Source organism: Schistocerca americana, chromosome 4 (genome assembly GCF_021461395.2).
Source record: "Schistocerca americana isolate TAMUIC-IGC-003095 chromosome 4, iqSchAmer2.1, whole genome shotgun sequence".
Classification (NCBI taxonomy): Eukaryota; Metazoa; Arthropoda; class Insecta; order Orthoptera; family Acrididae; genus Schistocerca; species Schistocerca americana.
In genome coordinates this window covers 484,492,822-484,637,000 of record NC_060122.1, presented here as the reverse complement: position 1 = coordinate 484,637,000, position 144,179 = coordinate 484,492,822, and positions in this window count along the sequence as shown.

The following is a 144,179-nucleotide window of genomic DNA, read 5'->3' as shown; positions in this document are numbered from 1 at the left end:
TCAAAATGGTTCAAATGGCTCCAAGCACTATGCGACGTAACTTCTGAGGTCTGAGAACGAATTAAACCTAACTAACCTAAGAACATCACACACATCCATGCCCGAGGCAGAATTCGAACCTGCGACCGTAGCGGTCACGCGGTTCCAGACTGAAGCGCCTAGAACCGCACGGCCACATCGGCCGGCTACATAACCTGTCCATAGAGATCTAATGCCACATACCTCCACAAACCTACTAACAAACTGATACGCAGAATCAGTTAAGTATTTCCCTCCAAAGAAGGAAAAACAAGTTATTAAGCAGGTATTCATAATATTTTGGGTCATCAGTGTATTTACACGTACTCGCCTATGATTTCCTTCTCCTGTGGCGGCAAGGTATCAAAATCATTCTTGTATATTCTACATATCTCATTCCACGCTTCACTTTTTTTACTTTGTTCGAGTAATCAGGTATGGAACAGTCCCACAGTACTGTCCAATGTTCCACTTTCGCAATGAAACTTTCTACGTTGAAGACACTCGCTGATTTCTCCCTAGTCTTAGACACTCACGGCAGATCTTTACTAGTGATCTACACCGGTAGACGAACAGAAATAGTCGAGACGTAGAGAAACTGGGCGCGGAGGGTGACAAGCAGCTCACTACATGTGTACCCGTAAGGCTCGGTGTAAAAAGCTAGTAGTAGGCGATTCACTTGACAAGATACAGGGTGACAATTATTGAACTGTATGAAAAGAAACGTAAACTAGTTACAAACTACGGTGAGCCATGCGTGACTCGTGTTCGTGCCATTTCTTATTTTACATCTTGTTTTTACCGTACTGCCAGCTTGTTATGTTAATTTTCAATTACTGGTGTCACTGAGCTGCTACCTTGCCTGCCCGTGAGCGGCAGCAGCAGCGCTTATCGATATAGGCCCTACCGTGTTATCTTTGCTGGATTGCTATTACTTCCGGGTTCTCGTGTGTTGTGAGTTAGCTCGGACCTGGCAATATTTTGAGTTGGCAGCAGTGAGGTCCGGACCGCGACGACTCGCCCGATGGTTGCCGACACACATGATTGGAGTGGCGACGACTTTGGTTAGTCGTAGTTCGGTCGTCTTGCCGGACGATGTGTATTTGGCCGGCGATCGCTTATGGGTTGGCTGTGTGTGCCCACTCGTGATTCGTCCCTGTTATTGTGCAGTCACTGCCGTTAGCATTGTCTGGTTCTTCGTGCAAGTGTTCGTGAAACTGTGTGTCGTTTGTGTGATTTTGATTGACAAGTTACTTGAAATGTTGTCGGCGTACTGGCTCTGAAGGAGTCAGTCGGTTGGTGTGGATCAGCCAGGAAATCTTCGCGCGGCGCAGTGGGCCGGGCCCGCTGGCGGTCTCTACGCAGTGTCGGAGTGTGTGGGGGCTGTTTCGATTGCTACGAGGTTCGTGGCTCACCGACCCAGGACATCGCAGTTGAGTGGTGATTTAATTACCAAAGCTAGTCTGTTCACACTGTGTCGTTGGTTTTCATTGTTGGCTGTTGGGGGTACTCGTGTGAGCAACAGCGGGTGTTCGAGTTGGCGAAAGTTTGGCCACCATCCGGTGGAGTTTAACTGTATTTTGGTTATCTGAAGTCCGAGTGCACCAGCGGAATTTTCTGCCTTGTGGCAGTTAGCGTTTCGGTTACCAGCCCTGTCCGCTGACGTAAAATTCAGGCAGTGTCCTTTCCTCACCGTGTTGTCGCTGTCCAACACGTGTGTGAAGTTTTGACAGCTTATGCATACTTGGTTGTGGACGGCTACGCCTTTTATGTTTAGGCATTGGAGTTCCTTGTTTACTGGTCGGGTGGAAAGCAAGTCGCCTTGTCGGTGGGTCCGTTGACTGTCTCTTGCTTGGCTTGCCGGCGGATCGGATATAGCTGGGCCGACTACCTGTCTCGCCTAAGCGAACGTTAATATTTCAAGTGCAGACCGACCCCCCGGAGACTTCTGAGCGTCACTGGCTGTACTGCCATTTCTTATTGGTGTTTGATTGTCTGTTTTAATGGCTCATAGCCGACGGTTTAAATTTGTATGCTTTTAGTTGGGTTTTAAATAATGAGCCTTCAGCCGTATTAAAATTGAAAGTTCCTTATTTGTCAAGTCTTGCATTGTTTGCGCCTTCATCCTCATTTGAAATATTGTTTAAGGATAAAACCTTGCGCTTTCTGCCTTTTGAAAATTTATTGTAGTTGTGTTTTAAATCATGGGCCTTCAGCCGTTTCAAAAATTAAAGAGGTTGTGACCTTACGCCATAAAATTGTGTGACATATTCAGTCGATAGTTAAGGTCAGAAACTTGCTCTGTAGTGTTTGGGCAACTAAATACAGTTATATGTGTTCGAGCGTAACCGAAAGCCGCTCATTTTTGGCCCCTTTCCACAATTCCAACTACCTGTTCTGTCCTGCGTATTTAACCAGGCGTTTCGTACGGCGTGTACACACTTTATTAAATCTGTAAACGTCACTACAGATATTTGGGTTAGGTCATGGCATGTTCGATATGCTTGCCGTCATTGGTGATGATGTGTCGCAGACGAATAGGGAAATTTTACATGACCCTCTGAAGTGTCGGAACATCTATGCTGTCGATGACCTCCTGAAGGGCTGTTTTCAGATGGGCGATGGTTTTGGGATTATTGTTGTACACCATGTCTTTAATATAGCCTCACAAATAGAGTAGCACATGTTCAGTTACGGAGAACATGGCGGCTAATGGAGACCCATGTCAGTAGCCTCTCGGTACCCCAGAGCTAGAATGCGGTCCCCAAAGAACTCCTCCAGGACATCAAACACTCTCCTGCTTCGATGGGGTCGAGCTCCGTCTTGCGTGAGTCACATCTTGTCAAAATCAGGGTCGTTTTGGATAATGGGGATGAAATCGTCTTCCAAAACCTTCACGTACCGTTCGGTAGTACCGTGCCATCATGGAATATCGCATGAAATTTTCCGTGACTGGACACTGTACACTACACAGTGACCCGTTGACAGTGAAGATACTTCTCGATATGATGGCATATCTAGCTCTGAGCACTATGGGACTTAACATCTGAGGTCATCAGTCCCCTAGAACTTAGAACTACTTAAACCTAACTAACCTAAGGACATCACACACATCCATGCCCCAGGCAGGATTCGAACCTGTGACCGTAGCAGCAGCGCGGTTCCGGACTGAAGCACCTAGTACGGCGCGGTCACAGCGGCCAGCCTCGATAGTGAAATGTGGATTCTCAGTCCCCCAAATGCGCCAATTTTGCCTATTGACGAACCCTTCCAAGTGATTTTGGGCCTCGTCGCTAATACAAACCATACAGTGGATACTAATTCCAGTCCTGCCCCACTGCCAACCGTGCGGTTTTGAACGTCCTAACGCAAACCGCTCAGAAGTTATGACGATTTTATTTCATATAGTTCATTAATCGTCACGATGTACAGGGTGGCTCAGTAGGCCGAAGTCGAAGCTCTGAGTCTTCCGTGTGAAAGGAAGCATAAGGGACAATGTAACGCGAATCGCTCCGGCTCTCTGCATCTGGGTGCACGGCTTCCTGTGTGAAAGGGCTCAGGGAGTACTAGGAACGATCTATGATCGTGGCACATGTATCACCAATCCTTCCAGCTGTTATTGACAGTAGATGAATCCTGATGGTGCCGTTGCTTGTTTATTCAAGCAGCTCCTCATTTGGCCTCGCAAGGGCTGAGTGGATGCCATTCCGGACCTCCCCACCCCAGACAATAATCTAAGGAGGTACCGGGAATCGAACCCGAGTTCTTCTTCACTGAAGATAGTGACGCTAATCATATTTCTTTTTCCTTCTTTTTTATTTATATTCATTACGTCTTCGTTTTTAAGGTTCCGTACATCAGCCGGTGAAAACGGAATCCTTAAAGGATCACTTTGTTGTCTGTCTGTCTGTGCGGCTATTCAGAATACTTTTTCTCAGGAACGGGTAGACGTATTAAGTTGAAATTTGTATCACATATGAAAGACTACGGTCCCTTGGCAATGTAAAAAAATGAAGTTTCTAAGTTAATGCAACGATACAATACGAGACGATCACTTACGCCACATGTTTTGGTACTCGCAAACTCACTCATCAAAGCCTAAAGGATACATCCAGTTGACGTAGGATCATGAAATTTGGCAAGAAGCAAGGTTTCACGCTGTCACCAAAGAAAAATTCGCTACTTGTGAACTTGTGATTATATCACAAGAAAAAATTTTTTTGTCGTTTCTTATCAGGCTGTCTGTCTGTCCATCCGTTTGTTAAGCCCCATTTTCCTCAGGACTGGGTCGACGTACTAAGTTGAAATTTACATAAAATATTAAGGTATATGGTCCTTTGGCGGTGTAATAAACGCTAGATTCTCAGTCAGTGCAATCAGAAGATACAGCAATTGATGTCAGCTATTTTGACACTCGCAAACTCACGCATTAAAACCTTTAGAGTTCTTCCCCTTGACGTAGAATTATTAAATTTAGCAAGAAGAAACATTTCACGGTAAAATTAAAGGAAAAAAATCATAAAATTGTTAATTTGTAATTATATCTCACGAAAAATATTTATTTTGTCATTTTTTATCCAGCTTGAAACCTGAAATTAAAATGTAGGTGAAAGAACGCCGGATATCGGACAACTGGAGTGTGGAGATCGAATAAACACATCTCTAGGACCACAAATACAGAAGAGAGACATTTAATGTCGTAGCACAAAACGGTGATTTAACCTCACGAAACTTGTGCTGCAAAAGTTTTTTCTGGTCTGAAAAATAAGAGAGAAACATGAGAAAAGGTAACATACTAACATATTTTTAGCTACTACAACATGTATTAAAGGCCACTGAAAATGCTCCATAAGCGAAAGAACTGGAACGTGTATGTCAGAAAACAAACTCTTCAAATGGTTCAAATGGCTCTAATCACTATGGGACTTAACATCTGAGGTCATCAGTCCCCTAGACTTAGAACTACTTAAACCTAACTAACCTAAGGACAGCACACACATCCATGCCCGAGGCATGATTCGAACCTGCGACCGTAGCAGCAGCGCGGTTCCGGACTGAAGCGCCTAGAACCACAGCCACAGTGGCCGGCAAAACAAACTGTCTTTCATTTAGTTGCAAAAAGAGAATATACTGCCATGAAATTAAAACATTTTCGAAAGTCTTGGAATCCCTAGGATCGATATCTTGCCAGTGTCAAGGTTGATAATAGGCAGAAATCGGCGATTTCCTCGATACCCAGAATGAATGAACTGTCTATTTATAGGGTGACTAATGAGCTAGGGCGTTGAAACTGCACGGCTGGCCGCCTGGCATGATGGGAATTAGTATGCGCTGTATGGTTTGGTTTAGTGACTAGGCTCACTTTCATCTGGATGGGTTCGTCAGTAAGCAAAATTGGGACATTTGGGGGACTGAGAATCCGCACTTCACTATCGAGAAGTCTCTTCACCCTCAACGGGTGACAGTGTGGTGTGCAATGTCCAGTCACGGAATAGTCAGTGCGATATTCCTTGATGGCACAGCGACTACCGAACAGCAAGTGAAGGTTTTGCAGGATGATTTCATCCCCATTATCCAAAGTGACCCTGATTTCGACAAGATGGGTTTCGTGCAAGACTGAGCTTGACCCAATCGAAGCAGGAGAGTGTTTGATGTCCTGAAGAAGCACTCTGGGGAACCCATTCTGGTTTTTGGGTACCCAGAGGTCACTGTCATGGGCATCGATTGGCCACCATATTTTTCCGGATCTGAACACATCCGATTCCATTTTGTGGGGTTGCATTAAAGACAATAACGCAAAAACTATTACAGAGCTGAAAACAGCCTTTCAGGAGGTCATCGCAGGATCGATGTTCCGACACTTTAGCGGATCATGCAGAATATTGCTATTCGTTTGCGCCACGTCGTTGCCAATGACGGCAGGCATATCGAACCATGTCAAAACCTAAATCTGAATATCTGTAGCACCGTTTACATGTTGAATAAAGTGTGTGCGCGTCGTAGTTTGTAACTAATTTACGTTTTTTTTGTGTTGTTCGGTAATTGTCACCCGGTAAACAAGTAAGTTTTTACAGAACTCTCAGAGCGCGAGTGCTACTCACACTTGGCCATTTTTTCCTCAGCAGTTCTGTGGGTATGTCGCATTGCATATCTCAAATTCAATCGACAAAAACTTCACCATGTTGTTATTATTACAGAAGATGGCCAGTCCACCGACCAGACGCGCTGAGCTATCGTGCCAGTAGCTATTCGGCTACGAAAGCAGTCATAATTATGTAAGCAGGTTTAATAAAAAGGAAGAAAAGAAAACCCAACTGTTCAGTGAAATTTGATACAAGAACTACATGGATTGAAGATCTAGCACAGTAGTAGCAAATAAACGTAAGACTTTCGATGCTTTAGCATGAGTCAGTTTTTCTGCTAACAGCAGATGCTTCAACAGAGCAGCCGACTGCCAATGGCGTAGCGTACATTTTTGTACAAGAGGCTTCTACTTAGAAGCATAGAGTATAACTTTTACAGGCACAACTACCAACAACTCCCGGAATCAAGTTTGTTGACATTGTCAACCAGAAGATACGTGATCTATTTTAAAATTTTTATTTGTGTTAGGGATTGAAAATCGATGAAGTCAAGATCGCACATGTTATCTTTTTTATCTGGGTTGATTACTATTTACTGCTAACGGTCTAGCCACCTTCAGATTCAAGATATAAAACATTTTTTTTTCATGTTAGCAGCATACACCTGCTTACAGGATTGCACATGATATTGTAGTAGGGTCCAAGAATATGTACACAAATTAATTAAGAAAACATACCACAAAAGTCCTTGATTAGTATTGGTGCCATTACTGATTCACACATAGTTAAAATGTGTGACTTAGGAAATATTTTAACAATGTGTAAAGCCGTAATGGTTTATGGCAGTGGTCGACAAACTACGGCCCGCGGGCAGCGTCCGGCTCACATAAAATATTCACGAGGCTGGCGGCTCTCAGGCGTGTAATATAACAAAATGCTTGTGGCAACTAACAGCCGATTCAAAAAACGTAATCTAATGTTAAGAACTTCTTAAGAGTGCAGTTTACCTGCTTAGTAAGAAAAAGAAAAATTTACGAAGTTAGTAATTTATTAAGATGTACTTAACTTTAATTGACAGTGGTGACATCCACCATGAGCCGAGTAAAACAGGCCTCTTAACTCAGGCGCAGAGGGTAACTAACGCTGTCGCTGCCTGTCAGAGGGTGTGAGAAGGGACGTTGTTTTATTTTGTTTCCCAGCGCTGACAACTCATGGGTCAGCATTACTCGTATCAATATGCTGATTTGGTAAAAATTTTGAGACGGATGTAACATAGAGTCACGAATGAGCATTATAGAGACAGTCATCTTCACGTGCGGTGCTTATTTTTAGCGACATGTATAATATTATTTAAGGCAGTTGTAATAGAACGTTGGGGTAGAAGAAGCTGGCACTTATATAGTTTATCAAACTTTTATAATCGTGTCTCACTTTCAATAGTAAGTATACACTGAAGCGCCAAAGCAACTGGTATAGGCATGCGTATACAAATACAGAGATATGTAAACAGGCAGAAGGCAAGTGTCTGGCGCAGTTGTTAGATCGGTTACTGCTGCTACAATGACAGGTTATCAAGATTTAAGTGAGTTTGAACGTGGTGTTATAGTCGGCGCACGAGCGATGGGACACAGAATCTCCGAGGTAGCGACGAAGTGGGGATTTTCCCGTAAGACCATTTTCGAGTGTACCGTGAATACCAGAAATCCGGTAAAACATCAAATCTCCGACATCGCTGCGGCCGGAAAAAGATCCTTCAAGAACGGGACCAACGACGACTGAAGACAATCGTTCAATGCAACGGAAGTGCAACGCTTCAGCAGATTGCTCCAGATTTCAATGCTGGACATTAACGATTGTCAGCGCACAAACCATTCAACGAAACTCCATCGATATGGGCTTTCGGAGCCGAAGGCCCCCTCGTGTACCCTTGATGACTGCACAACACAAAGCATTACGCCTCGCTTGGGCCAGTCAACAGCGACGTAGAACTGATGATGACTGGAAACATGTTGCTTGGTCGGACGATTCTCTTTTTGAATCTATCGAGCGGATGGGCGTGTACGGTATGGAGACAACCTCATGAATCCATGGACCCTGCATGTCAGCAGGAGACTGTTCAAGCTGGTGGATCCTCTGTAATGGTGTGGGGCGTGTGTAGTTGGAGTGATATGGGACCCCTGATACGCCTAGATACTACTCTGACAGGTGACACGTACGTAAGCATCGCGTCTGATCACCTGCATCCATCCATATCCACTGTGCATTCTGACGGACTAGGGCAATTCCAGCAGGACAATGCGATACCCCACACGTACAGAATTGGTACAGAGTAGCTCCAGGAAGACTCTTCTGCGTATAAACACTTCCGCTGGCCACCAAACACCCCAGACATGAACATTATTTAGCATATCTGCGATGCCTTGCAACGTGCTATTCGGAAGATATCTCCACCCCTTCGTACTTTTACGAATTAATCGACACCCCTGCGGGATTCATGGTGTCAATTCTCTCCAGCACTTCTTCAGACATTAGTCGAGTCCATGCGACGTCGTGTTGTGTCACTTCCACGTGCTCGCAGGGGCCCTACACGATATTAGGCCAGTGTACCAGTTTCGTTGTCTCCTCAGTGTAAATATAAGTACAAACACTATTATTATTCAAAGTTATTCGGATACACATACAATGCAACAACACTTCACTACGCAACTGTAGCAAGAGAACTGTTGGATTGCTGCGGTTGACAGAAATCTGAAAAAGACGCAGTCGACACGAAGTGTTCGAAATGGTGTGACTTAAGGCTCAGCACTTCTGGGCCGGTGGCCAGCTTACTGCGCACTTACTGTCTATTGGAGGTTCATAACATATTAAGTTACTAACGTTGCCAATTAATAATAAGATCGGCGTATATACGGTCCGAGGCTCTTGAGCAAAGACGTTTGACGGTCACTAGTTTATGTTACGTATCCTATAATTAATTCGTGTATGTAATCTGGAACACTGTTACAATATTATGTGCAGTTCTGTAAGCTGTTTTATGTTGCTAACATGAGAAAAATTAGATTTGATGACGGCTAGATTGTTAGCCGAAACTAGTAATGAATCCAAATGAATCAGATTTCACAGGAAATCTTGAATTCAGGGATTTTCAAGCCCTAACATAAATAAAAAAAACTGCTTTGAATTTATTAACCAGCCACAGAAGCTTATTCTTGAGTTCCTTTTTGTTTAAACGGCAGATTATACAAATCTGAACTTGGGAAGAGTACTGGCTGGTGGTAAAGTAGATTACACATCCCCTCCACATTTATGCTGCCTTGCTCACCGTCGCGTCTCGCTCCAGTCCTGAGTTAGTAGGAATCAACATAAAAAGAAGCCTTTCATCTAATAAATTTGCTTCAGTATCTGGACTGCGCTTTTTGAGGTCCTACAATACCGCAGCTAAACAGCAACAAGGACTCTGTTGTCGGACTTGAATGGCTGCGTAATAAGCCCGTTAATAAAATATTGACATTTCGATTTATCGATACTTTACAGATATTAGCTTCTCCGATATATCGATATCAAAGTGTCATTGTCGGACGCCCATATTTTTATTTTATGTTGTATTTTTTTCGCAATTTTCGGTAAATATTTGAAATTGTTATTTTGAAATTGTAGTAGAATATAATTCGACTTCCATTGTGTGAAGGAATCTTACTACTTTTCGAGCTCTCATCACTTCCAGTCTTTTTGAACGCTTGAAGCAAGTGTAGGTGAGAAAAGAAGTTCAGTTGCCTTCTGGGGCAGCGGTGTGAATGGGATAACGAGATTTGCGACGAGAAGAACTAACACACTAGCTATTGCTTCACATCGGCATTCTTGAAAAACAGTTGCTGAAAATAATGAACAAAAATATGAATGACAAGATTGTTCTTTGTAGTGAGCTGAGGCGTGTGAGGGAAAATGTTGACGTAATCGGTGCTCGGCCCTACAGACAAGAACTGCAACGTTCAAGTTTGCCACGCTATTTGACACTACAGTTGCTAGGTCGCCCTGGCGTTTGCAGAAATGAAATAACAGGGAGGTCGACAAAAAGTGTTCCTGACTGATCCGATATGTGACGAAACCGAACGGCGGCCCCTTTTTTGCGCCACATACACGGAGTTACCATTGCAAGTAAAGTGGTAATCGCCAAGTGCGAACGTGCATCGTTTTCCTTTCAATTCTTGTACTAAGAGGGATAAGTAAGCTGCTAGCTTGTTGATGTGCAGAATATCTAATAACAACTCTATACTTAAATACACAGCTCTAAAACCGGAGGTAAATTTACACTGCGCAGCCGATACTTTTATGGGCCGTTACGTCTATATTGTCTCCGTCGGTATATAGATACATTTTTCTATACATAGAGACCCGATAATGATATTTTTTTAAATATTTATGTACCGGATTCCCCGCATTTTTTTTTTTTTTTTTTTTTTTTTTTTTAATATCAAGTCCTACTGTGTTGGCAGAACCTGAGAGAGGCACGCGCACTATTACCACAGGAACCATATCAGCGTTACATGTCTGTTCGTTAGTTGTTTTCTTTGGACAAAATGCCAGTACAGTTCTAGTTTTTTTTTTTTTTTACGGTCAGATTTTGTGCGCGGCCCGTGTTGTGCCTTTGGCAGTGACATCTCTCTACACCCCTCGGTACAGCCATAGTGGTGGAACAACCGGTTTGAAAGTAATGAAAGAAGCGCCATTCTTCTAAACTGACAACAGCGCCATTCTTTTACACTGAGGACAACTTTATGTGGTGCAGAGGTAGTGTCTTTGACTAGTAATCAAAACGCCCTGGTTCTCACGTTCGATCCAGCTGCTGTTTAAATTCCGAATAAAAAGCATCAGCGATCGAAGAATCTCGGTTAAAGGAGTCACACTCGTTCTGCCTACAGCAAGAGGTCGGACGAGCGGACAAGATTTCAGGGCAGTCTCTTGTTCTTGGGGTGCGAGACATGCTCCTAAAAAGCGGAAGAATCAACAATGGCGAACGGTATGATGATGCAGAAGGCAAATGGAAACCATTCCATTAAAGGCACACAGTAAGTATTCACATGACGTATGACCTGTAACTGGAACAAAATGTCATGATGATCTCTCCATTGGCAAAAGACTTCGTATTAGTCTCCCATTTGGATCTCCGGAATGGGCCTGCCCTGGTGGAGGTAAGAATGAGAAAAAGGCTGAATAATCAACTAAAGGGTGAAATACTACGAGTGGGAGTACGGAATGTAAGAAGTTTAAATGTGGTAGGGAAACTAGAAAATCTGATAAGGGCATGCAAATTTTCAATCTAGATATAGGGAGGGCAGTGAAGTGAGATGGAAAGAAAATATTCTGGACACGCGAACAGAAGTAATATCAACATATCAACAGCAGCAGAAAATGGTGCAACTGGAGTAAGTTGTGTTATAACGGGAAACTAGGCAGGGAGGGAGAGAGAGAGAGAGAGAGAGAGAGAGAGAGAGAGAGAGAGAGTTGCTGTAAACTGTTCAGCGATAGGGTCGTTCTTGTCAAAATCTGTAGCAAACTAACCCCAACAACAAAAGTGCAGGTATACCTGCATGCTGACATCATAAGTAGAAGATGAAGAGGTAGAGAAAGTATACGAGAATATTGAAAGGACAAGTCAGTATGTAACAGAAGATTCTAATGTAACAATCGTGGATGATTGGTACGCAGTAGCAGGGAAAGGAATAGTAGAGAGAGTTACTGGAAAATATGAGCTTGGTAGTAGGAATGAGAGTGGAGAAAAGCTAACTGAGATCTGAATAAATTTCGGCTTGTAGTAGCGAATATGCTGTTCAGAGATCACAAGACGTGGAGGTATAATTGGAAAAGGCCTGGGACACGGAAGATTCCAGCTGGATTTGCAGCAGGATCAGATGGCAGTTACGCTAGTGAATCATGCAATGTGGGAAAACCGGAAAAAAGAGAATCGAGGCATTTGAGATGTGGCATTGCTGGAGGATGGTGAAAATGAGATGGATTGATAAGGTAAGAAGTCAGGAGGTTCTCCGCAGAGTCAGCGAAGAAAAGGAACATATGGATAATACTGCCAAGAAGAAGAGTCAGGATGAGAGGACACATGTTGAGGCATCAGAAAATAACCTCCTTGGAACCACAGGGAGCTCTAGAGGGTAAAAACTGCAGACTAGACTAAATCCAACAAACAAATAATTGAGGACGAGGGTTTCAAGTGCTCTGAGGCAGGCCGTATCAAACTGTTCAGAAGACATGACCAAAAAAAGAAAACCGGAGAGAAAAACTCTCACCATAACGGATGTCGAGATGTATAATGATGATAAGCAAGTATCCACATGGTCACCTTGTATCATAGAGTGTCCTGAGAATGGTGTAATTACAGGTGAAGGTGTTGTCTCACTACATACAGGTATATTAACTACTGTCGTCCCATGATGTATTGGAGGATGGATACACGGAGAAAGTACTTCTTGGCCTAGTGACCACCCATTTGACAGACTACGTATCCCACCCCTAGATTTCACTATTAATCATAGTTACGTTTGCCATACCAGTCTGTTTCAGGATCCATTTATTTTCTTTCTTCTAGTAATCCCCGAGATGATTCTCCAGATTCTCCTTGAGCAAACCTTGATTTATTAGTGGTTTCCCCATTAAAAGTTGATATCTTGAGACTTATATTCCAGCTACGCCTCGGATCTTGGATGCTGTATTGCCTAGTTCCACACGTGCTTACTGTCAGAATCCACTCACCCTCGGCAGTGTGAGGCGCGCGAACTAAATTATGTGACGTATTCGTCTGCAGACTTACTGGGGAACGTTTATTGTCAGACACTCGTTAATGCTATACACTGCTACACTATTAAATCGTTCTGAATAAGGATCGCCAGCCTCGTTTTGAGCCGCAAGGGAGGGTTAAAATTGTCACTGCTCCTACTCCAGTAAATATTACTCTGTAGCAATCCCACAATCTAAAATGAAGTCTCTCCGATCTGGCCCCTAGACTGAGAAACGAGCAACGCACACAGTCAATCCACCGTCTCCAATTGGTCTCTAGTGATCACCCACCGATAATACCATCCGAAATCAAAATAGGACACCAGTATGAATCCAAAAAGGAGAACTCAAAAGAAATAGCACAATTCAAGTTTACAGAGCTGGAAAAGTAATATATTTTCTTCTAATAGATCTCACTAGGTGTACCTCGCTCATTAAACACCTCCAGCTATCTAAAGACCGCACACAGTAGCGTGTGGTCTGTTCCTATCCGTTATGTGTACGCCCACGAAACTATACCAATTGCCTAGAAAACCGACAAATGACCAAGCACAATTCCATGCTGGCGCCTGGGAAAAAGGAAAGTACCTCCGGTCTGATCCAAACGAAGCAGTCTGACCAGACAGAGCGCTGTGTCGACATCAGCCAATAGTGTCACTGAAATGCGGTGTGGAGGGATGTTTGCTTGGCACACCGCTCTCGTGGCTTAACAGACTGGTGCCTCTACTTATTGTACAAATGGAGCCTCAACCGTTATCACGAAGCTGTGCATCCTGTTTCAGTGCTCTCACTAAGGAAAAACCACTGGCAGTACCGGGAATCGAACTCAGTCGTATAGCAGGAGCTGTAGGAAGTGGTAAAGTGCTGGGCTAGCATTAATTCAGATACGTTTTTAAAACTAATTTAGTAACAAGAAATTCCACCTCAACATTTACAAAAAACGCCTGTTCCCCAATCCCTTCTTCTTTTTTTTTTTAAATAAAAAAGGTAACCATTACAGTACCCTTGATTAAATATTAATTTTGTTCAAATATTGATGGTAAATGGCGGTATTCAATGATGTCAAATTTAAGCTCAAGACAATTATGACGACACCAATCAAAAGTTTCTGTTGAAACTAGGTACGTATATGCTTGACATTAAAATTCAAATCCCACACCTATCTTAATTGCATAAAGTAAACCCTTAAACAAAATTTATAATGATCAGTTGACATAAATTCATATTTCAAAACAATCTTCAGATAAAATCAGTTTAGCAACATAACTTAAAATACACAACAACAATTACAGTGAGACCAGCTCACAAGTCGTAAGCACACCAGTTTCACTCATGGAACAATTTAACATTTACTCAACTACTGTTCAGAAGTACCAGACAATTTCAAAACAAGCTTAGGCGCAGAGCACCTTCAGATGAAATCCAAACAACGAGACGCGAGCTGTTCATTTATAAAAGTGCTTACAAAACTCAAAGATGGATCTGCAGCATCATAATTCATCCACAGCTATCTCAGTAGGTTTACAATACCGTGAGCTTTCATTCAAATATTATTTCACACTTCAGTCCTGCATACACTTCTTGGCGATACATCACACTCATCACTTAACTGGCATGATAAAACCTGAAACATAAATCGCTTATCACAGGTCCCCCCCCCCCCCCCCCACACACACACACAACACAATCTCTATACCATGAACAGAGAAAACAAACAGATCGCCAGTTACTGAATAGTAGAACTACTCAACTTCACATGGAATGAGCAAGTAGTCGTCCATAAATACAATCAGGGTGCAACGACAGTGTAAAGAAGGCTCTACAGACGTTCAAGTTTCGCTTTGGCCGACAATCTCTTCCAGGCAACAGATGCAGGATCCAAAAGCATAGACACTGTTCGCAGTCAACACGTCTACGAACACTTGAATCCAGAAGAGGTGGTTCTTTTCGATCAACTGGCCCTCAAACCCAATGGGACTGCGCTATCAGTACAGGACCAGATAAGACGCTTTCCGACACAAACACGGGTCTGTTCCCAGCACCAGCCTGGCTCAACACCTTCCTCATGCCACTGCTTTTCGCTTCCACGCACACGCTGCTTAGCAGACCACATTCACACGACTCAGTCGTATAGCAGGAGCTGTAGGAAGTGGTAAAGTGCTGGGCTAGCATTAATTCAGATACGTTTTTAAAACTCTTTGGGAAATAGAATCTGTATCACCACTGACTCCAGCACAAAGTCAGGAAAATACAAAATAACTTTCGGGAGGGTTCCGTGCACAGCATACCTGGCTCCCCCTCACGTCAGCCAGCCATGCTGATCACTTAGCCACCGCGACTGGGAAAGCACTTTCAAACTCTTTAGAAGCTTTTTACACAGACAGAACAATTTTGTTGGACACCGAGTATCATTCAATCCTGACTTCATACACACAACACTTAAAATATCACCCCTACCACAAGGTTGAATGGCTTCCTTTCTGCATTCTCGAAGACAGCCCACTGTCACCTTGAAGAAACACGAGCTTCACTCTAGAGGACGCAACAGTTGCCTTCTCCACCCACGACGGCCGTCTGCCGACTGCCGGTTTCGTGAGCTGCAAAACTGCTCCACAAAACGGTTTTAACATCCATACCTACCAAGCAAAGAACCCTACACGCAGGACGGGGACATTATTATTCCCACTTCTTGCTCCCACTGATAGCATACCTGCCGAAGTTGCTGCTTCCAACCAGGACGTCTGGAACGTTTCTTTTTCCGAGATGAGTTGGAAAACACCTGCTATCAGAGGAAGTCACAGTCTTTGAAGCTCACCTAGACCCGGTAGGAGGATTACAGAACGCCTGGCCTCTCATCTCCAGGTTGCAAAAGGCCACTTTCCCCCAGACACTGGAAACCGGTTCTGGCGTATACAATAGCCGCTGGACACAGCCAGAAAACATGTCACTATCTCATTGTCATGAATGAGACCTCGCCCTGTATATTGAGTGAAAGCTTTGTGTTTAATACATAGAGGAAATTATACTTTGAAACTTGGAAGATACCTGTAGTGTTAAATAGACTCAGTAACGCTGTATTTATATGTTAAATCTTCGTATTCATTTCCATTTTATTGTTACATACTTTTTTATACTAGCTTTTTACCGGCAGCTTCGTCTCTGTCGGTTTGTACCACTTTCTCTCTGCCCCTCTCCTCTGCCCCTTTCTCTCTCCAACTCCTCTTCCCCCATTTCTCTGTCCATCTCCCTCAAACCACTCACTTTGTCCATCTTCTCTTCTTCCCATCCATCTCCTTTGCCCCCCATCTCACTGTCCATCTCCTCCTACCTCTCCTTCCAGCTTCTCTTACATCCTCTCTCTCTGTCCTTTCCTCTCCTTCCATCTCCTCCTCCAATTCTATGTCTGTCCATCTTCTCCTCCCCATCTGTCTATGTGTCTCTTCCTCTCCACATTTCTTTCTCCATATTCTCCTCCTCCGACTCTGTCAATTGATTCCTGCCCTTTTTTCTGTCCATACCCTCCTCCTATCTTTGTACATCACTTCTCCTCCTTCCCCTCCCCCCTCCTCCTCCTCCTTCCTCTCCATCTCCCCATCTTTGACAAGCCTGTCCTCTCCAGTCTCTCAGAATAACTATTCTCCCCCCCCCCCCACTTTCTCTGTCAATATCCTCCCCTAACCTGCCTATCTCTTCATTCTCCTTCATTTCTCTTCATCCATCTCCTTCTCCACCCCTGTCTCTCTGTCAGTCTCTTCCTTCCATTCTCTCTCTCTCTCTCTCTCTCTCTCTCTCTCTCTCTATCCCTCCTCTCCCTATTTTTGTTCACCTCTTCTTCCTACTCCTGCACCACCTCCTCATCCTCCTTGTCACTGTCGAGGTCCTCACACCAGGCTCTCAGGTCAGTTACCTCCTTTCTCTAACCATCTCCTTCTGTCACTTGTATCTTTCCAACTCTTTCTATCCCCTCTCATCTTCACCTGCTCCCAATCTGGCCACCTCTGTCACACAAACAGCAAACTTCTCGTATGAGCACTGTGGGGTTTATAATCTCCTAGCTCCCATAGGAGCAGTGATACAGGCAAAAACAATTTTTCATCTCCTGATATGTAAGCTGCTATTAATGACAGGTGTTTTATGTGGAGCTAGTATTGGCCTCCATTATTGCCCTTCTCTGCAGCTCAGCTTACATGTCAGGGCCAAGAAACCGTTTTCCAGCTGCCCAATGTGTAGGCTGCCCTGCACAAACGACATGTTGTAGTAGTATTGGCCTACTTACCGAATTAATCAGTACAGCAGACTACACTCGGGGGCAAAACATGGGTTTCAGTCCACTGACATGAAGGCAGCCCAACGCAACAGGTGTCTGGTGGGAGTAACATCAGCCTGGTGCAGCGATCTGTTTTGTAGAGTCTACATGAGCAGATAGGCTTGCTTAAGCAGACAGAAGGGGAGGAGATGGACAGCGAGGGAGGAATTAGGCTGAGGTGGACAGGGAAAAGTGATGGATAAACAGAGGGAGGCAGGAGGTGATAAACAGAGAGAGAGTAGAAGGGAGGGACAGAGGGAACAAGAAGGTTGGCAGTGAAGGGACAAGCGGAGATCGACAGAGAGAGAGAGACTGGAGGAGGAGATGGACAGAGAAAGGTATGAAGAGGAGGTGAACAGAAAAAGGGAGAGAGAAGCAAGGGGTAGACTGAGAGGGGAGAAGGAGCATATGCTCTGAGAGTGGGGGAGAAGTAGATGAACAGAGAGAGGGGGAGGAGGAGATATGAGAAATATGTATATCACATGTACATGCCTGACATGCCACAGGGAAAACGCTGGTAAGGACATGTAAAACGTGATGTATGTTTGTTTGTCAAGAATGTATGTGTGTTTGTCAAGAATCTGCTTTAAACCACTTGACTGATTTCAACCAAATTCTGTGTACATAATTCTTGCTTTCTGGGAATCAGCACAGAGGCTTTGAATCTCCTAGCTCCTATGTGAGCAGAGATATGGACAAAAAAGGTTATTCCACCCAAGGCCGTATGCTACGTTCAAATTCAGCTGCCCAAAACTTCAGAGTGGTAAATAGTGGTGCAGAGTGCCCCCTACACATTGTTCTTGTTTAATCTGCATAATTTGTTTTCAAAAACAAAAACCTAATGACAGCCCCATTCTCGATTTTGTTCATTTTCACAAAAACACTTGCGTCGACTCACTAAAATGACTCTCAAACAGCAACTGGGCGTCCAGAACGTCTGAAATTTTGGTGAACATCTTACGTAGCTCATGCGAAGCTCAGTTTGTCCTTTTCTCACATGATACTACTGAAAGACCTGCTGCGCTAAATGGACGTGCTGACACTGTGCTGCAGTGATCCGATAATACTCGTATTGCCACACTAAATAAGTGCAAGAGAGGAGAATTACATTTTATTGAGACCGAGAACCTTTTTTCCACGAATCATCATAGGTTTTAAAAAACGTAGCTCATGCGAAACTCAGTTTGTCCTTTTCTCACTATGCGAATTATGGATGAAGAGCAGAGGGCAGATACCATATTTCTAGATATCCGGAAAGGGTTAAGTACGGTACCCCACTGCAGACTATTGACGAAGATACGAGAATGTGGTATAAATTCCCAGATATGTGAGTGACTCAAAGACTTCTTAAGTAGTAGAACCCAGTATGTTATTCTCAACAGCAAGAGTTCATCAGAGAGAAATGTATTGTGAGATGGGATTCAGGGAATTGTGACAGCACCGCTATTATACAGGGTGGAGAAAAACAGTGTCACGAAATTTTAACACTGATACCGGTAGGAACCAAAATTATTAATGTTTTGTAAGCAAGAGAGTGGAGAATATTATGACGTACTGAAGTTCTGAATAAAACGAACCTGCTTTCAGGAAAAAAAAATGTGTTGCATTACTTACTGAACGGCCCTCTATGCATATTGTAAACAATGAAAACGAACCTGCTCATGTTTTAGCCATTTAATAAAGGTTGAAGTGTCTCTGAAACCTCGTCCACCTATGAATACTACAGAACCATCATATGTTCAGCTCTAAACGGCTCCTTATTCTGAAGAAACAGAGCTGTTTCTACAGCTTATCAGCGCCGGAATTCGTCGACAGAGTTTCTTGTAATAAACAGCGAACCTTAAAACGACTCTAAAGAGATTTCGGCCGCTCCCTAACAAGTAGCTGACCGTGGGCATATCCATCTCGGCTCTCTGACGGGAAGTGCTCGGTTGCGTCGCATTTAACATTTGTCGCTGCGTGGCTGGAACCGAGTGCGCGGCACTAGTCGCAATTGTCAAATGGCGTCTAAAAGTACCGACTGAAATTCAAACCGTATATATTCAGTAGTGCCGGGCCATGTAGCCGCTACAAATTATTCAGTTCTAATTGTAGGTGATCAAAATCGCACGGTTTCCTCTGTGTTGCTAGTTAAAGGCTTGTTCTATTTCATAGCTCTGTAAATAGTTGTATCTGGTGGTTTTCGTATTACAACTTGTGTGCAACGAAAAGTGCTGTTTTAAAACTTCCAGCACACTAAACATCAATCGAAAGAATATAGTACTGGTAGTATTTGTAAGTATATGATTATAGTGCGTAAAATGTTCCCGTGTCATACCTTACGGATTGTAGAATGTTAACGTGTGCACTGCTGCACGTTACAAAAAAGTGAGTAAATGTCAGATTACATAACCAAAGGTCCAAGCTTCGATTACTACCGGTACTCCTTTCTAGAATTTTTTGTCTCTTATCATTTCTTTCTCCTTCCCCAAAGTTGTGTCACTGTAAAAAAAAATGTTGCACAGTGATCTGAAATACACGTTCAATTATCAGCCCTCTCTGTAAGTGACTGAGTAAACCAATTCAAAGTTGGAAGGAAAGCAAGGGAATATAAAGTCCAGTAGGACTGTCATGTTAGAAAGAACCTTCGGTTTAATGTCAGTTACAAACTTTTTGCGTGGAGTCTTTCAGAGTTCAATATATCGGCATAATTAATACTGCAAAAAAATGGGATACATGGAGGTAATAAATGAATATAGCTGGGAAACCTGGTAGTCAAGGGAAGGCAGGATTCGGTTACGATTGTGGACGGGGCAGTAATCAATTACTGTTGGTTTCCTTTTACAATTATACGCGATTTATTTTAAGCCAGTAATTCCAGACTCAACAATAAATAAAAAAATACCACACGTTATTAATGAAGGAATAAACAATAGTGTAAATAATAATATTTTCAGTGAGTTACAATTTTTGAAAATCACCATTGAATACAGATACAACAGATAATGTTTCAAAAGCAAGCCACTGTGATCCGGGCAGAAGGCCTTACACGCCAGGAATGGCAAAAAATTAAGAATTGTTTAAAACTCGCTGAAACTTACAAATTACAGGTATTGAAATATTAAAGGCAAGTCGGCACAAACACAGGAGACGGCATCAGACGCCAGGAATGGTAGTAAGTAAGGTTTTAAAGGCTTACTGCCGGCCGGTGTGGCCGAGCAGTTCTAGGCGCTTCAGTCCGGAACCGCGCGACCGCTACGGTCGCAGGTTCGAATCCTGCCTCGGGCATGGATGTGTGTCATGTTCTTAGGTTAGTTAGGTTTAAGTAGTTCTAAGTTCTAGGGGACTGATGACCACAAACGGTAAGTCCCAAAGTGCTCAGAGCCATTTGAACCATTTGAAAGGCTTACTGCATAAATACAAATACCAAATTAGGATTTTACGGCAATCACGGCTGAAGGCCTTACACGCAAAGAATGGCGATAAATTAAGAATTGTTTTAGAACTCACTGTAATTTACAACATACAGGTATTGAAATATTAAGGTAAGTCGCCACAAACACAGCAGAAGGCATCAGACGCCAGGAATAGCAGTAAATATGGTTTTAAAGCTTACTGCTAAAACACGAATACCAAATTAGAATTTTAAGGCAAATAACCACCATTACGGCTGAAGGCCTTGCCCGCCAGGAACGGCAATAATATAAAAAAAATTTGAAACCTGCTGTAAAACAGCAAATACAATAACAAAAGTTATTTAAAAAAACAAGCAACTGATACAGATGGTGTTCCAGGAATCGACCTTTGAGAAGGTCCGGCAACAAACACTTTCGCGATCGATGAGATAGGAAACCATTAGTTGGATTCACTTCACAAGATGGTAACTCAAACTAGTGTCAGTCTAACGAATGACTAATCATAATCTTGCTGAAGCTACCTGACGTCCTATAAACCAAATGCAACGATGGAACAATACGCCAAAGCCGGAACAGGCAGTCTGCACTACATCCCCAGAATACTGTGTTTAGAGCGCCTGGAACGAGAAAGGAACCACGACCACCAGAATAGAAGAATCACCCCTGCTCTTCGCCTCGGCGACACTACGAGCTACAACACAAACCCAAGTCACTGGAGAATTGCGAGATATCAAAATGGTGGAGGTTTCTCTACTGGGATTGAAATGCACTCATCTCAAAGCTTGCTGGATCCATCCGGCAGCCTATGCGTGCCGCCAGCGGTCCCGGCGTGTTCTGCCACTGCGCAGACCTGGCTCCTCCTGAGTCCCCAACCGAACTGGCCCACTCACACGACCCGGAACAACAACGACGCCGCCCCAAAGATACGGCGACAGTTACTACATATCGATAACCGCCGCTGCTGCCGCTAGCGGACTGGCAACGCCTGCAAAACCGAGTGGCGCTAGTCAACACGAGAAGAAGTCAAACAACCGCAACCATGCCAACTAAACGATACCGTCTGACCTCCAACAGAGTGTGGAAACCTACAAACAGCATCAACGCGAGCCGCAGCACGGCTCAAGCTGACTTACTTTCCAGTATCTTCTAGCGCATTACACCATGAGAGTGTACGTAATATACACAGGACCGTTGTCGAACACGATCGTATGGTGTCAAGGTGTTGTGGTGTGGGAGGGCACAATGCTGCTTGGGGGGTACTGACTTCCAAATCTTCGAACACGGGGTACTCACCTGTCAACGTTGTGCTCCTTCTCGCATACGTATTCTCAGGGTTGCATTCAGCGCTGAATTCGTTTTTATGGACGACAATTCGTGACCGCAGGGTATTCGCCTGTCGGTTCCCCCAACTTGTTACCCACCGAGCAGGAGCAGGATTCTTTGGAGAGACGTATTGCAGCCCGTTCTTATGTACGAACGAGGAACTAACAGTTGTTAGTGACGCTGGTGGAGAAATGGAACGCCTTCCAAGAACTCCTTACCACTTTTATGTCAAGCGTAGGAGATGGTGCACAATATACATTGCCGCCCGCGGCAATCACACGCGCTCTTAAGAAGTGTGTCCCGCATTTTGTAACATCCAGGGTCCCATCAAGAAACCGCGGTGACGTCAGTGTAATTATTGTATTCGAATAGAAGATTCAACTGCGGTCATCTTCCTGCGTATCTTCACTATACCATGCAACTTCTCCGAATAAAAATAAATATAGTGAAAGTTGTGAACTAAAAAAGAACTGTTGTGGACTGGAATGATTTCCTGTCTTTAACTTCGAATGTGTCTGTGTTGTAATCCTGAACAATGCAAGCGGCGTAATCACGAAAATGGAATCTGATAAAAGGAGTCTCCAAAACTGCCCGAAACTGTATAACTTCTGTAAAGTATGTATGTAGAACTGTAAACGGATCCTAGCCAAGGCTCAACATACGTTACGTATCAAGAATAATGGAGATGTAACCATTGTGCGCAATTTCTGATTAATCCACCTCACAAGGACAATTGTTTTGTTGTTGAGTTTTTCAGTCCTGAGACTGGTTTGATGCAGCTCTCCATGCTAACCTATGCTGCGCAAGCTTCTTCATCTCCCAGTACCTACTGCAACCTACATCCTTCTGAATCTGCTTAATGTATTCATCTCTTGGTCTCCCTCTAGTACTAAATTGGTGATCCCTTGATGCCTCAGAACATGTCCTACCAACCGATCCCTTCTTCTAGTCAAGTTGTGCCCCAAACTCCTCTTCTCCCCAATCCTATTCAATTCCTCCTCATTAGTTATGTGATCTACCCATCTAATCTTCAGCAAGGACAATTATAAATTTAAAAATTACAGGGTCGCCATCAGCCCAAGCCCTTTTTAACAATTAAGAAAAGACCCGACTGGAAATTATCAGTTCAATTAAATTAAGAATCTATATATATAAAACAAAGTCGGGTTTGTTACAACACTTATAACTCGAGATCTGCTGGACCAATTTTCATGGTTTTTGATTTGTTGGATTTGTCTCCGCCCCGATTAGCAGAATACATCTTAAAAATAATGAAAAATTGACGAATACTTGAAAAATGCGTTATTTTCCCTAAAAGTTCTTTAGTTTCGGAGCTGTCAAATTTTTTTGTCAAAATCTGTAAGTAATGATTGACATTTATGCATGCGTTCATAAACTATTTAAAATGGATGAATAAACTATTATGTGTATTTTTTTAAGAAAAAGATTGAAAAATATTATGCGTGCGTTCAGAAATGTGTAATGAATACTTAATCATTTCAATAAATGCTCATTTGTTTATTACATGTCAAACATTTGTTGTCCAATCCTGTCAAATACTGTAACAACTATTTATGTGTGCGTTCAGAAATTTATTTTGTGTAAAATGTCTCGAAAGTTCAGGTAGGTACTGTTATATTTGTTTGTTTTAGACATTAATTTGTGTAAATTATTTATTAAATTAATTAAAGATTTATTCTACAGGTTAACAAAAGTGTAAATGTCTTTTCATAGGTTGTCTATGATTTTTCTTGATAAGCTGTTGTCTATGTCTCGATTGTTTTATGTGGTTTTGTGCGAGTGCATATTCAGTATTACTATTAATAAAAATGCCGCGTCCTAGAAGATCTAATCTTTCCCAGCGGAGCCGTAATGCAATCAGGCAACGGAATATCGCGAGTCAATTATCTGACGAAGAACGAGAAATTGCCCGAGAAGAGCGCCGCGTTAGGATGGAGCAAAGAAGGGCCTTAATTCGTGCTTCTCAAACACAAGAGCAAAGAGAGGCAGCCCGTGAAACGGCTAGATTAGAAACGAGAAATCGTCGAGCTTATCGTACACATGAACAGAGGAATAATCTTCGAAGTGCAAGAAGAAATGGTTCAAGTATTTATTTGAATAGAGCAGCGTTTCGATATGATTGCACCATCGACTACAGCTTGCATCGTTTAGTTTGCATTGGTCCAATGGACGTTGTTTGCCAGCATTGTGGCGCATTGAAGTTTGCTGGTGAAACGCCTGGTTTGTGCTGCCTTAGTGGTAAAGTGACATTGCCATTAGTGGTCCCGCCACCAGAGCCATTGCGTTCCCTGCTTTATGGCGAAACACTAGAATCACGACATTTTCTAGCGAACACTCAAAAATACAATGTCTGTTTCCAAATGACTTCATTTGGGGCGGAAATTATCGAAGAACACGGATATAATCCGACATTTAAGGTAATTTACGTTAAAAACTTTATTTTCTATGATTGTAAAAAAAATTTGGAATGTAGTTTGTTAGATTTCTGTATTTGTCTCTAAAATAAAAATGGTATGTTATTATTTGAAAAAAAAAGTGTTTGTAAATCTAACTATAACTATGGCTTTGAATTTACAGATTCAAGGCCAGATTTGCCATCGCATTGGATCATTGCAACCTATTGAAGGTGCACAGCACAAATTCTTGCAAATATACTTCATGGGCAATATGGAAGAACAACTTGACTGGCGTCAAGGGATCAACACAGCTACGAAAAGAGCAATTCTCCAAGATTTGCAGCAAATGCTTCATGAACATCATGCATTGGTCAGGCTGTTCAAGACTGCTTTAGAGCGCATGCCAAGTGATGACTATAAAGTTGTAATCAGAGCAGATAAAAGACCAGCTGGAACACATGAACGCACATTTAATGCTCCAACAATCGATGAAGTGGCAATCCTGATTGTTGGTGAAAACTTGGAAACACGTGATATTGTGCTTACACGATATGCGGCAACCACAAAGAATATATGAAACACACCGTTCATATGACGCGTTACAATACCCGCTGATGTTTTGGCAAGGAGCCGATGGATATCACTTTAATATCAAAATGATTAATCCATTGAATGGTAAGATCAATATCATTGTTTTCATTTTAACTTGATATACATTTTATTCTGTTTGCTTTTGGTACACAAAAAAGTTGTCACTTCTAATTTAGTACAGAGTAGCTGTAAGATTCGTTAACCTATTAGGGGTTCTAAAATACAATTTTTACTGTATTTGTTTCAGGTGAGGAAACTACCAAGAAGGTTAGTTCGATGAATTATTATGCATATCGTTTGATGATTCGTGAAAATTCTGACAATTATTTGTTGCGATTTCGTCGACTGCTTCAACAATACTGCGTTGACATGTACGTTAAAATCGAAACGGAGCGCCTGACTTTCATCCGTTTGAATCAAGCTAAATTGCGTTCGGAAGAGTATATTCATTTACGCGATGCAATAAGCACAGAAGGAGATTCAGAAAATGTTGGTCGATTGACTATTTTACCAGCGACATACACAGGTAGCCCGCGTCATATGCATGAATATGCGCAAGATGCAATGACATATGTTCGTCATTATGGTCGGCCAGATCTATTCATTACATTTACATGTAATCCGAAATGGATGGAAATTATTCAATTGCTGCTTCCCGGACAAACATCAAGTGATCGACACGACATCACCGCACGGGTTTTCAAGCAAAAAATTCGGTCACTAATAAATTACATTGTTAAGCAACACGTCTTTGGGATTACTCGATGCTGGATGTATTCAGTCGAATGGCAAAAACGAGGCCTACCGCATGCTCACATTCTAATTTGGTTAGTAGACAGAATTCGGCCAGATCAAATAGATGACATCATATGTGCGGAGATTCCTGCTCCTGAAATCGATCCAGACCTACATGATGTTGTAATCACGAATATGACTCATGGGCCATGTGGCACTATCAACCGCCAATCACCGTGCATGGTCGACGGCAAGTGTTCCAAACGGTATCAGCGAAAATTCACGGCAGAGACCATTACAGGCAACGATGGTTATCCATTGTATCGGCGTCGATCGCCCGATGATAATGGTAGAACTATCACAACTAAAGTGAAAGGAAACGATTTCATAGTTGACAACAGTTGGATTGTTCCATATTCGCCACTTCTTTCCAAAACATTCAAGGCACATTGTAATGTTGAGTATTGCAATTCGGTCAAATCTATTAAATACATTTGCAAATATGTCACGAAGGGGAGCGACATGGCGGTTTTTGGTATCCAAACATCCAATATCAACGATGAAATCACGCGCTATCAAGTTGGTAGATATGTGAACTGCAATGAAGCAATTTGGCGTATATTCTCATTCCCTATTCACGAACGTTATCCCACTGTTGTACATTTGGGGGTGCATCTAGAGAACGGTAAGAGAGTATATTTCACAGCGTCGAATGTTGCTCAACGTGCCGAAACATCTCCAGCGACAACACTGACCAGTTTCTTTGCGATTTGTCAAAACGATCCGTTCGCACGAACGTTGCTTTAATCGGAAATGCCACGTTATTACACTTGGAACGCTACATCGAAGAAATTTCAACGTCGGAAGCAAGGCGATGCAGTTCCTGGTCATCCAGATATGCGTTCTGCTGATGCTCTTGGTCGTATTTACACAGTTCATCCGAAGAATGATGAATGTTTCTATTTGCGGTTGTTGCTGGTACATGTTCGAGGGCCAACATCATTTGAATCACTACGAACTGTTAATGGTATAGTGTGCCCCACATTTCGTGCAGCATGTCAAGAGCTGAATTTGCTTGAAAACGATACTCATTGGGACACGACAATCGCTGAAGCAATTATTTCTGCATCTCCAAGTCAGATACGCACATTATTTGCTATCATCATTTCGACATGCTTCCCATCGAACTCACGTGACCTGTGGAACAAATACAAAGATAACATGTCAGAAGACATTTTATATCGAATTCGTGTCAGCTCAAGAAATCCCGATCTTGAGGCGAATGAGGAGATGCATAACCAGGCTTTGCTCTTGATCGAAGATATGTGTTACCTCATGTGCGGCAGTTTGTTAGTTAGGTTAGGAATGCCAGCGCCAGATCGCGGAATGAATGACGCATTTAATAGAGAATTGGAACGTGAACGTGAATATGATCCACATGAACTAATCCAATCAGTTCAAACGAATGTACCACTGTTGAATCCTAAGCAGAAGGAAGTCTATGATACACTTGGATGCCCCCGGTGGAACTGGGAAGACATTCCTCATGTCATTGATTTTGGCCACTGTACTTGCGAGATCCGAAATTGCGGTAGCAATTGCTTCTTCTGGAATAGCGGCCACATTGTTAGACGGATGCCGTACGGCTCACTCAGCGTTAAAATTGCCATTAAACCTTCAAACTACTGAACAGCCGACATGTAACATTTCGAAACACTCCGCAATGGCCAAAGTTTTAGTAGCATCAAAAATCATCATATGGGACGAATGCACAATGGCGCACAAACGCGCATTGGAAGCACTAGACCGAACATTAAAAGATCTGCGCAATGACTCGAGATGATTTGGTGGTTCAATGATTTTATTATCTGGCGATTTCCGACAAACACTACCAGTAATTCCAAGATCTACTGCTGCCGACGAAATAAACGCTTGCCTCAAAGCATCAAATCTGTGGCGATATGTAAACAAACTTCAACTGTCTGTAAATATGAGAGTTGCATTGTTGAACGATCTATCTGCTGATGATTTCTCGAAGCAATTGCTGACTATCGGTAATGGCCGTGTTCCTGTTGGCGAATCGAGCGGTTTGATTTCATTTCCTCCAAATTTTTGCAATTTCGTCTCATCAAAAGACGAGCTTATCAACAAAGTATTTCCGGATATCATTGCTAATCACAAAAATACTAAATGGTTAAGTGAGCGAGCAATTTTGGCGGCTAAAAATAAAGATGTAGATGACCTCAATTTAATAATTCAAAATCAAATCGTAGGTACTCTGTATTCATTCAAATCTATCGACTGTGTAACAAACGAAGAAGAAGCCACTAATTATCCAACAGAATTTTTGAAGTCCTTGGATGTGCCTGGTTTACCACCGCACAATTTACAACTGAAGGTTGGCTCGGTAGTCATCATGCTTAGAAATTTAAACCAACCAAAACTGTGCAATGGAAAGCGTTTGGTGATAAGAAAACTGATGAGCAATGTGATTCACGCGTCGATACTTAAAGGAAAATTTAAAGATGAGGAAGTTCTTATTCCAAGGATTCCGATGATCCCAACAGATATGCCCTTTGAGTTTAAACGAATTCAATTCCCGATTCGTCTTGCCTTCGCCATGACGATCAACAAATCACAGGGCCAATCCTTGACTATTTGTGGCCTCAATCTAGAAAATGCCTGTTTTTCTCATGGTCAATTGTACGTGGCATGCTCACGTGTCGGCAAACCATCCGCATTATTTGTTCTTGCGCCTGACCTAAAAACAAAGAATGTCGTTTACCACAAGGTGCTTGAATGAAAATCCGATTAATGAATTAATCAGAGTGTATCCCAACCTGCACAACATAGTTTTCAATGATTTTTTTCTGACATGTGTTTGAAATACTTAATTATTATTATTTTTTAATTTTTATTCTCATTCTGTATGTATTCATCATCATTCATCAAAATAAAATACTTTTATATTTCTATCTATATTAATATTATTTTGTATCATTGTATTACGTTCATCAAAGCCTAAATTAGTTCAGCTAAAAGGTAACACGACATTCATTGACTGTTAGGCGGTACGAAGTTCGCCGGGTCAGCTAGTATAATTATAAGAATACAATTTTTTAAAGACACTAACAAGATGAACAGCATTATATGTCGTATATCAATGAGCTTGTTCAATTAAATGCGATAATCTTTTTTTAATTTTGAGACAGTACACCGTTCACTTTGATTTTTCCTCCCATTTTTTTTCATCACAAGCAGGCAGATTAACTTACAAAAATCAGGGAATAGAAAATTAATTTGAAAACTGGCATCAATGAGAAAGATCAGGAACGCAGAGTTTATCTTTAACGTAGCACATTTATTTCATTGCTGAATCTGATGCACATCGTATGAATACACATAACTGCCTGCCTGAATGAAAAATTTTACTAAATAATTCGGCAAACAATGGTAAAATAGCGCAAGTAAAAAAGGAAAAACACACAAAAGGGAAGTGGAACACAATAACTCAGACATTCCATCTACATACAAACGACAGAAATAGTTCAGAGGGATACCTATCACCATTATACTCATGCACTAGCTTGAAAAGAGGTTCATCCGATTCGCAACGTTTGTATAGTAGGTATACGACATGGAATCCGCGCTTGCAGCTTGCGAACGGCCGAAATTCAGCACGTGGTAAACTTGATTACGAGTTAACTGTTCAGAAACTAGACATTAAACCAGGCACAAATGTAAGAAATTTTAATGTGCAATAGCAGAATGATTTTACCGTCACGAAATAAAATTAACTCAGCAAGGCAGAAACGCTCTCTAGGAGCTATGAACAGTACTTACCGCCGATAGTTGCAGAATGTCCTTTCTCTACCGAGCTTCGTTTAACTACCGGTGCAACGGATGCTACGAGAGGGGTAGGCTTCCACCACCAACCTGAGAGACAAACCAACCTCAGACAAAAAGGGGCAAACCTCTCTGTCCAGGTACTGGGATCCTAAGTTGGTTATCCTGTGCTACCCTCCAAACGAGAAGCAAACATCACCTCCACCTAGCAGACGACAACCAACTCAGCGTCCCCCACAAAAGAAACCCGAAACCATTCGTAAAAACACTCATTCATTCTCATTCACGCACACATAGGGTAGGGTGAAGGGAAAAACGTAATAAATACAGGTCCTGATTTCCTATGGAACACAGAAATATCAAACATATTACCATTTAATAAGCCTTAGTTTGATTGTCCAGTCTTTCTGGGAGAGTTAATAAATTAAACCGCAATCAGGCGGTGGACAGAATAGGATGCACAGAATCCAGTGAGACAAGCGTCTATGTAACGACTCCACATGGGCCTTTCACAGCGTTTGAATAAACTTTCACCAAAACAATCAGAAAACCTAAACCTCTAAGCTAAAGAAGCTGTACTGTTAAATTCTGTACTTCTTAGATAGTTCAGCAGACTCACCCACTTAGTTGTCGCAGAGTGCTACTAGGAATGACAATGCTACTGGCAACCAAAGATCACATAGCTTACTCAGAACCTCTGTGGTATAACAAATAGACAATTGAATACTACTGTTTGAAAAATGTCCAAAGTACAGATATGAAGTATAACAAATAGAATGAAACTACAGTGTGTTTCAGAAGTGATGGTCAGTATTCAGAGATATGACAGGAATGATCATTCGAGACAAATAAGTCTAGTGAACATGGACTCCAAAACGCATACCTTAAGAGCTATGACCAATTCTTCATCTTCGATAATGTGAAACAAATCTCTTCTGTTGCAAACTCTTTGCTTTGCATATTTTGGGTAGTGGTAGTATGGACAAAACAAGAAAAATAAATGGTTGAAATGGCTCTGGGCACTATGGGACGTAACATCTGAGGTCGTTAGTCCCCTAGAACGTAGAACTACTTAAACCTAACTAACCGAAGGACATCACACACATCCATGCCCGAGGCAGGATTCAAACCTGCGACCGTAGCGGTCGCGCGGTTCCAGAATGAAGCGCCTAGAACCGCTCGCCCACAACGGTCCGCAAAACAAGAAAAAAAAGTACAGTTAACATGTGCTGTAAAATGCATACCGTAAGAGCTATGAGCACTTGCTCGTGTTCGTTATTTTGAAACACAAGTCTTCTAATGAAGAAGTGCTCATAACTTTTGAGGTATACGCAGTTTAGAGCATATGTTTACTGGACATATGTTCAAAATGTGTGTGAAATCTTATGGGACTTAACTGTTAAGGTCATCAGTCCCTAAGCTTACACACTACTTAACCGAAATTATACTAAGGACAAACACACACACCCATGCCCGAGGGAGGACTCGAACCTCCGCCGGGATCAGGCGCACAGTCCACTGGACATATGTTTTCTGGTTTTGCTCCATACTAAGACATCCCCAAATATGGAAAGCAAAGAGCTCGAGTACAAGAGATTTCTTTCACAGTATCGAAGATCAATAATTGCTCATAGCTCTTAAGGTATGCGTTTTAGAACCCATGTTCATTGGACTTTTTTTGTTTCGAATGATCAATCCTGCCGTGTCTCTGATTATTAACCGTCACTTCTGAAGCACTCTGTGAAGAGCTCGCATCACATTCCTTGAATACTAAAAATGAACTAGAATCTTATAACTATAGCACTCCTTTTTACGTACGGCGCAAGTTTCATCAAATTATTTTATGACTACCGCAAATGTGTCGGCAGACTTTCTAGTGTTTTAAATTCATGAGCTTTGTTTGACTACCTCACGATGAGAGAGTTGTCTCACGAAACAGAAAACGATTGACTGGAGCAGTTGGGAGTTATTGATAAACGTACATTCGTTATTTTCGTTTCCCGGTCTAAGGCGCTGCAGTCATGGACTGTGCGGCTGGTCCCGGCGGAGGTTCGAGTCCTCCCTCGGGCATGGGTGTGTGTGTTTGTCCTTAGGATAATTTAGTTTAAGTAGTGTGTAAGCTTAGGGACTGATGACCTTAGCAGTTAAGTCCCATAAGATGTCACACACATTTGAACAATATTTTTTTCGTTTCCCCCTCCTTATGACTGGCCGGGTGGTTCGTCTCTAATGCCCTATAGCGGACATAAGGTTAAGTGCCAGCAAAAGCAAAAGTTGGCTGCGTGGCAACCGCAGGCAGCGAATCCATCGCGCTGACTTGCCGGCCGGGGGCGGCGTGGCGCGTTGCTGGTGCCGGCGAGGGGTGGCGGCGCTGGCGGTGCGGCACCGGTGGTCCAGCCAGCCAGTAGCCAGTGGCCGGCGGCCGGCGGCCAGACAGGCGCTGACGGCCGCGGGGGCGGACAGGCGTGTAGAAAGTTTGGTCGCGTGTCGCATGCATTTTGCAGGCGGCGGCCGTCCGTCAGCGCGCGCTGACCCTTGTCCGCTGTCGGGCGGCCCCTGCGAGCGCGTTTCCCTGTCCCTCGCCGCTTTTTGCCCGACCCGCCGCCCGCTGCCGCAGCGCAGACTCGGCTGCGGGGGCGGCGCCGGGGGTGCGGGGGCGGGGGCGGGCGGAGAAAGACTGCCGCCTCCCGCCCGCCGGGTCACCGCTATCTCTCCACTACTGCCGCCGCAGCTGCTGGAAAGACAGCAAATCCTTCATCGACCGACACCAACAAATGAAGGCTTAACTGATGAACAATACGGGGTCAAGGAGTGGGCACCTAGTTCGTTGGTGAGAGCCAGGGGGCTGTAGATAATGGAGCCCTAGCTGTGTTCAAACATTTCTGGAAAGCCTTCGATACCGTTCGTCACTGCTGGTTGATAAGTCACTCACAGGGGGTGGACAAATATATTGAAACACGAAAGACACGAAACATTACCACGCCTAATATGGTGTAGGAAAACCGTTGGCGTTCAAAACAGCCTTTAGTCTTCTCGGAATGGATAAATTCAAGCCCTCATGGCTCTCGAGGAAATCATATACTATTGTGCCTGCAAAATAATGGCGATCACGCAGCTTTCTCTTCAAAGAAGACCCCAAAGGTTCAATAATATCGAGATCAGGGGACTGTGGTGCCCAAGTGGAGTGTGACAATTCATCCTAGTGCTCACAAAACCAGCCCTGGACGATGCGAGCTGCGTAAACAGGGGCCCTGTCGTCTTGGAAGACAGCATCACCACTCGGGAACAAACGTTATACCATGGTATGGACCTGATCAGCCGAAATGGTCACATAATCCTTGGAACTAATGCGATTTTGCGGAGTACTCGGGCCAAGCATGAAATAAAACGATACAGCTGCTGAAATCATCACTGAACCCTCGCCATGTCTCACTGTTGGGAAGTAACTCGCTCAGAAGTTGCAAACAGCGTGAAACATGACTTTGCGACCAAACGAGATTGTTTCACGTTCCACAGTCCAAGTTTTATGGCTTCGACGCCACGCTTTCCTGTTAACGGCATTTCCATCACCGGTTTCTGAGTTGCAGCTTGTCGTGCAATCCCTTGCTTATGAAGCTCCCTTGGTGTTGCTTTGGTCCTGACAGGTTTCGCGAGCGTGTGATTCAGTTCTGCAGCGACTTTTGCAGCTGTCGCCATCTTATTTTTCCTCACAGTCACTCAAAACAGCCGGCCAGTGTGGCCGAGCGGATCTAGCCGCTACAGTCTGGAGCCGCGCGACCGCTACGGTCGCAGGTTCGAATCCTGCCTCGGGTATTAGGTTAGTTAGGTTTAAGTAGTTCTAAGTTCTAGGGGACTGATGACCTCAGCAGTTAAATCCCATAGTGCTCAGAGCCAACCACTGAAAACATATGGCTCTGAGCACTATGGGACTTAATATCTATGGTCATCAGTCCCCTAGAACTTAGAACTACTTAAACCTAACTAACCTAAGGACATCACACAACACCCAGTCATCACGAGGGAGACAAAATCCCTGATCCCGCCGGGAATCGAACGCGGGAACCCGGGCGCGGGAAGCGAGAACGCTACCGCACGACCACGAGCTGCGGACTCTCAAAATATACTTTCGCCCGCGTTGTAACTTAGCGTATGACCTTTTTCCGCTTTAGGAGAATGCGGCATAAATCTTCAGTAGCAAACACTTCGGTTTCCCTTGTTGCGGAAGCATCCACCATAGGAGAGCCAACAATTTGCCCAGGTTCGAATTCAGTTTGCTCCTACATGATGGACTCACAATTACACACAACACTGTTCCGACCACGGATGACACTTGCAACGTATTGAGAACATTTCATAGGTGGTCAAATACAACAGCACCATCTCCAATCTTGACTATCATCTACATCTATGTTCAATCATGCATTTCTCGCGATGTTTCCATATCTTTGTATAACCCCAGTATTTGCTCACAAAACAACACGGCATTCCAATTTATTTTATTGTATCTACGACGGTTTTATCGTTATTTCTACACCTACATCTACGTACATACTGTCCAGACCACTATGAGGTACATGACAAAAGGTATTTTCCACTGATCAAATTATTAGGGCTTCTTCTCATTTCATTCACGTTTGGGACGTGAGAAAAATGACTACTTAAATGCCTCGGTGCGCGCTGTAATTAATCTGCGAGTAATCTTGTCCTTACGCTGCTCACGGGAGCGACACTTAGGGAGTTGTATATTCCTAGATCCATCATTTACAGTTAGTTCTTGAAACTTTTTAAGTAGACTTTCTCGGCTTAGTTTGCATCTATTTTGAATCATTTCCTACTTCACCTTCGTCAGCATCTCTGTGCCACTCCCTCTCACGGGTCAGAGAAATCTTCGTCATTCGTGCTGCCTTTCTATGTATATGTTGAACGTCCCTTGTTAGTGCTGTTCGGTACGAGTGCTATAGGCTTGAGTAATATTCTAGGATGTGTCCCACGAGTAATTTATGTGCAATCTTCTTTGTACAGTCCGCAGCTCGTGGTCAAGTGACTAGTGTTACTTCCTCTGGATCACGGCATCCAGGGTTCGATTCCCGGTGGGGTCGGGGATTTTGTCCGCCCGGGGTTGGGTGTTAGTATTGCCATCACCGTTTAATCATCAATCGCGTAAGTGGCGAGTCTGGATAGTAAAAAGAGTGGGAATTTGTGCGGGCGATGATAACCAAGCAATCGAGCGTCCCACAAACCACGTATCGTCATCAAATGGTTCAAATGGCTCTGAGCACTATGGGACTTAACATCTGAGGTCATCAGTCCCCTAGAACTAAGAACTACCTAAACCTAACTAACCTAAGGACATCACACACACCCATGCCCGAGGCAGGATTCGAACCTGCGACCGTAGCAGTCACGCGGTTCCGGACTGAAGCGCCTAGAACCGCACGGCCACCGCGGCCGGCTGTATCGTCATCATCATCCATTGTAGACTGATCGCATTTATGTAGTATTCTATCTACCAATGAACTAAAATCTACCACCTGATTTACCTACGACTGAATTATGTGATCGGCCCATTTCATATCCCCACAAAGTGTTACACCTAGGTAACTATATGAGTTGACTGATTTCAGTTGTGGCTCGTTGATACTTTATAGTCATAGGACAGTATGTTTTTTAGTTTTGTGAAATGCAAAATTTTAGATTTCTGAACATTTAAAGCAAGTTGCCAATATTTACATCACTTCGAAATGTTAGAAACATCCGACTGTATATTTGCGCCGTCTTTTTCAGTGCTTCACTGTACTTTTATTGTGTATACGGTCATTAATGTACAATGTGAGCAACAATGGTCCCAACATACCTCCCTGGAGCACACCGATACTTCTACATCTGTACATTGGGTATAACCTTCTCCCTACAAATGGCCACGGTACTGACCTCATTTATACTGAAAATCGTAGCTGGATCCTGACAGGTGGGAAAAGATATTAAAGTCCTGAAAAATGTTCTGAATCGGCGTCTTCACTCAAAATAATTTGTCGCAGTGAAAGGCGAGCAGTCGGATACTGGTCAGGTACAGTTGACTGAAACGGATCGCTACCATACGTGATTCGGATATGCAGCCTCAGGACGCCTATAGATTGCCATAGTCGAAATATCGAAAGGTTTGCCAGTTTTTGGCATTGGATAAGCTAACAAAATCACCGTCATCACAAAGTCGTGCTCTTATATTCAAAAGATCTACTAATACACTAGCAAAATAATCCACACATAAATATGCTTTTTAATAGGCAAAAGAGCAATAGATAAAACCTACCTAATATGTATTTGGTCTGCACTGCTCGAGGCAAGAAATACGCCTCTACTGTCTGCCATCAAGACTCGAAATGCAACCTCTCAGTCCACCAGTACACATCTTGGCCAGCGGCAAGACTAGAACTCTACTCACAACCATACTGGTGGCGCACTGTGACAACACGACAACATACGAAGTGACGTGGTCTGTTCATAACTTTTCTTATGTTTTTACGACCCAACATTCGCCCATTTATCCCGGTCTGCATTTTCTTTGAATTTATTATGTGTATCTGAAGCTGCAGCTATAGGATGCGAAACCGGTCTTTTTTTACAAACGATCATTTAACAGCTGTTGCGGTTCTTCGTTTACCAAAATGTATACTCACAGAAAAAAATCGCAACACCCAAAAAATGATTGACGTGGAGTAATGAAATTTCGGAAATACATTTGTCTGGGTAACATATTTAAGCGATTAACATTTCAGCATCACAGGTTAATATAACTGTAAGGTACGCCACTGCAGATATGGAATTCTGGTACATTAATAACCGGTGTAAACGCCAGAATGTTGTATGCAAGCATGCAAACGTGCTTGCATTGCTTTGCACAGGTGCCGGATGCCGGTTTGTGGGATGGAGTTCCATGCCTGTTGCACTTGGTCGGTCAATATATGGAAGGTTAATGTTGGTTGTGGATGACGCTGGAGTTGTCACCTGATGATGTCTCATAAGATCCCGATTGGAGGCAGATCTGGTGATCGAGCAGGCCATGGTAACAAATCGAGACTCTGTAGAGGATGTTGGATTGCAACAGCGTTATGTGAGTGAGCGTTATCATGTTAGAAAACACTTCCTGGAATGCTGTTCATGACAATATGTCGAATTACCAGTCTGACGTATAAATTTTCAGTCAGGGTGTGTGGGATAACCATGACAGTGCTCCGGCTGTCATGTGAAATCTCAATCCAGACCACAACCCCAGGCGTACGTCCAGTGCGTCTAGCATGCAGACTGGTTGGTTTCAGGCCTACAATTGGTCTCCTTCTAACCTCACACGCCCATTACTGGCACCGAGGCAGAACTAGCTTTTATCAGAAAACATAACAGGTCTCCTCCCTTTCGTCCAATCAGCTCTCGCTATACATCGCTACAGGGCGTCTGGCTCGGAGTTCTTCGTGAAGTAACCCTTTGTAACAATTAAAATGTCACTGTGGTGCCAACTACTGATGAAATTGCGGCTTCAGATGCAGTACGAAGCGCCAGAACCAACGCCGAACACGACCGTCTTTCCTCTCGGTAATGCCACGTGGCTGTCAGGAGCCTGGTAATCTTGCGACAGTCCATTCCCATGAGTGCCGCTGCCAACAAGCATGTATGGTGCCTAGTTTCCAGCCAAGCCTTTATGCTGTATTTCAGAAGGAACACCTAGTTTCTTGTAGCCCTATTACACGTCATCGTTCAGAATCAATGAGGTTTGTCGTCCTAAAGGCGTTCTTGACTAACATCAACTCATCACGTCCACTCTCAAAGGTAAGTAACGCTCACGATCGTTACAGCGTGTATTTAAAACAAAGCTGATTTGTATCCTCATGTTGACGCTATTAGCTCCACTTTTATGCGAATGGGTGCGTGATTTTGAACAGACATCATTGAACATGTAGAAATACGCCTACCAAATTTCGTTAAGTCCCGCAGCTCCTTCATAGTGCTGCGATTTTTTTTCCGTCCGTTTATGTACACAGCTGTGGCTGCCCAGAGTATAAAGTGTTTTGTAGCACCTAAGTACACTACTGGCCATTAAAATTGTTACACCAATAAGAAATGCAGATGATAAACGGGTATTCATTAGACAAATATATTATACTAAAACTAACATGTGATTACATTTTCACGCAATTTGGGTGCATAGATCCTGAGAAATCAGTACCCAGAACAACCACCTCTGGCCGTAATAACGGCCTTGATACGCCTGGGCATTGAGTCAAACAGAGCTTGGATGGCGTGTACAGGTACAGCTGCCCATGCAGCTTCAACGCGATACCACAGTTCATCAAGAGTAGTGACTGGCGTATTGTGACGAGCCAGTTGCTCCGTCACCATTGACCAGACGTTTTCAGTTGGTGAGAGATCTGGAGAATGTGCTGGCCAGGGCAACAGTCGAACATTTTCTGTATCCAGAAAGGCCCTTACAGGACCAGCAACAGGCGGTCGTGCATTATCCTGCTGAAATGTAGGGTTTCGCAGGGATCGAATGAACGGTAGAGCCACGGGTCGTAACACATCTGAAATGTAACGTCCACTGTTCAAACTGCCGCCAGTGCGAACAAGAGGTGACCGAGACGTGTAACCAATGGCACCGCATACCGTGACGCCGGGTGATACGCCAGTATGGCGATGACGAATACACTGTTCCAATGTGCGTTCACCGCGATGTCGCCAAACACTGATGCGACCATCATCCGAAAAAATGACGTCTTGCCATGCGTGCACCCAGGTCCGTCGTTGAGTACACCATCTCAGGCGTTCCTGTCTGTGATGCCGACCTGTGTGGCCCAGCGGTTCTAGGCGCTACAGTCTGGAACCGCGCGACCGCTACGATCGCAGGTTCGAATCCTGCCTTTGGCATGGATGTATGTGATGTCCTTAGGTTAGTTAGGTTTAAGTAGTTCTAGGGGACTGATGAGCTCAGAAGTTAAGTCCCATAGTACTCAGAGCCATTTGAACCTGTCTGTGTTGCAGCGTCAAGGGTTACCGCAGCCACGGTCTCCGAGGTGATAGCCCATGCTGCTGCAAACGTCGTCGAACTGTTCGTGCAGATGGTTGTTGTCTTGCAAACGTCCCCATCTGTTGACTCAGGGATCGAGACGTGGTTGCACGATCCGTTACAGCCACGCGGATAAGATGCCTGTCATCTTGACTGCTAGTGATACGGGGCCTTTGGGATCCAGCACGGCGTTGCGTATTACCCTCCTGAACCCACCGATTCCATATTCTGCTAACAGTCATTGGATCTCGACCAACGCGAGCAGCAATGTTGCGATACGATAAACCGCAATCGCGATAGGATACAATCCGACCTTTATCAATGTCGGAAACGTGATGATACGCATTTCTCCTCCTTACACAAGGGATCACAACAACGTTTCACCAGGCAACGCCGGTCAACTGGTGTTTGTGTATGAGAAATCGGTTGGAAACTTTCCTTCATGTCAGCACGTTGTGGGTGTCGCCACCGGTGCCAAACTTCTGTGAATGCTCTGAAAAGCTAATCATTCGCATATCACAGCACCTTCTTCCTGTCGGTTAAATTTCGCGTCTGTAGCATCTTCGTGGTGTAGCAATTTTAATGGCCAGTAGTGTAGTAATGAAGTTATAAGTTTTGCAGTGCATGCATCACCCAGCAGCCACTCAAAGCATAGGATCTTTCTGCCGATGCCACGTCAGCTAAATGAAGAACCCCACCTCACGATTCTGCCGTAAGAAAAGTGACAAGTGTAGCGTTAATTGATCAGTCTTTCTTATCACATACGCTGACTGCTACAGTATGTAGTATATTTTAATAACAATAAAATCAACTTTTTACATTTTACTGCCTTGGTTCACTCAGATAGTTTCATTACCGGTTTAGTCTTCTTATCATGCAATAATCAAACGATCTGGATATGTGGTCATCTGACAATGACTTGTTGAGAAGTCTAAACGGGTAATGAAACTGTTTTTGCGTCGCGTAGTTTTACAGCACAATAAAAGAATTTCGTTACAAATCGGTCACTTTGTCCTCCTTGGGCAGTATGATTATTGTGTGTAGTAAGCCACTCATATCAGAAAAAATGAAGACAACATAGCAAACAGAAGTGGGATTTCGTGAGTCAGTTTCAATGGGGAGGTATTGTCAGAATGTAAAGCAACTACCAGTGGACCCAAAGGAAGTGTGATAGTTTTGCTATTGAAACTTCCTGCCAGATTAAAACTGTGTGCCGGGCCGAGACTCGAACTCGGGACCTTTGCGTTTCGCGGGCAAGTGGAAGGTAGGAGGCGAGGTGCTGGCAGAAGTAAAGCTGTGAGGACGGGGTGTGAGTCGTGCTTGGGTAGCTCAGTTGGTAGAGCACTTGCCTGCGAAAGGCTAAAGTCCCGAGTTCGAGTCTCGGCCCGGTACACAGTTTTAATCTGCCAGGAAGTTTCATATCAGCGCACACTCGGCTGCAGAGTGAAAATCTCATTCTGGAGTTTTGCTATTATTCGTAATGTAGAAGACGAATCACTGAACTCGTTAACTTCTAATGTAGATGAAACAGTTAGTGTCACCAACTCACAGAGGCAGAGCAGTCACCGTTTGATATAAGACATTTGAGGAAGGCAGCATTGCGTCGTGTACTTTTTTGCAGCGTACCGCTAGCGTAGGATACGATTCGCTATACTTCCTGTTTGAACAAATGGTCAGGCTGCCTGGTTTCAGGATAGTTTTGGTTGAAATGGCTCTGAGCACTATGGGACTTAACGTCTAAGGTCATAAGTCCCCTAGAACTTAGAACTACTTAAACCTAACTAACCTAAGGACATCACACACATCCATGCCAGAGGCAGGATTCGAACCTGTGACCGTAGCGGTCGCGCGGCTCCAGACTGTAGCGCCTAGAACCGCACGGCCACACAGGCCGCCTCGGGATAGTATTGCAGCATCGTAAAACGGAGAGATCAGATCCGAGTTTCACTCTGAAAATGAGTATTAAATGTGCCGCTACTGTGAGTTTTTGCTCATAAGTCTTCTGACTTGTTACGTGTGGCTCTCTACAAAATAATCTTGTGTGTTAACCTCTTCTTCTCAGAGTAGCACTCACAACCAACGACCGAGCGAGGTGGCGCAGTGGTTAGACACTGGACTCGCATTCGGGAGGACGACGGTTCAATCCCGCGTCCGGCCATCCTGATTTAGGTTTTCCGTGATTTCCCTAAATCACTCCAGGCAAATGCCGGGATGGTTCCTCTGAAAGGGCACGGCCGACTTCCTTCCCCATCCTTCCCTAATCCGATGAGACCGATGACCACGCTGTCTGGTCTCCTTCCCCAAAACCAACCAACCACAACCAACGACTTCAAATATTTATGAGATATATTGGATACGTTTTTTCTGTGCACTCGCGATACTCTTGGCATCTGCTCATCGATAGTAGTTGCACTGTTTATGACTCTTACCCTTTGCTGCGAAACAGGAGGACGGAGCCCGCAAGAGGGCGCGTGAGCAGCGGCGTGTGGGGATATAGGGGAAAGCAGAAGGAAAATCTTTGGAGGCAGCAAGGTGGAGAGTTGGAGGTCCAGTTTTACCTAGGACATGTGACTGCCTTATTGGGCAGAACAAGCTGGAAGGCAGTAGGCCAGACTGTTGTTTGTTATTGGCGCCATCATGCCTGTCAGCTACTCGACCGTGGACTTTATGATGAGCTCTTTTCTGTGATGGGCGGTGACTTTGTTCTTAACTGACGCGTGACCCATTGCGTCACGGTTCCTTTCGGATCTAGAAGGTATTCGTGGTCATTCTTCCGACAGTCTGATGTGAGGGAAAGGGCCCATTTGCAGTTTTTTGCCAGGATGTGTTTGGCTGATTTTCTTTATTTGTATTCGCGATTTGTGGCGAACGTAGATTGTAATCCAACTAGTGTGCAGGGGAACAGTAGCACAGCCATAGACAATATTGTTATTCATTCTTCATTACTAGATGGGCGTACTGTTAGTAACAGGGTGAATGGGCTTTCAGACCATGATGCACAAATTTTAACACTAAAAGACTTTTGTACTCAAACAAATGTCACTTGTAATTACAAACTACGTACGAAAGTTAATCCAACAGCAATAGGGAGTTTTTTAAACCTTGTCAAGGAACAAGTGCTGATAATATAGATGATAAATATAATGCTTTCCTTAACACATTTATTACGCTCTTTGAGAGTTTCTTTCTATGAGATCGTTCTAAACGGGGTACTAGCAGTAATAGGCAGCCCGGGTGACTGACTAGTGGGATGAGGATATCATGTAGAACAAAGCGGGAATTACATCAAAATGTTAGAAGTAATCACAATAAAGCTTCAGTAGCCCATTACAAACTGTATTGTAAGGAGCTTAAAATGTTATTAGGAAGGCAAAGAGTGAGTGATATGCAAATAGAATAGCTAATTCACAGGATAAAATTAAAACCATATGGTCAGTCGTGAAGGAAGTCTCTGGTCAGCAGCACAACGACGACGACATAAAGTCAGTTAGTAGTAAAGATATTTCTGTTACTAATAAATCAGATATATGTACAATATTTAACAATCATTTTCTGAGAATTGCTGGTGAATTAAATAAAAATTTAATTTCTACAGGGAATCATACAACACTATTGGCAAATGCCTTTCCAAGATTGATGTCTGAAATACTCCTCTGTGATACAGACAAGGGGGAGATTGAGTCAATAATTAAATCACTGAAGACTAAGGACTCTCATGGATATGATGGAGTGCCTAACAGAATATTAAAGTACTGTGCTGTACATGTTAGCCCTGCATTTAGCAATATTTGTAATTTTTCTTTCAGGAATGATATATTTCCTGAACGGAAATAAAGCCGCTTTATAAAAAGGGAGGAAGGGATAATGTAGACAACTTTAGACCTATTTCTATGCCGTCATTGTTTGATAAAGTTATTGAAAAGGCTGTGTATGTAAGGATAATTGCCGGCCGCGGTGGTCCCGCGGTTAAGGCGCTTCAGTCTGGAACCGCGCGTCTGCTACAGTCGCAGGTTCGAATCCTGTCTCGGGCATGGATGTGTGTGATGTCCTTAGGTTAGTTAGGTTTATGTAGTTCTAAGTTCTAGGGGACTGATGACAACAGAAGTTAAGTCCCATAGTGCTCAGAGCCATTTTTTGTAAGAGCCCGCATCTCGTGGTCGTGCGGTAGCGCTCTCGCTTCCCACGCCCGGGTTCCTGGGTTCGATTCCCGGCGGGGTCAGGGATTTTCTCTGCCTCGTGATGGCTGGGTGTTGTGTGCTGTCCTTAGGTTAGTTAGGTTTAATTAGTTCTAAGTTCTAGGGGACTGATGACCATAGATGTTAAGTCACATAGTGCTCAGAGCCATTTGAACCATTTTTTTGTAAGGATAATTGATCATTTTGTATCACACGATTTGCTATCAAATGTACAGTTCGGCTTTAGAAGTCGTTTAACAACTGAAAATGCTATATTCTCGTTTCTCTGTGAGGTACTGGATAGGTTAAACAAAAGGTTTCGAACGCTAGACATATTTTTTTAAATTTATCTATGGCGTTTGATTGCGTTGATCACATACGGAATACGGGAAGTAACTCACAATTGGTTCAGTTCTTACTTTAGCAACATACAGCAAAAGGTCATTATTCACGATGTTGAGAACGGCTGTGATGTGGGGTCTTAGTGGAGTACGGTCAAGGGGGGGGGGGGGGGGGGCGCCCCAATGATATTGATGTGCCCTACAGTATTATGGGTAACTCTAAAATATTTCTGTTTGCTGATGACACTAGTTTGGTAGTAAAGGATGTTGTGTGCAACATTGGCTCGGTTTCAAATAGTGCAATTCATGACCTAATTTCATGGCTTGTAGAAAATAAACTAACGCTAAATCACAGGAGGACTCTGTGTTTACAGTTTCTAACTCACAATTCAACAAAACCTGACGTTTTAATATCACAGAATGGGCATATGATTAGTGAAATTGAACAGTTCAAATTTCTAGGTGTTCAGATAGATAGTAAACTATCGTGGAAAGCCCATGTTCAGGATCTTTTTCAAAGACTTAATGCTTCCATTTTTACTATTCGAACGGTATCTGAAGTGAGTGAACGTTCGACATGAAAATTAGCCTACTTTGCTTATTTTCATTCGCTTATGTTGTATGGTATTATATTTTGGGGTAACTGTTCCCGTTCTAAAAGATATTTTTGGCTCAGAAAAGGGCGGTTCGGGCAATGAGTGGTGTAAGTTCACGAACCTCTTGTCGACCCCTGTTCACGGGTCTGGGCATCTTGACATTGGCCGCTCAGTAAATATATTCCTTACTGTCATTTCTTGTTAACAATATTATCTTATTCCCAAGAATAAGCAGCTTTCACTCGGTTAATACTCGGCAGAAATCAGACCTCCATTTGGATTGGATTTCCTTAACTCTTGTTCAGAAAGGTGTGCAGTATACTGCTGCATCCATTTTCAATAAGCTACCACTCGAATTCAAAAATCTTAGCAGTAATCCACGAACTTTCAAATTGAAACTGCAGAGTTTCGTCATGGGTCACTCTTTCTATTCTGTCGAGGAGTTCCTTGAGAAATTAAGCTGATGTTGTTGTATTGTTGACTGCGTTTACTTAAACTTATGGATTGACGTTTTTCGGGTTCATAAACATTTTATTTTTATCTGTTATTACCTTTATGTTGTAATTTCACGTACTGACACTTTCCATGAGCTTGGAGATTTTCTCCTCAATTTGGTCCTACGGAAGTTGACGTGTAAATAAATAAATAAATAATTTGGAGTTCGATTCCTACTTACCACGTTACTGGGTAGCATGGCTTGGTTGATTGTGCCCGAAAGCCTGCACTTAATGTTAAATACTTTCTGTGAGCTACTTGTCAGGCATATTGCATATCCGTGCTTCCCAAACTTGTTTTATTTATTGGTGTTCTGTATTGGATTACAATAGTTTTTAATTATGCTCAAATGTTTGTGTTACAGGACAGATTAACCTTTATTTGATACCTTGTTTACTGAATAAAAGAGTGAAGCCAGAAATCCCTCCCATTGTATGCTTTAGTAGGTCTTGTAGTTTTCATCAGATCATTTTTGCTAATATAAATTCCTCATACATCCATGAAAAAGATATCTGTTTTGCTACGACAGCCGGCCAGCTGATTCTAGCAAATATGCATTACTTGTTATTAGCTGTTTGCCAAATTAGACACGTGTGTAATAATTATATTGCGATTCGTTTATTGCACGGGTGTTTTGCCTGCCGAGCTTAGCTAATTCTGTCCGTATATTTGATTGGCTACTGCCGTTGTTCACTTGCCTGTAAATGTTTTGGCGTCCTATAGTTCAACTGTTTATGATAAGGGCCAGGGAGCCTTTGTATTTGTAATTAGTTTCTCATTATGATTTACAGCTCCTAGGCAATTTGTCTCGAATGTCTCAAGAATTTCACGCCTTGTAGTGGTGTTTTGATCGGTAATTGCGTCGTAAGGCTCACAGCCTGATATCCTGCATGCCTGTGGAGGCGTATTTAGACATAATCTCCACTAACGTAATTACCAATGGGCTTCTTGTATACTTAACCAAATGTCATGTAAATCATAAAGCATCTTCGTTTATAGTAAAACTGCCGGCCGTTGGTTCTGTTAGTCTGTATCTGTCTTAAATTTTATTAAAATTTTTTGAGCAGTGAAGGTTGGTCAACGTTGCCGTAAGCTGATCATTAACGGCGAAACATCTTGTTGATATGGAACATTTAATTACTCGAAAGGGCTTCGCCGTGGCAGGCATTTATCATCGGGCCTTAAGCTCTTTGTGCAGTTGCTAAGTGTAGTTATTTGTTTGATCAGTTTACGTCATTGATCTGTAATTATCTGTTGATAAGTAACGTTGTACGGAACTAATAATTCTTGCTGAAAGTCCTTAGAAGTTTAAATTATTTTGATAAGAAGAGGAAGTTGATTTTTTGGTCTCACTAACATGCGGCGACCTTTTTCTTTATTTATCTATTACCTTGCACCCGTGCATTTTAAGGGGTGTGGTTATTGATGTTGTGAACCTTGCGTTTAACCGTCTTGTTTGGTAGTCATCACTGTTCCCACTATTAAATTGTGTGGTTTACTAATTGTAAAGTGTTCAGTTATTTTTTGCAATGAACTTCTGTTTATGTACCGTACATATGATGCTGTTTAACAGCACCTTCCACTCCCCAACCACATCCCTATTCCCTCAATGGTAGCAGAGTGTAGCTACATTTGAGTGGAAGGGTTATGAACCTGTAGAGTGGAAGAATAGAATAATTTTTCTGTGCACTGTGTGTTCTGGGTTTCGTGTTTCTGCTGATGAATGGTCATGGATCAGAGAGATGTTTTGGGAATATCCTAGGAAAGCCGAATTGCAGTATGAGATGGCTATCCAGTGTGGGAAAGCAGAGAGCGGCGTTGCAGAGCTGGAACAATGCTTATGAGGTGTGATGGGTTGCGGTCATAGACACCTAACACCATGGATGAAGTAAGTGGCGCAGTTTGTTTGTGGGACCCTTCTTGCCGGTTCTCAAACCATCAGTGAATTATTGCAGGTTAGCGTCCCCACCCACTTTCTGGTGTTCAGATTCCAGGCTCAGTTCAACCATTTAGATAATCGAGTGCAAGACGTCGCTGTAATAAATACAAACCCTAAATAGATGGCTGCAGCTGAAGACTTACATGATATTGTCATCTGCTCGCATCTTGAGATTGAGGACTGAATTGGCAGGAGAATGCGAATCGAGATGTAGGCTCTACTTGCGCTCAGGCCGATCAGGACAAATTTCCGCGCCCCCTTGGTGAGGTCAGACAGAAGAGTGGAAATTATTTAACAAATAAGCCAACCCCCTCTGGTCTGTGGTGAACTTATCTATCGATTCTATTGAAAAAGTGATAATCGTGATATGGTTGCGCTTGCAAGACTAACTGGCCATCTTGCACATTACTGTTTCGGTAATTCTTCATGTTATCTACACATTGACTCCTGAGAAACTAAGTACAACTTTTTCTGAAGCTCTTGGTGTGGATGAAACATCGAGTGCGTTCCACTGGAGGTTGTTAGAGGAAAGCTTGTCTAGTCGGTGTTGCAGTGACCTAGGGAGTCAATATTTTCATCGGGTCCTGCGACGTTATGAATTGTTGGTTCGTTATATTGAAGAAGTCTGCAACGCCATGACGGCTTTGTACTTGATGTTTCTGAATCAGAAGCTGTTGATAACATATTCTAAGGGATGTGTCCAGAGGTCAGGCTCCGGATTTTACTTTCTAGTAAGCTCCAGATCTTCTCTGAGTTGGATACGTTGATGTCCAGCATCAAAAATGTCCATTTCGGTGATGAGAAGCGTGTTCCAACACCATCTGTTTGTAGACCGCGAGAGCGAAGATCAGCCACCCCGAACGATCAACATAAGTCTAATAATGCAAGAGCATGTCTTAGATGCAACCACGTTGAGTACTTGGCGCAGGACTGCCCAGTGCCGTGAGAATCGGATGGGCAGAATTGACGCTATGTGGGCACAGGCCGCTGTATGGGTCTGTGTGGGTTGATAAGATATTGCAGTAAGGTCAGTGCACACGCTTGGGCTGACTTACTGTTCGTGTGTGCCACCATGAATCATGAAATGGTTCCCGTGCTTTAGCTTGTGGTAGTAATGCGTCACTGGCGAACTGGCAATGTTACGGTAAAGTTACTCATATTTCTAACCTACCTGGAGTACAGAAATTGAGTATGGTGTGAGCACTATGAATGGGAGTCCGTTAGCGGTGATGGGCAAGGTGTGACTGCGTCTTGGCATTCAGACTCTTTTGACCTATTGAAGTCATCATTATTGAAGGATTGAGCATTGACGTGCTCCTAGGTGCGATTTTCTTGAACCACTGAGTGCATATTAAATTACGTAGAAAAGTCATTATGTTCAAATTTAAGGCCAATGGAGGGGTATTTTTTTGTGCAGACACCAGCTCAAGCTTGGGTTTTTTCCACAGAGACAGAGCATTTGACGTAACCCATTTTGGGAAACGACAGGAACATGTCTTGTTGGGGGTCTCGGGACAGTACACAGAAGTACTCACCAATAGGGTACGGGTCACTGACAAAATCCAGTACAAGATCTTACTGGCAGATCAGGTGCCGGTTTGGCAGTCAGGTGTAGTCCGACCATTGGCGTACCCCTACACGTTAGTGATCTTTCTGCCTCCCAAACCCAGTGGGAAAGGGTACTAGCCAGTTGCAGAATAAAGGGCACTGATCGAAAGGTTATTCAGGAATCCACATCACTACCCAGTCTTCATAACTGTTTTACTTCCTTTTCTGGCGCACAGTATTTTACCATCATTCACCAGATGTCTCTCGCAGAGGAGTCTAAGGTTCCTAAGTTTTTTTTCACGTAGACTGGAACCTCTTTGAATATAACTGAGTTCCATTCGGATTGGCTATCAGAGCAGCCATAATATCACGCCTACTAGAAACTACGCTGGGTTACTTGAAGTTAAGGGTGTCTGCAACTATCTGGGCGACTTGGTTATTTACAGTAAAACCTTCAGTGAATACCTGGATCATATAGGCCAACTCCTTCACCGTCTTCAGGAAGCCAGGCTAACTGTAACTTGCTAAGGTCAACCTGGCCCAGAAAGAGAATTTCCTTGATCATCTTTCGCCCAATGAAGGAGTGAAGGCGGATCATGATCGAACTAAGTCTCTTCATCCGTTCCCCAGGCCTAAAAAATGGATAAACCTAAATTCATAGGGATCGTGAGTTTTTTTACATATGTATTCCCAAATTTGCGCAGCTGGCTGCGCCCTTTAAACAACTATGAAGGAAGGGTGAGCATTTTCAGTGAGGTGATAAGCAACAGGCATCCCTCGATGCATTGAAGGCGGCATTGGCTGATACACCCGTCCTAGCTGTACCAGATTTCGATGGAGAGTTTGTCTTGCAGGCACACGTCTTCACTTGAGGTTTTGCGACAGTTCTCCTCCAACAAAAGCACGGAGAGAGGAAGCCTATTGGTTGTACCTCAGGTCATTACGATTAGCGGAGAGCAAGAACAGGGGATACGAACTAGAAGCACTAGCCGTGTTCTTTGGATTGGAACGATTCAAGTTTTGTCTTGAATATATGCCATTCCGCTTAGAGATAGACAACCAGGCCGTCACGTGGACGATAGCTCGGCCGCGTAGATGGTCAGAATAGACAGGTGAGCTGCAAAGATATCCTTCCGTTTTAACGTTCATCATATAAGGGGTACAGATAACAGCATGGTTGACCCCCTTAGGCGAATGCTAAAATGCGAATGTGAAGCGGCGGATGTCCCAAAAGGTGAGGAAGAAGCAAGCGGCTTGTGTGGGAACAGTCCTTGGAGAGATTCCGGGGCTGTTCGAGGGGTTATCTGAGTAACAGTACGTTGAAAAGTAAAACGATAGCTTATAGGACGGTAGGAGGGTATTCCCTTAACAAGGTTAACAAGGGATTGCTTTGATTCTGTACCTTCTATGACGCGAAGAGTAAGATCTGTCTTCCTCTGAACTGATCTATCCAGTGTTTATGTACTCACTTATTCCCAGTGTGGAGGGCACCAAGGGGTGAATAAGACTATTATGAGGATGAAAGAGAGCTTCGTTTGGCCTTAGTTAAATAGTGATGTCTGTAAATTAGTGGAACAGTGCGAGGAATGCTTGAGAGCAAAACCCAACCCCAGGACCTGGGTAGGAAGCTTAGCTCTGATAGGATGGAGCATCCTATGGACAAGGTGTTCATTGCTTACCTTGGTCCCGTTTCCCGTACTCAACAAGGTATGTGTTGGTGGTGGTAGTGAACACCTTCTCCCACTTTGTTTGGCTTCTGCCAAGTAGGGTGTCCACTTGACACCCACTAGAGAGTCCCTGACACTTTCTGCCTCCATATTAGCAAATCTTGGTTCGCTAATTTGGACTCCCAACTCAGTCGATGGTGACCTTCATTACAACCAGATTTACTCTCTCTCTTTCTACACATGAAACGGTTGGTCAGCCCTGAGCAGTTCATACAAAAGTGTTCTAGTAGCTTCTAGAACAATTTAAAGCTATGTCCATTCAAAAAGCTTAGCCAAACACAGAGTTTCCTGGAAACAGTGGCAGAGAAGTGCTACGCATACTGCGTGGGGAGAATTCTTAACTTTTGACTCCCGGGCGTCTGTGTGGCGACAAAAGACGCATTCCGATGTGGCGAAAAAAAACTGCAGGCGACTCTTGTTAGATGGCTCTTTACTGCCCCTGACAACGGGAGGTGGCGATCGCTGGGTCGCTCTACAGTACGAATTTGCGGTGGCTGTAAAAACTCTGCCCTTCTGCCCTTCGGCCGCCAAGCAGAAAAATTCCCAGCTCGCCACCGACCTGCTCCAAGTCTGTCGCTTTCTCAGCCTCCCCCGCCACCCTAGTCAGGGCAGAAATTACTTTTGTGAATAATTTAGTGATACAGCTGTTAGTGTGAAGCTGTCCAGTATTAGCCAGTACGATTAATAAACTAATAACCCCACCTAACGTTAGATAGCAAATGATATAAATAAGTTAATCTAATCAATCAAATTAATTACATTAATTGACCATGAAAGGAGGCAAAATACCGCCGCCTTGCAACTTGAAGTGATTATTTCAAAAATAAAAACTGTCTACACAGGAAAATGAATTCCTTCAAGATACCAAGCGGCCCTTGTTGGCAAACGAGATACATCGCCTCATGTGGCTTTCGAAGTACTCGCTTCTCAAATTACAAGGATAAATGCGTTTTAAATGCTGCTTATAAAGTCTACTCATCTATCATTAATGGGAAACTCCAGGCAACAGCAGAAACATTTTTACGAGATGATTAATGCGGCTTTCACAAAAGCAGGTTCTGTGCATATGCAATTTTTGTTGAATAACAACTGATAGAAAAGAGAGGATTCCACAAGCCTACGATAAGGCAGGTACGATGAAATTGTGGGGAATACTGACTTCAGTGTCCCCCTGAATTTGTTGAACGCTATTAAATTACAATATGATAACACTAAAATTGGTATAAATGAAGAGTTAGTGACTAAAACAACAGAGTGGCCTCTCACCAATATTTTTTTCATTATATCCATGAAGTTCTAGAAGAATGGAATTCCAAAAATCTCAAGACGATGGGCACAGGAAAGAACAAATTTGCAAACACTATTTTATTTACAGATGACCAAGTTCTAGCAGAAGTGAAAGTGATTTACCACAAAACGTGCTTAAATTGAATAAAATTTTAAAAACTTATCAAATGATTGTATCTGTGAATAAAACAAAAGTAACAGCAGTGAAAGGCAAATACATAAGAAGAGCAAAAATAGTGATATCCGATAAAATAATACATTTAAATCTCTCGGGACAGAGATATCACTATAAGAAACTAACTAGGATGTGGTTAGAATGTACAGAAATAACCATGATGCTCTTATGTCTTGTAGTGGAAATTGGATCCTAAGAAAAGGAGATGAAGGAAGAACTGATGCAGCTGAGATGAGGTTCCTGAGGTCACTTCTCGAAATAATGCTAAGAGACAGAGTGCGGAGTGTAGATATAAGATAAGAACTCAGCATAAAAACAACAATGATAGAAGAGATTAGATACTACAAAAAAAAATAGTTTGGTCACCTGAAAAGAATGCCACCTGCCATGGTAAGCATAATATTTCAACTAGACTGAAAAACGGGATATAGGATGGTCAATGAAGAGATAGCAGTTTTGTAAAATACCTTTGGCTCTAGAAGCTCCCAACCCCGACTGTTTGAAATGAGAGAAGAAGAAGGAGAAGAAGAAGACACCCTCGACGCGAGTGTATGTGAAAACCGGTATGTGTATGAGCTCAGGGGTGGAGCATCCCATGTGTCGGGCTTCCACACTTTGATCACAGTCCAGTGCATCGGTACCCCTCGTATCACCATATGATGTGTGGCGCATTATACGTGTATTTTGTCTTCCTACCTCTGCCACACATGGCTAATATAAAGGAGTAAGGCCTATCAGTTAGGTGGCACAAAACTTTTCAAAATCTGATTGACAGTTCTGGAGAATAACGGTGACAAGAAGGTTTTGAACACACAACTTACGAACACTTGTGCCGAGGGAGGACTGCCGAGGTGGGTCATGAAGCCAAGTCCGTTCGTCTAGATAGCAGTGCACTACGAATCCCCTTTTAACTCGACAGCGTAGTCATTGCGTGAAATGTCTGGGGGATATATCATGCCTCTTGACTCGTCTGACGCCTTCCCAGATATTAAGTACAAATCTTTCAACCCCCTGGTGGCTGCTGAGCAATGTTTCATAATGCTCTCGCATTAAACCAACTCTTGATAAGTAGTACAACTCTTCTTTAAACTGCATCTTCTACTAATTCATCCCATTTCAGGTCCCTGACAGATGAACCCAAAGGTAATTCGAAATAAGAGTTTTATACGATGCCTCCTTCGAAAATAAATTTTAGGATTCTTCTAACGAAAGCTGCTTCCTTGACAACGAGATATATGTGACCGCTTCCCCCTAAACCATTCCCATTAGATTCTCCATATTGCTTGATGTTTGTGGCTAATCCCAGTGACTGAAAGTGAATGGTGTAAGGTAAGTGTGAGAATTGACAGTCCTTAAACTAAACGTTCATGATCTTGAATTTCGCAACAACTTTCTGGCACTTTGTCCATAGGGAACAACCGACGTTTTCGACAAGGTCAGTAATATATACTCAGAGAGAAATCCGTAAACTGCAGATATTTTCAGGACTATTGAACATACCCTGATAACTTCTATTAAGTGACTTGTAATGTCCCTTCATTACCATGTTTATTATACCAAATCAAGAATAACTATTTTTGCTTCCAGCATCATCGAAAAAAGCGAGTGAAAGAGATGAATCAAGTGCCATATAATATCAAAATTTGATTGACAGTTCTGGAGAGTAACGATGTTAAGAAGGTTTCGGGCATATAACATGTGAAGTCCCTTGGTTTCGGGAGCAGTGCACTATCAATTACCTTCTGCAGGCAGGTTTCACGCATCGTCTCGGTGGTTCTGATTGCCGTCTTATGAGGAGGGTTGACGTTGGGATCCTCGACTATACAGTCACCGCATCAGTGTAAATCAAACAAAAGTTTGATTTACAATAATTCATATAGAATGAAATTTTAACTTTACAGCGGAGTGTGCGCTGATATGAAACTTCTTGGTAAAGTAAAACGGTGTGCAGGACCGAGAGTCGAACTCGGGACCTTAGCCTTTTGGAGGCAAACGCTCTGCCCGCTGAGCTACCCAGGCACAATCCAGGAGTCTTCCCCACACCACCAGTATCTCATCTCACTTGCCCATGAAAGACAAAGGCCCCAAATTCGAGTCTCAATCTGGCACACAGTTTAATTTGCCAGGAAGTTTCAATATTTCATACAGTTATTGATCGAATTTAAAAAAATTTAAATACAGTCATAATCTAACTATCTAGAGTTATAATCTTATGTCAAAGGTATAATACAATCATTATTTTCGTTTGCCTTTGTCCCACTTCAGCACAGGGCCGGCCTTGTTACTATGGCGTTGTTAGTGTCAGAGGGTGGCCAGATGCCCTTCCTGTCGCTACTCCCAACCACCTGGGACGGAATTAGTGTACCCCAGATTAGTGCATCTATTGTAAGCCATGAAATAGTGCGAACGTTTTTTCAATTGTCTGTGAGTCGTGTAACTGAGGCGGGACGTGGGGACCAGTCCAGTATTCACCTAGTGGGATGTGGAAAACCGCCTAAAAACCACATCCAGGCTTGTCAGCACAGTGGCCCTCGTCGTTAGTCCTCCGGACGGATTCGATACGGGGCTGGCGCGCCTACCTGAGTCCAGTAAGCAGCGCATTAGCGCCCTCGGCTAACCTGTCGGGTCAAAAGGTCTAATACAGTAAGTGAAGTATTACAATGAAGAACTGTGTATATATCTCAAGGTAGCGTAAATCTTAGGGCGCCACCGCCACCTAGCGCCCTGTATGAAAATCACTGGCTGTGCTGTGTGCAGTCTGTGGCTGGGTGGCATTGTTGGAATTTGCTATTGTAGTGCTGGGCAGTTGGCTGTTAACAGCGCGTAGCGTTGCGCAGTTGGAGGTGAGTCACCGGCAGTGGTGGATGTGGGGAGTGAGATGACGGAGTTTTGAGAGCGGATGATCTGGACAGAGACAGTAAATTTGTAATATTGGATATCAGGGACTGATATAGATATTATGACTTTTGAACACTATTAAGGTAAATACATTGTTTGTTCTCTACCAAAATCTTTCATTTGCTAACTGTGCCTATCAGTAATTAGTGCCTTCAGTAGTTTGAATCTTTTATTTAGCTGGCAGTATTGGCGCTCGCTGTATTGCAGTAGTTTGAGTAACGAAGATTTTTGTGAGGTAAGTGATTTGCTAAAGGTATAGGTTATTGTTAGTCAGGGCCATTCTTTTTTAGGCATTATTAAAAGTCAGATTGCGTTACGCTAAAAAGATTGTGTGTCAGTTTAACCACAGTCATTCATAAATTTTTCTAAGGGGTCGTTTCAAGACTACATTCATTCAGTATACGAAAATGAAAGCACTTAACCGATTCCAACAAACTGCACTCATAATTTCAGGCCTATATGAAACTTTTTCTTGTGACACCCCCGCACAAACTTGATGAAAGGAAAAAAAGTTTATCGCTTACTACATTTTCCCTATTCGTGCAGTACAACTTCAGCATCAGGCAGGATATTTTAATTTATTACTTCTTTATTACTAATTCTATTCTCAACACAGTTTGACTACAGTATCAACATATACCACTGAATGTATCTGCAAAAGTTTACATTATACGATATTTAGTCCTGGAGATATGACATTTCATACATGTGACTTCGATCCTTTAAAACTCTCTGGCAACAAATAAGAGAACGTAATCTATCAATCACTTAACGTCTGTGGACAATATGCTATTTTGTTTCCAAAACGGATTTTAGAAGAGCGGTACAGAGAACTATTTGTTTAAAGTTTGTAGATCCGCATGGCATGTTCTGGCAGCTAACTTGGAAGTGTACTGTTCACAAAAGATCCCGTTTCGCCGTTTCGATTCCTGGCCTGACACAGAACTATACCTCTTTCGGATTTCTAGAAAGAAGACATAACGCAATCAGATCTACTAATGAACAACGTTAGTTCAACGAAATATCTCACTCCGCATCGTATTCCAGCGATCAATTTGTAAGCCAAGCTACGTAATGTGATGTGTAATGACAGCCGACATCTCTTTTACGTGCACGGCTGACGGCTTCCGATAATGCGTTCGGCACACACACACACACACACACACACACACACACACACAAGCGCGCGCGCAAACTGGTGGTCCCGGCTTCGCTCCCCAGCGACCCCTCCCGCATCGGCAATCTGTATTTTAATGGCTATCTAGCAATCAGTGGCAGCAGAGGTCCCTCCCGTGTTTTACGTTTGCGGTATTAATGATGTCAATAACGAGGGACTTTCCCGTTGACTGCATTTGCAGCGCACAGTTACAGTTTGCAGCGCCGGCCCATTAACGTGCACGCAGCCGCCAGCCTTGCCGGACGCTGCAAAACGCGTTCCCTGTCCGCGTTGTACTCGTGTTATCCACCCCGCGGCTAACGCTGCAGCTGGACACGAAGGGTCTTATCCTGCACTGTGAGGTCAAATGTCACTGAAAAAGTCTCATAAGAGCGCTTACACGGCTGAACTTCACAAAGGGACGCCTAATCGCTGCGTTTGTTAGCGACATACAGTAAACGTTGGTAACGCGTTTCCATGTCAAATTGGAAGAAAGTACTTACGTTGTAGCTAGAAAGAGCTGTTAACTAGACTACTGGCCATTAAAATTGCTACACCAAGAAGAAATGCGGATGATAAACGGGTATACATTGGACAACTATATTATACTGGAACTGACATGTGATTACATTTTCACGCAATTTGGGTGCATAGATCCTGAGAAATCATTACCCAGAACAACCACCTCCGGCCGTAAAAACGGCCTTGATACGCCTGGGCATTGAGTCAAACAGAGCTTGGATGGCGTGTACAGGTACAGCTGCCCATGCAGTTTCAACACGATACCACAGTTCATCAAGAGTACTGACTGGTGTATTGAGACGAGCTAGTTGCTTGGCCACCAGTGACCAGACGTTTTAAATTGATGAGAGATCTGGAGAATGTGGTAGCCAGGGCAGCAGTCGAACATTTTCTCTATCCAGAAAGGCCCGAACAGGACCTGCAACATGCGGTCGTGCATTATCCTGCTGAAATGTGGGGTTTCGCAGGGATCGAATGAAGAGTAGAGCCACAGGTCGTAACACATCTGAAACGTAACGTCCACTGTTCAAAGTGCCGTCAATGCGAACAAGAGGTGACCGAGACGCGTAACCAATGGCACCCCATACCATCACGCAGGGTGATCACGTCAGTATGGCGATGACGAATACAAATGTGCGTTCACTGCGATGTCGCCAAACACGAATGCGGCCATCATGAAGCTGTAAACAGAACCTGGATTCATTCGAAAAAGTGACGTTCTGCCATTCGTGCACCCAGGTTCGTCGTTGAGTAGACCATCGCAGGTGCTCCTGTCTGTGATGCAGCGTCAAGGGTAACCGCAGCCATGGTCTCCGAGCTGATAGTCCATGCTGCTGCAAACGTCGTCGAACTGTCCGTGCAGATGGTTGTTGTCTTGCAAACGTCCCCATCTGTTGACTCAGGGATTGAGACGTGGCTGCACGATCCGGTACAGCCATGCGGATAAGATGCCTGTCATCTCGACTGCTAGTGATACGAGGCCGTTGGGATTCAGCACGGCGTTCCGTATTACCCTCCTGAACCCACCGATTCCATATTCTGCTAACAGTCATTGGATCTCGACCAACGCGAGCATCAATGTCGCTATACGATAAGCCGCAATCGTGATAGGCTACCTTTATCAAGGTCGGAAACGTGATGGTACGCATTTCTCCTCCTTACACGAGGCATCACAACAACGTTTCACTAGGCAACGCCGGTCAACTGCTGTTTGTGTATGAGACATCGGTTGGGAACTTTCCTCGTGTCAGCACGTTGTAGGTGTCGCCACCGGCGCCAACCTTGTGTGTATGCTCTGAAAAGCTAATAATTTGCAGATCACAGCATCTTCTTCCTGTCGGTTAAATTTCGCGTCTGTAGCACGTCATTTTCGTGGTGTAGCAATTTTAATGGCCAGTAGTGTAGATATGTCTTCATACCGCTAATACTGGGTTTCCCATTTACCTTGACCACCCAAAATAACCCTTTGGGGAAAAAATTGTTTCAACCAACTGTTGTTCAGTTACCAGGGGGACATTAAGGATCTATTCTCCTCACTAAGCCTGTAATGTAAGCAAGTTTTACAATTTTTTGGAAAAAGTAATGAAACAATCAACGTACATCTTTTTGCATCATCTAGATTAGACATTGATTTTTTAAACAAAATTCTGTCATCATTAAACCCCCCGTCCGACTTTGCTTTAACCAAAGTGAGGTGTCTCCATGACGGAAGTCCTGCAATCTGCATATCTCAACTGAAAGTTAAAAAAAAGAACAAATAATATTTTTAATCTATAGGATATCCCGCTCAGAATAATAGTATAGTTTCTTGAAATCTTACAAAGTGGTAAAATGAGAGACTTTTGATATATATATGTAGTTTTTTCATTCGGTTTTGGTCACATGTTTTTCAATAACTAGTGGACAAATTAAAATAAAAAATTGCCTATTACTCCTCGTGGTCATACCTGAGGAGTAATTTACCCAAATTTCAGGCAGACATCTTTAGTAGTGCGCCCGCAATTAATTTCGTCAGCTTGAGATACAGATATGGTTAGGGGCCATACTAATAAAGATATATTTCTAAAACTTGACGGGCTTACTTTTTAGACATGTTTGCAAGAAGTAATAGGTGATTTTTTTGTTATAATTTATTCATTAGTTATCTCAAAAAACATGACGAAAACCACACGACAAACCACATCTTTGTTTCAAATTTCCACCATTTTATTATTTTTGTAAAATTTCGAAATACTATGCTATTACTCGTAGATTAAGAAAATGTTTGCTTTTTGATTTCCGATAAGATTTGCAAACTGCGAGACTCCCGTCATGGTCATACCTCATTTCTTATGGGACCAAACTGCTGAGGCCATCGGTCACTAGGCTTACACACTACTTAATCTAACTTAAACTAACTTACGTTAAGGACAACACACACACCCATGCCCGAGGGAGGACTCGAACCTCCGACGGGGTGAACCACGCGAACCGTGGCAAAGCGTCTAAGACCGCTCGGCTACCCCGTGCGGCCAGCGTTTATTACTGGTATTGACTTAGAGGCAGGGAGATATGAACCTTTCGTATAAAATAAAAAAAAACCTGCGCTGGAAAGTACTTCAAAACAATCAAATTGATCAGTGAACAGACCAGAGCACTCAGGATGCGGCTCTTAAATCCGGACTAATGAAACATTTTAAAAGCATATTTATTAAAAGAAAATACAAATGAAAATGAAAACCATTTTTCATACAAGTAGTGGTACCTTTTAAGAGCAACATTACTCGATGTAATCCCCATCAACCGCAATGACCGCATCCAATCTTGTCCTGAAGCGATCGCACGCTAGTAAGACAGCGCTGTCCATATTCGCGAGTGCCGCTTCGATAGCTGTGCATAGAGATATGTCATTGGGGTGCCTCGTCTTATTGGTAACTCTTTCGACTACTCTTTCGACTACTCTCCAAACACAGTAGTCGAGGGGGTTCAAATCCGGGCTTTTCGGGTGCCAGAACTTCTTTGACAGAACATGTAAACGTTACCCGAGAGCCAGTTTTACATTAAATGGCACGTATGAGGTCCTCCTCTGTCATCCGACGCATTTTTCGCTCTATGACACTCAATACTGATGCCAATTTCCTCAGCGAATGCCCCGGGTCCTCGAAATCAGCGCCTGAGTCCTTTCGATGACTGCCACAGTTCGTGACACACTTGTCCTCGAATGAGCTTTATTCGCCGGTTTTACGGAACCATCCCCAAAACTTCTCCGAAGCATTATAATTGGCCACAATATCGTGAACAGTTGATCTCAGGTACCCGAAGAAACGAACTCGACTGAAATGCCAAAGAACTGATATAGTCATGCAAATTCAATTACAGAGATATGCAAACAGGGAGAATACGGCGCTGCGGCTGCTGCTACGACGGTAGGTTATCAAGATTTAAGTGAATTTTAACGTGTCGAGATTTAAGTGAGTCTGAACGTGGTGTTATAGTGGGCGCACGAGCGATGGGACACAGCACCTCCGAGGTAGCAATTAAGTGGGGACTTTCCCGGACGAACATTTCACGAGAGTACGGTGAATATCAGGAATCAAGTAGAACGTCAAATCTCCGACATCGCTGCGACCGGAAAAAGATCCTGCAAGAAAGGGACCAACGACGACTGAAGAGAATCATTCAACGTGACAGAAGTGCGACCCTTCCGCAAATTGTTGTAGATTTAAGTGCTGGGCCATAAACAAGTTTCAGCGTGTGAACCATTCAACGAATCATCATCGACATGGGCTTTCAGAGCCGGAGGCCCACTCGTGTATCATTGATGACAGCACGACACAATGTGTTACCCCTCGCCTGGGCCCGTCAACTCCGACACTGGACTGTTGATGACTGGAAAAATGTTGTCTGGTCTGACGAGTCTCGTTTCAAATTGTATCGAGCGGATGGACCTCATGAATCCATGGACCCTGTAAGTCAGCAGGGGACTGTTCAAGTTGGTGGAGGCTCTGTAATGGTGTGGAGCGTGTGCAGGTGGAGTGGTATGAGATGTTGGTATGTCTAGATACGACTCTGACGTAAACATCCTGCTGAGCATGTGCATCCACTCACTTGTATTGTGCATTCCGATGGGCTTTGGAAATTCCAGCAGGACAATGCGACACCCCACACTACAGGACTTCTACAGAGTGACTCCAGGAACACTCCTCTGAGTTTAAACACTTCCGCTAGCCACCAAACTCCCCAGGCATGAACATTATTGAGTATATCTGGAACGCCTTACAAAGTGCTGTTCAGAAGAGATATCCACTCCCTCCATACTCTTATGGACTTACGGACTGCCCTGCAGGATTCATGGTGTCAGTTCCCTCCAGCACTACTTGCGACATTAGTTGAGTCCATGCCACGTCGTGTTGCGACAGTTCTGCGTGCTCGCGTGGACCCTACACGATATTGAGCAATTTCTTTGGCTCTTCATTGTCTTTCAGTGACCGGACGCCCGTCGCGAAGACTTTCGACATTTGCTGCTTTTCATTTGTACTCCGTAATTTGAGGTTATGATTTTTTATTACATGCCTATGGCTTTCAAGAACGCCAATCGCGACTTTCGGCGGAGCTACGATATGGCGAGAAATTCAAACTGAAATTTGCTCGAATTTAAGAGCCTCTAACAACCCTACCACAACAAAGATAAAAAATTAATTATGATTGTAGTGTTGCTCACGCTGCTAAATATTGCATTTTCGGGCAACAACAAAGTTATATTATGTGGCAGGTATCATTAGAACACAGTTAATAAAGTCATTTCTTGAAATATTGGATAAACTAGGCACTCATCTTTTCGTGTTTCCCATGCTGGTCTCGTTGTGAACTCATGGCACAATCGTCGAAAATCTAGGTAGTGATGATTCCAAGCTCGGATGCAAAGAGGCCTAGGTATTATTCTGCGATATTCAAAAGTTTTATGGATGTGTTTCACAAACCATTCTTGAAGATTAAACTTTTGCAAGTTAGGACAATGGTGATGTAAAAAAGTAATCAGCACTCCGAATTTAAGTTAGACTTCTTTTTTATTACTTTTGTTGCAATATCACGTAACTCGTTCCAAAACATCACAATATAAAACATACTTGAAAATATCTTCCTCACTGTTAAAGTTCACATTTCATAAACTGACTAGAATTTGCGTCTTTTTAACATGACGACCAAAGCTTGACTGTCTCATGACCGCTTACGCGCCCAAAAATCAGAGTTACAAGTACGTCAAAGATCATAGTGACAAAAGAAAGAATTCACATAAGAATAATATCATTGCAATATGTACATATCGATGTATCGAAGTACCTCTACATTAATAAAATAAAATCCGAATGTTGTCACAGAAATACGTTAACTATTTTACAGAAACGCAGTAGAATATTGCTGGTATCGAGAGGTTGAGGTGGGGTGCCGTATTGGTTACGTAATTCAAGTACCACTACAAGCCGCACCCTGTAGATTTAGATGTGGAAATAGAAAACAGACTGAAGAGATGTAGATGCAGAGCTAGTAAACTGACGGAATATTAATGGCAACCTCTACACGTCCCCTCCCCCGGTTGACCGCAATTGCTCCTTTATGAAGACGCGTGCAGAGGACAGATAGACGGCTCTCGAGTGGCGACCACCTGCTCCGATGACCTACTGGTTAGCGCCGGGTGTCGGTTTGCAGTCGTCCAGCAACAGGAGGGCGAGGGAAGGGCGCGCGTGTGCGTGAGTGCGTGAGTGGGGTGCGTGCGCACGCACGCCGGCTGTGGGAGCGCCACGCGGCGGACACGTGCGCCTGCGCTCGCGGTCGCCACTAATAATAATTAGGGCCCCCTCGCCTGCTGTCAGGCCGAGCCTCAGGTGCCGCGCGCTGACTCACTGCGGCCCGCTCTGCTTGCGGTCGGCACAGCTCCGCAAACTCCGTGGCGCTGTCCCACACGTCACGCACACCGGCAAGCCACTGGAATTCTTTGTCACTAGAATTAATATACACTGACGGAGAAATATGGCGACACGAACGAAAATTGGTAGACATGTTTCTACGTCTTCGATTATGTCTATTCAAATTTCGCCCCAATCGCGTGAGAGAGGAGCTAGTAGCGCCTCTGTGACGATACAAATCAGGTTTGCTTTAAATAGACGCTGTTACGGTCCTGAGCGTTAGTTACCTTGGAGACTCGACGCGGTGAGTTAGTGTTAGTCAAAATGCCTTCAAGGCGACAGAGACGCCACCATCAGCACTCCACAGAGTTTGAACGAGGTCGTGTAATAGTGCTACAGGAAGCTGGATACTCCAAGAATGTAGCCATTGGACATGACTGCCGGCAGTGATCGTCACGAGAATGTACGGTCGCTATAAGACCAGGCTCCGGGACCGCCACGTAGCACTAGGAACAACCATCGAGTTCGATGTATGGCTCTGGTCCAACGTACTGCACCTGCAGCAGTAACCTGAGCAGCAACTGTTACCGCAGTGACACAACGAACACAGCCACTGCAAAGTCTTATTTATCTGCCGATACCAGGCAAGCGACTTTGCGAGGTGCCAGGGTGGAGAAGAGTTTGTACCTCTTTAATTCAGACGTATTTCGCGTGAGAACGAGACATGCACTCGACCACCTCCTTATCCAACAGCTAATTAATTATGCGCACAACGATAACGGAAGGCAATGATGGTGGACCCTGCTAGTTGGTAAAATAAGGAGTGCACACTCACAATAATTTAATAAAGATCGTAATCTACTCAAAAAAAGAAATAAGAACGCTACTATAATAGACAACAGCAAATGGGATTCTGCATATATCTACAAAATGACATGCGGATTAAATATTACAATGAGATTTATTATACATCAGAACATAAATGCACATGATTGTCGACACAAACAGTAGGTTAAAGGATAGGGTATACTCAACTATTATGAGAACGAGAGTTTGTATGAGAATGAGGGGCTCCTACTCTCTGTGATGTAACAGATCGACGATAGTGACTGGAGGTCCTAATGAATCAAATATTAATCTTCCGCCTATATAGCAGTGTCGCAATTAGTAGTGAGAGCTCAAATGGGATCACATGGAGAAACAAGCAAGGTGGACCTGTAGCAAAGTGAGCACGCATGCTGCTGAGGGATTCAGTATAAAACTGATAAGATCCTACAATGCCAAAGCCGCAAAATACTGAACCAGTACTGAAATCTGCAGCACGTCGTCGGTAGGCAGCGTCCTGATGATGTAGGCGCCGACTTCTGCCGTGCGGCAACTCCGTGTCAACCGCTGGCCTCGAAGGCTGTCCAAGAATTCTAAGTTCTTCCGAAAAAGAATGACCAAGTCGCAAGACCGTCTGACCCCGAGGAAGATCAGATCCCGAATCCACTGCCCGCGCAACGCAAGAGCAAAGCCAACATTGCTCACTCCCTACTCTCCCGGAAAACCGCGAATCAGCATTCAGTTCTGATTCCAAAATTCCCCCACACTGTCTCAGAATATCATTCGCACCAATAGCGACTGTTCCCTCCAATTTCGAGCAGGGATTTATGACGTCAACTAGCCTCAGTTTAAGTTGACCAATCATGCCTCTGCTATTCAGCTGAGGGCACTGAACTTGCCATTTGATCGGCTACGAAAACAAACTGCCTAGACCACTGGCCATCCGGCGCCAGACAGTCGCACCCAGCAGGGCACGGTCCACAAGTATTCTCAGAATCAAGAGGACAATGCTCTCAGTAGGTGCCAGGAATCTTCATTACGGACGTGCCGAAACGGTAAACACATGAACTGCGGTGACACCTAGACGTCTCGCAGGTCGTTTCACCCTGCATACAATTGGTGAAACTCGACCGACGTCAGTTGTTCCACCAGGCGCTTAAGCATATTGTACGAACCCATCAGAATTCAGGGAAGTGCAGTCCCCAACCGGAAATGCCGTGTGCCCCTCCTCCGATGCTTGCCTCGCACAGGTCACCCAGGGAAGTAACCCAACGTGTATAGGAATCAAGTGAAAGTATTTTTTGAGCTCTGAGTACAAATACTCTCATTACAATAACCTTATTCGGTCTGTTACTACCGTGCAATGACAAAGAACATTAATAAAATTGGTGAAAATGAGAGGAGACATGCAAAAGAGGGCATGGAACCTCTAAAGTACAACGTATGATCTGTACGGGATTATACATAATTAATGTACGAGTACAGGTCTTAAACGTATGGCTGACGACATATGGAAGTTTGGCCCTGAGTCGTGCACGGATAACCAAATGATAAGGCGACCGCTCGTGATAAGCGAGAAATCCGAGTTCGAGTCCCGGTCCGGTACACATTTTCATTGGCATTCTATTCTACAGCCGTTGGTAGTCCTTATTCGCAATTGCGAATTCATTTGATGTGTTACAAATCGGTTAATTCAAGGACATCGCCTAACCAGATGGCCGTAGCGTGCATTGCACTGACTCCAAACCACCGCCAATTGCGACTTCAGTGGTGTCAAGTGAGAGCTCATTGGAGGGCAGCGTGGAGGTTTATTGTGTTCTCTGATGAAAGTTGGTTCTGCCTCGGTGCCAGTCATGGCTGTGTGTTGATTAGAAGGTGACCAATTGACGGTCTGCAAACAACCTGTCTGCGTGCTAGACACACTGGACTCAAACCTCGTGTTATGGTCTAGGGTGCGATTTCGTATGACAGCAGGAGAACTCTCGTGGTTATCCCACGCACCCTGACTACAAACTTGTACGTCAATCTGGTTGTTCGACCTATTCTGCTGCCATTCATGAACAGAGTTTCAGTTGGTGTTTTCCAACCGACTACCTGTCGCCCACATACAGCTGGTGTGACCCAACATCCTCTACAGACTGTCGACACGTTGCCTTGGCCTTCTGAATCACCAGATCTGTCTTAAGTCGAGACCGAACGGTACATCATCGGACAACTCCAGCGTCATCCACAACCAGCATTAACCGATCCTGTATCCGCCACGTGCAACAGGCATGGAACGTCATCCCAAAAACTGACGTATGGCACCTTTACAACACAATGGACGCACGTTTGCGTGCTTGCATTCAACATTCTGACCGTTATACCGGTTCTTAATGTACCAGCACTTCACATTTGCAATGACTTATCTCGCACTTACGTTAACGTCTTGCAATGTTGATCACTTAAATACACTATGTGATCAAAAGTATCCAGACACCCCCAAAAACATATGTTTTTCATGTTAGGTGCATTGTGCTGCCATCCAATGCCAGATACTCCATATCAGCAACCTCAGTGGTATTTAGACATAGTGAGAGAGCAGAATAGAGCGCCCCGCGTAACTCATGGACCGAACGTGGTCGGGTGATTAGGTGTCACTTGTGTCATACGTCTGTACACTAGATTTCCACACTTCTGTATATCTCTAGGTCCACTGTTTCCGACGTGATAGTGAAGTGGAAACGTGAAGGGACACGTACAGCATAAAAGAGTACAGGTGGACCTAGTCTATTGACTGAGAGAGACCGGTACACTCGAAGAGGGTCCTAATGTGTAATAGGCAGACGTCTATCTAGACCATCACACAGGAACTCCAAACTGCATCACGATCCACTGCAATACTATGACAGGTAGGCGGGAGGCGAGAAAACTTGGATTTCATGGTCGAGCGGCTGCTCGTAAGCCACTCATCACGTCGGTAAATGCCAAACGACGCCTCGCTTTGTGTAAGGAGCGTAAACATTGGACGATTGAACAGCAGATAAACGTTGTGTGGAGCTACGAATCACGGTACACAACGTGGCGATCCGATGGCAGGCTGTGGGTATGGCGAATGTCCGGTGAACGTCATCGGCCAGCATGTGTAGTGGCAACAGTAAAATTCGGAGGCGGTGGTTTTATGGTGTGGTCGTGTTTCTCATGGAGTGGGCTTGAACCCTTGTTGTTTTGCGTGGCACTATCACAGCACAGGCCTACACTGATGTTTTAAGCACCTTCTTGCTTCCCATTGTTGAAGAGCAATTCGGGGATGACGATTGCAACTTTCAACGCGATAGAGCACCTGTTAATAATGCACGGCCTGTGGCGGAGTGGTTACACAGCAATAACAGCCCTGTATATACTGGCCCGCACAGAGTGCTGACCTGAATCCTACAGAACACCTTTGGGATGTTTCGGAAGCCAACTTCGTGCCAGGCCTCACCCACTGACATCGATACCTCTCCTCAGTGCAGCACTCGTTGAAGAATGGGCTACAATTCCCCAATAAACCTTCAAGCACCTGACTGAATGATGCCTGCGATAGTGAAAGCTGTCATCAAGTCTAATGGTGGGCCAACACCATATTGAATTCCAGCGTTATCGATGGAGGGTACCACGAACTTGTAAGTCATTTTCAACCAGGTGTCCGGATACTTTTGATCACATAGTGTACGTTAGGCGGGAAAAGAATGGTTGTGCAATTAGCTGGAAATGCCGGTTCTCTAAATTTTTCCAGTAGCATTTCGGGAAAGGAGCGTTGCTGATTGAACCAACTGATAACAAATCTTGCAGCGCGCCCCCGAATTGCTTCCGTGTCCTCCCGTAATCCGGCCTGATAGGTACCTGGAAAATTCGAGCAATACATACAAAGGTGTTGCACTATTGTTCTACAAGCAGTCTTCTTTACAAATGAGTTACATTTTCCAAAATTCTCTCAGTAAACCGAAGCTGACCATTTTCCTTCACTCCTATCGACCTAATGTGCTTGTTCGATTTCATATGGTTTTGCAACGCTATACATGTTTTGTCCCAAACACTAACCACTAATACTGTACTAAAATATTACTGCACAGTTTCTCTGCAGATCAACATTAACTTACATTTTTCTACATTTAGAACGAGCTGCCATTCGTCACACCAAATTCGATCTATGTCATCCTCTGTCGACCTATAGTCACTCAACGGCGATACTTTCCCGTTCATTACAGTGCCGTTAGCGTTCACAGATTACTTACCACCCTGAGACATACTCGTCATATCCATCTCATATATCGGTTGGTTATAATTAAACTGACGGTGTTCCGAGAGCTATATCACGGCTATATACGTCGCAGGACGCTGAAACTTCGTAGGTATGTTCATTAATCCGCGCGCACTTGGAATATGCTGGAAAATAATAGTTCCACTTTCTGCCAACAGGTGAAAATATGGCGCTGTATGCAGGCAGAATGTGGTGTGGGTACAGGAGATCAGGAGCGATAAAACACATGGTAACGGTCGTTTTAGACCTTTATTAGGATATGGTCACAAGTTACGGTATGTGTTCAATGTGATCTCCTGACTCAGCAACATGCTTCATTGATAACATGGCATGATCGACAGCTGCTCGCAGCACATCCGGTGTAATCAGGGCGATACGTCGTACACTATACCTCAGATCAGGAAGCATCCGGATACATCCCTGACAGAGACGATCTTTCAGGTATCCCCAAAACTAAAAGTTATGCGGATTCAATTCGGGGGATGTGAAAGGCCACGCATCTTGCACAAACTGAGAATGAAGGAGCTTGTGAAACCACTCGACACAGTCACATAAGCTGAGTGCAGTGGATGTTCTTGCAGAACATATGGCGGAGTAGAACTCCATATGCGGCATTTCTGTGTATTCACAGCACGGTACAGAGTGAAAGGTGCCTCATCTGTCCAAAGAATATTCCGCGGCCATGTAAAATCGATTTTCATGCATGGCAAAGAACGAAGGGCGAAGTCACGGCACTGTAACCTATCTTGGGGATTGGTTTGGTGCACATTCTGAATCTTGTAGGGATACAAGAATAAAATGTGCCGCAAAATCTTCTGAACTCTTGACCAAGGGAGAGACAATTCCCATGACACAGCTCGAACACTGGCAGCAGAATCTGAGGCATGTGCTGCACAGTCGGCTGCAGCTACATCAATTTCATCACCAACTGCCTCACTCTCTCTGTAACACCATCTAATTAATTTGTTTCTTAAAACCTCCTCATCATATTCTCTAGCCCATTTGTAGACATGGGGCCTCTTAGCAGCTGTTTCTGTCGGCGATATTCCCGCAATGCAGTGCTGCTGTTGCTGTCGTGCTAAGACAACTTTCCTACCAGTGCTCGGTCCTTCTTCTCAGCAGCCATTGTGCTTCGTACAGAAAACTTCAACTTTCTGAGCCCTTTATACGGGTCGCCAAGCAACAAACAGCATACTGACGTCAATAAAAAAATTCACATTCTCACTGCTTACAGCGTCATATTTTAAAAAGGTGTCAGATAGTGGAACTATTATTTTCTTCAGCGCAGTCCGCGAGCGGACCAATTACTGAAAATACCCACGATATTTCAGGCTCCTGCGATGTACTGTATACAGCCTGCACCGCAGCACTCGGGATACCAGCGGTTTAGTTATCACCACCTGATATATTTTGTTGCTAAATTAAATCGTTCCTGTTTTGTGTTGGCTCACGCTAGATGTATGCAAAGAAAAAGAAATGGCTCTGAGCACTATGGGGCTTAAAATCTGTGGTCATCAGTCCCCTAGAACTTAGAACTACTTAAACCTAACTAACCTAAGGACATCACACACATCCATACCCGAGGCAGGATTCGAACCTGCGACTGTAGCGGTCACGCGGTTCCAGACTGAAGCGCCTAGAACCGCACAGCCAGAACGGCCGGCATGTATGCAAAGACATTAAGGTTTTGGGAAGGAAGTGACTCGTTCATTCTCAATTTTTACGTTGATATTTGTGAACTAGTGTCCTTCCTAAACCATTTTCCAATGATTTAATTCAGAATGGATAATTGAGTGAACCTGAGCTCAAAAGTGTGTCCAGTAGCTGCAGTCTGCTAGAGATATTTTGTCAACCAGTAGAGGCATTGGCAGAAAGGCGGGTGGGTTTAAATTCACCATGGGGGCAGGAGGTTTGACAGGCAGGCACACATTGGTAGGGAGTGCTGTGGTCATCTCTGGTGGCTACTCCCTCTCCACTTCAAAAGAAAGAGCAGTTGCGGTACTCGTGATGTAGGACAGCATGCTACTGACACCTGCTAACAACTGCGTTGCTTTTCCGACACTGTGGATTGAGGTATTTGGATGCACCTGGTGTACTATATATTTCTGTATACTGCATATGAGGGGCAAATGCTAGTTACTGCAGAGCTAAGTTTTTGGGCATGTTTATTATTATTAAGTTTTTTGTGGAAAGCACTTTGCTACCACATGCACTACAATATCAAAAATGTTTATTCTCGTACGCTGCTAGTGAAATGGAACTAATTTCAAAGTGTGAAGATAATTTGTGATGTATAACTACGCAAAACACGGGGTATTTTTGTATTTTTCATTATTTATGGGGAGCTGAAAGTTATGGCTTTGTTCAGCCACGACACCAAATGACCAGAGGTACAAATAAAGTTAATTCTTTCACCAGTCTTCAAATACATTCGCCGTTAGTGCTTGTGTAATATATGTGTAGGTTTCGAAATTTAGACTGATTTTTCTCGTAGAATAAAAGTTTTTTTGTGTGCACAACAGGTGTGTTCAACCAGATGTCACTCAGAGTGCATTGCAATTCAGTTCTTTGCTTATCAAGGAATATATCTAAACTTGCACCATAGAATGAACACCTACACGTCTGGATTATTTCTCTTGGTTTTTATGAAGTGTAAGTCAATGTATTTTTTGCAGTTTCGTGTGTGCTCAGGGTCGAGCCATGTGTTCGCTGCTGAGTGTGCACTAGGCTTGTAGCAAATATCACTAATGGAGAATCACTTTTGTTTCTATTTTCCTGATGAGTGAACAAGTATTGGACTGTGTTATATTTTTTCTCAAACTTCTTGTTCTTACGTGTGCATATCCAGTCCTTCCCAAGAGTACTGCTCAAAAAGGTTAACTACTCAGTATTCAAAAATGGTTCAAATGGCTCTGAGCACTATGGGACTTAACATATGGGGTCACCAGTCCCCTAGAACTTAGAACTACTTAAACCTAACTAACCTAAGGACATCACACGTATCCATGCCCGAGGCAGGATTCGAACCTCCGACCGTAACGGTCGCGTGGTTCCAGACTGTAGCGCCTAGAACCGCTCGGCCACTCCGGCCGGCCTACTCAGTATTGATACAACGCCAGATTTATTTTTATTTATAATGGGAACCATGCATGTACATTAGGTTGTTAAGTGTATTTTTTGTGTACATTCAGTCAAATCAACCATGCTTGACAAGTAATTCATTTGAATGGCACGCTGAAAAGAAACCCAGGTCTTAAATGTTAGGATTTCATCAAATCCTTACCGCATTACTAAATAATGAGATAGATTTTTCTATGCAAAAATAGATGTTGTACTCTGATTTTTCCGTTGCATGATTCAAGTGAGATACGGTTTTCCGTTGCGCCTCATACGGAAACATAATATCAATTTCAAATCAAGATTTATGACTTAATAAATCCAATATGAACTTTAGGAAAGTAAAAGAACTAGAGCAGTTTTTTTTTTTAAATTGCGGCCCAACCGAGTTCACACAGTATGCATAGATGTAGTTAATACAGAGACTACCGTAGACACGTTCTACATTGCTGACACTGTCGGGATATATTAGTCCTTTAGTTAGATACGTTTCACATGTCCTCTCCAGTCAAGATATAGATTATTCCTTGTTTATGTAGATACGTTTCGATCCCATCCGAAAGATCATTTGAGTAAATGGAGAGCAAGAGCTGCCATCTCTCTTCCCTGGAGCACTGCCCTTATCTCTGACGAACACTAGCCGTCTAGAACTGTTTTTTCCTGAGTCATCAGTCTTCTGACTGGTTTGATGCTGTCCGCAACGAATTTCTCTCCTGTACCAAACTTTTCATATTAAAGTAGCAAATGCAACGTATGTCCTCAATTATTTGCTGGATGTACACTAATCTCTGTTCTATCAGCCTGTCCCTTCTTCTTGTCAATGTTCCGGACGTACTGGATTCGATTACTAAAGAAGTCTTAGAAGCACTTGCATACCTGGGAACCTATCCCAAATGCCCCTACCTTCGTTAACAGTCTGCAGTGCGGCATTGTATAATAGGTTTTCCGGAAATCTAGGAATATGAAATCTGCTTGTTGCCCTTCATCCATGTTTCGCAAGATATCGTCTAAAAAAAGGGCAATCTGAACTACTCACAAGCGATGATAATTTCTGGTCAGAAGCATTTCTGTGTTATGAAAATTCGTTATATTCCAACTCAGAATCTGTTCAAGGTTTTTGAAGCAAATCGATGTTAAGGATATCGGTCTGTATACGTTGCGGGTGTGTTCGTTTACTCTCATTGTATACAGGAGGCACCTACGCGTTCCCCCCCCCCCCAATAACAGAGATGGTAGGTGAAAGTATTACTGAACCATAACTTTAATGAGTCACGGTTGCAAAATTCTATCACCATTTATATACCGACGCGTGAAACGGTTGACAACAAACCGACACGGAAGATCAGTTTTGGTACCGGGGAAATACACCGCGCAGCGCAATTGAAGGATCTCTTATTCGAAACCCCTTTATTCTCTCCCGATGCGACGCGTAAGTTTGAAATATGGTTCAATGTACGTACATCCTTTCTCTGTAACAGTGCAAGACAGTGGCGCCCTTCGACGGCAACCTCGGGCTTAGCGGCGCTTCAGTCAGCAAGGTCTCGACACACACGAAAAAAAATGCAAAAGCTCAGAAGTTCATGTGAAGATGTAAGGTGAGTTAGTGACGTCACATTGGCACCAAATTTCACCACAATTCTGTCGAGCGCCACCGTGAACGTGCCACGCGGTGGGAAGCTCGTTACTCTCCCAGTTACCCACATTTAACTTCTTCTTTTGACTTCTCTGCGATGGAGGTCAGAACAGAGACACCCAGCGTTGACATCACGCTGTTTTCTTATGGGTGGCCGGAGAAAACATTTCAGGCACACTACCACTCAGAATCGACACGAAATGTCCTTAGGGGGTGGCATAAAGAGCGTCATGAAACAACCCCTTCTCTTGGGACGTTGATTCCCACACATTTCACTGTCGATAACGACAGTTCGCAGTACTCTGAGTGACAGGACGACAAGCTTTGAAACTGCTGACACATCTCAAACGATTTAACTGTTCTCTAACATTGTCGTAGGCTAGCAACCACGCTGAACGTGCTCGCATCACTCTGGAATACAGTGCGAGTGCAGTTTTTGCTCTGGTTTACAGGTGGAACTAATACGGACCGTTGAAAACCATTAGACAAAATTTGAACCCGGTTTTAAGCAGCAAATAAATGTTTGACCTTTTCTTACAAACGTTTTAATGGCAACGTGATCAAATTTTGTCACTTCAAGATGCTTATGCTTTCTGCGGTCTCCTGATTCGCGGTCTCTTGTGGTGTGATCTCAGAGGGGTGCGACACTGACATGCGCATAAAGAAAACGGAAAAAGTTCGCTATAAGTTCCCCCAGTTTGTCAACACCCTCGATGCCGCCCGCCTACCTTTGTTGAGCACCTTAAAAATGTGCCTTTATGGACAGAACACGTGACGACAGTCCTATTCACCTGCAGGTGGCACCACTGCGCCTGCTAATAGGCGATCCGAAATCGGAGGAATGTCGAAGAGGTTGCTTTATTGCAAGCATCGAGGACTTCGTCATATGTTGTCTGTTTTCAGGCATATTTTTAAACTGCTCAACGGAGACTGGTAAGTGGCACCCAGGGTATTGCCAAATGGGGCGTCTTAGGATCCTTTGCCGTTTGATTCACGCATTTGTCAATGTCGTTCTCTTTTGTGATCACGCCAGACGAACGCGCGAAACAGCAGGGCTGAAGAAGCATAGGCTTTCCGAACAGCTTAATTCCCGTCGCTCCGCAATCTTCCTCTCCCTGGACCTCGAACGTGCATATGACCGCGTATGGCATTCCGGTCTCCTCTTCAAGCTCCAAACCTTCGCCCTTCCCATTAACTACGTCCGTCTGATCGGCTCCTTTCTCTCCCGCCGTCCTTCCTATGTCACCATCCATAACACAGATTCCTACATCTTTTTCCCCTCTGCCGGTGTGCCCCAAGGCTCCGTCCTCTCCCCCCTTCTGTACCTTTGGTACACGGCGGACATGCCGCCGCCGTCACCCCCCGTCCACCTTCTCCAGTTTGCCGATGACACCGCCTTCCTTGCCCTTGCCCCCACCCTACAGCGCTCCCAACACCTTCTCCAATCCCATCTTGACCGGTTCACCGCTTGGTGCAACCAGTGGTTGCTCAAGGTCAATCCCTCCAAAACCCAGGCGATCATTGTAGGCACGACCACCCCTTCCTTCCGCCTCCTTGATTTCTATCTCACCATCTATGGCCGTCCTATCGCCCTCACTCCCACCCTTAAGTACCTTGGCGTCACCCTCGACCGTCGCCTCTCCTGGACTCCCCACCTCCGGACAATCCAAGCCAAGGCACGCTCCCGACTCAGTCTCCTCAAGCTCCTCTCCGGCCGTACGTGGGGTCTGGACCCCTCCACCATCCTCCACACCTATAAATCCCTCATCCGCCCTATCCTTTGTTATGCCCATCTGGCTTGGATCTCCGCCCCCCCTACCTTTTATCAATCCCTCCAAATCATTGAACGTCATGCTCTCCGCCTCGCCTATCGCATCCGTCTCCCCTCCCCCACGCGGATCCTCTACGATCTCATCCCATTCCCCCACCTCCTCCTTTTCCTTGAAAGGATACGGATCCTGTACACCTCCCGCAAACTCGATCCTCCTCACCCGCTCGCCTCCCCGATCCTCTCCCACCCCCGCCTGCTGCCGCGCCTGTATTCGCACCCGGTCTCCATCTCTCCACCCTCCTTACCCTCTCCCAAGGTGGCTTCCGCCAGCTCCCCCTCCCTGATGATGCCCTCCTCCCCTCCATCTACCCCTCCTACCAACTTTGATCCTCCCGCCCTCCTCCTGTACTTACTCCTCTGGGCACCCTCCCTCCCTTCTCTCCCTTTTCCCTCCCTCCTCCTTTTCTCCCCCCTCCTCCTCCGGGCCTCCCCTCCCTTGTCCCTCTCCTCCTGCCCCCGTCTCCTAAGCCATTGGCATCCTTTTTTCCTCCCCTCTCCCCCACCTCACCCCTGTTCCCCTCTTGGCAGGTCCCTGGACTCGCACACGCTCAGTGGACATTCGCACGCCGGAGATCACCGCCATCAGTGTATCGTGTGTGCCATCATGTTTAGTGTTCAGTTTCGCCGTCACACTCCATTGTTCACCAGTGCCATCGTCTTCTTCAGTGTTTGTGCGTCGTGTCAACAGTTCGTAGTGTGAATTGTCATCGAGTGTGAACGGCTTCTTGTGTTTTTATGTTCATGTGTCTACTGTTTTTTCCCGCCTTTTTTCTAAGTGATGTCTCTTCTCTGTTTATTTCCTTGTACTCTCTTCGGCTGAAGAGCGGCGTATTGTGCTGCTGCCAGCCTACCTGCTTGTTCAGGTGTCAAAATAACAATAAAGTAAAAAAAAAAAGAAGCATAGGCACCCTTTGCTGAATCGAACTGCGTTTAGAGAACTGTTGAATCAACCGAGAGGTGTCAGCAGTGTCAAAGGTTGTTAAGAACGTCGCCCTGTTGCATTTCACACTGAGAACTGTAGCTTCCCCACCGAGAAATGAGTAGGAATCAAAGCCCCAACGGAAAGCGTAGTTTCATTAACGCTCCTTATGCCATCCCACAAGTCCGTGTCGTTTCTGGGCGTCGATGTGTCTTAAATATTTTCCACGGCCACCAATAATAAAACCACGTGATTTCAATGCTGAGCAACGAAGTTACGACGCCCATTGAAGAGGAGTCAAAAGAGAGGGTGAAATGTGGGTAAGAGTGGGTGTGACGACCTTTCCACTGCGTGACGCGGCCACGCTGGCGTTGGGAATAATTGTGATGAAATCTGTGGGAATAATTGTGATGAAATCTGTTGGTAATGTGAGATAATTAACCCACCTCACGCGAACTTCTGAGCTCTAGCCATTTTATTCGCATGTGTCGAGACCTTGCTCTTTCAAGCTGAGTCCGAGGATGACATCGCAGCGCGCTATGCTGTTGCACCATCACAAAGCAATGTTGCAGGCACCTTTCAGTCAAATGTCAAACTTACGCTCGCAGTGGGAGACAATTAAGGGGTTTCGAAAAAGCGATACTATAACTATGTTGCGCAGTGTGGGCAAGAACACGGGCTGTAATAAAAACTCTGCTACTTATCATAGGAGATAGGTCGAAGAAACATAGAACTGCATTTATAGCGTATCTACGAGAGGATTTCGAAAAGTTAGTTACATGTTGTTATGGTAAGCCAAGTAACTTTTATTAAATGCTGCACTACACTTAAATGTATAACAAATACGTGGTACTACTTTGTACACACTATTTTGTACTTGAGGGCAGTTTTATGGAAATGAAAGAAGACGTATATGAAGATGAGATGGAAGATACGATAGTGCGTGAAGAATTTGGCACAGCACTGAAAGACCTAAGTCAAAACAAGGCCCCGAGGGCAGACAACATTCCGTTAGAACTACTGATAGCTTTGGAAGAGCCATCCATGGCAGAACTCTTCTACCTGGTGAGCAAGATGCATGAGACAGGCGAAATACCCTCAGACTTCAGGAAGAACATAATAATTCCAGTTCCAAAGAAAGTAGGTGCTGACGGGTGTGAAAATTACCGTACTATCAGTTGTTACACGAATTCTTAACAGAAGAATGGAAAAACTGGTAGAAGACGACCTCGTTGAAGGTCAATCTGGATTCCGGAGAAATGTAGGAACACGCGAGGCAGTATTGACTGTACAACTTCTCATAGAAGATAGGTTATGGAAAGGCAAACCCACGTTTACACCATTTGTGGACTTAGAGAAAGTTTTCTTACAGTGCTGACTGGAATGCCTCTTTCAAATTCTAAAAGGGGCAGGGATAAAATACAGGGAGCGAAAAGATATTTACAATTTGTACAGAATCCATGTGGCAGTTATAAGAGTCGAGGAGCATCAAAGGGAATTAGTGACTAATAAAAGAGTGAGATGCAGTTGTAGCCTATCCCCAATGTTGTTTAATCTGTATATTGGACAAGCAATAAATGAAACAAAAGAAAAATTTGGATTAGGAATTACAGTCCATGGAGAAGAAACAAAAATTTTGAGTTTACTGATAGCATTGTAAAGGACTGGAAAGAGTAGTTGAATGGAATCGTTAGTATCTTGAAAGGAGGATATAAGATGAACATCAGCAAAAGTGAAACGAGCATATTGGAATGAAGTCGAATTAAATCATGTCATGCTGAGAGTATTACATTGAAGAGCCAAAGAATTTGGTACGCCTGCCTAATATCGTGTACGGCACGATCCCCGCGAGCAGGCATAAGTACCGCAACACGACGTGGCATGGACTCGACTAATGTCTGAAGTACTGCTGGAGGGAATTGAAACCAGGAATCCTGCTATGTTGTCCATAAATCCATACGAGTACGAGGGGATGGAGATCTCTTCTGAACAGCACATTGCAAGGCATCCCAGATATGTTCAATAATGTTCATGTCTGAGGAGTTTGTTGGCCAGCGGAAGGGTTTAAACTCAGAAGATTGTTTCTGGAGCCACTCTGTAGTGTGGGCTGTCGCATTGTTCTGCTGGAATTGCCCAAGTCCGTCGGAATGCACAATGGACATGAATGGATGCAAGTGATGAAAATGATGCTTACGTACGTGTCACCTGTCAAGAGTCGTATCAGGGGTCCCATATCACCCCAACTGCACACGCCCCACACCATTACAGAGCCTTGACCAGCTTGAACAGTTCCCTGTCGATATGCAGGGACCATGGAGTCATGAGGTTGTCTCTATACCCGTACACGTCCATCCGCTCGATACAATTTGAAACAAGACTCGTCTGACCAGGCAACATGTTTCCAGTCATCAACAATCCAATGTCGATGTTGCAGGGCCCACGCAAGACGTAAAGCTTTGTGTCGTGCAGTCATCAAGGGTTCGCGAGTGGGCCTTCGGCTCCGAAAGCCCATATCGATGATGGTTCACACGCTGACAGTTGTTGATGGCCCTGCGCTGAAATCTGCAGCAATTTGCAGAAGGGTTGCACCTCTGTCACGTTGAACGACACCCTTCAGTCGTCGCTGGTCCCGTTCTTGCAGGATCTTCTTCCGACCGCAGCGAGATTTGATGTTTTACCGAATTCCTGATATTCACGGTACACTCGTGAAGTGGTCGTACGGGAAAATCCCCGCTTCATCGCTACCTCGGAGATGGTGTGTCTCATCGCTCGTGCGCCGACTATAACACCACTTTCAAACTCACTTAAATCTTGATAATCTGCCATTGTAGCAGCTATAACGGATCTAACAACTGTGACACACACTTGTTGTCTTATATAGGCGTTGCCGACCGCAGCGCCGTATTCTGCCTGTTTACATATCTCTACATTTAAATACGCACACCAATACCAATTTCTTTGGCGCTTCAATGTAGATTAGGAAATGAGACACTTAAAGCACTGGATGTGTTTTGCTAATTGCTGATGCAAATAATTAATGATGGTTGAAGTAGAGAAAGTATAAAATGTAGACTTCAGTGGCAAGAAAAGAATTTCTGAAGGAGAGATATTTGTTAACATCAAGTAGGAAGAGAATAGAAGCTTTTGAAATGTGGTGCTACAGAAGAATGCTGTAGATTAGATGGGTGGATCACATATGTAATGACGAGGTACTGAATAGAATTGGGGAGAAAAGAAATCTGTGGCACAAGTTGACTAGAAGAAGGGATCGGTTGATAGGACACATTCAGTGACATCAAGGGATCACCAATTTAGTATTGGAGGGAAAAGTGGGGGATAAAAATTGTAGAGGGAGACAAAAGATGATTGTAAAGCAGATTCAGAAGGATTTAGGTTTCAGTAATTACTCGGAAATGAAGAGGCTAGCACACGTTAGAGTAGCTGCATCAAACCAGTCTTTGGACTGAAGACTGCAACAAAAACATTTTGTGCATAGTCACCAAATATCTATAAATAACGAGTGGGACTTTCTACCAGTCGTTCAATTCCTCCTTGGTCACGTAGTGATTCAAGAACCGCTGTATGAAAGTCCCTATCGTTGGAAAATATTTTTGCCCCAGAAGATGTTCCTCAATTGTCTGTAAATTGTCCTCTGTGGTCGATGTCGATGGCCTTCCTTTCCAGTCAGCATCAGAAAGATCCGTGCAGCTTTGGTAATACTGCTGGCACTATTTCACCACGGCACTGCATTTAGTCCGTCTACCGCTACAATTTCGCAGCGAATCTGTGTGGATGTTTTGTCCACAAGAATCGTACCCTCCTGCGTACTGCAATTTAGAGTAAGTTTCCGTTTGCCGCGCCATTTCACTCCCACACTCTGATGCAACTGTTATACCTGTACAACAGCAGAATTATGGCTGTAGGAAACCCCTGAACGTGTACTCTTTGTGACTTTGTACAATTCTCGTTGCAGAGTGGTCTTCGCGAGGTCCCTACGAAATTTTAAAAACAGGTTTCGACAGTGTTCATTAGAATATATTATTTCACATTTTGATTTTATAAGGGGTAAGGTACAGGAAGCCGAAGGTTAGCTACCGTTCCAAAACCCAGACTTCAGTTATAAGAGTCGAACGTCACTAACGAGACGTAATAATTGCGAAGGGAGTGAGACAAGGTTGTAAATTATCCTCTATGTGAGTCACCCATTCCAGAGTGCATCGTAATTAACACCGAAAACAGATGAAAGTATACTGTCGCAGAAGCAGAAACGAAGCAGTAAATATGGGTCAGAAAAACGAAATGTTTGCAAAATGGTTCCGAATTATTACAAGTCGCTAACTTGAGATCTTATCCTAGTTGATACAAATCAGTTTGAAATATAATCTTTTTTATTAACTCTCCCTCTCATTGGGCTCCAATTTCACCCAACACATGGTTGGAGAATGTGGTACATGCACGGTGGAGTAACGACAGATTTTGCTGCTGATGTAAGACGCCATCTAACGCACCATTAAAGTTCAACATGATTAGGAGGAGTACCTTCACCTCTAAGATCGCTTGACGTCACATCTCTGGACTTATCAAAAGTGAAGGGTACAGTGCTCCCGTGGGTTCGGTTGAAGGACAGTAGAAGTGAAATGTACGGTCTCGGTTGATTTATGAGATGATACGGAATTACGTTGTGCAATATTGCATCAGAATGTGAGGACGACACGTGCAACTCAACCTTCAACAGGTACGAGTGTACTGTGAATTGTAACTAGTAACAGAATTGTATTCTTGTTAACATAGAATGTGGATGAAATTTGAGCTTGGTTGGATGAGGACTTAACTGAAAGCGAACGTTTCAAATATATTTGTACTATCGAGGACAATGGTTCGTACTAAAGTTTGTAACAGGAAACTGTCAGAGTGACAACCGACAGCCACAATCTATTGACATAACTGAAGTCATAGACACCATTGCTTGTAGAACTTGTTTGTGATAAACAGCTGCTCCATCAGTGGTCTGCACACTGTGTTCTCGAAGTGTTCATTTAACGTGCGAGTTGACAGATGAATATTAATGAATCTTGTCTCTGACGATCCAACATCATCTCTTTAAATTGTGCTTTGCGAACATTGCCCAGCTCTTTTGTTTCTCTGCACTGCGATAATTTTCAGACAGTAATTTATTATGTTAAGACGATTGTACAAGTGGCGACAAGATGTAATCATTTTTTCTTGATGTATTTTGTATAATTTTTCATGATGTTCATTGTGCATGTAACTGGCATTTGTAGATTATGACGAAAATATTTGGGGAGTATAGTCACATCGGAAGATGTCAGTAACATATAGAAAATGGTAATGTAAATGTTTATTGTAAATTGTGTCGATCTTGACATAATTTATTATTCCCTGTAAGGACTAATCCTTTGTTTTTAATTGTTGATGATTGTAAAGCAGCATTCTCGTTTGGTGTTATAATCTGAAAGTTGTCTGTCACAATCACAACTTTCAGAACCTATTTTTCTTCCGCGTATTCCAAACATATACCATGTACAGGGTGACAATTATTGAACTATATGAAGGGAAAAAAGCGTAAATTAGTTACAAACTATGGCGTGCACACACTTTACTCAACATGATACTCGGATTTAGGTTATGACATGTTCGATATACCTGCCATCATTGCCAATGCTATGGTGCAGACGAATAGCGAAATTCTGCATGGTCTGCTGAAGTGTCGGAACATCGATGCTGTCCATGACCGTCTGAATGGCTGTTTTCAGCACAGCAATGGTTTTGGGGGTTATTGCTGTACACCTTGAATATAATATAGCCCCACTAAAAGGAGTCGCATGTGTTCAGATCCGGAGAATATGGCGGCCAATCGAGGCCCATGCCAGTGGCCTCTAGGTGCCCCAGAGCCAGAATACGGTCCCCAAAGTGCTCCTCCAGGACATCAAACACTCTCCTGCGTCGATGGGGTCGAGCTCCGCCTTGCATTAACCGCATCGTGTTGAAATCAGGGTCAATGTGTATAATGGGGATGAAATCATCTTCTAAAACCTTCAAATACCGTTCGGTAGTCACCGTGTCATCAAGGAATATCGCACCGATTTTCCATGACTGGACATTGCACACCACGCAGTCACCCGTTGAGGGTGAAGAGACTTCTCGATCGCAAAATGCGGATTCTCAGTCCCCCAGTACATAGCTACAATCGTGCCTTCGATTCCTATCACACGTCCCATGGAACCTCTGGTGAATGTCCGTCATAGCACAAAACTGCCCCCACCAGCCTGCGTGGGTGGCGCTTTATATGTTTCGAGCACCCGTTCGTCTGGACGACGGCGTATCCGGATTCTACCATTGATCTGAAGTAACAAGAAATGTGATTAATTATACGAGGTGATAAGTTTCCATTGATCAACGGTCCAATGTAGATGATCCCCTGTCCACTGCAGTCAAACTAACTAAGTCGTAGTGGTCAAGGTGGTAACACGTAGGGCCGTCTCCTGCGGAGCACAGGTTCTACAATGTGCTCTGAAACACTTGTGCCCGCACCACCGCTGTACTGTGTCATCGGATCTGCCACAGATCCTTGTCTGTGTTGCTCTGCAGTGTGGGCAAGCTTCTTACCTCCATGTTCTGTGATGTGGCGTGGACGTTCTACGCCTTCGTCTGCTCCTTGTTTCACTGTCCTTTAATTACTCCCCATAGTTGCTCAAGACAGTAGCACGAGAACAGACTATTAGCTTGACTGTTTCCGGAATGTGTTTTCGGAGATGCTGGTCTACAACAATCTGCCCATTGGTTGGTTGGTTTGGAGAGGAGACCAAACAGCGAGGTGATCGGTCTCACCGGATGAGGGAAGGATGGGGATGGAAATCGGCAGTGCCCTTTCAAAAGAACCATCCTGACATTTGCCTGAAGCGGTTTAGGGGAATCACGGAAAAACTAAACCTGGCTGGCCGGACGCGGGTATGAACCGTCGTCCTGCCGAACGCGAGTCCAGTGTGCTAACCACTGCGCCACCTCTCTCGGTCATCTGCCCATTGTGTAAGTCGGTTATGTCAGTGGGTTTCCACATTTGCGAGCCGTATCGTCGCTAGAAGGATTCCCCACTCGTCTGTGCTTGAGTTGTATTCGTTCTCTAGCGTGTCACATGGCCGCAGCGTCACCAGGCGGCATTCAGTCTGGCTGTGGGCGGTGGTCATTAAGTTTTGGGTCATCAATGTATTGGTGCTATTTTCATACGCAGATAAAATTTATACATGATGGTCTGATTAATTCCCTCCATTTTATGTAGGCTTTCAAATCCTTAATGTGTATTCGACAGAAATATTGGAATGCGTCAGGCAATACTGACCCTACGACTTATCTTAGACGCTAAATTAAGAAAAGGCAAAACTACGTTTCTAGCATTTGTAGAATTAGAGAAAGCTCTTGACAGTGTTGACTGGAATACTCTGTTTCAAATTATGAAGGTGGTAAGAGTAAAATACAAGGAGCGAAATACTATTTACAATTTGTACGGCCGACCGGAGTGGCCGAGCGGTTCTAGGCGCTACAGTCTGGAACCGCGCGACTGCTACGGTCGCAGGTTCGAATCCTGCCTCGGGCGTGGATGTGTGTGATGTCCTTAGGTTAGTTCTGTTTAAGTAGTTCTAAGTTATAGGGGACTGATGACCTCAGAAGTTAAGTCCCATAGTGCTCAGTGCCATTTTTTGAACAATTTGTACGGAAACCAGATGGCATTTATAAGAGTCGAGGGACATGAAAGGGAAGCAGTGGTCAGGAAAGGAGTGAGACAGGGTTGTAGCCTATCCCCGATGTTATTCAATCTGTATATTGAACAAGCAGTAAAGGAAACAAAAGAGAAATTCGGAGTAGGTATTAAAATTCACGGAGAAGAAATAAAAACTTTGAGGTTCGCTGATGACATTGTAATTCTGTCAGAGACAGCAAAGGACTTGGAAGAGCAGTTGAACGGAATGGACAGTGTCTTGAAAGGAGGATATAAGATGAACATCAACAAAAGCAAAACAAGGATAATGGATTGTAGTCGAGTTAACTCGGCTGATGCTGAGGGAATTAGATTAGGAAGTGAGACACTTAAAGTGGTAAAGGAGTTTGTTGTTTGGGGAGCAAAATAACAGATGATGGTCGAAGTAGAGAGGATATATTAATGTAGACTGACAATGGCAAGGACAGCGTTTCTGAAGAAGAGAAATTTGTTAACATTGGTATGGATTTAAGTGTCAGGTAGTCGTTTCTGAAAGTATTTGTATGGAATGTTGCCATGTATGGAAGTGAAACATGGGCGATAAGTAGTTTGGACAAGAAGAGAATAGAAGCTTTCGAAATGTAGTGCTACAGAATATTGCTGAAAATTAGTTTGGAAGATCTCATAACTAATGAGGAGGTATTGAATAGAATTGGGGAGAAGAGAAATTGCACAACTTGACTAGACGGAGGGATCTGTTGGTAGGACATGTTCTGAGGCATCAAGGTATCACCAATTTAGTATTGGAGGGCAGCGTGGAGGGTAAAAATCGTAGAGGGAGACCAAGAGATGAATACACTAAGCAGATTCATAAGGATGTAGGCTGCAGTACGTACTGGGAGATGACGCAGTTTGCACAGGATAGAGTAGCATGGAGAGCTGCATCAAACCAGTCTCAGGACTGAAGACCACAACAAAAACAACAACAACATGCGTATCTAAGTATTTCTGCATGAGACAGTTTCCTGTTCATTGTTGTAATGTAATTAAATGGAACAGATTCGACAATATGAATCAGTGCAACAGAAAACATAAAAAAGTATTGTTAGCTGTCACTTCTTTTGTTACTCCAATATTCGAGCATTGATCTTGTACTTTTTCATTTTTTTTTGTGCGTAGTGTATGGTTTTATTTTTCTGACGAGATGGCAAAAAAATGTTATACATGTTTTATTTATCTATGAAAACCAGAAGGGTAAATAATGAAAAATTTAAAACAGTAATAGACAAGCAGGTCGTGCAAATCTCTTACCGTATTTACGGTAACAACCGCATAGTTCCAAATGTGTCGTCTTTTCGTAACACTTCGGCTCCGTCTACGGTGTCATTGTAACTTAATTAGTTAGACCAGAGATTCCACAACATGCATAAGTTCAACAGAAAAATTAAAAAGTATTGTTGGTCGTCATTTCTTATCCCGTTACCGAAAAAAACGTAAATGAAGTTCAACCTCTGCTACGACGCTACGGCGGAAAAGCATAATACCACTGCTCGTCACATCTTTAAGCCAGCTCCAGTTTCCCGTCTCAGTCTGTTAAGATGTCTGTAAAACACGTATACAAAGCTTCATGGTTCTTCTGAAGGCGATCTATTTGTAGCAACGAAGTAATAACACTCAAAATACGCTAAGCGCTGCACAGGCTAAAATGCGCCGTACCAAAAACACGTGACTTGAGCTCTAGGAGATGTTGCGTACAGAATCTAGTTCTGCGCATACGAATGCTCACTCCATAGATATTTATACTCTGTGATCAGATATTTCTGTAAAGCGCAGTCGATCTCTGCATGTACCATTGTCTTTGACGAACTCAGTTGTGATATTTGAGGCGAAAAGCTTTGGAGAGCTGTAAGGCCAGCCAGTCAGAGTCAAATGCACCACGTTATCGGTTGAGAACTTTCGGTTTAAACGGACAAAGTGAGTGCTAGTCATGCTTTGGGTTCTGGTCCACGTGTTTCTGTGTGCAGAGGGATACTATGTTTGAGTGATGTATTAAGGAGAACTGAAGACCCTGTCTGTTGATCATTCTCAGATCACGTGTTACAAACGTTTGCCGTGATCCTGGCTTGTACTGCCGAGATCGCTGCATTAGTGTCTGCAGTATTACCAGATATTCATTGTGCATTGATTTATGTTCTGACTTCATTGTTCAGTGAGATCGTCAGTTCTAGGGGCATATAACAGAATCGGGTTTACATTAGTTTATCCAAATAATTAGGGCTGTTGAAATCACCACAGCCTCATCTAATGAACTCCCTGCAAACCTTTCTAGTGCATATGAAATTCATGTGATTAAATAACTCATTTGTGGTGATCCGTAGTATCATGTATTTCATGCATAGGCGATCGTGTGCTTCACTGTGGCCGTAATTTTTAGATGAAGATACACGCCCTTGAGTCAAAATTTACGTGGTTTATTAGTGATCCCTTCTTACTGTTTAAAGATCCTTGTCTATTTACGATAAAGCTTGCACTTAACAATCTCAATCGAACTACCTCACAAAACGCTACAGATTTCCTGCGTTCAGCGGAGATACTAGTCTTACTGAGCCACTGTTATAATTAGCATACGCGTTTTTCAAAACTAAGTCAGCAATACACTTCTGCTACTTCGTTGTGTGTTTTTTCAGGCCAGCAGGTAAGTCGTCAGCTGGAGACTCAGAGAGAGCTAATGGTTCGTTGAATGAGATTTTCACTCTGCAGCGGAGTGTGCGCTGATATGAAACTTCCTGGCAGATTAAAACTGTGTGCCCGACCGAGACTCGAACTCGGGACCTTTGCCTTTCGCGGGCAAGTGCTCTACCAACTGAGCTACCGAAGCACGACTCACGCCCGGTACCCACAGCTTTACTTCTGCCAGTACCTCGTCTCCTACCTTCCAAACTTTACAGAAGCTCTCCTGCGAACTTGCAGAACTAGCACTCCTGAAAGAAAGGATATTGCGGAGACATGGCTTAGCCACAGCCTGGAAACATCCCCCAGGCTGTGGCTAAGCCATGTCTCCGCAATATCCTTTCTTTCAGGAGTGCTAGTTCTGCAAGTTCGCAGGAGAGCTTCTGTAAAGTTTGGAAGGTAGGAGACGAGGTACTGGCAGAAGTAAAGCTGTGGGTACCGGGCGTGAGTCGTGCTTCGGTAGCTCAGTTGGGCAGTCTGCGTTCGGCAGGGCAGCAGTGCGCACCGCGCTCGGCCGTCCACGCCGCTGCGCGCGCGGAGTGTTTTGTTTACTTCCACGTCACAGCGCTTCTCAGTCGAACACGCTGTAATGGCCAACTCTTACAGGAAGAACACTCTTAAGTTCACCTTCTCAAACGAATACGCACGACCCAAAGCACTGGCCGTCGAACGCTTCCTACGCGAAGACGTGAAGATCCCGCGTGACGAACTCATCGGCATACACCTATCGATCATTAGCAGCGTCGTTTATGTTAAGATGACTTCCGACGCTGCCTGCAACGAGATCATTCAAAGGACGCGACATGGACTAAAATTTCGCCACTCCGACGGAAACGTCGGGCCTGTGGATGTCGACCATGCAGGACTTGGCCTTCGGACGATCCGTGTATTCGAACTGCCTTTCGAGGTGACTGAAGATGAAGTCATCGCGGCGCTAAGCCCGTTCGGAAAAGTCCAGAGCCACATAGCCGAGACATGGGCACAGTTTACGACGTATCCGGTGCTTAATGGTGTGAGACAAGTCCGAATCGATCTCAAACGGCACGTTCCATCGTACATTTCTATCGGCGGCTGCCGTGCGGTGGTCATTTACGACGGACAACCTCGAACATGTTCCGGTTGTGGCAAAGAAGGCCACGTCCGTAATGAATGCCTGCAACGCCGCATCACACAACTAAGGCCCGACGATACGAACACCGACAGAACCACGACCACCCTTCCAGTCACCTATGCGGCGACACTGCACGTCCAGCCCTCACAAGGCGCCGTTCATGAACGTCTCTCTGGTCCGTTACACCCGGAGGCGTCCCAGCACCTTGACACCGGCGATGCCGCCCGTGAACATGTCCAACAGCCGGACACACCCACGTTAGAAGATCACAAGGATACCAGTGAGAGTGTTCTGGAGAATGAAGACCGCATCATAGCACCCGCGGCTTTTGTACCGGAACGACGTGACTCTCTTCCTTCCTCAGACACCGAAACTCATTGCCGAAAGCAGAAGTCGCCCAAACGACGAAAAAAACGCCGCAAGACATCAGACTCGACCATTGAGCCCCCTCCGCAGGACGAAGAGATGCCACATCACTCCGACGGAGAACAGGATAACACTTTCTCCTCTGCCACGGAGACGCGTCATCCACAAGACGGTGAACCGTCCGACAGAGATAGTACGCAAGCCCCGCGCCCAGAAGCCATGGAACATAGCACGCCTGTTGTCACCGACGCCATTGAGCCGACTCGGCCAGCGCTGCCACCTCTCGCCGATGTCAAACCTGTCGGACACCTTTCATGGGCGGATGACACGGATTTCCCGCCTCCATCTGATGCGGAAATGAGATCTGTTTCTCCGTTAGACCAAAACTAAAATGGGGGAAGTTTCTACGGCGAATCCTGCGACTTCTATGGACTTCCAGCATCCACCACAACAATCTTCACCAGCTACGAACCTATCAACGGCACGGATCTCCCATCAGGCGTACCGAATAGCTACTATCAATACTAACAATATCGGCTCCCACGCCAAACTTCAACTGCTCCGTGACACGCTCAGAGCAGCGGACATCGACATCGCCCTGTTGCAAGAACTGAGGACAGCGACTTGGACTGGGTGTTATGGATATGAGACGTACGCCGCCCCTGCAGCTATGGAACACACAGGCGCAGCCATCCTCCTCCGAGAAGGAATTGCAGTTTCCGATGTCGCATACCTCCCATCAGCGCGAGGGGTGGCCATAACAGTTGAAGGACTCAAAATCATAAATCTCTACGCCACATCGGGCACTGACAAACGGAGGGATCGCTCCCAGTTTTATGCAGAAGATATCACGCCTTTATTCCTCGGTCGATACGATCATCTCATCGTAGGTGGAGATTTCAACTGTGTTCTCGAGCGCACAGACCAATACCCCCATTTCAACACATGTCCCGAACTTCGCTTCCTCGTCCGCCGCCTTCGTCTCCTCGACACTTGGCGAGTGGTACACGGCGACCGCCCGGGGTATACACACATCACGAGCCACTCCGCCAGCCGACTTGATAGAATATACATCTCTAACGCTCTAAAATCAGTTCTCCTCGACGCGGAACGTTGGCCATCTGCCTTTTCGGATCATGATATCTATATCTGTACCATGAACCTACGTCGACAATCTATATGGCGCAGTGCAGGACCTTGGAAACTCAATGTAGCGCTACTGCGGGACCCTGAATGTCGACAACAGGTCACCGACACGTGGCACACCTGTGTTCCGCGCATTATGCGTTACGAGACCACACTGCAGTGGTGGTTGCTGTGCGCCAAACCGGCCATCCGACGCACATTGACACACTATGGCAGAGCCAAAGCCAGGTGGAATCACCATACAACTGATTTCTACTATAGCGCTCTACGTGAACTCATGGATCATCCTCCATCCCCGGATCGCCTCAAAGAAGCTCAACGCATCAATGCAAAGATTTTATCCTTGACCAGATGCCGTCTAGAGGGAGCCATTGTACGAGCCCGCAGCCAAGACAGGATTAATGGTGAAGAACCTTCTATGCATCATATTGTTCAAAATGTTCGTCGACGCCGACAGGCTTTAATGACAACGTTAGACTTACCTGATGGACGACGGCTGACTTCGCAAGCTACCATTGCGAATGCATTCACAACGCACTATCGACTTTTCTATCAAGAAGTACCTGCCGGTGCAGAGGCCATTGCTGAGGTTGCCCATGAGACACTTGGTACTCTAAACGCAGCAGCTGCAACCCTCCTGACTGCTGAAGTGACCACCGACGACGTCCAAGGCGCTGTGGCCAAGGGGTCTCTGAATCGATCTCCCGGCCCGGATGGTTTACCTCTCGAATTTTACAGAACCTTCCAAGATTTGATGATGCCACGATGGAGGGACATGTACTGGGAACTTTTGTCCGGCGCGGCGAACCCGCCACCAATGTTCATGGAAGGCTTACTTGTACCAGTCCCGAAACCCGCAGGAGGAACACGACTCGACAGTTATCGGTCGATCACGTTACTCAATTCGGACTTCAAGATTTTCACACGCCTTCTAGCAGTGCGACTCAAACATGTCTTACGGGACATTGTTTCCCACGAACAAACATCTTTAGGCGGCGATCGTAATATACAGACGGCCCTCAGTGAGTATCGAGATGTGATCGCTGTGGCAACACACTCGCGACTGCCAGGCGCTTTAATCTCCATCGACTTCAAACAAGCGTTTGACCGCGTCAATCATGCATTCCTCGACGCAGTGATGGACCGAATGGCTATTCCCCCGACGTTCACGCAAGTGATTATGCGGCTCCTTCGTGGAGCAACGTCCAGACTTCTCGTCAACGGCAGACTTACAGAACCTATACGGATTGAACGCTCAGTACGGCAGGGTTGCCCCTTGTCGACGGTACTTTATGCCATTGTGATGGAACCACTCATTTGCGGATTACGGCGACGTTTGACAGGTATTCCACTGCGGGATCATATGTTCCGCTGCCGAGCTTACGCGGACGACTTGGCCCTCGTCGTACGTTCAGCGGCTGACGTACAAGCTGCGATGCAGTGGATTACCCGTTACAGTGCAGGGGCAGGGAGCGCTATGAACGTGGCAAAATCATGCGCCATGAAGATCGGCCGCGGCCTTCCCGCAGACAGCGTAGTTCCATTTCAACTGGTGGACACCATTCGTTGTCTCGGATTAGTGTACACGCGAGACATTCGCCGCACCTCGGCGATCAATTTTCGGGCGCTGCTGCAACGCATCCGGGCCAACATACAAAATCACATACTACGCCCGCTGAATATGTGCCAGAGAGTCACCTTCGTCAATACCCATCTGGCAGCTCGGATACCCCATATAGCGCAGATTCTGCCCATCACTGCGACAATGGCGGCCAGGTTACAGGCGGCATTCGGATATTTCATTTGTTCTGGACACATCTTCAAAATCCAGTATGAAGCTCTCACCTTACCGAAGCGGGATGGTGGCCTCGATCTGGTTAATGTGAGAGCCAGGACAACGGCACTTTACACCAATACTATGCTCCGGTTATGGAAAAACCAAAATGCTAGTTTTACTGGAATGTTGACCACCGAGCTCGCGCCTGTTTCGAGACGCCCACCGACGTCTTTGGCACACATCCCACCTCCGATGTCACATATCGGCCGTTTCTTTTTGGAGTACAGCTACATATGCACCGAGCTCCCCAGGACCAGGAAGACGACCACCCGCGACATCTACCGCCTTCTCCGAAAATCTCCACCCCGCAACCCCGTCGAAACCCGTCACCCCCAGGTTTCATGGCCTACAGTTTGGAAAACGATCCACCAACCATATCACACCACTGACACCACCTCTCTGTGGTACCTTCTCGTCAACGGCAAGTATACTACAAGACAGAAACTGCATCGCATCGCACTGGTGGACTCACCCCTGTGCCTCAAGTGCAATGTCGAAGATACAGATTTACATCGTTTTGAGTGTGGGCCAGCAGCAGCTGTCTGGACCCTCGTACAGAAGATTGTGGCTTTCTACCTCCGAGTACCACCACATCACGTTTCTCCCACTATGATGATATACCCCGACACGACCTACTTTCCATCGGCTAAGTGGCACGCCATCACATGGATCAGTGGCATGGCTGTCAACTACCTCTTCCGGGACGACATCGTCGATCCGGCGGACTTTTGGACACGCCTCCAAGTACATCACCACACCCTTCGCCGGCATCGACACTATCGGGCCACTTTCGCGAACTATTTACAGAGCATTTACACCAACCCGCCTCAAAGCTGGAATCTCAACGAACCGTGCCAGCCAAGGCTGGACAATCCCACGTTCCCCTTCAATGGTCAATGATAGAATGCATTTTGTTCTGCTGGCGCGCCAAAGTGGAGCATGGCGCGGAAAGTATTCCTATTTTATTTCGGTTCTCTTTCCTCCTCCTCTTCTAAGATTTTTTTTTCTCCTTACACATGTTTATCCTTTTCACACATAGCTCTCTATCTGCACCCTATTTGTTTTCTTTTTCTTGTGCTCCCAAAAAAAAAAAAAAAAAAAAAAAAAATAAAATAAAATAAAAAAATAAAAATAAAAATGCTGCTGATGGTGAGAAGACTGTATACTCATTTATGTTAACAAAAAAACATACAAATACAAAAGAAGGCCGTTGCGGAAATATAGCTTACGTTTTCACAGGATATTGTGTTATTTATGAAGAACGTCGTCTTTTATTTTCATACCCACAAGAGGTTTTTATTTGTTTTCTTAGAAAAAACACTTAGTAGAGCAAAAAAAAAAAAATCAAATAAAATAAAAAAAAAAGATGGTAGAGCACTTCCCCGCAAAAAAAAAAAAAATAAAAAAAAATAAAAAAATAAAAAATAAAAAAAAACAAAAAAAAAAGTTGGTAGAGCACTTGCCCGCGAAAGGCAAAGGTCCCGAGTTCGAGTCTCGGTCGGGCACACAGTTTTAATCTGCCAGGAAGTTTAATGGTTCGTTGCTTTATATTTTTTACATGATTGCCGTGTGTCCTTAAGTTTCAGGTTTCTAAATAAAAAAGTTTAGATTAACAGACTGAAACAAGCGCGCTCACTGCACGTAACTTGGTTACAAGCTGAGTCACTTACACGTTTAGGAATCCTATTACGAGCTTATTACAAATTAGTACGATCATAGAATACATTTCCATAATCTTTTATATCCGCTTTTATTACATTTGGCAAAGTAAGCTGCGTGTATCCTTTTCTTGTTCTATTCCATTAAGAAATTTTCGTGATATACAGTTATAATATCATTTCTTGGGTCTAATACCTTATGTAGAAGAGAGCATTTATTCAGGGAATGCTCCAGGATACGTATCTGAATCCAATACCAATTTCACAGAAAAACAAGTATCCCACAAATCGCACAAGGCTGAAATATAGTGTTCATTGATTTATTAGTAGAAATGTCTTATATCAGATTAATTTTCCAATTGCTTAGTTTTGAATATCTTGTGAAGTTCTAAATACAGTGACGTTAAGTATTCAATAGTTACTTAATTTATGACGAAATTATTTCATTAATCCCAATGAAGGGTAAGAAAATGCCCAGTTTGTGTTACATTCAGTGTATGTTTGGTACATCTACATCTACATCTACATTCATACTCCGCAAGCCACCGAATGGTGTGTGGCGGAGGGCACTTTACGTGCCACTGTCATTGCCTCCCTTTCCTGTTCCAGTCGCGTATGGATCGCGGCAAGAACGACTACCGGAAAGCCTCCGTGCGCGCTGGAATCCCTCTAATTTTACATTCGTGATCTCCTCGGGAGGTATAAGTAGGGGGACGCAATACATTCGATACCTCATCCAGAAACGCACCCTCTCGAAACCTGTACAGCAAGCTCTCTTGCAGAGTCTGACACTTGAGTTTGCTAAACATCTCCGTAACGCTATAACGCTTTCCAAATAACCCTGTGACGAAATGCGCCGCTCTTCTTTGGATATTCTTTATCTCCTCTGTCAACCCGACCTGGTACGGATACCACACTGATGAGCAGTACTCAAGTGTAGGTCGAACGAGTGTTTTGTAAGCCACCTCCTTTGTTGATGGACTACATTTTCTAAGGACTCTCCCAATGAATCTCAACCTGGCACCCGCCTTAGCAACAATTAGTTTTATATGATGATTCCACTTCAAATCGTTCCGTACGCATACTCCCACATATTTTACAGAAGTAACTGGTACCAGTGTTTGTTCCGCTATCATATAATCACACAATAAAGGATTCTTATTTCTATGTATTCGCAATACATTACATTTGTCTATGTCAAGGGTCAGTTTCCACTCCCTGCACCAAGTGCCTATCCGCTACGAGGGGCGTTCAGTGAGTAAGAAACACAATTTTTTTTGACCACTTTGTTGTGGGACATCCTGGAATTCGTGCTTCAGCCGCGACAGTTTCATGAAGTTCTGACAGATGGCTGTACTATACGTAGCCTTCAAAATAGCGTCTGTAACGGAATTGCGATCCAAGTAGAGAGCTGTCATTGAATTTCTTTTGGCGGAAAACGAGAGCATCACAGATACTCATAGGCTCTTGCAGAATGTCTACGGAGACCTTACAGTGAACAAAAGCACGGTGAGTCGTTGTGCGAGGCATCTGTCGTCGTCACAACCAGGTCAAACAAAGCGTGTGCGATCTCACGCGTGCCGGCCGGCCACACATGATCGAGTGCTGGCACATTCATCCACAAGTGGTGGTAGTCAAAGGTGTGCTGTGTACTCTACAACCCAGATCTCGCACCTTCCGACTTCCATTTGTTCGGCCCAACGAAGGATGCACTCTGCGGGAAGCTGTACGTGGACGATGAGGAGGTTACTGTTGTTGCCTCCGACAACGTCCAGTAGAACGGGCATACAAACCCTCCCAGTAAGGTGGCGTAAGGCTGTCGCATTGAACGAAGATTATGTAGAAAAATAGGGTCTTGCTTAGAAAAGAATGGGGAATGACATGGTGTGTTGGAATTTTGAATAAAACCAACCTGCTTTCAGAAATAAAAATTGTTGCATTACCTATTGAAAGCTCCCCGTATATATCATTATTGTTTATTCTGGTAAATGTGCTGGGTCCCTTTTTCTGATTTGAATGGGAATGATTTGACTGAGGGAAGTTTCATACTGTATTACGATGTTAGTTCATTGTCCAGTTGAGTTATTAACTTTGGAATGGCAGAACTTGGTGTCTAATTGGTGTATCGTGTAGTTCTATTGAATTCTTTTACCACAGAGTGCCGAGCACACTGTTGCAGCTTTTTTTGATTGTTCTACTACATTCTTCATAATCATTTCTTTCACGTTTTCCACGATTTCATTGGTTGGTGATATGCTGGAGCGTTCAAGGCCTTCGTCATTTTCAACATTTTTGCTCCCTTCTTCGAATCGCTTATACCATTCGTAAATCCTTAGTTTTCTCATAGCAGAGCGACTGAAAGCAATATTTAACATTTCTGAAACTTTACTACGCTTTATTACGTTCTTGCAGAAAAATTTATAACAAATTCTCCGATTCATTTTATACCAAATAAATTATTGTCTGTTATTCCAAATGCTTACCAACACAACATTAAAAAAAGGGTCGCTCAAATCGTAGCAATATAACACAGGAAAATTGCCGTTACTTTTGAACACATCTCGTACTGCAGTTAAAAGCCTAAACCTTAAAACAGTAATACGTCACAAAATGTTGAAGAGGCCTTATCTGTTGTTGGCTGCAAGATGGTTTATTACGACCCTACTAGTATTCCTCGTATTCCTACAGCTTAAATCAGACTTGCTCACGATTTTTGTTTTCACCATTAAGAGTAGCTAATAGAGTGTGTAGAAAAATTTTCTTTGAATCCTAGAATGCGTATTTCACCTATGTCGCGGGGAAGAAGGCATTGGCCGCTACGTAGAGCAACCCCTAAGTGTCGGACAGAAATCGGCACAGTTCGAGAGTGCCACGCTGCGGAACTGCAAAGAGCGACAGGACGACTGTGGCTGTAACTCAGATAAATTTTGAATTAAATACTGCTCATATATAAATGATATCAGAATTAATAAAGCAACCAGAAGAACTCATAGAAAAATCATAAAGCAAAATAAAACCGATTAAATAGCACCGTAGGCTCACCATCGACAGAATTGAAATATTCACAGAAGACACCTCACAGCACAGTTATTGAGAGGATGAAAAATGCAGAAGCGTCCGAAGTTCGCAGTTTATTGATGAGAGCGGACAAATTGCACCTCTGAACGTTAATTGTAGCTTAACCGTTCACGTCAGCTGTTTGCGTTTCGCTGCGTTGGCGTTGCCTTCACAAGGCAAATACTGTTGATGAGCCACACTCATAAAATGCCAAGTATCACAGTAAATTTCTAATAGCTAATTGAGCATTACACCAAAGCAAATTGAAGAGCGAAATTTTGAAACAATGCATAAGTTACCAGGATACGCTAAACTGAAGGGAGCAATGTAATTATTGGGCACAGAACGGGAGGAGACGCACATTCTGTCTACTGGAGTTTCAATTGGAGACGGAGGAGGAAATAAAGTATTAGATTTTGCAGGAATGACAAGTTTTAGCACCCGAAACGCACTTCGTTGTGAAAATTCAGACTATAGTAACTCGCTTGGAAAGAACAAACGCCCTGCCGTATATGTAGCCATTTGAGACAGCACAAGTTAGGACTCTATAAAGACTCTTCTATTTAAAAGGCATAGCGTGTCATTCGGCTTAAGCGATGTAAGAAAACCACGGGAAAAATAACACGGATGCCTGAATGGAGATTTGAACTCCGATCCTCCTGAAACCGAGTTATCTCGCAATCATGACGCCATGCCGGCCGGTGTGGCCGCGCGGTTCTAGGCGTTTCAGTCTGGAACCGCGTGACCGCTACGGTCGCAGGTTCGAATCCTGCCTCGGGCATGGATGTGTGTGATGTCCTTAGGATAGTTAGTTTTAAGTAGTTCTAAGTTCTAGGGGACTGATGACCATAGATGTTAAGTCCCATAGTGCTCAGAACCATTTGAACCATTTGAACCACAGATGTTAAGTCCCATAGTGCTCAGAGCCATTTGAACCATTTTTTTGAACCATGACGCCATGTTTACATTCAAATCGAGATCCAGTAATGTGTAAATCGGCCCCATCTACGTGATTGGAATATGTTGTACAAATTAATGGCGGAATACCTTATGAAGGATATCCTTGTTGTATGAGGTAACAACAAGTTTGCTGTCAAAGGAAAACACATCGGATAGACATACTTATTCTCTAAAGTGAAAGAAAACATTACAATATGGCGTGTGCAAAATAAAACTAGCGTGGAAAATTTTTCATGCGTTTTAAGATACAACACCCAACTTACATCACCCACACCTGAGTCAGATGAGGCAAGTTGGGTTGACTATCTTAAACTGCATGAAATATTCTCCGGGACATTTTTATTTTGCTCGCCGTCTATATGGTCGCCACTTCGATACACCCAGAATGAGAACTAGCCGCTTTCCAAATAGGGAATATTTGTTTCACATCACACTTAAACCGCTATTGTATGAAACTCAAAACAATCAAAAAAATTCTCAGTTTTCGCAACAGTAACAGCAAACATACTTAAATTATGCATAATTATATGTGACCGCCTCAAATTCAGAATTCAAAGAGGCCACATCATTACTCATGAAACACTGACAACAGAGTTCAAGTAGCTGAACAAGGAAACCACTGTGTCCTCAAACTGCACCGAGAAAAGTGTCTATCCTTCGATCCTTGGGTACCAAATAGTATAAACGCGAACACGAATGTCTTCCTCCGTAGACCTCAAGAACACGGTTTGAAACTGGTAAAACGATGAGCACTGTTCCCTACCTAGTCTTTTCTTACATTTATTGCATAAAAGAGCTAACATTTACTGAAATTTCAGTTGCAGCTAAATGTGGAATTGTGTGCAAAGAAACCATGAAACGCAAACTTGGCAGTTAACGCACAGTCAGTCTGATGTACAAGTTAATAGCTGTCATGATAAATAGAAGAATACGACGGAAGATTGTAGAGCTATTGGATAATAGTTAATTTGATTATGTATGAGGCGTAGACACTAAAGAAACGACCTTAACCTTATGCTTACTGAATAACTATGCTGATGAGCCGAAAAATGATGATCATCTGCTTAAGGATGTATCGCTCTTTGAGCGCACGAAAAGCAGGTGATTTTTCGTGATTTCTTTTCAAGTAAAATAAATAGTAATGCTAAGTCTGATGATATGCTTTTATTCCTTTCATTTCCCCTCCTTAAGAAGATATTTTTGTGTCCACATCGGACGCTTCCTCTTCCCGCTGCACAATGTTGAAAGACCCCTTGCAGCCGTAACATTGGTCGCCGTCGTGAATTCTCGAAAGCCCTCCTATTGGACCTCTAACAAAATAATTTGTAATTCGTTTCAATATATTTTCTGTCAGCGTACTTAGAATAATTGAAAAAATTAAGTTTTAGCAGAACGGTAATATATTGGAATAAATGTCATTGTCTTCTCCTGCAAAATCTAAACACATGCGTGCACCGAAAATAGACTTTTGAAGATAATCGCCAAACGGCCAGTTACATTGATAGAGATGATGTCGGCACCAAACACCGATCAAAATCCTATGTACCACCCTCCAGTTATTTTTCCCGCCAAACTGAAAAAAACGGTTTCGAAAAAAAACGCGTTTAAAATTTTTTGTTAAATTTTTTGTAGTTAAGTTAAACATACTTCTACTCAGTGATCCCTGTACCAGAAAGAACTCCTTCCATATCCAAAACGAGATCTTCCTCCACCTTCTTCGTCGCCATGGTGGTCCTGTGGGCCTCTTTGGCAACTTCCGTTATCCGCTGCTCTGCTCTCTTGATACGCTTTTCGTTCGCTTTTGTACAGAAGCTGGAATAGGGTGGTCTCAAGTTCAAGCACGTTCATAATTTCCATAATACATGTTAGGCCGCCGCGAAATTACATGTAGATTATTTTGTTCGCAAATTGAATGTTTTACGGATACACTTTTTCACAAATCGTCTTTTAAGTCGATAATGGGTTTCTGGCGGACTTGGGATGAACATTACAACAGACATCCCAGAGAACATTATAAGCAAACAAATGGTTTCTAAATTATTTTCAAAGGGGATTACCCCTTTGGATCGCAGTACAGCAGCCGTTCTGCGTGCCACGGATTCAACAAGTCGTTAGCAGGTTTCTGGAGGTATGTGGCACTTGACGTCTTCGAACACATCACGCAATTCCTGTAAACTACGGGCGGGTGTTTTGTGGCCGCAGACCTGTCGCCCGATAACGTCCCAGGTGTGTCCTTAAGGTTCACATCAGCCTGATTCGATGGGCAACGCAAGGTGAATACACTACAGTTCGCTGTAGCACAAATCTAATCTTGTAACACGGCAGTTTTGTTGCTGGGAGATACCGTTGCAGACTGGACAGACATCAGGCATGAAACGATGCAGGTGTTGCGCAATAATGTTCACGTAGTCCATCGCCGACATGGTGCCGTCGGTTACGACCGTAAATGTTATGGAAGTCCAAGTGAATGTCCCCCATACAATACTGCTTCCACCAGCCTGTGTCCGCGACGCAGTGCATGTTTCTAACAGCCGTTGGTCTGAAGACACTTGGTAATACTAAGTGCGTCTCAGATGTACGAGAGATATTATTGCAATAATCGAGAATGATGAGTATTCTCTATGCGAAAAATGCTTCCATAAAGGCGTATCGCCCCCAACTGAGGATGTGTTCTCGATTTGATGAACGCACCGCGTTTACCTCTTGACCAGCAACTTGCCCTTTAGCAGTGACATCAAAGCTGGCGACCACCTAATAGAATTCTGCTGCGCTGGAATCAAAATCACGCAGTAAAGAGGATGACAGAAGCAGACTAGTACAGCAAAGATTCCATTCCTCACAAAAAGAAATCTACTGGTATCAAACATGGGCCTTAATTTGAGGAAGATATTTCTAGGAACGCACGGAAATTGGAAATTTGTGGTAGAGTCGTATGGGACCAAACTGCTGAGGACATCGGTCCTTAAGCCTACAAACTACTTAATCTAACTTAAACTAACTTACGCTAAGGACGACACACACACCCATTCCCGAGGGAGGATTCCAACCTCCGACGGGGGGAGCCGCACAGACCGTGACAAGGCGCCTAAGACCTTGCGGCTACACCACGCGGCTAGGAACGTAAGTCTGGAGCGCAGCACTGTTCTGAAGTGAGTAGTGTACTGTGTGAGAAACTGGAATAGAAGATAACACACATCTACAAAAAAGTATTTTTTCTTAATTTATACCAAAATAAATATTTCTTTCGTTTTTTGGCTTGTTGAATGCAAATATGTGGTATAAAAATTATCAGGAAGTACTGTTTTTAAGTTACAAGGACATTTCTGTATTTTAATAAATAATTAAAAGACTGAACAAACAACTTCTTATTACAAACACAGACGAAGTAAATATTCTCTATTAATCCAAGACTTATTTATGTCACACTTAAAAAAGCAATTAGTCAACTAAAATCTTTATGACACAGAACAGTTTTTCATTTTTTCACATTCAGCGAAAATTACTTCCTTTGGTTCAGCTTCAATCAGTTTAGGAAGTAGTTCTGTCAAGTACCAGGTGATCAAAAAGTCAGTATAAATTTGAAAACTGAATAAATCACGCAATAATGTAGATAGAGAGGCACAAATTGACACACATGCTTGGAATGACATGGGGTTTTATTAGAACCAAAAAAATACAAAAGTTTAAAAAATGTCCGACAGATGGCGCTTCATCTGATCAGAATAGCAATAATTAGCATAACAAAGTAAGACAAAGCAAAGATTATGTTCTTTACAGGAAATGCACAATATGTCCACGATCATTCCTCAACAATAGCTGTAGTCGAGGAATAATGTTGTAACAGCACTGTAAAGCATGTCCGGAGTTATGGTGAGGCATTGGCGTCGGATGTTGTCTTTCAGCATCCTTAGAGATGTCGGTCGATCACGATACACTTGCGAATTCAGGTAACCCCAAAGCCAATAATCGCACGGACTGAGGTCTGGGGACCTGGGAGGCCAAGCATGATGAAAGTGGCGACTGAGCACACGATCATCACCAAACGACGCGCGCAAGAGATGTTTCACGCGTCCAGCAATATGGGTTTTTTTCTGTTCTAATAATACCCCATGTCATTCCAACCATGTGTGTCAATTTGTACCTCTCTATCTACAGTATTCCGTGGTTTATTAAGTTTTCAAATTTGTACTGACTTTTTGATCACCCGGTACTTACACATAACTTTCACGAAGTTTTTCTTCAGTCTAAGTGTGAAATAAAGTGGGGGAAAAGGTACATTCCTCGGCTCAAGTAAAGTAGAATGAGATAACATTTTTTTCCAGGCTCATAAGCCACTATTTTGGGCCTGTCTTTCTTAAGAAACTGCTGCTCCTTTGCTCTACCGTCCCAACAGCATAAAAGCAACAGTACCTTTTGTAACTCCCTTCTAGTCTAAGTAATATTCTTTAAGGTCGTGATCTATTTCAAGTTCATTCATTAAACATTTAGTGTCAAAAGAGACGCTAATTTTATTTCTTATCCTAAATAAAGTTATGGTACTATTTTCATATAACAGATTTCAGGCTGTAATCTTGAACCAAGACGCTCTGCTTGCTCCTTAGAAAGGCATAAATCACGGACTATATGGTGGAATTTCAGTCCCTTACCATTCTAATGCAGATGCTAATGGAAAATGTCACAGTAGACAAGAAACTGAAATCTACCGAGATAGAAACTGAAGCTGCAGGCGGAATTACTTAGACTCCGTATCAGAGGAAGGCATAAAATTATAAAATCCTTCTGTCGATCATCAGACTCACCTTCTGATGTAACCGAAAACTTTAGAGAAAACCTCACTTCTCTGGTACTCAAGTTCCCCAAACACAATGAAATCATAGGGGAGACATTAATCACCGAACAATCAGTTGGGATAATTAGAGTTTTGTTACTGGTGGGAGTGACAAGACATCCCGTGAAACATTACGTCAAAATTACCTAGCAGAGATGGTTCGGAACCCTAGCCATGATGGAAATGCATTATATCTAATGGCAAAAAATTTACCTAACTTCTCTGTGAATGTCCACGTCGAAAGTAGTATCAGCTACCGTGAGGAAGTTGTAGCTACAATGATTACCACATTAAAAAGGAAGCTAAAACAGTTAAAAAGGTTTGTTTCAGTAAACTACACTCCTGGAAATGGAAAAAGAACACATTGACACCGGTGTGTCAGACCCACCATACTTGCTCCGGACACTGCGAGAGGGCTGTACAAGCAATGATCACACGCACGCCACAGCGGACACACCAGGAACCGCGGTGTTGGCCGTCGAATGGCGCCAGCTGCGCAGCATTTGTGCACCGCCGCCGTCAGTGTCAGCCAGTTTGCCGTGGCATACGGAGCTCCATCGCAGTCTTTAACACTGGTAGCATGCCGCGACAGCGTGGACGTGAACCGTATGTGCAGTTGACGGACTTTGAGCGAGGGCGTATAGTGGGCATGCGGGAGGCCGGGTGGACGTACCGCCGAATTGCTCAACACGTGGGGCGTGAGGTCTCCACAGTACATCGATGTTGTCGCCAGTGGTCGGCGGAAGGTGCACGTGCCCGTCGACCTGGGACCGGACCGCAGCGACGCACGGATGCACGCCAAGACCGTAGGATCCTACGCAGTGCCGTAGGGGACCGCACCGCCACTTCCCAGCAAATTAGGGACACTGTTGCTCCTGGGGTATCGGCGAGGACCATTCGCAACCGTCTCCATGAAGCTGGGCTACGGTCCCGCACACCGTTAGGCCGTCTTCCGCTCACGCCCCAACATCGTGCAGCCCGCCTCCAGTGGTGTCGCGACAGGCGTGAATGGAGGGACGAATGGAGACGTGTCGTCTTCAGCGATGAGAGTCGCTTCTGCCTTGGTGCCAATGATGGTCGTATGCGTGTTTGGCGCCGTGCAGGTGAGCGCCACAATCAGGACTGCATGCGACCGAGGCACACAGGGCCAACACCCGGCATCATTGTGTGGGGAGCGATCTCCTACACTGGCCGTACACCACTGGTGATCGTCGAGGGGACACTGAATAGTGCACGGTACATCCAAACCGTCATCGAACCCATCGTTCTACCATTCCTAGACCGGCAAGGGAACTTGCTGTTCCAACAGGACAATGCACGTCCGCATGTATCCCGTGCCACCCAACGTGCTCTAGAAGGTGTAAGTCAACTACCCTGGCCAGCAAGATCTCCGGATCTGTCCCCCATTGAGCATGTTTGGGACTGGATGAAGCGTCGTCTCACGCGGTCTGCACGTCCAGCACGAACGCTGGTCCAACTGAGGCGCCAGGTGGAAATGGCATGGCAAGCCGTTCCACAGGACTACATCCAGCATCTCTACGATCGTCTCCATGGGAGAATAGCAGCCTGCATTGCTGCGAAAGGTGGATATACACAGTACTAGTGCCGACATTGTGCATGCTCTGTTGCCTGTGTCTATGTGCCTGTGGTTCTGTCAGTGTGATCATGTGATGTATCTGACCCCAGGAATGAGTCAATAAAGTTTCCCCTTCCTGGGACAATGAATTCACGGTGTTCTTATTTCAATTTCCAGGAGTGTAGATAAAGATGCAGTTATATCTGAATAAGTAACTCGAGCTTTTAGCTCATAGCGGAGGCATGTAGAGGAGCCATGACTCCAGTTGAAAAGAATAGTTGACCTTGAATTGTTCGTGATGGGAGGGAGCCTACATGGTATAGTCACCGTAAAGAAAGAGACTACATAATACGTGCAAAATGAAGCAGAGGGCTATCCACAGATGTTGAATGAAACGCGTCTGGATGTCAAGACAGCGATGTGTGAATCCTTCAGTGACTCCCGTAGCAGAATATCGTCGAAAGATCTTCCACAAAACACAAAGAAACTCTCGTCGTATGTAAAGGTTGTTAGTGCCATTCACTCAAGGGCCAGTGTTCAGTGACTAGTCAGTCACGCGCGTGACAATAACTAAAATGAGAAGAGCAGCGGAGAAACCCGAGAGTACCGTCCCAGTTTAATTCTCGTACCGCTGAGTAGATGAATGAAATACGTATTAGCGTCAGTGGCGTTGAGAAACGGAGTGAAATCGTTGAAACTGAACAAAACTCGACAACACGATAGAATCCCTATTAGCGTGTAGAGTGAATCTGAGGCAGTGTTACTCCCCGTTTTAACTACAATCTACTGTAGACACCTCGAACAAAAAATCGAGCTCAGTAGTTGCAGGAAAGCGGAGATACCCGTCTCCATAGAAGGGCAGCAGAAGTGATGTACAAAATCGTTGTCCTATATCTTTGACGTCCATTTATTTTAGAACCTTCGTACGTATTCTGAGCTCAAACGTAATGAGATATCTTGAACGGAATGATCTCCTTCAAGCCAACTAGCGGGGATTCCGTAAACATCGATCATAGTAACCCAACTAGTAATTTACCACATGACATACCGGAAGCCATAGACCAAAGCAGAGAAGCAGGTGCAGTATTCCTCTATTTCCGAAATGCATTTGACTGAGTATCGCTTTTACGGTTATTATCAAAAATACGACGGTATGGGGCATCAAGCGAAATTTGTGGCTAGATTGAGGATTTTTTGGTAGGCAGAACGCAGCAAGTTACAGATCTAGCAGTAATTTTTGGTGTGCTCCAGGCATGTGTGTTGGGACCCTCGCTGTTGATACTGTGCATTAATTACCTTGCGAACAATATTAATAGTAACCTCAGACTTTTCGTGGACGGTGCAGTTATCTATAGTGAAGTGCTGTTTGAAAGAAGCCACGCAGGGGTTCGGTCAGATCGTGACAAGATTTGAAAGTGGTACAAAGACTGACAATTTGTTTTAAATGTTCAGAATTGTAAAACTGTGCACATTCCAAAGTGAAAGCACGTAGTATGCTATGACTATAATATCAGTAAGTCGCAAATGGAAACGGCCAGCTCATGCAAATACCTGGGAGTAAGCAATTTGTAGTGTTGTGAAATGGAACGATCAGCCGCGCGGGATTAGCCGAGCGGTCTCAGGCGCTGCAGTCACGGACTGTGCGGCTGGTCTCGGCGGAGGTTCGAGTCCTCCCTCGGGCATGGGTGTGTGTGTTTGCCCTTAGGATAATTTAGGTTATGTAGTGTGTAAGCTTAGGGACTGACGACCTTAGCAGTTAAGTCCCATAGGATTTCACACACATTTGAACAAATTTTTGGAATGATCGCATAGTTTCAGTCGTAGATTAAATGGATGGCAGACGGCGGTTGATTCGTAGAATGCGAGGGGAATGCAATCAGTCGATAAAGGAAAATGGGTAAATCAGACTCGTTCGACCCATCCTAGAATATTGTTCAAGTTTGTGGGACCTATATCAGACAGGACTAACAGGCGATATTGAATGTATACAGAAAAGGGCACCACGAATGGTCACAGGATTTTTTGGCCAGTGAGACAGTGTCACAGACCTGATGGAGAAACTGAACTGGCAAACGTTCGAAGATAGACATAACTATCCTCTAAACAAATCTCGTGTGACTAGGTCCTCCCGTCGGGTAGACCGTTCGCCGGGTGAAAGTCTTTCGATTTGACGCCACTTCGGTGACTTGCGCGTCGATGGATATGAATTGATGATGATTAGGACAACACAACACCCAGTCCCTGAGCGGAGAAAATCTCCGACCCAACCGTGAATCGAACCCGGGCTCTTAGGATTGACATTCTGTCGCGCTGACCACTCAGCTACCGAGGACGGACAACTATCCCCTGAAAACCATTTAGAAATTTCTTAGAACCAACGTTAACTGATGAATCTAAGAATATCTTATAACCTCTGTGTATGGCTCTCATAGGAATCGCGAAGACAAGATTAGACTACCACTCACAGAAACGTTCAAGTCATATTGGCCGCGATGCGGCATTGAATGAAACTGGAGAAAGCCTACATAACTGATAAAGTAGGACATACGCTCTGCCATCCAGTTGTCAGTGGTTTGCGGAGTATGAACGTAGATGTAGGTGTAGATGTATTGGTAAAACCTCTCCATGTGCAACTGGCCTAACGGCATATAGCACATTAGCATTAACAATTTTATTCTTTAGTTTTTTGAAGAACCTTCAGTTCGATAGCCATCAAAATGATTAGCTGGCACACGTGAAACCATAGTCAAGGCAAATGGCACTCAACTTCTCTTCGGTTCATCCACTATATAAAAAAAAAAATGGTTCAAATGGCTCTGAGCACTATGGGACTCAACTTCTGTGGTCATAAGTCCCCTAGAACTTAGAACTACTTAAACCTAACTAACCTAAGGACAGCACACAACACCCAGCCATCACGAGGTAGAGAAAATCCCTGACCCCGCCGGGAATCGAACCCGGGAACCCGGGCGTAGGAAGCGAGAACGCTACCGCACGACCACGAGATGCGGGCCTCATCCATTATCACAATTAGACAATAAACATAAGGAGCCCACTGTTTGTCTTGATCGCTTAATCTACACTCAAAATATAAGAAACATGCTTTTCGCCCTTCTCTTGTTATTGATCGGGCTTGTCCTTTTAATATGAAATGGCCACAAATACAACAAAACTCATAGTTTTCGAGTTAGTGTAGCCATTGCACACTAAATACAAACACAACTTCAGTACACCACCAGTCTGACAACACAGACTTAGCTGAGTTGACAGATGGCTAGCCGACCGGAGCGGCCGTGCGGTTCTAGGCGCTGCAGTCTGGAGCCGAGCGACCGCTACGGTCGCAAGTTCGAATCCTGCCTCGGGCATGGATGTGTGTGATGTCCTTAGGTTAGTTAGGTTTAATTAGTTCTAAGTTCTAGGCGACTGATGACCTCAGAATTACAAGTCGCGTAGTGCTCAGAGCCATTTGAATCATTTTGACAGATGGCTAAACATCTCTTACTTCCAACGCCAGCGACTCGCAAGTGTAGCTAACTGCAGTGCTTTAAAATTCCAATCTGAACTATAGAATAAAGCCAATGATGGTGTAAGAAAAAGAGGAAAAAAGACATTATCTGACTGTTTTTAGTAATTTTTGTTTTGTTAGTAACCAGTATATGTAAGACGGCCGTTTACTAAGTAAAGAAACACATTTTTTTCTGAAAGCAGGTTGATTTTATGCGGGATTACATTACACTATATTATTCCCACTCTTTTGGCTACAAAACCCTATTCTCAACTCAAAATCCGTTGAATGATACGTCCCTACGCCACCTTACTGCGATGGCCTGTACGCCCACGTAGTACCCCTTTACTGGTCGACGTCGGAGGGAATTGTCTTACTTCACCAATAACGTCCCCATCATCCACGTACTACTTCCAGAGGAGTGCATCCTTAATTTGGCCAGACAGATGGAAATGGGAAGGTGCAAGATCCGGGCTGTACGATGGATGATGAAAAACAACCCAGTAAAGTTTTCCGAGCTACTCTCGTGTGCGCAAACTTGGGTGAGGCCTTGCGCTGTCACGAAGAAGGAGAAGCTAGTTTGCATTTTTGTGGCGACGAATATGATGAAGTCGTTTCTTAAAATTCCTGACGGTAGTACAATACACTACAGAGTTTATCTTTGCAGTATGAGGATGGACATCAAACAGCAGACCCCCTCGAGACTCCCAGAAGACACGTCATGTCTTTACCAGCTGAGAGTGCAGCTTTCAACATTTTCTTCGGAGGACAGATGGTGCGGCGCCACTCCACGGATTGCCGTTTTGTTTCCGGTTCGAAGTGATGAATCCATGTTTCGTTGCCTGTGACGATGTTCAGCAAAAAACTGTCACGATCTGCCTGGAAACTCGGAAGCAACTCCGCACAGATGGTCCTTCGTAGTTCTTTATGAAGTTCTTTACCGCCAAAGAAAGCTCAGTGACTGCTCTCTGCTTGAAACGCTCCTCTGCTGCAGACGCTATTTTCAAGGCTACGTATAGCGCCGCCACCTATGGGAACTTCATGAAACTAACAAGCAACAAAATTCGGGGAACTTGGACCGTACTGTACAGAAGGTAGCTGAAAGAAATAGGCCATGTGGCAAACAGGAATGAGACTTTTATTCAACGACAATAATTACACAGGAGTCACAGCCATTCATGACGATTCCCTGGAGATTACAAGCGACTGAACAAGGTTCCTTACACAGTTTATGATCATCATTGACCGCAATGCACGCAGTGCAATGTGCTTGCATGCTGGATACAAGGATGGCTAATAAGGAGTCTTTATGTTGGGGACTCCATTCCTCCACCAGTGCGCTTGGCAACTGCTGGATGGCTGTTGGTGCACGTGGACATGCTGGAGTGCGTCTCCCCAAAACATCGCACAATTACTCATTGGGATTTTAGTCGGGGGAACAGGCAGGCCACTCAGTTCGCCGAATGTCATCCCGTTCCATGAGCTCCTCCACCTCCACTGCTCGATGCAGTCACGCAGTGTCATCCGTAAAAAAGAAATCAGGGCCAGATGCACCCGTGAAAAGATTAACATGAGAAAGTAGTACAGTGTCGCGATAACGTTGACCGATGTGAGTACCGCGTTCAAAGATCTGTACATCCATGCAATATAATGCCTGACCACACCATCAGACTTGGATCACGGAAACGATCATGTTTGACAATGGAGGAGAAATCCCCTTATTGCGAGAGGTAGCGACACGTAATGCACGCTGCAACGTTGTCGAACATGATGTTACTTATTCAAAAAATTTCGGGCGTGCAGCCGCATAAATTTGACTTCAAAACTTCCCTTGTCTCTGGTACACAGAGCACATGTCTTTGCTGACGAGAGCAGTCTGGAGGATGAGCTTTTACGCCTGAGAAGAGCTTTTGAAGTCATCGGGTACTCACAACAGCAGATACATAAGGCGCTACAAATGAAACCAACTGTGGGTATAAGAAAATCAGAAGAAGACAAGGAAAGTTTTAGATCGATGGCTTTTCTGTCATACGTGGGAAGCCTATCGTCAGCACGCATGAAATGAAAGTGATTTTTCGCCCTCCACCAAAGACAGTAGCACTCCTGGGTTCCGTTAAAGATGATTTGGTGCTTCGGAAGCCTGGGATTTACAAGATCCTCTGTGAATGCGGCCGTTCATACATTGGACCATCTAGGAGAGGTGCACAGAGCATCTCAGGTACACTCAGCTCTTATAAGCTAATAAATCTGCGGTGGCCGAGCACTGTATTGACACTGGGCACTCTATGGTATACGATAACGTAGAAATTTTAGCCTATACTTCATCCTTTTGGGACTCAGTAGTGAAGGAAGCGATTGAAATTAGCTTCGCGACGAATTTAATTAATAGAGATAGCGGCTTCAGCTTGGACAAATCATGGAATCCGGCAATTTCTATAATAAAATCACAAAGACGTCGCGATGGTGCTGCTCGCAGTGACACATCGATATCACCGTGTGGAACGAATGCGCAACCATAGATCTATTTCCATGCATATGCCATACGTCTTTGCCACCGATTAACGTCTCTGGCGCCTTGTGTATCTGTTGCCGCATGCGCAGTGGTGCGGTCCACGGCTTTAAAAAGGTCGGAGCAAGTGCTGGAGCGACAGCCACCTCGGCTCACTCTGAAGATGGCTGGACGGTATTCAGCCGAAATATTAGAGGAAGAAGTCAAATATATGCGGCTGCACGCCAGAAATTTTATGAATCAGTATTTGCGCCGCGAAAATATGAAGATGTACATGATGTTACTTGGCAGTAAACATGATGTTACTTGGCAGTGACGCATCATGAGAAAGTTAGTTTGGTCCGTAAGTTTTGCACACCAGCATATTGGGATTGTTCTGAAAGTAATAACAAAACCTTTAAATGTTACTGAGGTACTACGTTTTCATAATAACTTGAAACTGTCTAGAACATACTTTTAGTTCGTTTTCCACTTAACCCCTGATGATATCTTTTCAGGAGTTGACGTACTAGTGCCTTTATCCCAAATTAGTTGAACTGTTCTGCTTGCTGCCTAAACCACATTATCAACGTCCCTCGAGCCCCAGTGTCATACTAAAAATGTTTGCCGTGTGGTTCTAGGCGCTTCAGTCCGGAACCGCGGGACTGCTACGGTCGGTGAAACTGATATTTCATGCGTAACAAAAGAAAGAAAAAATGTCTTAGCTAGCTTTTAGGTTTGGAATTATTTCTCCGATGATATGTCATGCGATTGTCGGTTATTGGCAGATGTGCGCTGAGCTATCTGACTTTCAATAACCGATGCAATGTAATTCAGAAAAGAGTCTACTTTTGGGTTGCAGCAATGATTCCGCACTTTCAGGGATTCGGATACGTCACGGCCATTTTTACGACCCTTTCCGAGCAGGACAATAACTGTAATTGAGATGGCTTGGTGTGCGAGACATCATACAGACAACAGAAGATATGGTAATGCCTATGTGAAGAAAACTTGTAGCTTTCCTTTGTGATTAACTCGTGTGTAAACTGCTACAGATAAAATAGCCACTCTCTCAAAAGTTGTCAGGACGTATGACAAAGTCATAGGGGACATTTATATTAGTTTTAAGTATCTCATGTGCCGTTAGGCATGCAAGGTTGCAGAGAGTACTATGGAGTGAGACCTCAGTTGTGGCTTTACAATTACAAATGTCAGAGCATGGAGTGTGAATAATGTGCAGATGCACACAACACACTTCGTGTCACAACACACAGAATTTTTTTTTATGTTCATGCAGGTGTCAGACACTAAAGACATACAATTCCAATGCACCTAAATATTTTTAGGAAACGTTCAACCACAATAACTCACATGCAAAGGGACAGTTTCGAAATCCAGTTAGATCTCTTGGGTAATGGGAGTTACGAGGACTGTTGTTGGCCATACGATGATGCAGATAGTACTGCAGAAAATTGTTGTGTGTATCCTTCCTATTTTTAGGTGATATGCAGCGCATTACTCCACCAAAGAACTGGATATTAAATTCTGTATATAGCGCCTATAATAATTATCAATGTAAAATTAGGAAGGTGTTTCTTTAATTTAGCTTACAAGAGTTCGCGGTAGGTTGATTTTGTACACCCTGCAATTAACTGAGTTATAAGTAGTATGGCCAACAATAAAGTCTCCACTGTATTGCAGCACCACCCCTCTGCTGGAGGAGATGAAGTGCTCCTGCATCGATTCATCAGAATGGCATCATAGGGAGAACAGCGCTCATCAGCGTAATGACAAGCAAGAGAGAGTATTCAAGTCACAATATCACTCATTCAGTATGATGACAATGTAGAATACGCCAGCCAGTGCCCCTGAAAACCAAAGATATAACATCTTACAGCTCTGGCAGGGTTTCTAAAGGAGTGACCACACAGGAAAATGGGGCAAATGAAGTCATGGTTACGCAGCCTGTCATGATTTCTGGGCTGGAAGTACTGCTGTTGGAGAAACATTAACCAACCAGCTCACATATGTACCACCCATAGCAGACCCTCATTCTGCCTGTGCTCAACAGAATCCAAGTGAGCACGATGTGCCCAGCGGCACTGCTGACACCACCCAGTAACCATAAGGAAGAAAAGCATTTGCAGTGCGAGATGAAATAGCCAACCCCTGCCAGCAGTCAATAGCTGCAGGCTTCCGTCTGTTCTAAGTCTGTATGCAGCCATCTTGACGCCTATGGGGTTATCTACTGGTGACTTACTTCCGCAGATGGCCGCTTCCCTCACTGTTGCTGTCCAACACCAGAGCGGGCACATGCCATTAGATTCAGTCATACTGGAAGCTGCAGGTCATCTCTGTCCCCTTTGGCATGTTGTACGCCGCTGCAATAGGAGCAGGCATATAGCCAGAACGGCCTAATGTCGCCCATCACTGACAATGCACAGCCTTGTGTCAGCTCTCTGTGGCTGCCCTGACACCAACACACCTCATCACCAGCACACACCATTTTCCAGGCAGACAACTGCCAACTTTAGTGTTCAACGACCCATGTGGGCTAGCTTTGATGCTGTCCAATGCCCGAAGTTGCATTCAGACATGCTGGAAGATACAGGTTAGATCTACCTGATCTGGTGTGTTGAGTATTGCCACGTAAGTAGTGCCCAAGAAGCCAGGGCTGCCCTCTGTTGTCACACACTGATGATGTGCCACTTTGTATCAGATCTCCGTGGCTGAACTGACACCAGCGTGCTCCACCTTCGTGGCGGACGTCTGCTGATTCTGGCACGCTCCAAGGATTGTGGCTGACTACGTCACAGAGACCACCAACCTCCTTTCCAGCTATGATTCTGTCTCCACAACTGTCACAAATAAGAGACCTTCTTAATCAGGAATATTTTACTGACAGTCCACCATACGACTCCAGTCAGCATCAGTATTGCAACCCACGTCCTGGCAGCTTACTTACTAACAGGCCAAGTCACCACCGCTGTAGGGTTCACGTCCAGATCCCCACAGAATGGAGCCTGTTTTAACTGGCGGTAGCTTGCTCGGTGTTTCTAAGCTAGTAAATAAGCAATTTGTTAAGGCATTCTAGTTGCTATGAAGCATTTTACAAGTTTCTCTGAGAAATAGATCTTCTGCTGGTGCTGTGACGTTCTTGAGACCTATTTCTTTTCTAGGCCTTTAAACCGGCTGGCAGTGTAAAGGGGAGTCCTGGAAATGTTGTCAGACCAGAAGTACCTACACGATTTGCTTTGGATTTTCTTAGCGATTGCTATTGGTATTGGAAAGACAGGCACTAGGTAACACATTTTGCTGATTTTATTTGTCTTCTGAAATCCAGCGTTCTTTAATCACGTCTCGACATGTGTTCAGCTTATGTGACCAATTATTGGTGATCATGTATTTGACCTCGGTCGATATTTTCAATCCGATTTGCATTTTGTTTCTGTTTTAACCAAACACTCCTGCACGAAATTGTTAGTTACTCAACTTAACTGCAGTAACTGAGAGTTCTGAGAATTAATCTTTGCTCCTGCTGAGTCACAATAATCGCTGATAGTATGTTGGCTGACTGCATCTCCTTATTATCATTCACTGTAAAACTAATCTCGTCCGCATATGATTGACACACTGTCGTAGCATTACAGATTTAGAGTCCTTCCAGTCTTAGATTTAACAGCCTGATAGCGGTTCCACACATATTGTGTATAATGTTGACAGTGGGCAGCGTTAACGGACTAAACATTTAATGGGTAGTGATCCCAAGCAAACCGTTGATTTTAATTCTTAAGAAGGCGCCAGTTAAATTTTTTCGAATAATTTAAGTGATACCTTCGCTGAAACTCATCTCTCAGTAAAAATGAATGATTAATTCCATCGCAACCTTTATCCAAATCGAGGAAAATGAGGTCTAATTTGGTCTTGCAAATTGATGTTAAGTAGATAATTTCTCCATCCAAGCACGACTTAGATTCCTTCTTCACAGCTTCAATTCCATCAGGACGTCACTCCTAACTGGGAAAACGACAAACTCTCAGGTCCTAGTCCCGATCAAGCACGCAGTTTTGATCTTCCACGAAGTTTCGAATCAGCACGCACTCCGTCCACCGAGTGAAAATTCATTGTTTGAGGTTCCTTTCTTCTAGGAGTGTTATTTCCTCAAGATAGACGGGAGAACCCTGAAGTTTGAAAGGTAGGTGCTGGGGGAAGTGAAGCTGTGAGGATGGGCAGGGGTTGTGGGTCGCGCTTGGATACGAGGTGCGGCTAGAAAAAAACCGGACTGATGCTGGAAAAAACATTTATTTACAATTATTTACAATTTCATGTTATCTCCTTCAATGTACTCTCCTCCTCGGTCTCTACACCACTCCATACGAATTTTCCACTGTTCATAGCAATGCTGCAGATCATTTTCGGTAAGTCCATACATTACTTCCGTCGCTTTTTCTTTTACTGCTTCAACAGTCTCAAATCTAGTTCCTTTCAAAGCTGACTTGACTTTAGGGAAAAGAAAAAAGTCACAGGGGGCCAAATCAGGTGAGTAGGGTGGATGATCTAAGATGGGAATGTTGTGTTTTGCCAAAAACGTCTTCACTGACAACGCACTGTGAGCTGGGGCATTGTCTTGGTGAAGGATCCATAATTTTTTTCTCCACAAATCGTTCCGTTTTCTCCGCACTCGCTCACGTAGGGTAGCCAGGACGCTAATGTCGTAATGCTGATTCACTGTTTGTCCCTCTGGTACCCGATCAATGTGCACAATCCCTTTGATGTCAAAAAAAAAAAAAAAAAAACAATCATCATTGCCTTGAATTTCGATTTTGACATTCGTGCTTTTTTTTGTCGTGGAGAACCAGGAGTTTTCCAATGTATCGATTGGCGTTTAGTTTCGGGATCGTAAGTAAAAAACCACGATTCATCGCAAGTAATAACATTTTGTAAGAAGGTGGGATCACTTTCAATGTTTTCCAGGATGTCAGAACAAATCATTCTTCGGCGTTCCTTCTGTTCAATTGTGAGACACTTTGGAACCATTTTTGAACACACTGTGTTCATGTTGAAACTTTCATGAAGAATCTGCCTAACACTTTCCTTGTCAACTCCTGTTAACTCAGACACTGCTCTGATTGTTAAACGGCGATCTTGTCGAACAATTTTACCGATTTTTTCAATGTTTGCATCAGTTTTTGCTGACAATGGTCTGCCAGTGCGAGTGTCATCACTGGTGTCTTCGCGGCCATCTTTAAATCGTTTAAACCACTCAAACACTTGTGTTCGCGATAAACAATCATCGCCGTACACTTGTTGTAACATTACAAACGTTTCACTTGCAGATTTTCCTAATTTGAAACAAAATTTGACGTTAACACGCTGTTCTTTCTGTACACACAACATTTTCCGACGCACAGACAAAACGTCAACTACTTAAAACAGACGCCACGGGCAGACTGAGTGCAGGAGGCAGATGAAACTCGAGCAGTAGGCGGAGCGAGAGTCACGTGACAGGCCACGCGACTTTCAGCCTTATTGCATTCGTTTTATTGTTTCACCAGTACTAGTCCGGTTTTTTTCTAGCCACACCTCGTAAATCAGTTGGCAGAGCGCTTGCACAAAAGTTCTCATGCTGGATTACCGGGACGACAATCGGTTTTAATCTGCAAGGAAGTTTCAAATCAGTGCGTAGTCCTCTGCAGAGTGAAAAATCGTCCTGGAACCATTACAAAAAACAATCGCCGTAAATCCGACCGCCTTGCTTAATACCTTGAACATACGAGTATTAAAATTACCAGCGGCGTCACTAGGGTATGGCGATATTGTTGTGGTGATCCGTCTGTAGGATAGGCACATAGAAACTGATGCGTCTGTTAGTGCCAGTCGAGAGAAGTAGAGTTCTCTAATTATGAGACAACAGAAACACGACGACGCACGACGTACTTACCCATTACAGCCAACGACACGCAAAAACCACACTAAATAAACAACTCTAACACTCCGTGAACCAAAGCCGCCTTTGCGCGAAGGAAAGACAAATCTTTCCTATTAGGCGGCTGAATCTACCACTCGGCGTCTCGCAGTCAACCATACCGTATGACAGTCAACCAATTAAGTTAAAAAAAAGCGACAAACAATCGAGAAAATATTTTAGGGACATGTAGTAAAACATGGGTCACATGTGTAATGGTGAATCCGACATGAAAATATTGGATCAAATTACAACGGAGTACTTGGCGCATAGTTTATGTTGTCAGCGATATAATCAACTCGCTTTACAGGCAAAGAATATGCAACATACAAAAAGAAAAACAATAAACTAAAAGCTGAGGTATTTACAAATGGTTTTAGAATTTGTAAAAAGTGGCATGAAAACGATAAGAATACATTCAACCAAACATTTGAAACACATTGTAAAAATGACGATCGTAAACATAAGGGACTTTATTGCCACTAGAAGTTGAAGTACCGGCCTTAGGATACAAGATCTATTGTTGAAATGGCAAAAGTTAGGTGTTTCTAGGATAGAAGAGCTTTGGTATAATTGTGGAAGATTGGAGAGTATTAGCGGTGCAGAAGGAATGAGTGTTGGGAAGACAGGGAGAGAGAAATAGTTTGGGCTGTCAGCAAGGCCATAAGACGAAGGGCTACAGAAAGCTGGGGAGGGAAGGGAAAAAGGGGTAGGGGAAGATGGGGAGGGAAGGGTAAAGGGAATAGCCCTGATGAGGTGGCATGGGTGGGTGGAATTGTAGACAGTGCAATGGATAAATGTCGAGACTAATTTCAGTGTCTCGGAGAGGGAGATGGTTGAAATTTCGTTGGGGAAGGGGAGTGCGTATGGATACAGTTGATAGAATTTTTCTGTACAGCGGCTACAGGGTACTACAAGGGCCGACGATAGGTTTATTGAAGTCCAGTTTGAGGTGGTTGAAGCTGTTCAGTGTGAGCGAGGGGAATTGGGAATTTCATGAGATGGTAAAAGATTCGTCTGAGGGAAGGTAAACGGATAGGGAAAGTGAGGTAGTTCCTGTATACCAAATTGACAACACACACGTAATGAAAGTCACATACTCACTCAAAAGCATTTAAAACATCATACACTATCCAGTCACAATAATGTGACCAACTGTCAAAAGCCTGAATAATCATCGTTGCAGCGTGGACCGCTGCGAGACATGCAGGAAGAGAGTCAATGAGGTTCTGGAAGGCACCAAGAGTGATGCTGAGCTATACCGACTCCAGTGCTATGACCAGCTTCGCTAGGTTTATCGGTTGAGGATCCATGGCACGAACAGCCTGATCGATAGGTTCCCATGCATTCTCTATTGGGTTTAAATCCGGGGAGTTTGGTAGCCAGGGGAGTGTGATAAACTCAGCCTGTTGCTCTTCGAACCATGCACATACACTGTGAGCTGTGACACGTTGCACTGTCATGCAAATAGACACCGTCGTGTCGAGGAAAAACAACTGCGTTTTGGGTGGTCATGGTCCCAAAGGATAGGTACATACTTGTGTTGATCCGTTGTGACTTCCAGAATCACCCAGGGAACACGACATTCCAAAGACAACGCTTCCTTCTTCTTTGCTTTCACCCCGTACACACCAGTGGCCTTTTCTCCGATGGAGCAAAAAACGTGATCACCTGGAAAGGCCTTATGTGGGCACTCAGTGGACGTCCAGTTTCGGTATTAGCGCGCAATGAACAGCAGTCAGTGTGGGTGCGTGGACCAGGCACCAGTTGCGGAGGCGCATACACAGCAATGTTTACTGAACGGTCGTTGCGGAGACACTGTTGACACCACTTGGTTCATTTGGGCGGTCACTTGCTCTACAGTTGCACGTCTATTCGCCCGAATTCGATGTTTACTGAACAGTCGTTGCGGAGACACTGTTGGTACCACTTGGTTCATTTGGGCGGTCACTTGCTCAACAGTTGCACGTCTATTCGCCCGAATTCGATGTTTACTGAACGGTCGTTGCGGAGACACTGTTGGTACCACTTGGTTCATTTGGGCGGTCACTTGCTCAACAGTTGCACGTCTATTCGCCTGAATTCGATGTTTACTGAACGGTCGTTGCGTAGACACTTTTGGCACCACTTGGTTCATTTGGGCAGTCACTTGCCCTACAGTTGCACGTCTATTCGCCCGAATTCGATGTTTACTGAACGGTCGTTGCAGAGACACTGTTGGTACCACTTGGTTCATTTGGGCGGTCACTTGCTCAACAGTTGCACGTCTATTCGCCCGAATTCGATGTTTACTGAACGGTCGTTGTGGAGACACTGTTGGTACCACTTGGTTCATTTGGGCGGTCACTTGCTCGACAGTTGCACGTCTATTCGCCTGAATTCGATGTTTACTGAACGGTCGTTGCGTAGACACTTTTGGCACCACTTGGTTCATTTGGGCGGTCACTTGCTCTACAGTTGCATGTCTATTCGCCCGAATTCGGTGTTTACTGAACGGTCGTTGCGGAGACACTGTTGGTACCACTAGGTTCATTTGGGCGGTCACTTGCTCAACAGTTGCACGTCTATTCGCCCGAATTCGATGTTTACTGAACGGTCGTTGCGGAGACACTTTGGGTACCACTTGGTTCATTTGGGCGGTCACTTGCTCAACAGTTGCACGTCTATTCGCCCGAATTCGATGTTTACTGAATGGTCTTTGCGGAGACACTTTTGGTACCACTTGGTTCATTTGTGCGGTCACTTGCTCTACAGTTGCACGTCTATTCGCCCGAATTCGATGTTTACTGAACGGTCGTTGCGGAGACACTGTTGGTACCACTTGGTTCATTTGGGCGGTCACTTGCTCTACAGTTGCACGTCTATTCGCCCGAATTCGATGTTTACTGAACGGTCGTTGCGTAGACACTGCTGGCACCACTTGGTTCATTCGGGCGGTCACTTGCTCTACAGTTGCACGTCTATTCGCCCGAATTCGATGTTTACTGAACGGTCGTTGCAGAGACACTGTTGGTACCACTTGGTTCATTTGGGCAGTCACTTGCTCAACAGTTGCACGTCTATTCGCCCGAATTCGATGTTTACTGAACGGTCGTTGTGGAGACACTGTTGGTACCACTTGGTTCATTTGGGCGGTCACTTGCTCAACAGTTGCACGTCTATTCGCCCGAATTCGATGTTTACTGAACGGTCGTTGCGGAGACACTGTTGGTACCACTTCGTTCATTTGGGCGGTCACTTGATCAACAGTTGCACGTCTATTCGCCTGTACACATCTCCGTAGCCGTCGTTAACCCGCTTCATTTATCGCCCTTGGTGCACCACAGCTGCCTCGGAACCGGGTTTGGATAGCAACATCGCGCCATGCGTGGCGTAGGTTAACCATGATGGCACGCAAATAGTTTACAGACTTAATCGTTTCGGAAATTCTTCCATGCTTGGCCTGAGAGCCAAAAATCGGTATTTTTCTTTGATTTAACGATGGCTTTTGACTGTGTTGACCACAAAATATTACTGCAGAAGTTGGACCATTATGGAGGAAGGGGAGTAGCTTACAATTGGTTCGCCTCTTACTATAAGAACAGAAAGCAGAAGGTAATTCTCCACAATATTGGGAGTGGTAGTGATGTTCTGTCCCAATGGGGCATTGTTAAGTGGGGCATTCCCCAAGGGTCGGTGCTGGGGCCACTGCTGTTTCTTATTTATGTAAATGATATGCCTTCTAGTATTACAGGTGATTCAAAAATATTTCTGTTTGCTAATGACACCAGCTTGGTAGTGAAGGATCTTGCACGTTATATTGAAACAGTATCAAATAATGTAGTTCACGAAGTAAGTTCGTGGCTTGTGGAAAATAATTTGATGCTAAATCACAGTGAGACTCAGTTTTTACAGTTTGTAACTCACAATTGAACAAGAACCGAAATTTTGATCAGACAGAATGGGCATATTATAAGCGAGACGGAACAGTTCAAGTTCCTAGGCGTTCGGATAGATAGTAAGTTGTTGTGGAAAGCCCATGTACAGGATCTTGTTCAGAAACTAAATGCTGCTTTATTTACAATTAGAACAGTATCTGAAATAAGTGACACTTCAACACGAAAAGTAGTCTACTTTGCATATTTTCATACGCTTATGTCGAATGGTATTATTTTTTGGGGTAATTCTTCTGATTCAAAAAGGGTATTTTTGGCTCAAAAACGGGCTGTTCGAGCTATATGTGTTGTAAGTTCGAGAACGTCTTCTCGACCCCTATTCAATAGTCTGGGAATTCTGACAGTGCCCTCACAGTATATATTTTCTTCAATGTCGTTTGTTGTTAGCAATATTAGCCTATTCCCAAGAGTTAGCAGCTTTCACTCAGTTAATACTAGGCAGAAATCAAATCTGCATGTGGAATGCACTTCCTTGACTCTTGTGCAGAAAGGAGTGCAGCATTCTGCTGCATCCATTTTCAATAAGCTACCACAAGAACTCAAAAATCTTAGCAGTAGCCCAAACTCTTTTAAGTCCAAACTGAAGAGTTTCCTCAAGGCTCACTTCTTCTATTCTGTCGAGGAGCTCCTGGAAGAGCTAAAAAATTAAGCAAATTCCAGTGTTACATTGTTGATTTTCTTTATTTAAACTTACGACTTGTCGCCTGAATACGTTTTTTATATTTCATTTTATCTGTTTCTACTAGCGTGTTATAATTTCATGTATTGAGTCGTTTCATGACCATGGAGACTTCTCCTTAATTTGGTCCTACGGAACAATAAATAAATATATAAGTAAATAAATAAATAAAACAGTCCTTTCGGATAACAGATATATGGCTGTACGACAAAGATTGCAATGTCCTCGGTGTCCCCCCTCCCCCCTCCCCTTCCCGACACCTTTCATATACCCTCCACTGGTAATGCTGCCACCTGACGTCAGTGAGTGATTATTGCTTGTTGACGTCAAACACAGTCGATGGTAACATTAACGTGACATGAACATGGTTGGGGGGAATATAAAATCGCGGATGTCAGATAATAAAACCAAAAATTTGTCAGTGGAAATAAAAGTATGACTTACACAGTGATGCAAGCCAGTATGAACAAATCATGTCACAAAAACATAAATGCTTTGCATATATACAGAGTTATTTTTTGTCACATCGCAGTATAAATTACATGGGCAACGCATAAACTGTGCTAGGCAGTACACTATTTCATGTTACATCACCAATGGCGTAAATGCTGTGAACGGATGAGTACTACAAGAGTCTCTGCAGTGATAATCTTGTAGTACTCATCCGTTCACAGCATAGTGATTATAATCACTATTTATTGATAGAGAGAAAGATGGTAATGGAGGTCTTCATACATCTATAGTAACTACATCTTATGATTGTATGAGCCGTGTGTCGTAAGCTACGGTAAATAAACGTGACACTTGGTAAGTTGCACCTAATAGCATTTTGGTTCACTACCATACAATACTGTTCTCCAAACGTACAATCTCAGAAATTTCTTCCTTAAATCAAGGTCTGTGTTTGATGCCAGTAGATTTCTCATGGTCAGGAATGCCCTATTTTCCTGTGCTAGTTTGCTTTCGGTGTTCTCCTTACTTGGTCCGCCATGTGTTTATATTTGCTTCCGAGGTAGCAGGACTTAAGTTCATCTACTATGCGATCACCAAGTTTGATGTTAAGTCTGTTGATCTTCTCATTTTTGGCACTTCTCATTACTTTCCTCTTCCCTTGATAGGCTATGGTGTGTTATTAAATATTTATTTATTAAAATCTTTTCATGTATGGCAGGGGCGTCCAAGAATTCGGCTCATCGGCCGTGCCCACACACGAGTGTCATAGCTCTCAATCTCGCGGCACATTTCCCCCTCCGCCACCTCGCGCTACTGTGGGCGAGAAGTCGAAGGGCTGGGGGGGGAGGGGGGCAGGAGGGAACTGCGAACACGTCGCATTTAAATGGCAGTGCAGTCGTACTGCATACGACTTGGTTTTGGAAATTTTTGTAAATTTGTGTTAAATTTCTATGGGACCAAACTGCTGAAGTCATCGGTCCCTAGGCTTACACACTACTTAATCTAACTTACGCGAAGAACACCACACACAACCATGCCCGAGGAAGAACTCGAACCTCCGACGGGGGGAGTGTGCGAACCGTGATAAGGCGCCCCAGACCGCGCAGCTACCCCGCGTGGCAATTGGTTTTGTATTTCACATTTTCCAACAACATATATCACAAACAAATCAAGTTTTCAGTATTAATTAATTATTTTTGCATTCTGAAGACACTGTAGAAACTGTCCGCATGCAGACAGACGCATGCAGTTTCACAGATATTTGCACTCACCTTGCCACGTAATCGTGGCCTATTTAATCTCATAATCGAAAAAAGTTCTTTCACTCAAATAATTCTATCAACATGATGTAGCACTTTTGCAACATCGTTATGGGGATGTGAAAACCCTACCGGAGGAAGCCACTGTAGACGTACTGGTCAGTTTTGACGTAGAAAAGACTTGTCTTTAAAATGGGAATTACTTTGCAGAGCCATCAATTAGATCTGCACATATACAGGGGCGCTATCAGCCGAAACGGCAAACGGTCGCGAAAATGGCTCGAAAACAGGTGCAGGATTGGCAGTGTCCTGAAACTATCCTTGTAATTCTTTCAGGGTGACAATGAAGTCTTCAAACCTCGCGTTTTCATTAACGCTAGTGAGCTTAGGGAACTGGACCGTGTCTCAGAAAGTGTCCCCTCTATGACTCAACTTTCTTTTTAAATGCATCCCCATCAAATCAGAAGGAAGTTGTTCCTCAGTTAGCTATGTCTTACTGTGGGCAGCGTGCAGTCAGTCCACTTAAAATATGACGTCTGGAGTCCATTCCGAATCTTCTAATTTTCGTTCCTGCAGTTCTTTTCCCTTCCTGAATTCAATAACAGTGAGTTGTAAATCGAAAAAATTATTCCAGGTAACTTAACCAACATACTTTCAGTAATGTATAAAGCCTTCATACTCGTCATTCATTTCCGTCGAAGATTGTTGCAACTGACAGAGGTATAATACGTGCGACTTCAATTTCTTTACTCGCTGCATGCCTGTTTCATAGCGAATTTGCAGTACCCATTGTTTATGCGACTGCGCAATAGGTACTGATGATTCGGTTCTCTCTCTCCTGTCATTCTCATTCATTTTTAAACACTTGTGACGATAGATCGTGAGGCGTAGCGCCGTATAACGATCCTGCCTTGGAGGCAGTTAAGTGGGAGATGTGTCTCAAAGCTGGATAGTGACAGATGGTGACGCGGCACTGGACGCGCACGTAGTTTATGTATGAGCCGATAGAGGACAGTATTGGATAGTATTCGATTGAGCCCACTAGAGTGCACTAAAGTAATTGAATGTTTTTCATAAACTGTTCTAGTATTTTCATAAAGTGTTATACGTCTTTCTAAGTATGTAAAATGTTGTAAATCTGTTTTAGCAATATGAACGATGCGTGAGTGTGGTTTAAGGTTAATATGGAGATAATTGTTTAACGAGCTATGTAGTAGGACATAGTGGGGGAACATTTCGAAGAAGTGTGGATATGGACGAAGGGGATTTTTGTAGAATAGATTTGTAAATTAAGTTTATGGTAAAGGGAAAGATAATTCAGGTATGAATAACAACAGTAAATGATTTTATGCGTAAGCAAAACTTCAGCATATTAGATAATTACGTCGGTAAAAAGTGCAGTCGTGAGGTTTACTATTTTGCGATTGGTTATGGATGGAAAGCGCCGACTGACGCGGGAAAGTGTTGTTTTGCTATTGGCTGTTGAGTAAATTGACCAATGGTAAAGCAATATTCTTCGCTCGCCTTTCTCTGCTGGAAAAGAAGACTTAGTGTTCCAGAGAAGAGTCGGAGCCTAGGCATGAAACAGTTCGAACGTGTGTAGTAGTTGTTCCGATCGAAATGATAAGTTACCGGATCTAGCAGTGTTTCATACACCAAAAGTGTGGTAAAGTGACGGCATAATTATTCCGATGGGTGTGTAGAAATTTCGGAGTTTTTAAGTGAATTTTATGACGAGAAAAGGCATATATTCCGCGTGGCGTATTGAGCAGGTCGGTGGCCAAAAACTGTAACTGCATTAGGTAGCGACAGACTTAATATTTGGCGAGCATTTTCAACTAAAAACAATACGTATTTTTGTAGCTATTACGTTTTCGGGAAATGCAACGCCATAAACTTGCTAACGTGAGTGAAAGGGATAGTGAATGACTGCGTTAAGATTAGCACGGGCTTGGTAGTGATACTTGTTCACCTAAGTTTCAGAATATATTAACTGAGGACAGAATTTCCAAACTTTCATTTCGTGTTTCTCCCGAAACGTAGATTAGTGACTTAAATTGCAACCTGGTTCATGTCGAAGTACAGTAGGTTTCATTCGGCTTCCCTACTGATGATCTGCTGAGACAATGTTCACAGGTAGGTGCAGGTTCGTCGTAAAGGGACGGAAAGAACCGCGTCGCCGCAGTCGCTAGACTGCCTCTGTTTCTACGATCAGCCACAGAACCTATGAGCCTCCTCTAAACCAAAATAGTGACGGGTACACAGCGCTGACACCTCCATTCCGCCCAACTGAAGAGAGTCGTGCCGACTGATAAATATCACATCACAATACTCAATCAAATGTCTCGCTGTTGCGGGTACCTCCGAGAAGATCCGAACTAAGCCGAGGCAGTCCGGGCCTTGTCCTGCACACAGCACGCACACTCATCTCGCGTGGAGTTTGGCACGACGAGGACGGCACTGATGTACGGTTCCTAAATATCTCAGTTAGCTAGTATGATATCTGACAGCCACTTGGTATCGATACAGAGCGCCGGTCTGTCAACCGCAGGTTGTCCGTTTTCCCGTAACTGCACGTACTCCGTGCGGCGGCGCTGTGTCGACCCCGCGCCGCACGAGTGGCAGGGAAGTGCACGGCGCGGCGAACGATGGGCAGTAGCGGTGAGCCGCAGGCAGTCCGCGCCGCGTCCCGGAGGAAGGCGCGCAGTTGATACGTAATGGACCTGGGATCGGCGCCGGCGACGGCAAACCGCAGGCGCGCCGCGCGCCCATTAGGCGGGCTAATGTCGCCGCGGCCACCGCCACCCTGCCTTAATTATCATCGGCCGGTCGCCGCCATTGTGCCCTGGGAACTTGACCACCCGTCAAATATTCATGCCGTTCCTCCGGATTTGCTTTCCCCGTCGAGCCGGGGAACCCCCCGCCGCTCGTCATTATAATCCCATCAGAACGGCGTGGGCTCGCCCGCCAGCTTCTGCAAACAGCCTCGCCCGCCCCGGCAGGTGCCCGACGGCCGCCATGCGCAAACACTCGCCGCGCGCCACCCTGCCGCTGCTATCGCCCTCTGTTTCCCAGTTCTTTCATTCTGACTTCAGGCGCACGATGGCCAGTCCACTTCCGCTCGCACGCACGTCAGGCGAAGTGAGAAACGTCGCAACCGAGCCTGTCCGAATGGTTGTGTTTGAGCTTGTGGATAACGAGACAGAGAACCCAGCTGTTACCGATGCACGGGTAGATGCCATACTCCTAGGCTAGCTAAAGTCGTCCGACTTAAACTGAGTGACAAAAAAGGTAAAGAATCAACAAGTGGAGGAGAAAACGAAATCAAATATCACCAGTTTAGAGCATATGTGATTTACACTGAAGAGCCAAAGAACTGGTACACCTGGCTAATATCGTGTAGGGTCCCGCGAGCACGCAGAAGTGCCGCAACACGACGTGCCATGGACTCGACTAATGTCTGAAGTAGTACTGGAGGGAACTGACGCCATGAATCCTGCAGGGCTGTCCATAAATCCGTGAGAGCACGAGGGGGTGGAGATCTCTTCTGAACAGCACGTTGCAAGGCATCCCAGATATGCTCAATAACGTTCATGAATCTTCCTGGCAGATTAAAACTATGTGCCGGACCGAGACTCGAACTCGGGACCTTTGCCTTTCGCGGGCAAGTGCTCTACCAACTGAGCTACTCAAGCACGACTCACGCCCCGTCCTCACAGCTTGACTTCCCTCAGTACCTCGTCCCCTACCTTCCAAAATTTACAGAAGCTCTCTTACGAACCTTGCAGGACTAGCAGTCCTGAAAGAAAGGATATGGAGGAGACATGGCTTAGCCACAGCCTGGGGGATGTTTACAGAATGAGATTTTCACTCTGCCAGTACCTCGTCTCCTACCTTTGAAGGTAGGAGACGAGGTACTGGCGGAAGTAAAGAAGTGAGGATGGGGCGTGAGTCGTACTTGGGTAGCTCAGTTAGTAGAGCACTTGCTCGCGAAAGGCAAAGGTCCCGAGTTGGAGTCTCGGTCCGGCACATAGTTTTAATCTGCCAGGAAGTTTCATATCAGCGCGCACTCCGCTGCAGAGTGAAAATATCATTCTAATAACGTTCATGTCTGAGGAGTTTGGTGGCCAGCGGAAGCGTTTAAACACAGAAGATTCTTCCTGGAACCACTGTGGAGCAATTCTGTACGTGTGGGGTGTCGCATTGTCCTGCTGGAATTGCCCAAGTCCGTCACAATGCACAATGGGCATGAATGGATGCAGGAATTCAGACACGTACGTGTCGCCTGTCAGAGTCATATCTCGACGTATCAGGAGTCCCATACAATCCAATTGCACGCGCGCCACACCATTACAGAACCTCCACCTGCTCGAACAGAACACTGCTGACACGTAGAGTCCATGGATTCATGAGATCGTCTCCATACCCGTACACGTCCATCCACTCGACAGAATTTGAAAGGAGACTTGTCCGACCAGGCAACATGTTTCCAGTCACTGAAAGTCGAATGTAGGTGTTGAGGGGCCCAGGCGGGGCGTAAAACTGTGTCGGGCAGTCATCTAGCGTACAGGAATGGGCCTCCGGTTCCGAAACCCCATATCGCCGATGTTTCGTTGAATGATTCACATACTTACACTTTTTATGGCCAACATTGAAATCTGCAGCAATTTGCGGAAGGGTTGCACTTCTGTCGTCGTTGGTCCCGTTCTTGCAGGATCTTTTTCCGGCTCTAGCGATGTCAGAGATGTGGAATCACCGCCAGACACCACACTTGCTAGGTGGTAGCCTTTAAATCGGTCGCGGTCCGGTAGTATTCGTCGGACCCTCGTGTCACCATTGTCAGTGATTGCAGACCGAGCGCCACCACACGGCAGGTCTAGAGAGACTTACTAGCACTCGCCCCAGTTGTACAGCAGAGTTTGCCAGAGATGGATCAATGACAATTACGCTGTCATTTGCCGAGACGATAGTTAGCATAGCCTTCAGCTACGTCATTTGCTACGACGTGCCAAGGCGCCATTACCAGTTTATATTGATATTGTTAATAATGTCTAAACAAGAGCGATGTCCTCCAATTATGGATTAAAGTTAAGTATCCAAGAACTACGTTCTTTTCTTTATAGGATAATTACTTTACCTTGTTCCAGACCTCACGCCAGTCTGCGTGAGCTTAAAAGCGTGCATTTCGGCCTCCTCTAGCAACACGGTGTTGGCTCTTCTGCCAACACTTCAGGAGATTTGATGTTCTACCGGATTCCTGATATTCATGCTACACTCGCGAAATGGTCGTACTGCAAAATCCCCACTTCATCGCTACCTAGGAGATGCTGTGTCCCATGGCTCGTGCACCGTCTATAAACACGACGTTCAAACTCACTTAAATCTTGATAAGCTGCCACTGTAGCAGCAGTAACCGATCCAACAACTGCGCCAGACACTTGTTACCTTATATAGGCGTTGCCGACCGCAGCGCCGTATTCTGCCTGTTTACATATCCCTGTAATTGAATACGCATGACCATACCAATTTCTTTAGCACTTCAATGTATTTCAGTGATTAAAATATCGAATCAAATATACAAAGATTCTGGCTGAGTTATATGAACATATATAGCTCTGGGATATAAGTGGCCTCTCACATGGTCCCACGTTATCGTCGACAGATGTGGAGATCTCGATGCCCACAGGAGTACCTCTGTTGTGGCGTAACAAGCTAGTTACGCCACACTGAGAAGGGAGCCGAAAGACACGCGTACACACACGCCGACTGGCGTTAAGTCTGGAACAGGATACGTTATGACTGCTATCAAGAAAATACGTAGCTTTGGAATATACTTAACTTTATTCTTTGTTATTTTACAACGTTCTTCTTGAGACATTTATACGATAACTCTCAAACTAGGTAAGGCTAATGGCGCCTTGCTAGGTCGTAGCCATGGACTTAGCAGAAGGCTATTCTAACTGTCTCTCGGCAAATGAGAGGAAGGCTACGTCCGTATTGTTGCTAGCAATGTCGTCCGTACAACTGGGCGAGTGCTCGTCCGTATCTCGAGACCTGCCTTGTGGTGGCGCTCGGTCTGCGATCACACAGTGGCGACACGCGGGTCCGACTTGTACTAAATGGACCGCGGCCGATTTAAGCTACCACCTAGCAAGTGTGGTGTCTGGCGGTGACACCACAACCTCAACATCATGCACACAGTTGATAGACACACGTGATATGTGTAGACAAGCGTTGTGCAGTTGAGAATTGTTACTACGATACTGTCACATGGCAGATAATGGGTGAGGACTCCTTGACCTACCTTTGTTCCATCAGAGTTCCGTCAATCACTGCCATACATGACCTGAAGTCATGTGCAAGACTAACACCACTCTGCCTCTCCAAAACGTTGTAAGAATGAAACCTCTTTCTACATCACTGTCATACTCGCCGACGGTGGTCATCTGGGATAGTGCAGAACCACAACTCTTTACTGAACATAGTGCAACCCCATCCATTAGTAATCCATGCTTTCCAATCACGTCACTAGCCATATGCTGCCGTTTGTGTTGCGGTGTAAGCGACAGCTTACACATGGGACAGGGGACAGCAGTTCCCTAGTCCGGCTGCTAATAGTCTCCGACAATTGAGGGGGGAGGGGGGGGGGGGACAGGAACAGAATGATGTAGGGAGTCACAGTATTTTTCTCTCGCATGGCAGGCACATATGTGAAGGTGCTACAATGTGTTTGGTGCATAATACGGCGATCCTCCCTTGTGGCGGTCAGATGTGGTCTACAGAAACTATACAACAATTGCTCCTGCGCTCACGTTCCATTGAGACAACATTAGGCCACTGTCACGTCTGAATGATCCATACATCAGGACATTTGCGATTCGAGCAGCTAGCAGCTAGCCAAATCCACAATCAGGCCCCCTGGTGCGTAATATGACGATCATCCCTTGTGGTGCTCACATGTGGTCGACAGAAATTATACAATATTATGCCTGCAGTCATTTTCATTCAGACACCATTGGCCCACTGTCACATCCAAATGATCCATGCATCACGATATTTTACGATTCGACTTGCTGGTAAAATGGAGATCCATAATCAGGCCCCTTTCAATCTTTGTCAAGTGGCCATGACACTATTTCACACGAGTACATCTCTGTGTCCTTCAGAGTGATCTGTCAACATGTGACATTGTTCATGCCACTTATACACCCTGTGAGGCCTGGGAACAACATTCATGTCTTCTTCATACTTAACATTTTTCGTCATGCAGTGTAGGTCAGTTGCGTAATGTACAAAATAAAATGCAGGGGGGAAGGACGACATATAACGAATGTGTACAGATAGGGCATGTATGACACAGTGGGATGAACATGTGATTAAATTTGTAAGTGATTTGGAGGTCTGAAGGACGCAGTTTAGCACACAGAGCTGCCACCTGTGACAGTATCAATGGCTTAACCTGGCTGGACATGGTGTCAAACTGAGCCTCAATGACAGATCAATCATAATGGCTACCGGGCATCAACACCCAGATAAGCTCACTGGTATTTTGTATGCTGAATTGGTGCTCATCCGCTACTGCTCCAGTGTTCACGACTGTCGTTTAGTGCACCTCTGTCAGTGTGCTATTCTCTGCTGCCACGTCAAGGGAAGGCTCGGTAATAACTGCTGTGGTATCAGTCTGCGATGCTCCAGACGTCACCACACTCGACACTTGTCTTGGTGCAAACAAACAGTTTCCTGACTCGAGGTATGTCTCGTTGCCGTATAATTCTTAATGACCAGGCAAACAACATTTCTGTCCTCTCGGGCGCTAGTCACTTTTGGCTGTTGAGATCCTAATGGCACTGAGTGCGGCCCTCCTGAACCTGTTGATTCCACATTCGCATGACAGCTATGGCATCCCTGCCAATATGTGCAACATTATCACGGAATGTAGACAATGATCCTGCTGATGCCGAAATCCGATGCATGCTGGCTGAAGCATATCATGATCTTGTCACTAAGAACCAGAAGCGTAAACTTCCCTAATACACAAGAATGTATATGAGATTACTCCTGTCCGCTTTGTGCAGGTGTGGAGCACATCCAAGCATTAAATTCCAGCTTTACGTTCGTTCTGTACGCCTTCATGGTTTTGCAATTTTAACGGCCAGAAGTATACGAGCGTACACAGTTCCAGACCAGCTTAGTAACTGGCTTGAAGACTCCCTTACAAACAGAACATGGCATGCAGTTCTTATCGGAGATAAATCTTGAAAGGTAAAATGAGCTTCGGGAATACTTAGAGAGAGTGCATAGACTCATTAATGTTCACAATATATGTAAATGACATATTAAATGACCTACTAAATTACATCGGATGCTCCATGAGGCTGTTAGCATTTGTATCGTCGTAACCCTAGAGAATCGTTGCGAAATGCAGATAGGCCTGCAGGTGATCGAAGTTTGGTGCAGAGATTGCCAGCTGACAGTCAACATAAACAAATGTACAGCATTCTGTATAAACTGACAGACTGTTATTCTTTCATTACATGATTCTCTAACAGTTGTTGGAGTAAGTTAATTTCATTAAATATCTGAGAGTGCAGAGCAATTTAAAGTAAAACTGTCACATCTAATCGTAGGGAAAGCAATCTGAGGTCCAATGGATGAATCCTCAGGATATGTAGTCCATGCACGAAGGATTTAACTTACAAAGCCCCCCGTTCTACCTTATTTGAGTGTTGGTGGTATGGAACGCTTACCAGTGCATTCCACCAGACCTAACAAACTCCGTATACTCCTCATCATTAGCACTCCTTCTTCCCTTCCCATCTTCTCCCACTATTTCCTCGTCAAAACCAGGAACTAGTTTCCAGTCTAGTTAAACCTACCCCAATCCCATATTCCCAAACCACCCGTTTTCGTCTACATTGAAGAACCAAGACATTGTAACCATTACTCACCATAAGGTTGAATGGCGCTTGGAGTTGCTGTGAGCACTTGACGTAGTAAGGAAAATATATGACCAGAGAAAAGCCAAATGAAAAATCGTTCTAGCGACGATACAGGCCGCCGAAAACGTGGAAATACCTGACATAACCGACATTGACAAAGGGCAGATTGTTACTGGCCAGCGCATGGGAACTGACATTCGGAAACGGCGAAGCTCGTGGGCTGTTCGCTTTTCAACGTAGGTTGTATCCTTGGACTCTGGTGAAGAGCGGCCGTACAAGTAGGTGACCAGATGTTGGACATCGATTTCTCGTAACACAACGTGTACATCAAACGACTGCCCATTCTGTAAAGGATAAGCGGCGATCTGTGGCAGATATGACGATAGAGTACAATGCTAATCCAACCACAAGTGTTTCCGAGCATGCAGCTCAGTGCACGTTGATAAACATGGGGATCTGCAGCCACAGACACTACATGCATAATTAAGGCGAGGCTGGCCAGTGATTCTTTCAGTGCACGATCGAACTCATAGAGGAATCGCCGAAACGCTGCGAGTAATGAGGAGCACTGCAGCAGTAGTCTGCGGATAAGTTGAGAATTTGGGTTTGACGGGACGCGTGCTAGGGTATTGCGTGCAGTTGCGATGATCAGTGTGCTCGGATGCCATAGTGGTGTGAGCACCTGCCAGGTAATCAGGAGATCCGGGTTCGAGTTCCAGTCTGGGACGAACATTAAACTTTCCTCATTGATGTAAATCAATGCCCACTAGCAGCTAAATGTCATTGATTCCTTTGTGTCTTGATTCATAATGGCTGCAGGATTAAAATGGTGTCTGTTTTTGTGGACATGTCAGAAAGAACGGATACCACATATACACTGAAGAGCCAAATAAACTGGTACACCTGCCTAATACCGTGCAGGGCCCCCGCGAGCACGCAGAAGTGCCGCAACACGACGTGGCATGGACTCGACTAATGTCTGTGAAATAGTGCTTGAGGGAACTGACACGATGAATCCTCCAGGGCTGTCCATAAATCCGTCAGAGTACGAGAGTGTAGAGATCTCTTCTAAACAGCACGCTGCAAGGCTCAATATTGTTCATGTCTGTGGAGTTTGGTGGCCAGCGGAAGTAACTCAGAAGAGTGTTGCTGGAGCCACTCTGTAGCAATTCTGGACTTGTGGGGTGTCGCATTACCTTGCTGGAATTGCCCAAGTCCGTCGGAATGCACAATGGACATGAATGGATGCAGGTGATCAGGCAGCATGCTTACGTACATGTCACCTGTCGTAGATATATCTAGACGTATGAGGGGTCCCATATCATTGCAAATGCACACGCCCCTCGCCATTACAGAGCCTCCACCAGCTTGAACAGTCCCCTGCTGACATACAGAGTCCATAGATTCATGAGGTTGTCTCCATACCCGCACACGTCCATCTGCTAGATACAATTTGAAATGTGACTCGTCCGACCAGGCAACATGATTCCAGTCATCATCAGTCCAACGTCTGTGTTGACGGGCACAGGCGAGGCTTTGTGTCGTTCAGTCATCAAGCGTACACGAGTGGCCCTTCGTCTCCGAAGGCCCATATCGATGATGTTTCGTTGAATGGTTCGCACGCTGACACTTGTTGATAGCCCAGCACTGAAATCTACAGCAATTTGCGGAACGTCGCTCTTCCGTCACGGTGAACGACACTCTTCAGTCATCGTTGGTTCCGTTCTTGCAGGATCTTTCTCTGACCGCAGCGGTGTCGGAGATTTGATGTTTTACCGGATTACGGATATCCACAGTACATTCGTTAAATGGTTGTACGCGAAAATCCCCACTAACTTGGAGATGCTGTGTCCCATCGCTCGTGCGCCGACTGTAACACCACATTCAGACTCACTTAAATGTTGATACGATTGTAGCAGCAGTAACCGATCTAACAACTGCGCCAGATACTTGTTGTCTTACACAGGCGTAGCCGACCACAGCGCCGTATTCTGACCGTTTAGACATCTCTGAATTTGAATATGCACGTATACCAGTTCCTTTGGCGCTTCAGTGTGTAACTCAGCATTGCTTTGTCCTATTCTTCTTGAAGCTCTATTGCCTTGGTATCAGCTTTTCCTATCCTTTTCCACACTTCCTTCAATGTTCTCACGAAATCTCATATGGGTTCACCGTTTTCTCTGTATTTGGCTTGATTATATGAAATGGCAATGTATTTTTTTAACTTTCCGCCACCTTGCATGGCGATGGACTTGTGTCCTTACGTGTTTTTGAATTATAAACTGCTACCAAATACGGGGAGAACCCGTGATATAGGGGTAGCGTCTTTGACTAGTAATCAAAATGTCCAGGGTCCCATTTTCAAATCCAGCCACTGTTTAAATTTCGAATAACAGTCATTATCAATGGCGGCCGAAAACTTCCGTCGTAAGACGTTACTTTTGTTGTGCCAACAGCATTGTCAAAGAGGGCAGAAGAGCGGACAGAGGTTCAGGGCTGTCTTTTGCCCTTGGGGCAAACTGTCCCTACAAGGCGAAATAATCAGTTATGATCAACGGTATGAGGACGTGGAAGGCAGTGGAAAGCATTGCATTTAAGGTACATAATGTGTATCCACAGGATATGTGGCCTGTATTCTAAAAGGTATCGTGATGATTTCTTCATTGGAGAAAGATTTCGAATTATTCCCCCTTCGGATCTCCAGGAGGGTACTGCCAAGAGGGAGGTGACCGTGGGAAAAGGATTGAACAACCAACGAAAGGATAACGTTTACGAATCGGAGAGTGAAATGTCAGAAGTCTGAATGCGCTAGGGAAGCTAGAAAATTTGGAAAGAGACATGCAAATACTCAATCTAGATATAGATAGTCATTGAAGTGAAATGGAAAGAAGATAAAGATTTCTGGTCAGAATAATATAGGTCAGTATCAACAGCAGTATAAAATGGTGTCGCAGGAGTGGGGTTCGATACGATTACGAATTAGGACAGAGATTCAGAGGTTCTTGTCATCACATTCAACAGCAAACCAGTTCTGACAACGATAGCTGAGGTGTACATGCCGTCATCGCAAACAGAAGATGAAGAGGACGAGAAAGTGTATGAGGATAATGAACGGGCAATTCAGTATGTCAAGGGAGACTACAATCTGATAATGGTGGGAGGTTGATATGCGATTCCATGGGAAAGGGTAGAAGAAAGAATTACGGGAAAATATGGGCTTGGTAGTGGGAATGAGATGGGAGAAAGACTAATTAAATTCTGCAATAAATATCATTTAGTAATGGCGAATATTCTGTTCAAGAATCACAAGAGGAGGAGGTATACTTGGAAGAGGTCTGGAGACATTGGAAGACTGCAGACAGAGATTTTGTAACCAGATATTGGATTGTAAGACGTACCTAAGAGTGGGTGTAGAGTCAGAACACAATTTAGTAAAGATGAAAAATAAATTGAAGTTGAAGGGAATCGTCCGGAAGAACCAGTGTGGAAGAAATGGGATACTGAAGTTTTGAGGAATGATGAGGTATGTTTGAAATTCACTAAAGACGTGGATGCTGCGATAAGGAGTGCCACGGTGGACAGTTCATTTGAGGAGGTGTGGACGTCTCTAAAAAGAGTAATCAGATATGTTGGATAGACAAACACAGATACAAGGAACGTAATTGCGAAGAAACTTTGGGTAACAGGGGAAATACTTCAACTGATCGACAACAGAAGGAAGTACAAAACTGAAAAATAAAAATATAAATCACTTGGAAATGAAAGCAAGAGGAAATACAGGGAAGCCAGAGCGAAATGACTAAAGAAAAGAGTTAAGATATAGAAAAAAAAATTATTGTCGAAAGGACTGCTGCGGCATATAGTTAAGTCAGCACAACCTTCGGTGAAATGAGAAGCAAAAGTGACAACATTACGAGTGCAATTGGAATTCCAGCGTTAAATGCGGAGGAGATAGCGGATGGGTGGAAAGAATACACTGAAGGCCTACGTGAGGGGCAGGAATTGTCTGATTATGTCACAGAAGAAGTCTTGGGAGAACATGTTGTGTTGCTTGTCCGAGTATCCCTGCACGTTCCCTGATGAGGGCAGCAGCGTCCATGATGCGACCAAGTGGTTCATCTCGTATATTCATATCTCGTTGGTGCACCTTAGCACCTCATACTTCATCCAAACCCATAAACAAAAATCTAATAGCGTAAGGTCTGAGGATCTTCGTGGTCAGTTAATTGTGCTACCACGGTCAATCCAGCGATTAGGGTAAGTGCATTTGAGATTCTCCGTCACACGTCTGATAAAAGGTGGAGGAGAGCCATCATGCTGGAAGTACATTGCAGTCCGTGTGGCCAAATGAACGTAACCAAGGTGTTCAACAAACAAATTTTCGAAAAAATGCAAGTGATTTTGTGCTGTCACTCGCCACTACCCCAAAAACAGATGCACACTGATCAGCCAGAACATTATTACCATCGACCTAATTTCGAAATAAGCCCGTCCAGGCGGTAGCAGCGTCACCAGTAGAGGAATGACTGCTAGTCAGACACACTCACTGTACATGTAGTATCAGTGAGTGAGTCGTCCGTGTGTAGAGTGGTGAAGGCATGGTATCTATCTGAGTTTGGCCGAGGGCAGATTATGATGGCCCAGAATTCGGCACGAGCATTTCGGAAACTGCACGATTTGTCAGGTGTTGAAGGGGTGCTATGGTGTCTTCAAAACGTGTCGAAAGCAAGGTGAAACCACGTCCAGGCGCCGCGCGGTTGGGCGGCCACCCCTCATTGCAGATGTCGGACATCGGATGTTGGGCAGATTGATAAAGCAGGGCAGGCGGCGAACTTGGAACTAACGTAAGACTTTATCGCTAGTTTCTGAACATACAGTGCGCCGAACACTCATAACGATGGGCCTTCACAGCCGACGAGCCATGCATGTGCCAATGTTAATACCACGACACGGCAACTCTGGCTGAAATGGGCATGTGGCCATCGGCATTGATGCAGTGGCAGAGCACTGCATTGTCTGATGAATCCTGATACCTTCTTCATCATGCCGATGGGAGGGCACGAATATGTCGTCTTCTAGGGAACAGCTCCTTGACACTGGCTCCGTTATAATCTGGGGAACATTCATGTTGGCATCTATGGGGGCAGTGGAGCTTATGCAAGGCACCATGATGTCTAAGGAGTATCGTACACTGGTTTCAGACCACGTACACTCCTTCATGACGATCATGCTTCCTGATGGCAGTGGTATTTTTCAACAAGATAATGCGCCATGTCACAAGGCAAGGAGCACAGTGGCAAGTTCTGGTTGATGCGTTGGCATTTACTCACGGTGCACCAATCTCAGATCTGTTCTTGTTTCGTGTGGGCGAATTACATGTCACCTATTTTCCATAGCGTTTGCTTCTCCAATCAAGCAATAATCTTCCCCTGCATGCGTTTTTGTAGCGCCAGAACTTCCTTCACTGCAAAATGGTACTTTTCTGTGCCAAGGACAGGTGGGCTAAACGCAGTCTTTTGAAAATTTCTCTCATTTGCTGCACAAGTTCCTCCACATCCATTACAAACACTGTAATATAATCAAGATATACCATATACTGTTCCAGCTTTAACACTCTCTGAACTTTACCCAATAATCGTCAAGATCTGGCTGGTGCATTTTTCAGGCCAAACCGCGCTCACCAATGCTGGTAATGACCGAAAGGAACTGTAAATGGCCGCGCGGGATTAGCCGAGCGGTCTTAGGCGCTACAGTCATGGACTGTGCGGCTGGTCCCGGCGGAGGTTCGAGTCCTCCCTCGGGCATGGGTGTCCTTAGGATAATTTAGGTTAAGTAGTGTGTAAGCTTAGGGACTGATGACCTTAGCAGTTAAGTCCCATAAGATTTCACACACATTTTTGAACTGTAAATGCATTTTTTATCTGTTCTGTGGTACTAATTCCAATTGATGACTACCAGTTCTTATGTCTATTATAAAGAAATATCTGCATTTTGAAAAGTTATAGAGAGTTTCCATCACTTGTGGTAATTAATATGTGTCTAGAGTCATATGTGCATTAGGATATCTGTAATCACAGCAGAATTGATATTTATTCATTTTTTTCAGTAATGTGATGATAGGTGCGCCGCACAGGATGGTAATTTTCTCAATGATCCCGTCATTTACTACTGTTTAATGAATTCCTTCAGAACCGGCTATAGATGATTGGGCACAGTATCTAGCTTATAGAACACAGGTGATTGATTACAGGTTGTAAACCTGTGTTGTGTCAGCACAGTTACTGGTAATGATTCCTGAGGATTAAATAGGTCCTCAACTGTCAACAGTAATTCTATCATTGCTGCTTTTTCTGCTCCTAGTAAATGTTCCATTTTTGCATGTAATGCAGTCATACTGCCAGCCTACTTATGACTAATATTCGAACTCGTCCTGTCTTGATGATCTACGTCTAGAACATCTAAATTGGCATTCAATAATTCCTTCAACAAACTTACATCCTCAGCATCCAAATTATCGTTACCAACGGACACTACTCAATCACCACTTATACATACAATACTTTTGTTCATAAAACATCGCGCTTTATATAATTGGTCACTTTCTTTCAGTGGTTCTACCATACTTGAAACGTTTGGAGGTAGTTCCGTTTCTACATCCACCCACAGTCATTTCCCTGTACCTTTTGTTGCTTTATCACGCAAATTGAACCTTAATGACTTTGCATGCTGTTCAGCTGGTTGGTCCTTTATGAGAGACAAACCTTGCAAAAGTGTGCTTCTGACAACAGTTTCCTTCAGATTGAACAGTGTCCCCTCCCCCTCGTAGCCCGATACCAATCGTAGGGTCATCTGGTGTTCTTTACCTATGGTGGGAAAACTTCCGTACTTCCCCAAAATCACTTCAGTCAAACCTGAAAACTTAACTCTGGTGAACCTAGAAGTCATACATCGCTATCCCCCACGTCACATACCTATATGGTGGACGTTTAACTGCCTTTTGTGCAAGAGGTCCAGACACGCCACACGCTCATGAGCACCCGTGTCAAATAAAAATCTATTTTCCATAGCGTTTACTTCTCCAATGAAACAATAATTTTCCTCTACATGCGTTTTTGCAGCACCAGAACTTACCGAGAGTGCTGTTTCACGAACTTAGGGCTCCCACTGTGCTTTAACGGTTATTGTTTATATTCCACCGTTTCCTATTAAGCTTCTTGCTTCTTCAGGCTCTCTGTCACATTCCCACATTTTTTACACTGCAGTTGGCTGTTTGCATATAGGTAACATGAATGTCCAAAATGAGAGCACTTCACGGCAGGAGAGATGGCGTTTCATATGTCATGGACTTTCGTCACTGCATCTGTCTCCACCAGAACCATAGCATCAGTCAAGTCCTTTGTGCACCTTTCTTAACAAATCAGCTGACAGCCCCCTTAAGAAGGCATCTAATTGTCTATGACCCGCTTCCTGGAGAACTATTCTACTCGTTTCATCATTATCCATCAACTGATAGGAATTGAAGTTAATCCTACATATCCTATGTACCCAATTCCTGAAAGACTCCTTTTGCTTTTGCGACACCCAGTCTAATTGTTTGCAATAGAATCTGCAGCTGTTCTGCCTCTTATAGCGTTGTAGTCGGCCTTTCCTGAGTTTGTTGATGTTTGAGCGTTCCTTAGGTCGTCATAGCACATAAAATATATTTTCGCTTCTTCTTTCAAACGCTACTTGATCATCCTTTCATCTGTACAAACCCCCTGCTTTGCAGCTGTCAATAGATTGCCCATTAATGCTAGTATATGCCCTCCTGCCTTGCCTTTAAAAGTATTAATTAATAAATCGGCAGTTGAATCTAAGGTGGGTGCGTCAAACTGAATGAGAGGTGTACTCCTAAAGCATACAGCTGCTTATGCAGTTGAGCATTATCTGTTTTTAACTGAGCCCTTCGCCCCAGTAGTAGCCCACTCTATTCTTGACTTAGTCATTGTGAAGCCTCTGTCCCATATAAGAACATAACAGAAGAAACAACAAAAGCCGGCCGGAGTGGCCGAGCGGTTTTAGGCTCTACAGTCTGGAACCGCGTGACCGCTACAGTCGCAGGTTCGAATCCTGCCTCGGGCATGGATTTGTGTGTTGTCCTTAGCTTAGTTAGGTTTAAGTAGTTCTAAGTTCTAGGGGATTGATGACCACAGTAGTTAAGTCTCATAGTGCTCAGAGCCATTTGAACCATTTTGAACCATTTGAAACAACAAACAACCAGAGAACAATAAAAATATTGCTGACTGTAAAAACTCTTGAGTCCATTTACTCATGACATGCAGTATAGTCTGCAAAACATTTCAAAACAGTCATTTTACACCCCGGTAAATCTTCGTCTGAGCCTTATGTCACAATCTTCATACGAAAACCAGGATTGGAAATCTGGTAGGACTTTAACAGACTCACCATAACGGAAAATAACCACAAAATAGTTTTTACACTCACCCCGTATTACAGCTGTCAACATAGTCCCAAATACTTTCGGTTGCTTCTAGCTCCAGCTGTCAGAAGTCACTTCTGTCACGAGCCGTAGCAGATCCACTTGGCTATTTCAAGGTTCAGGATCACAAGTGTGATCATGTGTCCCATTGCAGGTTGTGGTGGAGTGGCGAGTTGATTAGCTGGGCAGCAGGTTCATGGAGCCAGGTGGATGTCCACTTATAAATCATAGAAGCAGTACCACGTGAGTCACTTATTTACTCGTAGTTTGTACGTTACAGTGGTTGCACTGTTGTCTCGTTGCAGCCAGTGGCCAGGGGCGGACGCGAGCCCTGCAATGTGGAGAGGATGCTGAAATCAGCACACACCCTATGGAAACACGACATGCTCGCAGTGTCGCACCACAAGACGGGCAACAGTGGAGAGTGGAGTCACGTTGTTAGCACTCTGGCGAGCGGAAAAGTGCAGCACCAGCCCACATTCAGCTGACCAGCATGCTATGAGAAAGGTGTCGGTCACTTCGGCTGACGCAGATCCACGGCCCAGTATCAGAAACATCCAAGTTGTAGCGATGAACCGAAGATCACAAAAATGGTTCAAATGGCTCTGAACACTATGGGACTTAACTTCTGAGGTCATCAGTCCCCTAGAACTTAGAACTACTTAAACCTAACTAACCTAAGGACATCACACACATCCATGCCCGAGGCAGGATTCGAACCTGGGACCGTAGCGGTCGCGCGGTTCCAGAATGAAGAGCCTAGAACCGCTCGGCCACGGGCCAGCTCTGAAGATAACAGTGTAGCATGTAGTGACTGTAGCCTGCAAAGGTAAGGCTGTAGTAGTGCAGTGTCCCTACACAGCGCAGGCGGTGCCGCAACAGGTAGTCAGGCACAGATATGAACCATGGACCACTGGGTAAGCACACTGAAGTTGGTAGAGGTCGCCTAGCAGATGGTCCCTTTGAAAAGTATGTGCTAAGGTCTGATCAGGGTAGCTCCAGAATATAGCCAGTAATTGCCAACTGCAAGGTGGAACGAGTATAATATCTTTGAGTAGGAGGTTCTTTGATGGATAAGAGAGCCGGGCGCGCGCAGTAAAAATCCGAGGTGTTGCAGCTAGGTGCCCGGAGGAAGCAGACGTGTGGTGACAGCTGTAAGGTAGGTCGCGCTCGCTGCCCCAGACCAAACTTTAGCACGTAAATGAGAGAAGGTATATAATAATTTCAAATTGGTTTTGTTAGATAATATTCAGAGTTAGGATTTGTATGTCCAGTAAGCGTTTGGTAAAAATTTTTGTAAGAGTGTTTCGTCCTACGGTAGGTTTTGTGTATGACTTAAAATTTTAACAATATATATATTAAGATCAACATTGTGTTTAAATCTAACAGCCCGAATCATAATCCAAATCCTTTGCTTAAATTGAATATGAAAATGAGTAGTAGAGTAAAGTTACCCACCAATGACAGAACCAAGTAAACATCAGGGCCAAAAGCTAATTTTCCAGTACCATCTTAATGCCATTGCACAAACGGCAGTATTCTCTAAAATTTTATTGCCGAGTCAAATACATGTTGCATTTCTGGCAAAATGGAGGGGTGCAAGAAACAAGCTCACAGACGCAGTCAGATGCAGGTTTGCTGAATAATTAATTTAGAGCAATCTCATCAATGATACTTTCACCGTGGCTGGAAGGCACCAGTTTTGCTCCCGGCAGGATCAGGCCTATGTGTAGCCCATAGTTCAGTAGCTATCGGAGGCAGTGTCTCGTAACAGCAGCTAGATGACACATTGCAGGTACTGACCTGGGGAGCGGAAAAGTGCAACCTCAGGCCACAGGCAGATGACCAACACGGTACGGCCGTCTCCACAGAAGTCGGTCACATTAGCTGACGCAGATGCGTGGCCCAGTGCCGGAAACACTGTGTGTAGTGCTGAACCAAAAAGACCCCAGAGTAGGATGCAGTGACAGTCATGGCGTACCTGCCAAAGCTGGCTGCAAGCGATGACAGTCACTGCAATGAATGTTGCACACGGTTGCTTGTTCCGCATCTGTTTTGCTAGGCCATCGCTCTTCAGCACGTACACCAATGCACTGCCCAGTGCTGGCCCCAGAAACGTGGTAATCCAGCTTATCGTTGCTACAGTCTGGCTTTTTTACTTTTCGCTGGGTCAACAATGTTGCAGTCCTCGCAGCAACACCGAAGCTGTATGTGTGGTAACTTGCAGTACCGTGTCAGTGGCTCTAGCTGAGTCAGCACAGCATGCCTTATGCTTCTTATGAAAGAACAGCTTGTCGGCTTCTCTCTGCTTCTCCTTTTGAAGGCTTCTGTGTGTCAGCTCGTGGTGGCAGCTGTCCACGTGGTCGGTCGTGATTTACGAACGCCGAGCTACAGAGCAGTGGCGGAACACAGCTTTGCGCCCATCAACACATCTAAAAGTTTTAATGAAATACACTCCTGGAAACGGAAAAAAGAACACATTGACACCGGTGTGTCAGACCCACCATACTTGCTCCGGACACTGCGAGAGGGCTGTACAAGCAATGATCACACGCACGGCACAGCGGACACACCAGGAACCGCGGTGTTGGCCGTCGAATGGCGCCAGCTGCGCAGCATTTGTGCACCGCCGCCGTCAGTGTCAGCCAGTTTGCCATGGCATACGGAGCTCCATCGCAGTCTTGAACACTGGTAGCATGCCGCGACAGCGTGGACGTGAACCGTATGTGCAGTTGACGGACTTTGAGCGAGGGCGTATAGTGGGCATGCGGGAGGCCGGGTGGACGTACCGCCGAATTGCTCAACACGTGGGGCGTGAGGTCTCCACAGTACATCGATGTTGTCGCCAGTGGTCGGCGGAAGGTGCACGTGCCCGTCGACCTGGGACCGGACCGCAGCGACGCACGGATGCACGCCAAGACCGTAGGATCCTACGCAGTGCCGTAGGGGACCGCACCGCCACTTCACAGCAAATTAGGGACACTGTTGCTCCTGGGGTATCGGCGAGGACCATTCGCAACCGTCTCCATGAAGCTGGGCTACGGTCCCGCACACCGTTAGGCCGTCTTCTGCTCACGCCCCAACATCGTGCAGCCCGCCTCCAGTGGTGTCGCGACAGGCACCGAGGCACACAGGGCCAACACCCGGCATCATGGTGTGGGGAGCGATCTCCTACACTGGCCGTACACCACTGGTGATCGTCGAGGGGACACTGAATAGTGCACGGTACATCCAAACCGTCATCGAACCCATCGTTCTACCATTCCTAGACCGGCAAGGGAACTTGCTGTTCCAACAGGACAATGCACGTCCGCATGTATCCCGTGCCACCCAACGTGCTCTAGAAGGTGTAAGTCAACTACCCTGGCCAGCAAGATCTCCGGATCTGTCCCCCATTGAGCATGTTTGGGACTGGATGAAGCGTCGTCTCACGCGGTCTGCACGTCCAGCACGAACGCTGGTCCAACTGAGGCGCCAGGTGGAAATGGCATGGCAAGCCGTTCCACAGGACTACATCCAGCATCTCTACGATCGTCTCCATGGGAGAATAGCAGCCTGCATTGCTGCGAAAGGTGGATATACACTGTACTAGTGCCGACATTGTGCATGCTCTGTTGCCTGTGTCTATGTGCCTGTGGTTCTGTCAGTGTGATCATGTGATGTATCTGACCCCAGGAATGTGTCAATAAAGTTTCCCCTTCCTGGGACAATGAATTCACGGTGTTCTTATTTCATTTTCCAGGAGTGTATAATGTTATCCACACGTAGAGTTTTCAAACTAAACATTGTCTTTTTCTTTGTACGAGGATAACGTTCGCCTATAGCGCCAGCAATTCATCACGCAGTAATCTGTGATAAACAGTGCCTGCCCATAGGATAATGTGATCATTGCATGTGAGCCAGGTATAATTGAAACAATACATGATTCACTGTGAAGAATGACTGAAGAATGTGGCAGGTTGCGTGTTAACCACATGCAATACTGCCTACAGAGTCCACTTGTACATAACAGATACATAGGACTGAGAGGACAGATTGCCTCATATATCAACAGGTATTGGCTTCCAGACATGTCGTTACAGGAGACTTTCTTCTAGTTTTTCCCAGTACTAGCTCCAGTAGGAATATATATCAATTTTACTTTAAACACCCTGTACTGAAATTCGTTAAGAGTTGAATGTTCAGTATGGTTATGCATTTTGTCACAGCAACAAGTCAATGAATGGAGCAGTATATTCGCAAATGGTACGATGCTCGTGGGTGATGATCTTCGTTCAAGTCAGGCATTTCCTGTTGTGTCCGCAGAAAATAACGCAGACGTTGAAACAATCCTGAAGCGTAACTTCCGAGTGGTACTGGATGACATTGCAAAAAGTGCGGTGGAATAATTCAGCCATCTTTTTCTGTCTCCATTGTGAAACGAATTCAATTGACCCTAATATTCTCTTGATGAGACCTTTTATTGAATTTATGAAATCAAGAAGTAGGCTCTGGTGAATGCAAATATTGACTTCAGACTTGATGTGTCTTCGTATGTTTGCGTGTGTGGTGGGGGAGGGGGGGTGGAGGGGGGGAGATGGAGAGGTGGGAAGAAGTACAGGTGTGGGACAAAGTTTTGAGCTGTCATGAAAACGTACTTCTACCACTGTTACATGTTCAATCCATCATACACGCAGTGCGCTGAAAAGAGCATGGCAGCACTGTCAACTTCAAGAAGAATCCGGGTAAGTGCGAGTAAGGCTCAGACACCGAGGGTTCCGTACGAAATTAGTTATGTATAAAGACAGTTCATCTATTCTGGGAATCGAAAATTTCGAGGATTTTTACCAGTTATCGACATCGATACTTGCAAGGTATCAAAGTACGTGGCATAAATGGCCGTATCTTTTCATTGCGTTGACGTAGAAGCTTAAATGTTTTACAACGCAAAGGGACTGTGGATCTTAGTATGTGCAAATTTCAGTTTCAAACGTCTACACGTTCCTGAGAAAAATAGGTCTTGGCAGACAGACGCACAGGTAGTCAGACAACAAACCACAAAAAATAAATACACAAAATTTTTTTCTTTGTGTGAAAATTACAAATTAACGATTTTCGGATTTTTTTCCTTTACTTGCATTGTAAAACCCTGCTTCTTGTCAAATATCAAGATTATATGCCAAAGGGAAGTCCCCTGTAGATTTCGATGAGTGAATTTGCGAGTATTGAAATGTGTGGCATAAATTGCCGTATGTTTGATAGCAGTGACTTAGAAACTTTAATTTTGTACACCACCAAGGGGCCATGAACCTTATTATGTGGCATAAATTTCAACTTGATACGTCTACCCATTACTGAGAAATGCAGTTTCCGGCAGTCAGACAGACGGACGGACGGACAACAAAGTGATGCTAGAAGGGCTCCTCATTTACCAACTCAGATGTGGAAGTCTAAAAAGACCAAGACGAATGAATAGTACGACCAAGATTAGCCCAATCATTTGAACCGTAATTAACTCTTACATATTTCAAGGAATGACACTTTTTTTACCTCATTAAGAACATGCAGTATTTGACTTTAGCAGTTGTGCCAAAAAATAATTATTGAGTTCTGTCCTATTTTTGCACCATTTTTCTACACGTTCTGACATTCTGTACTAAACAGACTCAGACTGCCGTGGCTAGCTATTTTAGAGTGTGCTTCTTCCCGCTTCTTCATCTTTATTTGTTTGGTCCATTTTTATTTTTTTCTGTGTAGAAGATCCATGAAACCTTTTCTGTCCGAAAATATTAATGCTCTCAAAAATAATTTAAATCGATTTTAGCATTATAATAATTTTCTAAACTACTAACAACTTGTCCTTTCGCTGCGAAGATCATTCAGAATGCCATACATAGTATCTCATATAACACTTTAAATTATGTATAGGGAATTAGCTTCGCGATAGATCTACCAAGTGTCTGAACCTTTATTTAAGAAGGGAGAAGTATTATACTGTCTCCGTTTGACAAGTAAGAGAGAAACAGATATTATTTCTTACACATCTGAGGGAAACCGGAGGTATATTTACGTCATTCCGTAGCACTAGTCTTAGGGATGTCGGACACGTTATTGGGATTTTCTCAATGCATTGTGAGTTGAGGACGCCATAATGAAAATGTAGAGTATGTTCTGTGTACAAAACTAAAATGCCATTAGTGTTTGTCCATGACTTACAGGCAAAGACAGAAATAATTAGTTGCATTCGCCTTCATTTGTTAATCCATTTAAGACTCCAATCTTATAACGAGGACAATATTTATGAGCTAATTATCCTCCCCATTCCTCTTCACTTTACATCAGTAATTCAGGTATAATAGTTTACGACCGCTAAATATTCGCAGATATCATATAGTAGAAATTTGTGGTGTATTGCGCTACTTCCGTGTGACTGAGGAAAAACATCTGCGTGTCTTTGCTATCAGACAGATAATATTCAATACATACAGCATCACTGTCACATATCGCTGCACGATTTTGTTTCAACTCTGTTACGACTACTTAATAATTTATTGTGGGAATGGAAAGTTATTCGATTTCTCGCAGGAGGGGAGTGAGTCAGGGGTGCATGGCAACATACTGTTTGGTCAGCAGAACGCTCTCAATGCGTCTAAAGAGCAGGGAATGGCAGCCTCTTGGGAGATCTCCAGTTTTGGCGAAAGGCCCTGTTGCCCGAATTCTTGTGGTCAGTTCCTTGGGCTAATCCGCTGCAATTGGCGCATTCCCACTGGCTGCCATGACGTTCCCCCGTCAGTACTTCAGCATGTTATTTGCCTATATATCTGGACGTCATAAACACTCGCCTTCCTACGCTACCCTGGCCGCCACATGACACATGAGAAAGTTCATGGCCTTCCCTCCATTTTATGTACTGTCCAAACCATAGTATCGACCCCGCCACCAGACGTGGAGTGAACGGTGCTCACCAATGGAGAGACGATATTTTGTTGGTACAACCTAATGAAATGCAATATCGATTTTTTACGAATTGAGTGGCACCTTACTATCACGTGCCCCTCCTTTTACGTGGATAAAAGACATTCTCATTTATCAGATTGGCGGCAGCATCCTGTCATCCCCCCAAGTGGAGTGTGGAAATTGTGGGCAGTAAAGGATAGAAATAACTTATATTTGGCTTCTATTCATTTCCCGGCTCTCACTTCATCCTGACTGGCGCTCAGTAGCTTGCCTAGAAAATGTATCACTCAGGCTATAGCACAATCTATCTGCTGAGCAGCTCGTAGTTAACTAATTATGTTACGCATTTGTACGCTCAATTCTTTGTAGTTAATCTTTGTCTTCTTTGTTTTTAATTTTTGAGATGCCCAGAAGAGCGAATTTTATTCCTTTTTCTTCCGGTACTCTTCCAACAGAAACGCAAGTCCCAAAGTCCATAGTATCATTTTAACTTTAAATTACTCCATTTTAAGAACAGTGCTATCTGCTATTTTGTTATCAGTTTTTCACGTGACTTGAGAAAATAAAAGCTTTGTATTTACAATATTGACTTACATTTTGAGATCCCTAATTTCCTACAATTTTCCATTGGTTAGGTAACCCTAAAATAATAAAT